The sequence below is a fragment of the Telopea speciosissima genome, chromosome 7 (assembly GCF_018873765.1).
Source record: "Telopea speciosissima isolate NSW1024214 ecotype Mountain lineage chromosome 7, Tspe_v1, whole genome shotgun sequence".
Lineage (NCBI taxonomy): Eukaryota > Viridiplantae > Streptophyta > Magnoliopsida > Proteales > Proteaceae > Telopea > Telopea speciosissima.
Window position 1 is genome coordinate 4461965 of NC_057922.1, and position 122663 is coordinate 4584627.

General features: G+C 38.7%; 11 protein-coding genes across 18 annotated transcripts; 4 read left to right on the forward strand and 7 right to left on the reverse strand.

The window, feature by feature from the left end:
- The first annotated feature begins 389 nt into the window (after window positions 1-389).
- LOC122668059 (acetyl-CoA carboxylase 1-like) lies at window positions 390-17382 on the forward strand. Of its 2 annotated transcripts, none has more exons than XM_043864602.1 (31): window positions 390-661; window positions 1292-1672; window positions 2146-2352; window positions 2436-2597; window positions 2777-2869; window positions 2963-3058; window positions 3249-3422; window positions 3965-4058; window positions 4159-4346; window positions 4435-4485; window positions 4580-4619; window positions 5389-5513; window positions 5614-5805; window positions 5886-5942; window positions 6066-6170; window positions 8310-8396; window positions 8482-8673; window positions 8772-8960; window positions 9149-9259; window positions 9378-9467; window positions 9559-9735; window positions 10760-10837; window positions 10961-11083; window positions 11364-11633; window positions 11712-12052; window positions 12595-12832; window positions 12964-13316; window positions 13411-13624; window positions 14366-14545; window positions 14647-16800; window positions 16926-17382. In XM_043864602.1, the coding sequence occupies exons 2-31, from the start codon at window positions 1298-1300 to the stop codon at window positions 16983-16985; spliced, it is 6816 nt and encodes a 2271-aa protein (XP_043720537.1). In that variant the 5' UTR covers window positions 390-661; window positions 1292-1297; the 3' UTR covers window positions 16986-17382. The 2 variants fall into 2 exon arrangements, with proteins under 2 accessions (XP_043720537.1, XP_043720538.1); XM_043864603.1 differs by having other exon boundaries at window positions 390-660; window positions 1297-1672.
- Window positions 17383-17742: 360 nt separating this feature from the next.
- On the reverse strand, window positions 17743-19299 carry LOC122666777 (crocetin glucosyltransferase 3-like). Its single transcript, XM_043862846.1, has one exon. The coding sequence runs from the start codon at window positions 19261-19263 to the stop codon at window positions 17767-17769; it is 1497 nt and encodes a 498-aa protein (XP_043718781.1). The 5' UTR covers window positions 19264-19299; the 3' UTR covers window positions 17743-17766.
- A 6216-nt stretch (window positions 19300-25515) lies between these two features.
- LOC122668875 (sulfate transporter 1.2-like) lies at window positions 25516-32489 on the reverse strand. Its single transcript, XM_043865440.1, has 14 exons — window positions 32121-32489; window positions 29737-30119; window positions 29603-29651; window positions 29281-29488; window positions 28982-29156; window positions 28780-28845; window positions 28575-28688; window positions 28363-28479; window positions 28144-28270; window positions 27417-27703; window positions 27137-27327; window positions 26088-26173; window positions 25919-25995; window positions 25516-25771 (listed from the first exon to the last, which is right to left on the reverse strand). Exons 2-14 carry the CDS (start codon window positions 30070-30072, stop codon window positions 25628-25630), a joined length of 1977 nt encoding a protein of 658 aa, XP_043721375.1. The 5' UTR covers window positions 30073-30119; window positions 32121-32489; the 3' UTR covers window positions 25516-25627.
- Window positions 32490-45366: 12877 nt separating this feature from the next.
- Window positions 45367-49346, forward strand: LOC122666975 (zinc finger CCCH domain-containing protein 15 homolog). The gene is made up of 2 exons (XM_043863117.1): window positions 45367-45516; window positions 49062-49346. Exons 1-2 carry the CDS (start codon window positions 45412-45414, stop codon window positions 49194-49196), a joined length of 240 nt encoding a protein of 79 aa, XP_043719052.1. The 5' UTR covers window positions 45367-45411; the 3' UTR covers window positions 49197-49346.
- A 569-nt stretch (window positions 49347-49915) lies between these two features.
- On the reverse strand, window positions 49916-52523 carry LOC122667166 (protein NEN4-like). The gene is made up of 5 exons (XM_043863387.1): window positions 51810-52523; window positions 51012-51058; window positions 50872-50935; window positions 50291-50464; window positions 49916-50195 (listed from the first exon to the last, which is right to left on the reverse strand). Exons 1-5 carry the CDS (start codon window positions 52290-52292, stop codon window positions 50103-50105), a joined length of 861 nt encoding a protein of 286 aa, XP_043719322.1. The 5' UTR covers window positions 52293-52523; the 3' UTR covers window positions 49916-50102.
- Window positions 52524-56978: 4455 nt separating this feature from the next.
- Window positions 56979-64783, reverse strand: LOC122669726 (trafficking protein particle complex subunit 12-like). The gene is made up of 3 exons (XM_043866567.1): window positions 63525-64783; window positions 57860-57861; window positions 56979-56994 (listed from the first exon to the last, which is right to left on the reverse strand). Exon 1 carries the CDS (start codon window positions 64648-64650, stop codon window positions 63526-63528), a length of 1125 nt encoding a protein of 374 aa, XP_043722502.1. The 5' UTR covers window positions 64651-64783; the 3' UTR covers window positions 56979-56994; window positions 57860-57861; window position 63525.
- A 1693-nt stretch (window positions 64784-66476) lies between these two features.
- Window positions 66477-68064, reverse strand: LOC122669623 (protein SODIUM POTASSIUM ROOT DEFECTIVE 1-like). Its single transcript, XM_043866423.1, has 3 exons — window positions 67750-68064; window positions 66826-66901; window positions 66477-66683 (listed from the first exon to the last, which is right to left on the reverse strand). Exons 1-3 carry the CDS (start codon window positions 68059-68061, stop codon window positions 66550-66552), a joined length of 522 nt encoding a protein of 173 aa, XP_043722358.1. The 5' UTR covers window positions 68062-68064; the 3' UTR covers window positions 66477-66549.
- A 4482-nt stretch (window positions 68065-72546) lies between these two features.
- On the forward strand, window positions 72547-75348 carry LOC122667385 (receptor-like protein 19). The gene is made up of 2 exons (XM_043863649.1): window positions 72547-73352; window positions 73656-75348. The coding sequence occupies exons 1-2, from the start codon at window positions 72547-72549 to the stop codon at window positions 75346-75348; spliced, it is 2499 nt and encodes an 832-aa protein (XP_043719584.1).
- A 3394-nt stretch (window positions 75349-78742) lies between these two features.
- Window positions 78743-85505, forward strand: LOC122669594 (photosynthetic NDH subunit of lumenal location 4, chloroplastic). Of its 6 annotated transcripts, none has more exons than XM_043866386.1 (6): window positions 78743-79160; window positions 80006-80098; window positions 81314-81374; window positions 81658-81726; window positions 82506-82638; window positions 85487-85505. In XM_043866386.1, the coding sequence occupies exons 1-5, from the start codon at window positions 78801-78803 to the stop codon at window positions 82571-82573; spliced, it is 651 nt and encodes a 216-aa protein (XP_043722321.1). In that variant the 5' UTR covers window positions 78743-78800; the 3' UTR covers window positions 82574-82638; window positions 85487-85505. The 6 variants fall into 6 exon arrangements, with proteins under 6 accessions (XP_043722321.1, XP_043722319.1, XP_043722320.1 ...); XM_043866384.1 differs by lacking the exon at window positions 85487-85505 and adding an exon at window positions 83363-83471 and having other exon boundaries at window positions 82506-82644; XM_043866385.1 differs by lacking the exon at window positions 85487-85505 and adding an exon at window positions 83361-83470.
- On the reverse strand, window positions 84122-114646 carry LOC122669591 (protein CELLULOSE SYNTHASE INTERACTIVE 1-like). 2 transcript variants are annotated; one of them, XR_006334049.1, is made up of 9 exons: window positions 114505-114646; window positions 113758-113906; window positions 112898-112971; window positions 107407-110470; window positions 104638-107182; window positions 102017-102471; window positions 100619-100735; window positions 99718-99941; window positions 84122-84144 (listed from the first exon to the last, which is right to left on the reverse strand). XR_006334049.1 is itself a non-coding variant. In XM_043866383.1 (8 exons), the coding sequence occupies exons 3-8, from the start codon at window positions 112960-112962 to the stop codon at window positions 99801-99803; spliced, it is 6387 nt and encodes a 2128-aa protein (XP_043722318.1). In that variant the 5' UTR covers window positions 112963-112971; window positions 113758-113906; window positions 114505-114646; the 3' UTR covers window positions 99503-99800. The 2 variants fall into 2 exon arrangements, 1 of the variants encoding a protein (XP_043722318.1); XM_043866383.1 differs by lacking the exon at window positions 84122-84144 and having other exon boundaries at window positions 99503-99941.
- LOC122669595 (heavy metal-associated isoprenylated plant protein 23-like) lies at window positions 85699-86487 on the reverse strand. The gene is made up of 2 exons (XM_043866390.1): window positions 86256-86487; window positions 85699-86157 (listed from the first exon to the last, which is right to left on the reverse strand). Exons 1-2 carry the CDS (start codon window positions 86413-86415, stop codon window positions 85859-85861), a joined length of 459 nt encoding a protein of 152 aa, XP_043722325.1. The 5' UTR covers window positions 86416-86487; the 3' UTR covers window positions 85699-85858.
- Window positions 114647-122663: the final 8017 nt, after the last annotated feature.

The following is a 122663-nucleotide window of genomic DNA, read 5'->3' on the forward strand; positions in this document are numbered from 1 at the left end:
CAAATATATATCATTACTTTATTCTTGGATGATTCAGATTAAAACAATTCGATCGGACAATTATTAAAATCCAATGTAAAAGATTCCTCTTATACACGACCGTGCATGAAAATCACCCCCGTTTTTTTTTTTTTTTTTGATAAAACTCCTACTTCTTCCAATGAGGGAAAGTTTGGTCAACAACACCTCCCAACTCACAGTCAAAACATGCCAGCCATCCCCAAAATTGATCAAAACGGGTATCTATCATCTTTGGAGCTTAATGGGTCCTGAGATTTGGTTCTTGTTTGCCATTCAAATATTTAAGATTTATAGAGGGAGAGAGACGGAGTGAATTTTGGGGGGGTTTTTATAGACTTCTGGTTTGGATTTGGAGTATTTAGCGAGAGAAAGAGATAGAGAGAAAGAGAGGTAGTTCCCAACTACTACAAGAGAGAAGATATACAGGTGGGCAGGTGACACGTGAAGGCCTCATTAAAGCCGTCAATACCCCCATTCCCTCTCTCATTCATTCCTTGGTTCAAGCTTTACACGATACAAGTTTGATTCCTGAGACTTAACACTTCTTAACTCAAAGCTTTTCATGAACTTGAAGGCGGTTTTGGAAATCTGATCCTGGGTTTTTGAGATCTCTTTTGTTTTCGCTTGCTCTTCTTGGAGGTTAGTTGACCCAATTCTCCAGTTGCTTGCTGTATCTGCTTCTGAGCTGCAATGGTTGTTGGTTCCCGGATTTTTTTTTTTAAAATTTTTCTTACATCACTAAAATGTATTGATATCGTGATGGGTTGTTTGCATTCTTTACACAAGTCATGGGTTTGGATATCTGAGCTGCGTTTGAGGATGTGTTCCCGTTGAATTGCTCTGTTGTAACTTTTTATGACTATTGAGATTGTGAAGGTTCTGGCTTTAATTTAGTTTCAACCTTTTAAATCTGCGCAACCTACTAAAGAGCTAACTTTTCCATGCTTCATATGGCTTCTCTTTAAAAACCCAGGTTCCGTTTTTCTCCGGGAGAGAACCCTTCTAGTCTTTTAAATTTTTTCGTTTTCTTTAGTTAATATAACTTCTCTTTCGAAGTTCTATTCTTTTCAGTTGATTTGGGTGAGACTGTGCTTCCCAAAGTTACTTCACCCTTAAAAAGCCTCACTACAACAATAAATTCAGAACTTAAATGAACTTCTGACTTAAGATGATTGCACAAAATTGTAATGGGGGTAAAGTAAATAAGTTATTAAGTTCAGTACTAAATTTCCTATCCTTGGAATTGAACTTGGTGATAATTTTCTATCGATGCAGCATGTTTGAATCTCAGAAGGGTCCTCAAATGGCTGGAGTTTTGCGTGCGAATGGAGTTGTAAATGGAACAGTCCCAATCAGGCATCCATCTGTATCAACTGTGGTTGATGAGTTCTGCTATGCCCTTGGTGGGAAGAATCCCATCCACAGCATCTTAATCGCAAACAATGGAATGGCAGCAGTGAAGTTTATGCGCAGTGTCAGGACATGGGCCTATGAGACCTTCGGAACTGAGAAGGCAATCCTTTTGGTGGCCATGGCTACCCCAGAGGACATGAGAATCAATGCTGAGCATATCCGAATCGCTGATCAGTTTGTGGAAGTTCCTGGTGGGACCAACAATAACAACTATGCTAATGTGCAGCTCATTGTGGAGGTGCGTATTCATATTGCGTTTATTTTCTGTTTATTGATATCATAATTACTGAATTATGTTGAAAATAAATGAGGAGACAAGAAAAATTGAAGAGTGATGAATCTCTAATTGAGGTGTAAAATGCCTTATTTGGGAAATTTTGATAATATTTATTTATTATTTGAACTTCAAATGGTTAGGAAACTCTAACCAGAAGACCTAAAGAATTAAACTAGCAAAAGGCTGGTGAATTCATAAATAAGAAAAATAAATTCAGTCCATTTCTGCACAAGCACAATCTGGCAAAATTAACCATCTATGATTTTCCACCAGTTCTGTTTTTTGTTAACTATAGTTCTTGCTAGGTAGCTGAGTAGCATTTGATCTCATCAGATTTCTGTCCCTTTCAGGGTTTAATTGGTTAAATTAAATTCTGAACTTCAGTACCTGTTTTATATTTTAGTATGCTTGCTCTCACTTTTTCTAATCTTCAGATGGCAGAGATAACACATGTTAATGCGGTTTGGCCTGGTTGGGGCCATGCATCAGAGAACCCTGAGCTGCCGGATGCACTGAATTCAAAGGGCATAATATTCTTGGGGCCACCTGCTGCATCAATGGGAGCACTGGGAGATAAGATTGGTTCGTCACTAATTGCTCAAGCAGCAGGAGTACCAACACTTCCATGGAGTGGATCTCATGTAAGTCTTATTTGCTGTTTTGTTCTAATTCTTCATTTGTGCTAGGTATTCAGAGTTCAGTGCTCTAAGATTTCCTCTTCCAGGTGAAAATTCCTCCAGAGAGTTGCTTGGATTCCATCCCTGATGATATCTACCGGGAAGCATGTGTATATACAACAGAGGAGGCAGTGGCTAGCTGCCAGGTGGTGGGTTACCCTGCAATGATCAAGGCATCTTGGGGTGGTGGCGGTAAAGGCATAAGAAAGGTTTCTCTCATACTTATATAGGGACTTTCCATGTGGGATGAATATACTTCATTATCTTGCTCAAGCACCATATATTAAAAGAATCATGTTAATCGTAATGTAAATGTGAGTTTTCTAAGGCACATGGGCCTACTACTCATGTTTGAACTAACACTTTTTATTCACTTTTAACCATTCAGGTTCATAATGATGATGAAGTCAAGGCATTGTTCAAGCAAGTTCAGGGTGAGGTTCCTGGTTCTCCTATATTTATAATGAAGGTTGCTTCCCAGGTGAGATCAACTTCCATTCCCACCTGAGCACTGAAAGAATTCTTTTCCCCTGTTATTTGGATGTTATCTTGATGATAATTTTGGTTTCCTCAGAGCCGGCATTTAGAAGTCCAGCTACTTTGTGATCAGCATGGCAACGTTGCAGCTTTACATAGCCGTGATTGTAGTGTTCAGAGGCGGCACCAAAAGGTAAATTCTTCCCTAGATGCTTGCCATGTATCTAACTTTTTTCTTGATTTATTGTTACAAGGATGCTCTCATAAGAATATGGGACTTGTTTTATTTTAATTCCCTTTTCCCTTTGAGAAAATGGACCCCAAGCATCTTTATGAGCTTACTGTCATTGAAATGTGTTGATACAATATTTTATGTCGAATAGATCATTGAGGAGGGTCCGATTACAGTAGCGCCTCCAGAAACAGTGATGGAGCTGGAGCAGGCAGCTAGAAGGCTAGCTAAGTGCGTGAATTATATTGGTGCTGCTACTGTTGAGTATCTATATAGTATGGACACCGGCGAGTACTATTTCTTAGAACTCAACCCTCGATTACAGGTTAGTGGTTCTTTGTGTTCTGTTTTCAATAGAAATTAGTGCACCTTTTGTGCTACATGTCTTTGAAACCATAAGAGCAGATTACATTGTGTTGTTGGAACTTGTAAGTGATTACCATATAGTAGTGTTAAGGTGGTGTCCTATACTGTGCATCTTATAAATATGTTAATCTAGATAATGAGATAATCTGCTAGGGATAAAAATGAACCAGTGAGATGCTTCTACCATCCACTTGATCTTAATTTTCGATGATGACAACAAATGGTGAATGGCTCAGAAGTAGACTCGCAACCAAATAGGTGGTATGAGGTCAATTTGTTGATTAGGGGATATCTTAGGTGGAACCCCTGAGCAGTGGTGCCTCAGACATCCAGCATATGTTCCATCTGTTTGGCACTGGGGTTGGGTTACGGACATTTCTGTCATTTGCCTTTGAAGGCTTATTTGATTCAGTTGATTCATATACACTTGTCCATATTGACCTGGTTTTGTTGAGTTCTTGAGGTTTCTCGTTAAATCCTTATTGTGACTATTCAATTCAGGTGGAGCATCCTGTTACCGAGTGGATTGCTGAAATCAATCTTCCAGCGGCTCAAGTTGCTGTTGGAATGGGCATTCCTCTCTGGCAGGTTCCTGGTATGTTCATACTTATCTACACTCTGCTGTTTTAGCCCGTTCTCTCAATGGTGGACTTTACATTGATCACATTTTGTGTTGCTATTCTTCTCCTAAACAGAAATAAGGAGGTTTTATGGAATGGAACATGGTGGAGGTTATGATGCTTGGAGGAGAACGTCCATTGTGGCCACTCCATTTGATTTTGACAAGGCGCAGTCTGTCAAGCCGAAAGGTCATTGTGTAGCTGTGCGTGTAACGAGTGAAGACCCAGATGATGGTTTCAAGCCTACTAGCGGGAAAGTTCAGGTTAGTCTTGCTGATAGCAAGAAATTCTTCTTCTTTTCTGAAATTGACTGTTATAATGAACCCAATTGGAATCATTTGACTTTTTCAGGAACTGAGTTTTAAAAGCAAGCCAAATGTGTGGGCATACTTTTCTGTCAAGGTTTGTCTTCAGATAATGTATGCAGGTGGCTTAACTTTAATACTTAAAGGTTTGAAGTTAATAGTGGCTAATGTAACATCATTACAATTTGCAGTCTGGTGGCGGCATACATGAATTCTCCGATTCTCAATTTGGTAAGCCATTGTTGCTTTGCATAGTACACAAACTCAATTGTTCCATTTTCTGATAAAAGATTGTGATATGATTGGTTCCTTGTGCTCAAAACCTTGAGTGAAAGAACCCTGCTTGGAAGACTTAACCGGGTCTGCATGACTTGGAAGTGGGAAAAAGGGGGAGACAATTGAGCTCAAATATAGATCTGGAATATCTTCAAGCTTTTGATGCCTGTCAAAAGTTTCCAGAGCATGTTCTTTCTTTTATATTTTGGTTTTGGTACAGAAATTTGTACAAAATATGTGTATATTTGATGAATTTTCAATCTAATCATGTAGTTGACTTAAGGCACCCACCTTCAGGTAATGTTATATTATCTATGTTTTCAGCCAGTGGACTGGTATCCTCCGTGTGTAGGTATAAATATGGATATGGAAATCGAAACATGGATCCAGTTTTCAGTTCACAGATACCTGGACATGGATATGTATACCATATTCCTTCCGATAAACTTCGAATTTTAGTTTTTGTAAGCTATTATTATTTTCATTACATACATCCTAAAAGGTTCAATGGAGCTTCTGATATGTTAAACTTCATTTAATAGGACTTTCATAATAAACTCTTTACTTATTTTCATTGACAATGTATTAGGAACTTGTTGTGAGATAAGATTAACAAATTTGAATCGACAGAAACTTGTATTCTAGAAACATCATGCAGTATTAGTTTAAGTATATGGGCTGTCATAGATGATCTGTGTCTCTAATTCAGTAAATTTGATTCCAGGACATGTTTTTGCTTTTGGAGAGTCAAGAGCTCTGGCCATTGCAAATATGGTTCTTGGGCTAAAGGAAATACAAATTCGGGGGGAAATTCGAACAAATGTTGATTACACCATCGATCTTTTACATGTAAAGTTCTTAGCCTTTAAGGATACTGTTCTTTGACCATTCTAATTGGAATTTTAACCCACTGTGAGAAATAATTTCAAATAAAATATTTTTAATGCAGGCTTCTGAGTACAGGGACAACAAAATCCATACAGGCTGGCTGGACAGCAGAATTGCTATGAGGGTGAGAGCAGAGAGGCCTCCTTGGTACCTCTCAGTTGTTGGAGGGGCTCTTTATAAAGCATCAACCAGCAGTGCTGCCTTGGTTTCTGATTATATTGGTTATCTTGAAAAGGGGCAAATCCCACCCAAGGTGATGTGTTATCCATACCTTGCTTGTTGGGCATTTTGTAATGTAGTATTATTACTAATACTAGCTTTTCTTAATTGCAGCATATATCACTCGTTAACTCTCAAGTTTCATTGAACATTGAAGGGAGCAAATACACTGTAAGTATGCAAATAATACCTGTGACAACAAAGTGCTAGTCATCTTTTTCAAAGCATGTTAAAGTTTAGTTCATTGAACTATTTAGTAGCACCTCACTAAGTTTGTGGAATACTTTTCACTAGATTGAAATGGTGAGAGGTGGACCTGGAAGTTATAGGCTGAGGATGAACCAGTCAGAGATAGAAGTGGAGATACATACTTTGCGTGATGGGGGTCTACTGATGCAGGCAAGTATTTGGTGTCTCTTTGTCATGTTACAATCTTTGCTTTTTGTATAGCTATACACAAATTTTGTGTTAATTGTGCAGTTGGATTTCATTTCCAGTAACTTATTTTGATTATAACTTCCAATAGGCTCTCGCTTGTTTTCAATGGTGGAAAGCTTAGGCTACCAACATGAAGACGCAGGATTGTCTGACGGTTTGTGACAGGAAAAAAAAGGTCCAGAGGTTCTGGCTGAGCCCAATCCAACCCGCCTGGGACCCTGCAAAAGCAGGACTTGTTCTGGATTATAGCCCTTTTATAACCTCCAATGTTGATATAAAGTGTAGGGACCTACTCCACTCCGTGGTGCATAGTTTTATATATAATATCTGGTAGTTTATAGGGAGACCTAGAGATTGAATGCGGATATAAACTATTAGAATTGCCTATAGGGTTTCTTTAAGTAGACAGACATATAATTTCAATGAGATAAAGGAAATTTAGAAGATACTAATATGTTTGTTAGATACTTTCAAGATATACACAAGAAACTCTGTATGTTAAAATATAGTAGAGAAATTCCCAAAATCAATAATCTCTTACGTTTTATGCAAAAGCATGTCCAACATCAAAATAATTGTTTAAATTCTGAGCACAGTTATACTTTCTAAAGTCCAAAATAACATGCTGAATCACCCTTAGAATCGATTTGGTATATTGAAGTGAACAACTTTTAAATCATATCAGCACCTTAAAATTTGTAATATTGGAACTTAATTCAGATAAAATCATATAGATTATAGACAACACCTAATTAACACTTACAGAGACAATAAACAAACTAAAATATTTCCATGTACATGTATAGGACTGTGGCTAGAAAGCGTATTAGACATAGGCTTCACATGTCAATATATTCTAAACACACACCTCCCAAAGTTTATATATTTCATATTTTGTTCAGTTTTTTACTTAGGAAAAGGATTTGTTGAGTTGAGTTTAGTACTTCAGCTTTTCAAAAAATGTATAGAATTTCATTAATGGGCAAAGATAATGAATTTGGGTTCAAAATTCCTTGGTGCAGGAACAATTTGAACTCAAATCTCATTCTCATCTAAACTATTTGCTCCATTATTTCACTTTGTTAAGGTAATAACTTCTAGTAAACACAATCATGTCTTTGCTATCCACTCCAACAAAGTCACTTGGCCTCCCTCTTTTTCCATTTACCCCTCCAATTTGCACCATGTGGGTCGTTCTTTCTGGTTAAATTGCGGTCTTGTTCCACTTGCCTGAACCATTTCAAATGACTATTTTGTAAATTGTCCTGTTGCTACTACTCCTAAGTTTCCTCAGATTTTTTGTTTTTGATTCTGTCCTTCCTAGCTTTCCCACTGATCCATCCCAATTAGGGGTGGCAACGGGTCGTGTCGAATTCGTGTTCAGGTCAAATGCACCCTACCCGAACACAACCCGAAAATTAATTGGGTCATTCAGCCCTTACATGAACATGGCATTTTTTTTTTCTGGGTTGACACAATCACGGCACAATTGGACACGAAAACAACCTGAAAACAACAGGTTTTCTTGCCAAATTATAAAATATGATCAAACCAAATCAAGCAAAATCTCTTTATAAATTTACAAACATTTAGAGACCAATAATCATATCACTAATTTGGAGTTGGAAATGGAACTCAATATGTTTTCAGGTGATTTCGGGTTACGTTGGGTCAACCTGAACACAACTAGAAAACTTTTCGTGTCATTCAGGTTCAACCCGAATCTGATCTAAACCCCCAACACAAACACAGAACTATCAGGTTGTGTTCATGTCAGGTTTCGCGACCCCAAATCCCAATGTTTCTCATTTCAGCTACCATAAACATGTTTCCTTCTTGCCCAACATTCAATCCGGAGTACATTTCTGTTCTTATAACAGTCTTATAGATTTTGTCTTTTAATGGTATACATCAATCATGCAACACTCCTTTAGATTTGTCTCTCAGATTGGAGGAGCCATTCATGAAATGAAAAGCATTTAGGTTCTTCCTTTCAGAATGTATTTTTTTTTAAAACTCTATAGCACACACGAGCAGTTGCGTAAGAAATGTTGATGTTAATTAGACCAGCACTCTGATACATAATGACATTTGCTGCAGTTGGATGGAAATAGTCATGTGATATATGCAGAGGAAGAGGCAGCTGGTACTCGCCTTCTCATTGATGGAAGAACTTGCTTGTTGCAGGTACTGCTAATTGTTCTTTTATCTTGCTATTCCTTTATATTTTGGTTGGCTATTCATATGAGATCAATATCTTTGTTTTCTCCAGAATGATCATGATCCATCTAAGTTAGCCGCAGAGACACCATGCAAGCTGCTTCGTTTCTTAGTTCAGGATGGTAGCCATGTTGAAGCTGACACTCCATATGCAGAAGTTGAGGTTATGAAGATGTGCATGCCACTTCTACTACCGGCTTCTGGAGTTATCCATTTCAAGATGTCAGAAGGTCAGGCAATGCAGGTAAAATCATTTCCATCTGAGTGGGTTAACTATAGTTTCAGTTATTTATTTTTTCCTTTTTTATTTTGGATTTTAACTTATAATTCACTTCCTTGAAGGCCGGTGACCTTATAGCAAGGCTTGATCTGGATGACCCATCAGCTGTAAGGAAGGCTGAACCATTCACTGGGAGTTTTCCTGTGCTGGGGCCTCCAACTGCAATCTCTGGAAAGGTTCATCAGAGATGTGCTGCAAGTCTAAATGCTGCTCGGATGATTCTTGCAGGCTACGACCATAACATTGACGAAGTAGGTACCTGGGTGCCTTGCACAATAGCATCTGTATACAAGTTTTTTAATGATATTGGGAACCTCTGTGTTTGTCTTCAGATTAGTTTGATTATTTAGCTACTACAGATTGAGAAGCAATCCATGATCTCATTCGTTGAATGCATGGCTCCTTGCCTGCTGATCATTGAGTTTCTTGTCTTTTTCAGGTAGTGCAAGATTTACTCAACTGCTTGGATAGTCCAGAGTTGCCTTTCCTCCAATGGCAAGAGTGCATGGCTGTTCTGGCAACTCGCCTTCCTAAAGATCTCAGAAATGAGGTCAATACTTCATTTTTTTTCTTTTGTTTTTTCCCCTTTATGATCTTAAGATTGGTTGTTCACATTGTTGAAAGTTTTGAACTGAGTTAATTTACTTTTGTTTCTATGAGAAACTCAGTTGGATGCTAAGTATAAGGAGTATGAAAGGATTGCAGACTCCCAGAAGAATGTCGATTTCCCAGCCAAATTATTGCGGAGTGTTCTTGAGGTTGGCGTCCTGTTTCTTATTCTTCTTACATTCTTATTTTTTTTGAATAGAAATATAGATTTTGGTTATTTATAGAGATGTTTCTCTCCAGGCACATCTCCTCTCCTGTCCCGACAAAGAAAAAGCAACCCAGGAGAGGCTTGTGGAACCTCTGATGAGTCTTGTGAAATCTTACGAGGGCGGAAGAGAGAGTCATGCTCGTGTTATTGTTCAATCGCTTTTTGAGGAATATCTCTCTATTGAAGAATTATTTAGTGACAATATTCAGGTAGCTGTTCCAACGTATATAATGGTATCCTTTGATCATTGTTTCCCGGGTTAATTTGGCTTTGAAAGTTAAGGAACTCAAAGTTGCATTAAGTCTCTTTTTTTTTTTTTTTTCAGAATGAAAATGGAAAGGAAAATCAAAGAACATAAGAAGTTGCTTGATATGGTCAAATGAAATAAATGAAACTTAAGGAACTGAAACAGAATGGGGATGGGCATTTTATATTTCAGCACACCAAATGGCAAATACTTCAGTCATCCTTTCTGCTGTTTAGAAGGCATTTAATGTTATGACTGATGGTTCTCCTTGGGGTGAGGCTGTAGGAAAACACTTTAAGGTTCAACCTTCGAGGCTTATTTCTCAAAGTGTTAATTGCACATTAGATGCACATGTAAGGCCTTAGTACTCATCTTACGTTGGGGGTTTTTGCAACAAGCATAAATAAAAATAATTTTTTTGAACTGATAGTTTGTTCATTATCCATACCATATTTAGAAAATTTTAAAACCATTTTGAGGCTTTATTTCATATCAAGAGATTCTCTATGTTGAAGAGTTTTATAGTTTCTAACCTACAACAGCTTTCTGTAGCTTCAGCATTATTTGTAATTGAAGACTGGCTTTTTTTACCTTTCGATGGCAGATTACTAACCAAATGTACTGGTTTTCGATAGTTGATGCTTTTCCTGCTGTCTCTTAACCCCACCCTTCCTTCCTTTGGTTACTTTTTTTTTTTCCTGTTTACCATAAGTTGCCCCTCCCTTTGTTGAAACTTTCTTTTCTGGATGTTGATTCAGTTTAATGGTGGAATTTTCTTTTTCTTCCCCCCTCCCAATCTTTATCTTCTGTAAATTTTGACAAATGTGCATATCTTAAGCATTTTTTGATTACTAATTGACATCTTTTTTAGACTTATTGCTTGGCATTCTAGCTTATACTTATATTGGGGAACTGAGAAAATTCGAACTGTATTCTCCTTCTAGATTTTGATGGTCCTAAATTCCATTGTCTTTTCTTTTCTCCAGGCTGATGTCATTGAACGTCTTAGACTTCAGTATACAAAAGATCTTTTGAAGGTGGTGGACATAGTGCTTTCTCATCAGGTATCTGCAATGATTTACGTTGTCACTGGTTTCTTTCTAGTAGCTATCATTTACTTGCTTCCTTTGATATTTCTGTAGGTGCTACTCTTTGACAATGTCACACATATGTTTGTTGCTTTGCAGGGTGTTCGGAGCAAAAATAAGCTGATATTACGACTCATGGAAGCATTGGTTTACCCTAATCCTGCCGCATACAGGGAAAAACTGATACGTTTTTCTGCTCTTAACCATACAGTTTATTCTGAGGTCGGTAACTCAACTCAATTATTGACATATATATATATATTTATTTATTTATTTATTTATGCTTCTGCTACCTTTTATATAAGGGGAATCCAAATGCAAATCATGACAATTCTTTAGTGAGAAAGGGATTTGTTTGTTTTGTTGATGTCCATACAATTTTCTCTTGTTCCTTTTAATTTTGTGTTGCTTCTTTTTTCTTAAAATATTCTAACCTACCCAACCAGGTAACAAACAGAAAGAAGGTCTGAAATTCAATTACATATTTTTGTCCTTTCTGCAGTTGGCATTGAAGGCAGGACAGCTGCTTGAACAAACCAAACTGAGTGAACTTCGTTCAACCATTGCAAGAAACCTCTCAGAGCTAGAGATGTTTACAGAAGAAGGTGAAAATATGGATACTCCTCGGAGAAAAAGCGCCATTAATGAAAGGATGGAGGATCTTGTGAGTGCTCCTTTGGCAGTGGAAGATGCACTAGTGGGTCTGTTCGATCACGGTGACCATACTCTTCAAAGGCGGGTGGTGGAGACTTATGTCCGTAGGCTGTACCAGGTACTACGGTTTTATCCTTCATTTTTTCTTACTCCAGTTTAAATATTCATTTCACTAACTAGTTTTGGCCATTCTCAGCCCTACCTTGTGAAGGGGAGTGTCAGGATGCAGTGGCATAGATCTGGTCTTATTGCATCATGGGAGTTCTCTGAAGAACATATTGAGAAAAGGAATGGGTTCGAAGATCAAAATTCTGATAAACCAGAAGTTGAGAAACACAGTGAAAGGAAATGGGGAGCCATGGTTATCATCAAATCTCTTCAGTTTCTACCAATGGCAATTAGTGCTGCACTGAAGGAAACCAATCACAGCCCTCATGAAATGACACCAAATGGAAACTTGGAACTAGATAGTCATGGCAACATGCTGCATGTAGCATTGGTGGGCATCAACAATCAGATGAGTTTACTTCAGGATAGGTATGTGGTGCTTTCCCTTTTTACTTTGTTACTTTCTTATCTCCATCTATAATAACTACACAATCTGGTTGTTGGTTCGATCCTGAAATTGATCATCTTGTTTCTCGAATGGATATTTTTTGGACTTGAACAATTGGTCAAAAAACCCCGAGATCATGTATCAACTCCTCCAAAAATGTAAATTCAAAAATGGTTTCAACCCTATTTTTTGTTTCTAACATTTCCCAAGTGACAAACTCCTCTTCTGATCAAATAATACTCTTTATTGACACTTTCAGAAATTTAAATACAATTTTCTGTTTCAGACAGATTTAGTGCTGGTTTTCTGGTTCTAGATATTGAAGCTTGTTTGGTTTTATGGGTTTTACTAGTAAGCACAATCCTTTTACTTGGTACACAATTCAGATGAAAAAGGTGCCTGGTGTTACTATCCTTCCCATGAAACATGTGCCTCACAGATTTATGTAGCCATTTTAAGCTTTGATTTAGTAATTAGTACGTAGGGCCTTGAATAATCACTATTCTCCTTCTTTATTTTGCAGTGGTGATGAGGATCAGGCTCAGGAAAGAATTAACAAATTGGCCAAAATTCTTAAAGAGAAGGAAGTAGGCTCAGGTCTCCATGCTGCAGGTGTTGGGGTTATTAGTTGTATTATACAGAGGGATGAAGGGCGGGCTCCTATGAGACACTCCTTTCATTGTTCGCTTGAGAAGCTCTATTATGAAGAAGAGCCTCTACTGCGTCATGTAGAACCTCCACTATCCATGTTTCTTGAACTGGTTTGTGCTTCTACTGTTCCTGATTCAGCCTTTTCTTCTTATTTCTCTTTTTCTTTTTTGGGGCACAGAGTGCATTTTTAGTTTGTTTTTCTACATCTTAGCTGATCTTTATCTTCACATATTTAATTCAGGAAAAGCTCAAAGGATATGAGAACATAAAGTACACACCATCAAGAGATCGTCAATGGCACTTGTACTCTGTTGTGGACAAGCCACAACCCATCCAAAGGATGTTTCTTCGAACCCTTGTTCGACAACCCAACACAAATGAAGGATTCTCAATGTATCAAGGGTCAGATGTGAGAATTGGCAGTGCTCAACTGGCTGCATCTTTTACTTCAAGGAGCATTTTGAGGTCCTTAATGGCTGCACTGGAGGAACTGGAACTACGTGTACACAATGATACTATCAAGGCTGACCACGCCCATATGTACCTGTGTATATTACGAGAGCAACAAGTGGATGATCTTGTCTCTTACTCCAGGTACTGATCTTTATATGCTTCTCTTGCATGATATATTTCTACATTAGTTGATTATGCCTTCCCCAAAAATCTCAATTTAAAATACCATTGCCAGGAGAGTCAATATAGATGCTGGCAAAGAAGAAGAGATTGTTAGGATGATCTTGGAAGAGCTGGCACATGAGATCCATCTTTCTGTTGGTGTAAGAATGCATCGTCTTGGTGTTTGTGAATGGGAAGTGAAACTCTGGTTGGCATCCGCTGGACTTGCTAGTGGTGCTTGGAGAGTTGTGGTTACAAATGTGACTGGCCATACTTGCACCGTGCAGGTGAGATTCTACACATTTTACAATGATTTAGTGCAACTTTAATGTTATGCATCAGGGAAGTAGTGAAAGTCCATTACTGATGGAAGTGATGACCTCGTCTTGTTTGCTGGGAGAGTAAGCTTCTGAACCACCTTTTCCAGCCAGATAGTGAGCGATCACTAAGCAATGATACCACCAGACAGGAATGAGTACCTATCCCTTATGGTAATCAAACCTGTATCTTCGACATGAAAAGAAGATGTCATAACCACAGGATGAAGAATTATTACATAAATAGCCAATATATGCATTGAATCTGGGCTAATTATTGAGTAGCCACCTCTTGGTGGACAATAGCCCATTAGTAATGCTGTGGCAGTCTGAATGGTTTCAGATTGACCACTTGGAAGGCTGTTTTACTGCAGTGATGGACTGCCAAAGCAAGCTCACACAAACAAATGCATGCACATGCACACACACACACACACACACACACACACACACACACACACACAGGCTCATGCATTCAGAAGAAAAGATAAAGTAAGAAGATACAGGGAAATGCGCATGTAATAAAACCAAATAAATGAGATGACAAATGTAAAGTTATTCATTAAGTATCTGCACAGGTAGAGCATTAAGTTATCCCAGTTCCTTTTCTGTTGATGCCAATAGAATAACTTGTAAAGATTCTTGAACATGTTTTATTCCAGGTTGTACCTTTATTTGTTCCTTTCCGCTTAAGTTGTATTCATATTGCAGATATACCGAGAAGTGGAGGATAGCAGCAAACATGAAGTCGTCTACCATTCAGTTTTGTCTGTTTTGGGTCCTTTCCATGGTATGCCAGTGGCTGAACGCTATCAGCCTTTGGGAGTCCTTGACCGGAAACGTCTTCTGGCAAGGAAAAGCAACACAACATACTGCTATGATTTCCCACTGGTGAACCTGCAATCCTATATTTATTATTGCATATTGCGATTTATTGTTGTGGAATTCATAATTTAGAGCCTTAAATCTCATGTTAAGAATCTTATTTGCAGGCATTTGAGACAGCCTTGAAACAGGCATGGGCATCCCATTTACTGGGGTCTGATAAATCCATGAATAAGAGTCTTATCAAAGTAACAGAGCTTATGTCTGCTGACAAACAAGATGCCTGGGGTACTTCTCTTGTTGCTGTTGAACGCCCACCTGGGCTTAATGATGTGGGCATGGTTGCCTGGTCTCTGGAGATGTCTACTCCTGAATTCCCTAATGGAAGGACCATTCTGATTGTAGCAAATGATGTGACCTTCAAAGCTGGGTCCTTTGGCCCAAGAGAGGATGCTTTCTTCCTTGCTGTAACTAATCTAGCTTGCAATAAGAAGTTACCTTTGATTTATCTGGCAGCAAACTCTGGAGCCCGTATTGGTGTGGCCGAGGAGGTAAAAGCTTGCTTTAGAGTTGGATGGTCTGATGAATCGAGTCCTGAACGTGGGTTTCAGTATGTCTATTTAAACCCTGAAGATTATGCTCGTATTGGATCATCTGTGATGGCACATGAGTTAAAGATGGAAACTGGAGAAACCAGATGGGTTATAGACACCATTGTTGGGAAAGAAGATGGGTTGGGAGTTGAGAACTTAACGGGTAGTGGAGCTATTGCCGGTGCTTATTCAAGGGCATACAAGGAAACATTTACATTAACCTTTGTGACTGGTCGAACTGTTGGCATAGGTGCTTACCTTGCTCGGCTTGGTATGCGGTGCATCCAGAGGCTTGATCAGCCTATAATTCTGACAGGATTTTCTGCACTGAACAAACTTCTGGGCAGGGAGGTATACAGCTCCCACATGCAACTTGGTGGGCCCAAAATCATGGGAACCAATGGGGTTGTTCATTTGACAGTCTCAGATGATCTCGAAGGTGTTTCCGCCATTTTGAAATGGCTAAGCTATGTGCCTCCTCGTGTAGGTGGGCCCCTTCCCATTTTGAGTCCCTTGGACCCTCCAGAGAGGCCTGTTGAGTACTTACCGGAGAACTCATGTGATCCTCGTGCAGCCATCTGTGGTGTTGTGGATGGTAATGGGAAGTGGTTGGGGGGTATGTTTGACAAGGATAGCTTTGTGGAGACTCTGGAAGGTTGGGCCAGGACAGTGGTAACAGGCAGGGCGAAGCTTGGGGGGATCCCCGTGGGAATTGTTGCTGTTGAAACACAGACAGTGATGCAAATTATACCTGCAGACCCTGGTCAGCTTGATTCCCATGAGAGGGTTGTTCCTCAAGCAGGGCAAGTATGGTTTCCTGATTCTGCTACCAAGACGGCTCAGGCACTGCTAGATTTCAACAAGGAAGAACTTCCACTTTTCATTCTTGCCAACTGGAGAGGCTTCTCAGGTGGGCAAAGGGACCTCTTTGAAGGGATCCTACAGGCTGGATCAACCATCGTTGAGAACCTTAGAACATACAATCAGCCTGTCTTTGTGTATATTCCAATGATGGGTGAGCTCCGTGGTGGGGCATGGGTTGTTGTGGACAGTAAGATCAATCCTGATCACATTGAAATGTACGCTGAAAGGACAGCCAAAGGCAATGTTCTTGAACCCGAAGGAATGATTGAGATTAAATTCCGGATGAAGGAGCTGCTTGATTGCATGGGTAGGCTTGATCAACAGCTAATCAATCTGAAGGCAAGACTTCAGGAAGCCCGAAGCAGTGGGGCCCCTGGGGCAGTAGAAGCTCTACAACAACAGATAAAATCCCGTGAGAAGCAGCTATTGCCAATATACATTCAGATCGCCACTCGATTTGCTGAATTGCATGATACCTCCCTTCGGATGGCTGCAAAGGGGGTAATCAAACAAGTCATTGACTGGGATAATTCCAGGTCATTCTTTTACAAGAGGCTGCACCGCAGAGTTTCTGAGGATTCACTTATCAGAATAGTGAGAGATGCAGCTGGTGATCAGCTGTCTCATAAAGTAGCAATGAATTTGATCAAGAGGTGGTTCCTGGCTTCCAAGCCCATGGAAGTTGTAGAAGAAACATGGGTAGATGACGAGGCTTTCTTAACATGGAAAGATGATCCAAGGAACTATGAAGAACACCTGCAGGAGTTGCGGATTCAGAAGGTAGTGCATCAACTATCAAATCTTGGTGAATCGGCATCCGATCTACGAGCTTTGCCACAAGGTCTTGCTGCTCTCCTATCCAAGGTAAACTTTCAGATTGTTTTTGCTTACTTTGCGACTTAGATCCATCCTCTTTTCCTCTTCTTCTTCTGTTTTTATGTGAAAATATCTTGAAGGATATCAAAAGTCACCGTGTAAAATGAATGCAGGTGGAGCCAACAACCCGGATGCAGTTGATTGATGAGATTCGAAAGATTGTCAGTCAATAAGAGATACAAAGTTGTCATCTCATAGGGCTTGTCTTGAGTACTACGTATCCTCCGTACAAAATCTCCATTACGGTAGAATGCAGTTGCTATGCCTTCCAACCCAAAGATGTTCTTGCCAGCAGAATGGCAGTGCATTGACATGAGGGAAGATCATAGGAGGGGCTAGAATTCATTTTAATGATACCACATAGTGTAAATTTCAGTAGGTGGCTATGTCATTTAAGAAGTTTTTAAGATGGTCTCCATTATTTAGAAGTGATCTTCCAGCATTGGTGGGTTCTTGTTCATGACCTATCAACACAGCTGATTGATCCATTGCTTAATTTCCATGATTTTTGCAGCGTCTATAATGATGATATTGTTCTACTCATGAATGAAGTGAGGTTTCTTAGTTGCTCATCGGCTTTTTCATTGTCTTCCAGAACAACACATCCATGCTGCAACCATTATTAGTCCCACAGACAACACACACATGCTGTAGCTTTGGTAAAAGTAACTAGTGGATCTTGCCAAGAATGTTCCTAGAAATGGAGTTGGTTTTTCTAGAAATAATACCTTTGAAGGAGTTGGGCACCTGATCCACCCGTTAAACAGATTTTCTTCCTAGGTGAATAGATCTTAGTAGATAGTAAATATTCTAAATTAAACGCAAAATGTTGGAATTTACAAGTCTGATTGTGTAAAGTGGAAGGAAATGTATCCAATGGGATTTCCATACTAATCCTCACTGGTGCCATATATGGCCACTGAGCCATACAAGATCTCAATCGGTTAATCTCTCTCAACTCAATACAACAATCGCAAGAAAACCTTCAAGTGCCTTGAGAGAAGAACCCTTCTGATCTCCATCTTCTCTCACAGAATCCCTTATCTTCTCTGCAATCTCCATAGCTTTCCTCTTCATCTCCTCCCCTTTTCCGTCATTACTCATCACCATCTTAACAACCCTCTCCACCTCTTCCCTCCCAACCCAACTCTCCACTCCTCTTGTCAGCTCTACACTCACCCCCATCTCCTCTTCCATCATCTTCGAATTAAAAGTTTGTTCCCCTGCTATTGGCCACCCTATCATGGGCACCCCTTGGCTCAAGCTCTCCAATACCGAATTCCAACCACAGTGACTCAGAAAAGCTCCTGTCGATCCATGTGACAAAATCTCCAACTGAGGCGCCCATCTATGCACCACCATACCTTGCTTTCTCTCTCTCACTCGCTCTTCGAACCCTTTTGGCAACCACTCTGCTCTGAACTCAGCATTAATGTCGAACCCAATCGGAGGCCTCACGACCCAGATGAACGGCTTCCCACTAAACTCCAAACCCATTGCAAGTTCCATCATTTGGGTAGAGCTGATTGTGTTCTGAGACCCAAATGAGATGTAGAGAATCGAATTTGGTGGATGGGTATTCAACCAATTGACGCAGTTGTCCGCGGTGATTCCTGGTTCCCTTCCTGAGCGTGAGAAGGACACATTTAAAGGAGACGAAGAAGAAGAAGGATTGAGCAGTGATAGAGGAAGGAGAGGCCCAATAGTCCAAACAGGGAGTCCAGTGTTCTTTCTTAATAGATCAAGCCCCATAGGTTCAATCTCTTCGACGGTGTTACAGAGCATCCCATTAGAACCCAAAGAAAGTGAAATCAGTTTCTGGTTTAATCTAGACATGAGATCAGTACCATCTGCGTCTCTCAGGTTCGGACTAAGCTGTGATCGATGAAACCTGCAAGTTTCAGGGAAGCCCGGGACAGAGAATTCATCAGAGGTGGTGTTGCGGTGAGGGAGGTTTAACCATAAAGAGAAATAGGCGGCGCTTCCGAAAGCTCCGCAGGTAGTGAAAATAAAATGAGGTGTATGGAAGCTTCTGGCAACGTTTACAGCCCAACCCATGAAGACATCAGAGATGATACAGAGAGGTGGGCGGCCTTCTTGTTGGAACATGCTGGAGATGAGAGAGTGGAAAGAAGGTTGGAGGGTCTGTGAGGCTTGGAGGAGGATGATGATGTGAGAGAAGGGTAGAGAGTCTGTATTTTCGGAGTTGGGTGGGAGGCCATGGTCGGAGCTGCAGAAGGGAAGCTCTGCGAAGCTGATAGTGGTGGTTGCAGGAGAGGCTGTGGATTTGAGTTGTTGGATGTTGAGAGGAGTGGATACGATGGTGATGGTGATGGTGAAATGTGTTCGTTGCTCGATTTGCTTTGCGAGTGCTAAGAAAGGAATGAGGTGACCTCGAGCCATGAACGGTAGCATCACAATATTGGTCTTCGCTGAAGAGTTGTTCTTCATTGTTTCTTCTCAAACTTGATCTGAGAGTTGAGTTGTGCAAAGATCAGCATTTTAAAGTGTTCTCTAATTTTTCTGCAATGGCGAATTGGCGATATAAATGGGGTGGTCTCGGTCTGGGTATGTCCGAGACACCAGCATGCAGATTGGGTTCTCATATGTCTGAGAAAAGTAATCACTCTTTTGCTTGTGTGTGCTGTTGGTGTAGGCCTCTCTATTCCGGGACTGGCTCCTGTGCATCCGGGCAGCCGTGCAGCGACAGACTCAAGGCGCTGCGCTTTGATCGCCTTACCCTGCTCGAGCCTTGAGTCTGGCGCTGCACATGCAGCCCGGCTGCCCGGATGCACAAGATCTTTTTCGCTTTATTCCTAAAGTGCGGCAGTTCTAAGTGGAGAAGTCGACAGCTGCCAACATCTCCACCTAGCACTGCCGTATATCCAACGACAGTATACCCAACCGATCATGTACGGTCGGAAAATAATCCTCTCCAATTCTTAAAGTGTTAGGTGAGATGTACCTGACAACTACTGCATCCAACGGTCCATATCATATTGATATGAAATGTTGGATGCAACAACTGCCAGGTGTCGATTCGACATCTCCACCTAGCACAGTTGTACGATCGGATATTTTATTTGTTTACATGTAAATATAGCTTTTCAGATAGCTATAGCCTATCCGTATCCGTATCCGTTTAGCTTTCGGATGGATTCGGATAGTGATAAACGGATACAGAAATGGATTTCGGCTATTCATTTATATCCCTACTTATAGGTGTTTCTTAGAATTTTAAGACGAATCAAAAACAAAATTTTGGAGGATAAGATTTTGATGGTTAAGAGATTCTCTTTTCATTGCAGGTGAAGAGAAACTCAGTTCTCAAAATATAATATTTAGATTTTTTATGGGGAAAGTTTTCATACACGGCTGTGTAAGCCATGTATGTGAGAGGGTCTCTCACAAAGAATTGAAAAAGTCATAAATCCCCACCCATTAATTAATGCCTTGAAACTTCCACCCTCTCACATACACAGTTTACACGATCGTGTATGAAAACTTTCCCCATTTTTTTTTATTTTAAGAAAAGGTTTTCCATATCGCAAATGTGGGGAGGAATATATATATCACACCGATGGGTGTGTCCTACATGCGATCCATTTATTTAGGATACGAAAAAATAATAATAAAATAATTCATGTAAGGTGGAAATTCATTGTTGTAGGTATTATCAAATTCTATAAAAAAAAAAACAAGGGAAATTTATACATACCACCCTGAGGTTTGACGAAAGGATATTTTCACCCCCACTTTTGGAAAATTCTACGTACCCCCTGAGATTTGCAAACGGTAACAAATAAGTCCATTCCGTTAATTCATAATTAATGGCGTTAAAAACATGAGATGAAATGACAAAATTGCCCATGCAAAAAAAAAAAAAAAAAAACCTGCAACTCATCTTCCCCAAATTGATTGGGGAAGATGAGTTGCAGGTATCCTGAAAATCTTTCAAAATCCTTCCACGATCCTTGCTATTTTTTTTTTTTTTTTGAACTTTTATTTTAAAGAGGTTGCAACAACAGAATAAGAAATTCTGCCTCCATCATCAATCAATCAATCAATCCTCTTCTTCCTGGTGGAAGCGAAGGTGCTTCCCTTCCGGAGTGAGCAAACCCTTCAAACGCAGGACTCCAGGTGAAATAGCGGAAACATAGACCTCCTCTGCTCCTTCAATCTCGTCATCCTCGTTGTTCACGAACCGGGTATGCTTACCCTTGAACTCAGGCAGCATTCTCTTCTCCTGAACGGTCATCTTGCTCAATCCTGCAACTCATCCTTCCCAAAATCGACTGGGGAAGATGAGTTCCAGGTATGGGAAATCAATTTACACCTAACCAGCCCTAAATCAAAGGGAAAATTCACACCCCACCGGAATCTAACTACAATCCGTTTGGTCACCGGCAAAACCGTCTTCGCCATCACTGCAACCCCAGACAAAAACCCATCTGGGCGGCCATGAAATTCACTCAAGTCTCTCCAAGCAAATCCAATGATATGAGTTCCACCATTCTCCTTAGAATTATCGTTGGCGTTGATAGATGTAGAACTAGAAGCAGAGAGGGTTTTTTTCTTGAGAGAAAAATCGCCGACTTGAGGCTTGATTTGGAGGGAGAAAGTAGGGTTAGCGTTTCCAAGGAGATTGACTGAGTATATTTTCAATCAGATTCACATTATAGCCTTTTCCAGATGCGATTGCAGAAGGGGAAAAAAGTTCGCCTATGTTACTATTTCATCTTCTTCTTCTCCTTTGTTTCTGTTGTTGCTTCGATACTTCTGAACGTTTCTCTCGAAAACAATTTTGATTTCATTTCATTTTCTGAACGCAAATTGCTCATATGTTTAGCTCTGAATTGTTTGTCAAGATGAAATTTTATTCAAAGTTTGCCATGGGAAAAATCCTAGGAGAGACAGAAGAGATGTATTTAGCATCAATTCTTGAATATTACCAATTATCAGAATTTTCTTTTTTGTTTTTATTAACTATATGAATTACATAGAGGGCGGATGGTTGTGTTTTCAAGTTGGGAAACAGGCTCTTCGTGAATTGGAGATAAGATTGCGTATATTATGATCCAGGGTTGTTGTTTGGTGATGGGGTAATCGATTTGGATCAATCCAAAAGTCCTAAGGGACAACAAATCTGAAATTTATGATGTTCCATAACTGGGGAAAATGAGTTGCAGGTTTTTTTTTTTTGGTTTCTTGCAAGGGCAATTCTATCAGATCACTTTAAATTTTTAACAGTATTAGTTATGAATTGATGGAATGGACTTATTTGTTACCGTTTGCAAACCTCAGGGGATACGTAGAATTTTCCAAAATTGGAAAGTGAAAATATCCTTTCGTCAAATCTCAGGGATGATATGTGTAAATTTGCCAAAAAGGAAAAAGGTATTATCAAATTGCAACTTGCAACGACTGGAATCCTCTTAGATTTCAAATATTAAAAACCCAAATGTATCTGCCTGCTTTTCTCGATAGCATTCATCAATTCATTGAAAGACGTCATCTCTGTTTCCAATTATTAAAGTTACAACAAGTGGATCGATCGGTCATGTTCTCCGGAAATTCTCAAATCTTTCCTAACCGATGCAATGACGCATGGGCTTCAATCATGGTTTCAAGAATCGGAATTGGATCATAAAAATTGATCACTTTGAATCATAATCCTTCTTCTTTTCAAGTGGATTTTGATTTTGAAGGGAAAAGACATAGAAAAAGATAAAATGACCACCCCATCTTATGAAAAATGGAAATCCGGTACCTATTGTTCTTTTCCAATACATTTTTAGAAAATTATTTGCTCTAATTCCTGGCCGATCCATTTTCCCAAATCCCTCTAATAAGATGAATGGATCCCACCCGGGCAATGCGTTAGGACAAGGGATAAGGTGATCTTTCCATCCTCCTAATAGAAGAACTTGAACAAATAGACCTGACAAGAAAATGAAGCAAATAATAATCCGTACATTTCTATTGGCTTAGTTACTCTCAGATAGAGAACACTTTTCCATTGAGAAATGAGAAAGAGAGAGAGAGTTGAAAAAATAGACCAGACAAGAAAATGAATAATAATCCGTACACTCCTCTCAGATTGAGAACACTTTCCCAATTAGAGAGAGAAAGAGAGAGAGAGAGAGAGAGAGAGGCTGATGAGTTTAGTGGGGTCGTGTGTTGACCATTATTGTGGTCCTCTATAATTGCTTCTTGTCCTCTTTTGACTGTTAAAAGCCATTAAAAATTTAGTCTCAGCATGCACTAGTTTCTTATATAGCTTCATTTCTGTTCTCTATCTTCTTTCAGTTTCAAATTTGAGGAATCTAAAAGAGAAAACACACTCATTTGCCTAGCTAGAGCTATCTCCTCATGGTTACTTCTGCAAGTAAAAGGTTTTTGGTGTTGTAGTGTTCAAGTCTTTCAAGATGCATGCATGCTTCAGTTATTCCATGAAAGACAAGTTCAAAGGATTTGATAGTGAATCTTCTCACCATGCTTCTCCTAGCTACCATTTTTGAAGTAATCTGGAAGATCTACTACCCTTAACTTGGATGCTTCAAGTTTGTACACCAGCTCAGGATTCACAGAGTAAGAACATATACAATAATCTGATAATTGCCATTTTTTATAGTTTTAGTTATTACTTTTAAATATAATATGATTTAGCTTGCTAATCCAATCACACTTCTAATTATATGTATTGGTTAACCCATCTGATACTCCACAAGCTTTTTCATTAATGTTACTGTGTAACAGCAGATTGTCAAGTTGGTTTAGCAAATTTCTTTTTAGTTAATTTTACATGTGAGTAGCAGGGGATCTTAGGGACTACCAATCTATAAAATTTGGATTTCATCTGATCTGCCAAGTGACTAATATTTGAACTATTTTGATAAGCTAATCATGGTCGACTGTTCTGAAAAAAAAAATTAGGTGATGATGTCAAATTAGTCCCTACCGTTAGTTTTATGTTGTTAAGTGATGATGTCAGCCAGTTAAATAAATTTAAATCCCTAAACTACTCTTGACCAATGTTGAAAATGAAGGAAGGGTAGTATTATAAATTTAATTCTAATGTTTTAGTACAAAAGTAAAATAGTCCTTTCACACCAATAACTAACAACAGACTAACACCGTTACTGTAGAAGGGGTGATTTGAGTTTTTTCAAAAACTAGGAGGTGACGTGTAATTTACCCAAATTAATTCAGTTGAGAGATCAAAGTCCACCTTCTAATGAGCGCGTGTTCTACCCCAAAAAAAAAATGAGCACGTGAATTCTATATGGCCCACAAACGAAGACGATCATTTGGTAGTTCAGATAAAACCTAAAATTTATGCATGGATAGATAAACCCTAAAGTCTTCTATATTCATATATAAAAAAATCAGTCCAAATGGAGTTTGTCAAATGACAAAACAAAGCTTTGAAAAATTAGGTTTATAAGATACTACAAATAGAGGTTGGAGTACCGTAGACGTGTGTGAACACACATGTGGATGCAAGCTAAGGAGCACTATATGATCAATTTAGATTCCAAAATTTGACATTTGACCAATTCAGATCATGTAGCCTCTATTCAACGATCTGAATTGTCACATCATTATTCCTAATGAAAGAATAAGGCGGTTGGTTATCAAAGAAGACCTTTCTTGTGGGTCATGCAAAAACATTTGTGCCTTATTTTTTGTATTCCTTCTTTTTAGGAGTTCTTTAATAGTTTGATGTCCACCACTTCATTGGATCCTTTTTACATTTGTATATTTTATTGCTAGAAGCAATTTCAGTCTAGGAATCTGAGTGTATCTACCCGCTTTCCTGGCTTACATTCTTTATACTTAGTGGCGTCCTCTGTATCTCATGAAGCAAAATGGGGGGCCATGGCACAGTGGCACACTTTCTTGTCCAACTGCTGCTTTACTCAAATCAATGTTAGAAACCACCCCACTAGGCTAAGGTGGTGGACCCTGATTTTATTGTCAAGATTGTATGTCAACATGTTATGGTACTCTTTCACTCTCATATGTGATTCTTTATTCTCCCTAACCCTAATATGCAAATGAGGAATTCAAAAGTTCAATCATTAGAGTTGAATTGAAATCGTTGTTACTTGATTTAAGTATCTTACCTACAATATAACTCTATTGGCATGGAAGCTAACTATTTGGACTCTTAGATGTTAATGATGGTTATGTTTTGGTTGCATTCATGGAAACATGTAAGGAGAGAAAGGGAAGGGGAGAGAAAAATAAAGATAATGATTTTCCTGAAACTATTAGTATTTTGATATTTTGACTTAATCATAATTAAATACAAAAAGAAATAGAACAAAATATAACTCAAGTACAGGATTAGAAAGTGATAGGTGAAATGGAGAGGTGCTATGCGAACTTAAAGGACAATTCTATAGGACAACTATAAAAGATCGTACCCAGTGCACAAGGCTCCCGCGTTTAGCCTATAGGACAACTATAAGACCCAATAATATCATATGGAACAGGCAGAAAGGAAACAGGCAACTAGCAGAGAGAGAGAGAGCGAGAGACAACGAGCCCAGTTAAGGTTCACATTGCTTCGATCTCTTCTTTGAGCAGAGTCCTACAAACTATTTTTATCTTTACAAAGGTGAAAAAACAAACACAACCGCCCCCCCCCCCCCCTCTCTCTCTCTCTCTCTCTCTCTCCCTCTCCCTCTCCCTCTCAACACCATTCCTCTCTTTGTCACTTATTTCACATATATATATAAACAGTTTATATATATAGCCGAACTCAAGAGTGAAGGGGACGTAGGTATCACTGGTCAAAATCTTGCCATCACGCTTCTTCTACCATCTTCGGAGCGCATGTCATCACGGCGTCTGCAACTGTAAGGAAGATATGGTCGTCGCCTATCAACTCTGTAAATTTTGATGCATGAAGCTTGTCTATCACAACTGGCCCAGGATTTGCAATGACAAGCTGGTAATAACAACATTAAACGATCATCAATCAGGTTCTTTCCAGTTAATTCCATTCTTAACATCAGTAACTCTTAAAAATATATGATGGATTATACACTCCAATCACCAATGCCATAGAGCCTAATCAGGAGTATATGTTTCTTACTTGAACACTTCTCTTTTGGAGACAACTGTATAACTCTTCCAAGGCATGGATGCCACTGGTGTCGATGTCGGTAACGGCTGCAATGTATACAAATTATGAAGATAAGTTCCAACATTCTTCATACCAGTGAAAAAAAGAAAGCATAACTGAATGAGCTGTGATTGCTTACGTGACATTTCGATGATCAAGAACTGGATTTTTGGTAGATCATTTGCTTTCAATTTTTGTTCCTCATCTGTTAACCATCTCAAGATCCTGCAAGAAACAGGTTTAGAAATTGGACTACATAAAGAAGCTTTAACTACAAACAAAGAGAGAGTAGGCTTGGGAACATTTTAATCCACCTCATCTGACCCTTGGATTGGACTGGACTGGAGAAGGGTATATTAGCCACGTACAATAGGGGGCAGGAATTTAGTGATGGAACTCACAGTCTGTCTAGGGGTCTAATCATAGGGTCACATCACCTTGGATGAAGTCTTCAACCTGGACCTGGACTTGGGTGGTGAAAAACTTTCTCCCAGAAGTAATACTCTGACATAATGAGTCGTTGGCCCCATGTTGACATTCTCTCTCCTCAGACACCATGTGGGCCCCCCCTATTGAACGAAACATTTTCTCACGCCCTGATTGGTGTAAAACTTTTCTTGCACCATGATTCGTGTCGTGTGGGAGATTCCTACCACACCAGTAGTGTGGGGAACTCATGCCCTATTTCTTATATGAAAGAATCAAGACATCCAATTGACTTCTGATTAGCCTGTGCCAAGCTTTAGTGGATAGTCCCCTAACCATCAATCCTTTTAGCCATTTGAATTTTGGATTTTCTAGAGGAATGCTATCTGACATGCTCACAAATAATACATAGAACATATTTTGGGATTTTCCAAGTTAACCGACATTTTAATTCAAAGATAGCCATTGGAGAAGGCCCAAAAAACATTGGGTCTTGACCTTTATGTAGGACCACTACATGGCATAACTAGTTATAGGTGAGGATAGTGGTGGATTCACAGAGGCATAACTAGATATAGGTGAGGATAGTGGTGGATTCACAGATGTATAATTATAAGTACTTCTCTACTTTAAAGTTACTTTAGTATATAAAGCAGTAAATTTCAAATACTAGATGAAAGAAGATACATGACAATTCGTAAGAAAATTCAGAGGCAAGGACAATGCATCAAGATGGAGAATGACTCTAAAGATCATCCTTACCTCTCCCTAACATAGTTGGAGTTGGAAAAGTATATTGCTGAATCAACTCTCACAATCAGAACCCCAGGGGCCTTGGTCGCCTCTGGATATTGTTGGACATTCCTGTAGACTGTTGTTCTGGGAATGTTTCCAAGTATTGCAGTCCGTGGCCTTGTCACTTGTAGGAGAATTTTAGCAAAGGATATGCAGACCTGTCATAAACAGCACAAACAACTTTGAATTGATGTGAATAGACAGATAATCTGAAAGTTTGTGAGAGGTTACAAATTCTATTCCTTACCGCAATCAAGAGTCCAATCTCAACAGAAGCAAACACAACACCAATGAATGCTCCCATGCAAGCGACAAAGTCAAATTTATCGATCTTCCAAATAAGCAATGCTGCTTCAATGTCAATCAGGCCGATCACAGCATTGATAATGATAGAAGCAAGAATGGCATTTGGGGTATACTTAAAGAGGGGTGTGATCAGTTCTAAGGTCAGTAAAACAACCAAGGACATCACAATGTTGGAGACAGCGGTTTGGCAGCCAGCCATGTAGTTCACAGCCGAGCGAGAGAAAGAACCTGCAAGGACAGAAAAAAAAGGTCATTACACCAACAGACAGAAACATTTGGCTTCAACACACTGATGTGCTATATAATTCTTATACATCCAGGTTTTCTCGTGGTATTTCTATTATGCACAAAATTTGACTCTGTAGGTGATCATAACCATCCTGCTGGGAGAATTTTAAGAACCATGTCTTTTCCTTTCCTGACCTCTGAAGAATTGTGATACACTGATGGTTACACCATTACAGTGAGTCTGATTGAACCTCTTTTTGGTATGCTTCTAGGTCCAACTCCCTAGCATGTGTCATGCATTGATCATTCCTTAACAGAAATCTACCGTCTACCATACAAGGACCATTAATCTCACTATATAACTTTGTTGAAGAACATATGCCCTACAACTAATGGACATATGCATTGATCATTCCTTAACAGAACAATTTTAGATATACCTGTGGCCACATAACAAGAAGTCATTGAACCAACAACATTCATCAGTCCTAGTGCTACCATCTCTTTGTTTCCATCTAGTTGATAGTCCTTCATGGATGCAAATGTTCTCCCAATCGCTGTGGCTTCCTGGTAAATCATAGGAGTTGTCATTAGATGCAGGAACTCAATCATTGAACTTTTCTGGACAAACTGAGAGATGGGCAGCAAAATTAGCTTACTGTCAATGCTATCACTCCAGCCACAACGCCGATCTTAAAACCTGTCCCCAGGTACTTTCCAGTGAAATAAATTTCATTCACCGATGATGGATTTATACCTTTTTTTATATGATTCACCTTCATATGTTACCAAAGTATTAGTTTACAGGAGTTGTTGCTTCGCATGAAAGTTCAGGAAAAGGGGGGGGGGGGGAACAGAACTTGTTACTCACAATTTGGACACCCTGTTTATCTGCGCGGGTAATATAAACGAAAAAGGTGGATAAGATAACAGAGATCAATGGAGCAATTGCCGCCACCCAGAAAAATTTCTTATTCTTCTTTCCCTGTTTTCCATCAAACCATTTGAGGGTCAGACAAGGACTTCTAACCCTATAAAATACAGGTAAATAGAGGTACATGAATTGGCACTCTTACAAGGTATTTGGCAAACAGAAGGAAAGCCAAGAATGATGACCCTATGATTATAGTCTGCCAATTCCACTGCAAGATGTAGTAAAGTTTAGTTACTTTAATTTGAACTATAGATCAACAGGATAATACATAAGGTCAAACAATATGCTCGAACCTGTTAATCCAGCTAATTCATTAAAGAATGAAAGAGTGAGAGATTGCTTACCCCATGGTGTACTGAGCCCCATACTGAGTGCATAACTGAAACAATGTCACTCTTTTTGGTAAAGTTCTTTATGCCAAGAAACCCTTTAAGCTGTTGAAGTGCAATTGTAATGGCAGCACCTCCCATAAACCCAACAATGGCAGCATGAGATAGGAAGTCAATCAAGAACCCCAATCTAAACACGTACAACATAAGAACTATATTAGTATTGTTCAATACCTTTAACTGTTAAAACATCAGGTACAGGATGCAATGAGAGGAGCAAGAAACAACAAATTATCTCAATATTAAATCATAACCTGAAAAACCCAAGTGCAGCTTGAGTGATTCCAGCGAAGAAAGTAGCTGTGAATGCCAGCCTCTGATATTCAGCTGCATTCTTAACGGGATCAATCTCATTTTGGAGCAAAGTGCCCAGCAAAAGAGACACCACAGCAACTGGTCCAATGGCAATATCTCTAGAGCTCCCCATGAAGGCATATATTAGTGGTGGAACAAAGCTGGTGTCTGTAACAATCCACAAAACAGAAAGAAATAAATAAAAGTAACAAGCAGAAAACATAAATCTATTACAGGCTTATAAGCCAATGTAAGGTTTTGACCAGCAATGTAAAAACTTACAGAGCCCATATTGAGGAGCAAGATTTGCGAGCTTTGCATAACCAATATCCTATTTTAAAAGTTAAAAAAAGAGTTATGATTGTTTCTTTGTGGACACAAATCAGTTCATATATATTTTGGAGAATTTCATCTACCTGAGGAATACAAAGGCTTGCAATGGTAAGTCCTGCAATGAGGTCTCCTCTGAATTTAGTTAAATTGTATTCTCTCCCCCATTGTAAGACTGGGAAAACAGATTGTAGGCCTAGGATGATCTTTCTTGATCGAGGTTGGTCCTTAAAATCACGTAGAGGGTCATCTGGGAAGAATGTTTCCTTAATCATGCCTGAGAATTCCTCAAAGAAATTCTGCCTCGGGGCCATGCCCACCTTGTGAACATGTCGCAGGTTATCAGGATGAATGCGCGATGAAGGCAGACCTACAGTGTCTATTTCCCTCCTTTCCGACTGCTCCCCAGATGAGTGAGCCATTGGAACAGAAGCTATTGATGAAGTTCAACACAGACAAAAGTATTCACCTGTAAAGCAACAAAAACCAGATAAAAAAAAAACATGAATCAGAAATGATGCAACTAATTCAATTTCTGTTGTGTAACAATAAATAACAATAACGAAATACCACAATTAAAATAAGAAGGTGCACATCATCTTCAAGGAGCAGACTAGCTCAATATGGCTTGAATAACCATTACATAAACTACAAAAGAGTCAAGAACCCATAGTGATATTTGAGTTTTTGAGCCCTGATTTTATCCTTAAATCTTACCAAGTGTCAAAGTGAACAGATGCTGAGACTTTGTTAGATGCTACAGACATGAACTGCCTTACATAACACACAAGGAGCTACATAGGACCACATGCTTATATATAGATTCCAAGTAACTTCCAACTGAACTTCCAGGTCAAACTTCTCAAATTTAAGGAAATCCTCCACATCAATAACTAAAAGGAATGTACCTAGATCTCTTAACATACCACATACAAGACGGCAAACCAATTAAAAGTAGAATATTATTTAAAACTCTGATCATAAGCTGAATATACATTATACAAAACCAATGGGTGAAGTAGGAAGTTATATCTATCAAGCTTATAGAATTAAATAATTATGTAGATAGGGTATTGACTTTAGGGAGGTGTTGACTTGTGACGGCTGATGCAACTGATATGTCATCTAAAAGATCATTCTCAACCATCAATTGAATTGTCCTGTTAAGAAGTTGGGTTTCGGAAATGAAATTGCAATATCTGTGGTATGTTTTAATGATAAAGAAAATCAACCCATTGCGTGAGCATTTTAAATTCTGTGGGAGGATAAAAAGATTGACAATTTTATTATATTGGATTCTATTTTCACATTCTGATCCCTAGTAAAGATGCTGAGAAGGAAAATTTGATACAATAAACAGAGAGTATTACAAACAGCTTATTATAACAAATACACCACCACTTGTTAATTCCTCAAAATGCAAAAGAAAAAAAAAAACATTGTATTAGAAGATAACCAAAAAGAAGGAACCGTACAAGCAATTCAAATTTCCCCCAAGTATATAAATCCTGATCAATCCAGGTTGGCTCCTCCGATCAAACACATTATTATTACATTTCTCTCAACCACTGAACGTGGGACGTGTCTATAAGGTCAAAGGTTTTATGGACGGTTGTTCAAATCTATAGAGTATCTATCTAGTTGTATATCATTTCTTGGATAACTAAATAATAGTTTGGATTGCTAACTTGCTAAATTCCATAATATAATTGTCATCGTTACTCTTGGTGGTCTTCTCATCACTTGACAACTCCAATTGAACTGAAACTTGATATGTGAGAAAAGGGGTATCTGAGTCTGCTTTTAAGCTCCCATCAGACTTGCTATATGTACAAGGAGATGGTTCATCCATAAATATATTCCCTACGGACAGAGTACAGACCCATTCACAACCCATTTCCTATGTTGGGAAAGAGTTCTCGACACTGGTGGGGTCGATAACTCACCAATGAGAAGGATGCACGACGGGTTCATAAATAAGAAGACAAGGAGAAGAGAGAGAAACAAAGCCAGCCCATGTAGCCTCAGAGAACAAGTAAGCCCTGCCCCAGTTGGCCCCAAGAAAAGATATTTCAAGAGGGTTTTTTTTTTTTTGATAAACTTTAAAGAAGGTTCAAAGAAACAATAATCCAAAATAACTCAGAATTTCTGGATATTGGTGTAATCATACTTTGCAGGTTTGCTTGTTTCAATGCCATAAGAGAAGAAACTGAGAAAAGAAAAAGTTTAACTTGGACGTCTAGGCTGATTTCCTCCAGCAAACAAAAAAAAAAGTAAGAGCTTTACATGGAAACCATCGATAGTGGCAGACAGAATCAGAAATCATCATCGCAGGAATGCAGAAAAGGCGCACACACACATACCCAATAGCAACAGAAGGACTAAGAAAGGAAGAAGTAATTCTCTTTTTTTTCCTAATCTTTTGAATAACTAAGAAGAACTACAAAGAGATCTAATTTCACCATCGTACCTTTTTTCCGTTCGTTCGCCACTCATGATGGTTCTCGTCTTACTGGAATGATTACTGGAACACAATCTAAAGAATAGCACAAACCCAAAACCTGTCCAAGTTCAACGAATCTATACCATTTTATGTTTTTCCTTTTCTGTTGCCCATTTACCTCCAAACCGGTATCGGTAAAGAATTCGGTAACAACAGAAACAGATCAAGGAAGAAGGTGACGATGTAAGTAATACTATCTTGTGTCTTTCTGAACTCTCTTTTGATTTTGGAAGAGCAGAAGAATGTTGTTGCAGAGATGTGGTCCTTGTGGAGCTGTAATCTTTCCATGATTCGCAGAAAACCCATCAAAATAATCGAATCTCAATTTCAACTCCAATAATTGTTCTTTCGTTTCCAAATAGGAGTGAGAAATCAGGGACCACCTACAGTGCCATTCTCCATCTATTTGTGGAAATGTCAATGAGACCGATGACACGTCGTCAAGAATATTGAAAAGTCAAAAGTATATATATAACGACTTACGAAGCTTGACAAGCTGGGTCGCTTTCTTTCTTTTCATGGTCTTTTGTGGTGGCCTGTTGAGTGGTGACTAGTGACTGGTGGGCGGTGACTCTTGACCTGCAGGTCGTAATTGTGGCCAGGTTCGTCCTGGCTACCATGGTTGGAATTTGCTTTGGTGACCTTTGTTTTTGCAGTCGTTGCTCACCGGTATACTCGATGATCGAAGGCTTCCACTTCAAATGTTTCAAAAGTCACAAAAGCAAGAATGAGTAATGGTGAAAAGTACAGGTTTCGAATTAGTTGATTCGATCCAAAAGTATAGGTTTCGAAAGTTGATTCGATCCGACTTTGGTCAAGCTGAACCGGATATTGTATCTGGGTACTTATGTCACTCTCACTATTTTAAAATACCTCCTGGCATGGTTCGTAATCTTGGATTGGATCGGATTAGTATCAATCATGAACGATCTCGAGACATGGCCGATCCTATTCAGGTTTCATGGAATGGTGGTTGGATCGGGAAATTCGTTGGGATCGACCGATCCGATCCAATACATATGACTAAAACGGTTAAACATGTTTTCTTGTTCTTCATCCCGAAACTTTGAAGCAAATATTCCCGGATTTTGTAGCTTCAAATCCTCGGAAAATTAGGGGGATCTTACCAATTTTTTTATTGGGGAATCGATTAAGGAAAATTTTATTCAAAGTAAACAATGATTTCATCCCTTGGAGATTTCATTACATTAGGTAAGTAAGATTTAATTCCATAAAAACCCTTGGAGATTTCATTACAGTAGGTAAGTAAGATTTAATTCCATAAAAACATACCCTAAATAGGGATAAGGTGGCGATAATGGTGGTAGTGGGTGAGATTGAAGAAGCAAATTAAGATAAGTTAAACAAAGAAATATGGATTAGGGTATAAGTTGACGATAATGGTGGTAATGGATAAGGTTAATCCCCCACAAACCCTGTGATTATCGTTTTTTAGATTTTTTATATATATATTTTTAATCTTTTTAATATTTTTTTTACCGATACTAACCGATTCCAGGACCTATCCAATAAAACCGAGATATTTTCTACTTTAGACTGATGCAGAATGATTTTGACCGATCCAGATCAATATCAGATCGATTTTGGCGTAGACCGATCCCGATCCCAAGGTTAAGAACCTTACCTCCTGGGGATGTGAGGACTCCGGTCCTTATAAAGACCAGGGTCTTCCTTTCACTCACCGATGTAAGACTATCTTTGTTGCCTTTGGGCTAGCTTTTACCTATAACAGGGGCCTCCCAGTGAAATGAAGAGTGTGTATTGCTTTACTAGCCAAGTAGAGGTTTCCACAGACAGTGTCAAACTGTTGCTGTAGAAAATCGACCAAGCTAATTTTAGAAGATTAGAAAGCAAAGGGCATAAAAGAGAATTGGAACGGACTTTCGGGGGGGGGGGGGGGAGGGGACTCTCTAATGCCTAAGTCAGTTCTCCAAGTAATGATATGAATTAGCAAAACAATTGTGCAAGATAGTGAAAGATTTATCCCTTTACAAAGGTGCTAACCTCTGTATTTATAGGATGGAATGGCCTGTCCATGCTGAAAGTCGGTGTTGGGAGTCCAATATTAGCAAGTAACCTTCGAGAGGAAGCTGAATCCTTATGGGAGTCTAATATGGAAAGAGATTATCGTTAAGAATCCTAAAGGAGACAATCCTGATATGGCATGAGTCCTCCATAGAGTAGAAAGAGAGTCCCGATATAACAGGGCAAATTAGCATATCCAAGAACCTACGGGAGATATTGGACATGTGTCCCAAGTCACATGTCACATGCCTATTGGTAGGTGATATTTTATCCATTTTAGGTTTGTTCCAAGTTTTTGTCAATCTTCCCTTATCGGATTATTATCCGTATGATACTAGTCTTAACACCCTTAGGTACTTACAAACATTTTTCGCTTTTTCGGTTTCTTATCAGTTTCTTATCGATTTGGTTCCAGATTCATTTGTAGGTTCAATTTGGTTTTTACAGTCTCTAAAAACCGTTATGCAAAACCGCTCAATAGGGGCTCGATTTTGATTTGTTTGAACGGTTCATGTCTGTCCAACCAATTGGGGTTGGATTTTGATACACCCATAGCGAGTTGTGTGTAGACATTAGACAACATGGATTTAGTAATCGAGCTTGGCAGTAGTCTCAGCCGATATCGATCCGAAACTGATTCTGATAAGTGGTACAACCAATGGGATAGTTACACGTGCTATGAAAGTTTGAATAAATAGTATAAAATTGATAAAAAATCATTATTGAATCAGTATCAACATTGACTGATACCGATACGAATCCACCAATACGGTCGATCCGATACCGATTACTGAAACCATGTTAGACAGTGTTGGCTTCGGTCATTGAATAGGCATACAAGTGGTGAGTCTGGTGGCAATTTAATATCATTTAACAACTATTTAAGCTATTATATTAGGTGACGAACACAATCTGTCTGTCATTAAATATTAATATTCCGTGACGGATTATATATTATCGTCATGGAATTTAAAATATCGGCGACAGTTGAAAAATAATTGTTGCAATATATAGTAGCGACGCTGTTCTCTGTGCCGCAGCACAGTCTGTGCCAGGCACATGGCCGGGGATGGGTGCAATGACCACCCTATCCCCCTGCACAGGCTGCCCATGTACCTGGGCGCAGCCTACGCTGCGGCACAGAGAACATTCTCCCTATATAGTAATAGGTGACAGTGTTTTTATTACCATCAAGAAATAACATCGTCTAAAATACCTTTTATTATAGTGGTTCAGTTCTTTACAAGATGACTGAGTGATTGTGTTCGTATTTGACCATGTATAGAAACCAGCCGGCGACACAGACCCATAAGTATTTAATTAAAAGGGTTGATGTTTTCTATGCCGCAGCGCAGCCTACTACCAAACACATGGGCCTGCCATTCAAGGGATAGGGTGATCATTTTACCCACCCCATGTGTCTGGGCACAGCTTGCGCCCCCAGCACAGAGAACATTTGACCTTAATTAAATAAACAAGTAGTGCTACTACACTCATTTTGTTAGCTGATGAAAGTGGGCACTTGTATTCTGAAAAAGATCCTGTCAATCCGGGTAGCGTGCAACCATGTGCAGCACCTGAGTAAGGTGGTGCGCATTAACCGCCTTACCCCTGCTCGGACAAGACATTTGGGAAGGGATAAGGTGATAAATGCGTACCACCTCATCTCAAGTGCTGCACATGCAGCACTGCTGCCCGGATTGACAGGAGCCGAGTCCCTTGTATTCCCTAATGGGGTGATCAGTAGTTCTTGAATTTGGACTGAGGAGCCCTCTCAGAAATTGGGTTTTAGTTCTGGAATCCTTCAAAATCCATATATTTTTGTTTAGATCTTCTCTTTTTGTTTTTTTGGTAAAATAATTTATCCACATGTTTCACTTTCTGGTTCAGTGGTTCTATTCCCAATGTAGATTCTACACCTAACTTAAATTAATGTATTTAAAGGCAAAAGTTTATTTGCTCGACTACGTCGAACATAATTTCTAATTTTGGCACTTTCTTGTGCAAAATGGGAAGGTGAACCGGTGAATTTGAGGAAAATTATCACCTCCAGTTTGTTGACCGGTCCAGTTCCCCAGTTCCTCTAATAGGGGGATGGTGGACTCCACCCGGGCAGAGTGTTTGGGCATGGGTAGAGAGGTCATTTCAGCCCCTCTTTGTTAGAGGAACTGGGGAACTGGGCCGGGCAGCCAACTGGAGGTGATAAAGATCCGTGAATTTGATGGGTTTAAAAAAAACGATTAATAGAAAAAAAAAGGGTTACGTAATAATTTTAATAGTTTGATATTTAAGAAAAGGGCAAGAGATCTCTACTTGGTCGCATGGTCTCTACACAAGTGTCTGGGTCAATGGGTGAACAGGGCAAAGGCGTCATCTCACGATGCCCTGTGAGAGGGCATAGGAAACACCACCAAGTAGAGATATTTTTTGCAAAAGAAAATGGTCTGAATAGAAAATAAATTTTCTTTATTTTATATTTAAGTCTTAAATAAAATAAGGGCAACGGAACGTTGCATGGGCCTCTAGAACTTGCATGTGCACACCAACCAATAAGAGTAACGCACGTGCAAGCATCAACTTAGGTGGGATTTCCCTCTTGTCATGGAAGCAAGGCGGTTTTGTGTCTAAGTGACTAAGCATAGGAGCCACGTGATTAGATAAGGTTCTTTTTCCTATAAAATGTTATATCCTTCCTATATATTGACGTTTTTCTTTTTTGAGCTAATATTGGATGTTTCTTCTCTTGGCAGTTTCTTTACTTCAGTTTTGTTCCTACATTAACAGAGCTTGTAATTCCTATGCTGATTTCTTAACTTGTGGAGCATCTAGACTGAGACTCAGGGTCTCTCGAGTTTTGTGATTACAACCACCAACATTTATTGTAAATCCTCTTCTTATTTCTGCCAAAAGGTTTTCCTCAGCCACTTTTGAATAAATAATTTTTCGATCAAAGATTTCATACACGACCGTGCAAGCATGCACGGTTGTGTACCCTCTCTCACAAAGAGTTGGAGCCCCCACCAATACATAATGCCTCAAAAGTCCAACCCTCTCACATGCACGGCTTATACAGCCGTGTATGAAAACTGTCCCCTAAACATTTTGACCAAAAATTTTATTTTTCCTTTTTGAGATATCTATTTTTTTTTTTTAGTTTCATTTTTTAAATACTTTCAATGCTTTGTTTTCGCACTTATTGAACTCCATTATGAGTTAAAATTTGACTTATGAAAAAAGGGAACTTGGAGTACACCTGTAAACAAAATTTAATTCCATTCAACAGTCCACTTGTCAAATATAACTGCAAGAGTATAAATAATTGTCCAACACGCATCAAACCTAACCTTTTCTTTTTCTTTTTCTTGTGCATGTGTTGAAGGTAGAGGCTCTTCACATGGCTCTTTTATTCAGTAAATTTCTTTCTTAACAAAAAAAAAATAAAAAAAAATTATAAAATCTAAAATTTTTATTAAAAAAAGGGAAAAGATCCCTCCGATAGCGGAATGGAGATTTTATTCCCACAACCTCTCACAGCCATGAGGCAAAATTGGCATTCTCTCTCCTCATAAAAAATGTGGTCCCCTGTTGAATGAATCCTATCCCCTTTGGCGATATTCAGGTTGGGGAGGCTTTGGCGATCAGGGAAGGACTGTTGGAAGTTATTTCAGAAGGATCTCTTTCCATTATGGTTGAATGCAATAACCTTGGTGTTATCTCTTACTTCTTGGATCCATTGAAGTAACCTCATCTTAGTATTTTGCCAATTGTGGAGGATATTAAGCATATCTCTTCTTACTTTGATGATTGTAGTTTTTCTTATATTCCAAGGGCTGCTAATTCTGTAGCAGACTGCCTTGCCAGGAGGGCCCTATTCATTTCGGGAAGGATGGTTTGGCCCAATTCCGATCCCTTGTTTTCCGAAGTCTCTACGTTGGACTCAAGGAGTGTTTCCCAGTCTGTGGAATAAAATTCTCTTTCACCAAAAATATATATATATATATAGGGCCGTGGGAAATCTTTTTCCTTAAAAAATAGGGAAAAAAAGATCTCTCCACACCCACATTGTAGACTTCAGGTACAAGTGTACAACCCTCCTATACGGATTTTTTTATGTATTTTCTCTCTCTTCTGACCATTGTGGCCCCTATGGATGATTTTTATGCCGACTCTATGATCCGTAGTTTCGAGGTTAAGATTGATTTTAGGGAAGAGAAAATGAATTCAGCTCACAGTATCGGTCGCCACTGATATCAATACCGATATGTATCGGCCGTAATGGGGTATATTGGCCTAATTACATATTAAAACAATATGTTATTTTTATCAGCCGATATGGCCTATTGGATACCAACTCCTAAAGCCCATCCTACAAGGTTTTGGGTTTAAGTCTCCTGGTTCACACTTTTCCTCCTCCCATCATATTATACATGATAAAGTTCAAGAGAGTAGAGACTGAGGACCCCAATGTCTTGTTTATGTAAATGAATTTATTTTTTTGGGCAAAAGATCTCTACTTGTTCGCATGGTCTTTGTACAAGCATTTAAGCCACTGGGTGAACATGTTTGGATATCTATCCAAGGGTGGAGGCATCATCTCACGATGCCATGTGAGAGGGCATAGGAAACATGACCAAATAGAGATATTTTCCCCCTTTTTTAAAAAAAAGATATTTTTCTTTCATTTATCTATGACAGAGCATCCCGGTTTCTTTTCATTTACAAAATGTTTAATTGACGCCAAGGTCTTTTAAGGCAAATGAATTTTTTCTTTTCTTGATAAGCAATAGGCTAAATAGCTAGACCATATCCAAATAAGTGAATGGACAAATCATAAATCATACTTGGGTCATGGTCTTTGAGAATCAATCCCTATTTTTAATTCGAAACTGGTTCATGGTTAATCTTAGGATAAGGATTTAGATTTAAAACCAAACAAGATAAATATTACTAACTTTGTTTAATTAATAATTTGGCACATTCAATTATTTAGATTCGAGATCCATTTTAGATAAATGTTTGATGTAGGGTGTCAACTTTCAGCCGGCATCGATCAGATTGAACCGAACCCTTATCAAACTGGTTTTGCTACGGGCACAAAACCGGTAGAAATCAAATCAATTGGATAGATCGAAACTGAAACCAACAGAAAAGCAAATGGCCCGTTACGCCAACCCAGTAGTAGGGATGTAAATGGATTGGATTCGGGTCGGATATGATCGGAGCCGAATATTCCCTGGCCGAATACGAATACCTCTAAACGAATTTGGATGCGGATCGGATTCAGATTTTCGACCATCCGTTTACATCTTTGCCTTGTGTAACCCGGATCTTCCTCCCTGTAGCGGATACAATTCACTCTCAATCATGGAACAAAAACTTGACCGAAACCTGTCGAAACCATCGAGTTAACTCAACATTAAACACCATGTGTCTTCTTACGTAATAATTTTAATAGTTTGATATTTAAGAAAAAGGCAAGAGATCTCTACTTGGTCGCATGGTCTCTACACAAGTGTCTGGGCCAATGGGTGAGCAGGGTAAAGGCATCATCTCACGATGCCCTATGAGAGGGCATAGGAAACACCACCAAGTAGAGATTTTTTTTGTAGAAGAAAATGGTCTGAATTGAAAACAAATTTTATTTATTTTATATTTAAGTCCTAAATAAAATAAGGGCAACGGGAGGTTGCATGGGCCTCTAGAACTTGCATGTGCACACCAACCAATAAGAGTGACGCACGTGCAAGCATCAACCTAGGTAGGATTTCCGTCTTATTATGGGAGCTAGGCAGCTTTGTATCTAAGCAAATAAGCCACACAGACTAGATAACGTTCTTTTTCCTATAAAATGACATATCCTTCCTATATATTGACGTTTTTCTTTTTGGAGCTAATATCGGATGCTTCTTCTCTTGGTAGTTTCTTTACTTCAGTTTTTTTCCTACATTAGCAAAGCTTGTAATTCCTAGGCTGATTTCTTAACTTGTGGAGCATCTAGACTGAGACTCAGGGTTTCTCGAGTTTTGTGATTACAACCACCAACATTTATATTAAATCCTCTTCTTGTTTTTGCCAAAATTTTATTTTTTCTTTTTGAGATATCTATTTTTTTTTACAAGTTTCATTTTTTAAATAATTTCAATGCTTTGTTTTCTCACTTATTGAACTCCATTATGAGTTAAAATTTGATTTATGAAAAAAGGGAACTTGGAGTATACCTGTAAACAAAATTTTATTCCATTCAACAATCCACTTGTCAAATATAACTGCAAGAGTAGCTACAGGCTGTTCGCATGACTCTTTTATTCAATAAATTTTTTTCTTATCAAAAAATAAAATAAAATATATATATATATTATAAAGTCTCAAGTTTTTATTAAAGAAAGGGAAAAGATCCCTCCGATGGCGGAATGGAGATTTTATTCCCACAACCTCTCACAGCCATGGAGTCAAAATTGGCATTCTCTCTCCCCACACAAAATGTGGTCCCCTGATGAATGAATCCATGTCCCACCCATTCATTGGGTAAGTAAAGGGCCGTGGGAAATCTTTTTCCTTAAAAAATAGGGAAAAACGATCTCTCCACACCCACATTGTTGACTTCAGTTACAACCCTCCCATAGGGATCTTTTTATGTATTTTCTCTCTGTTCTGATCATTGTGGGCCCTATGGATGATTTTTATGCCGACATTCTAGGTTAAGATTGAATTTAGGGAAGAGAAAATGAATTCAGCTCATAGTATCGGTCGACACTGATATCAATACCGATATGTATCAGTCCTAATTGGGTATATTGGCCTGATTACATATTAAAACAATATATTATTTTTATCCTTCGGTATGATCTATTCGATCAACTCCTAAAGCCCATCCTACAAGAAGGTCTTAGGTTCAAATCTTCTGGTTCACACCTTTCCTTCCTCATTATATTATACATGATTTTTTTTTAATGAAAAACATATTATACATGAATTGGTTTATGGTCAAGAAGGTGTGCTGCTATACATAAGAAAAGTTCTAGAGAGAAGAGACCGAGGACCCCAATGTCTTGTTTATGTAAATGAATTTGTTTTTTGGGCAAAAGATCTCTATTTGGTCGCATGGTCTCTGCACAAGCGTCTGAGCCAATGGATGAACACGTTTAAGTATCTACCCAAGGGGCAGAGGCATCATCTCATGATGCCCTGTGAGAGGGCATAGGAAATACCACCAAATAGAGATATTTTTCCCCTTTTTTTTAATTATTTTTTTTTCATTTATCTATGACAGAAAATCCCTGTTTCTTTTCATTTACAAAATGTTTAATTGACCCCAAGGTCGAGTGTATTAATTATTTTTTATTTTCTTGATAAGCAATAGGCTAAATAGCTAGACCATATCCAAATAAGTGATTTGACAAATCATAAATCATATTTGGGTCATGGTCTTTGAGAATCAATCCCTATTTTTAATTCGAAGCTGGTTCATGGTTGATCTTAGGATAAGGATTTAGATTTAAAACCAAACAAGATAAATATTACTAACTTTGTTTAATTAATAATTTGGCACATTCAATTATTTAGATTCGAGATCCATTTTAGATAAATGTTTGATGTAGGGTGTCAACTTTCAGCCGGCATCGATTAGATTGAACCAAACCCTTATCAAACTGGTTTTGCTATGGGCACAAAACCGGTAGAAATCAAACCAATCGGACCAATCAAAACTAAAACCGATAGAAAGCAAATGGCCCGTTACGCCAACCCGATAAGAGACCAAACTGAATAAGACCATAACGTACCAAAACCAAACTTCGGCTTAATGGTTTGATTTCTGTTTGGTCCATTACCAGCCCAAAATTAGTTCAACCTAATTGAAATCAGACAGAACCAACCGATTAACAACCCTAGTTTGATGCCTATCTAAATGGGGAGGGAAAGGTAAGCAAGTCTTATCATACTTGTTTATCTATTTACCTGCCTAGATAGATACAAATAGCCTAAGATCACTCTATTTTCAAATTTTCACCCCCAAGTCCCCATTATTTTATAAAATTATATGATTTACTTTTTACCAAAAAAAATATGATTAACTTAGAGGGGAAAGACTTGGACGACAACATTCTAAGACACATACCATGTGGTAATATGGTTAGGGTTACCAAAATAAAAAAATGTCGTTAGCACCTGACTTTGGTGGGACATTATAATTATTTATATTCTTTTAGGATCCAATGCTAGGGGTTGGTGGGTGTTTGATGACAAGGAACAAGAAAGTCAAATGCATAAAATTTGGAATCGAATTCCAATTTAAGTCATTTTGGAATCGGTTGGAACTATCCTTTAATCAGTTAAAATTAACCTAACTTGACTGGATTTGACCTAACTCGATCTGACTGCACCAAAAATAGTAATAATAAGGGTAAGATATTATATTTTATAGAATAATCATATGATTAGTTACGATATATGATGCAAAATATTGAGTAATTAAGAAGCATCATATAAATAAGCTTAATGTAGCAAAAATGAGGATGTTGAGATGAATGAGTGGACAAATTACAAAGTAAAGAATGATTATATTAGAGTTAGTCTGGAAGTAACTCCGATACATGATAAACTATGAAAAAATCAATTGAGGTTTTTTGACCATGTTCAACAGACACCTTTGAATGCTCTAATACAAAGGAGTGATTTGATTCAGATTAAAGAAACTAAAAAAGCAAAAAACAAAAAACAAACCTAAAATTACCTTAGGAGAAGTGGTGAGGAAAGACATGCATAGCTTAAGTCTTATATCAAGTATGACATCGAATAGAACTGATTGGAGCGCAAGGACCTATGTAGTCGACCTCATTTAGTTGGGGTAAGGTTGAATTTTTGTTGTTGCAATAACAATTAGGGTAAGAATTCTATATGGGGGAGCGTGGCCCCTGCGCATATGGAAGCATCATGGGGGGTGGTGGGATTTCCTCCTTTCATTGGGGACGAGATGATCATTTCGCCCCCACCCTCCACCTCACCCCAATTGTGTCTAGGTGTGGGCGGTACACTCCCCCACATGAAACTTTTCTCCCAAGGGAAAAAAATTTCTGTTGGCATTTCGTCTCTTCACATGGATTATTTATTTATTTTTCTAATATAAAATTATATGATTGGAAGAAGTAAATATCTGGAGTATTTTGAAGAGACATTGGATAAATAAATACAAGAAAAAAGATCTTTGTCCGGGAGTGTGGCCTACGCCAGCATTCTTATGAGTCTATCTCTCTCCTTTTCATGTGAAAAGACACTTTTATCCCATTGTTTTAAGGAGGAGAGAGATAGACACATGGGAGTGCTGACGTAGGCCACACTCCCGTACAGAAAACTGCTTCCCATAAATGTAATTATTAAAGGAAAAAGATTTTTTGAGCCTCGCCAAAGTAGGGCACATTAGCACCTCTATATTTATCTCTTTCCTGTTCACATGAAATGACATTGCTACCTTCATATGTATAATATTGTTTGGGGCGTTGTTCTCTGTCTGGTAGTGCACGGGGCACTAGCTTCATCCATACACATAAGGCGGGGCATGGCGGTCATTTTGGCCATTCAAGGGGGCAGGGTGATCATTTCACCTGCCCCATGTGTCTGGGCACATCCTGTGGCCCAGTGCAAAGAACATTTTCCCATTTTGTTTTGTCATATCTCATTGATGCGCTCCTCTTATTCCACTTGTTCAGAAAATCCTCTCCCGTCCCAAAAATAGGCCAATCGTTTACACTCCCAAAGACAATGAAAGCCCTGCTCGCTGATTCTCAAACCAAAGAGTAATCTATTCATAGAACTGATAAGGTGAGCCAAAGCATTTTTTTTTAATAAAATTGTAAGACGTGAATCTTAAGAGACCGCCGTTGATAAGGAGTAATCAATAATTCATTTCTTTAATTTCATGCAAAGTTAACTATGCAAGTTAGACTGAACAATAAAGTTCAATGGAAGTTGCATTTTTTGAGTTCAAAATTGATTAAGATTAGTAAGGAATCGATAAGAATCGGCCTAAAGTTATCTTAACCCTTACTTTTGGAAGGGGTCGGCTACAATCGAAATTGGCCTCAGTCGATGGATTTTTATCCGCTGCTGTGCATTGCAACGCTACTGTGCCATCGTGCATTGCAGCAGCGGACATGTGTGCACAGTGGGGCCGCTACTGTGCCGCACGATGCGCATAACAACACCTCTAGTACTGGAGCGGATAAAAATCCTTAGTCGACGGAGCAGTAAAACCCTACATATTTAATGAGTTTGATATTTAATTTCATCCTTACTTATAATAAACATCGACAATTACAAATAAGGTGGAGGATCGCTACCAAGCTATGCGACCCTGGCACCAACATGGGGGCAAATGAGAGCACGGATGGGGAGCATCCAATAGCGGTGACTTTTTCACTTCACAGGGGTAGGACAATCATTTCACCGTTCCTGTGTCTGGGCACCACACATCATGGCAGCCTTCTTTATCTTTTCAGATGAATTTTTTTCCTTTTTGGTAATACCTTTTCAGATGAATGGAGAGTAGAGGAAAGAGGTTCACCTTACGCAAAACGTCTGATTTTTTTTTTTGCCACATGAGAAAATTGCATTAGTCTTTTTAATCATATGATAAGTTTTTTTTTTTTTTTTTTAGTAAACATATGATAAGTGAAAACTATTTAAAAATATCTGTCAAATTTTGTGACTTATCTCAAACTTAAGCGGATTTGGCTCTCCTCTGGCTGTGGCGGGAGCTAGAGGATCCAACGCTCAAAAACCATCCCAAAAACAAAAGGGATTGATCATTTCACAGGTGGAGCCCAGCTGTCATTTTGCGGGGCTGGACCCTCCGACTCCCGCCACGGCTGGAGGAAATCCATTTTCATCTTAAGCCCCACCGTAACATTAAGATGGGAAAGGGATTCAAATGCAAAGCCTGAACTGCTATGAAAATTTGAATATCCTTTTTTATTCTCATTTTATTTCTCTTACTTTCTGTAGAGAGAAATAGAACTTTTTTTTTTTTTTTTTGGGGTGAAAAGTAGAGAGAGATAGAACAAACGTTATCTTATATAAAATCCCAATTTCGGATCCGATCCAAGCCGAGACCGATCCGGATCCCCATTCTGTGTTTTTCAACCCTGGAGATTATTTCTCGAGCGAGGGAGGGAGAGAGAGAGAGAGGTGTTTGACTATCTGTGCAAAGGGAAGAAAGATGGGAGCTGAAGAAGAAAAGCAAAGTGAGGTGGTAGTTGAGGAATCAAGACCCAGGCTCCAGCCTATGACGGAGGCGCAGTTCCTCTCATGGAAACGCCACAAGGTCTGTTTTCAATTTTCTTTTCATGGGTTTTCCGGTATTAATATGATTTTCGCCCTTATTCAAAAATTAGAGAAAAGAGAAAAGCTTCGTTAAACTATCTTTGCTGTCCCAGGAGATGGATCGAAATTCTCTTTGATAACCTATTAAATGGGACCTTAAGTTTGGTATCCTTGTTGCCTACAAGCTATTATTTCGTAATTATGTGTTCATTGTTTGCGGAAACTATTTAGCAATCCAGATGGGTGTAAGGGTTGGGGCCTTCGCGGATATTCTCATGCGTGAACCTTGAATCCTTTTCTTTTTTTTTTCTGTCGGTGAAAAATTTGTGTGAAGAAATAAATTAGTTGTTATCAGTTATCATGCTTAATCTTACTTGATTGTTGGCAACTGTTTTGCGATTCTTTCTATTTTGTTATATCAGTTGCATAAAATATTTTGACATCAGACTTTTATGCCATACTATGAAGCTGTGGGAGACTGATCAAGAACAGATTTAGACACAAAAGTGGAGTACCAGGGATATAGTTTGGGATTGTGTCAGAAGTTTCAATACAATTGGAGCAATTTTATTAGGCAATTGATGCAAAAGTTTGAGAAAGAAAGGAGGAAAACGATCTTTATGTGGTAGACTTGCAGAAGTCATATGATAAGGTACTCATAGAGATTATTTTTTATGAATCTTGAAGAGAATTTGACCCTAAAAGCCTGCTCATAACCTAAGGGATCCCAAGGCCTTATTAACCCCCACCATGTCCCTTTCGGTATTGACGTGGGATCAGCCCCTCATATGACTGATATGAGATCGTAATAGACCACCACGCTTTCGAACCGACGTACACGACCTTTGGGCCAACTGGCCAAGTGGCCCTTTCCTAATGACTTCACTCTGCTCTAGGGTCCCTGTTAGTAGGTAGTCCTGTTCTAGTGGCTTCACTTTGGCACTAAGTCGCCCCTTCTGTGGCAAGGATAGGGAGGACCGAGGATCGGTTGCTCTGATACCACTGAGGTTCAGGAGAACTTGCCTTTAAAAGCTGGCTCATAAGGTGGGAGAGCCCAAGGCATTATCAACCCCAACCACGTCCCTTATGAAGCCGATGTGGGATCAACACCCCATATGATTAATATGGGATTGATCTAATAATACAGCGGAGAAGAGAAAGAATATGACATGATCAAGAAGAAGATGAATAGAAAGAAGTCTAGTGGAGAGATATCACCTGGTCATTGAGAAACCAGATCTAAAAGAAGAAGAGTAGAGAAAAGCAACTGGCCAGGAGGATGAGCCTTCACAAGTAACCACGTTTGTTGAGAACAGCAGTACCAAAACTTATATATATATTTCATTACGAAAAAAGTCTAATGATTTTTTTTTTGTTGGGGGGAGGGGGGGGGCTTATGTTTACGTATATAAAAACCTTCCGAAATTCCTAACTAGACTCACAATTGTCTCTTTCACTGAATAAAAAATATAAACTCAAATCTGGAATTAATTCTAATTAGTAAGTATCGTAATCTAACTCAAACTCTTATAACTTTAAACTAAGACACTATTTCTTTATGGAAACTTGATCTCCCAAGTATGGGCGATTAGGCCCGTTTACAGCGAAACCCATAAAAATAAAAATGAAAATGAAAATTCCCAACCTATATTATAACTACCCAAAACTTGATTTTAGCCTATTGGACTGCCGCCAACACCTTCTGGGCCTCTTGAGCATGCACCTAGGCCTTCAAACGGGGCCATCTTGATCAAACCAGTCTAATGCAACTGCATCACTATCTGTGTTTCTCTTGTGTCCTGGGGCTCTGTTTTGGATAATCATGAATATCATTTGTGTGTCAAGGCTTATTATTCAGGGTTACATTTTGCGGCTGTATTTATTATCAACATTAGTTATTTCTTGTGCTACAGAATTCTCTTGTTCCCGACAGTAAAAGAAATTCAAAATTATTGTTGTGTTGTTGTGTCCTCATGTCCCTTCTACTTATGCCTTGTAAATTTATTAAATAGTTGAGTTATTTTGAATGGATAGGAACCGAGGGAGGATTTACTGCCTGTGTAAAATCCTACTAATGGCCAATGTAAGAGGCTAGAAATATGCTTGACTGGTTACAGATTTTTTATTGTATGTCTGTGACTTTGAAATTAAAGTTGCTTCTGAATTTGGGACAGTAGTGTTGTTGATGGTTTATTAGAAACCACATTGGTGATTAGAGATCATAGAAAATTGAGTTGCATCGGGAGAGCTTCAGTTTTAGGCACATGTATATTCCCAAAGGGCTCTAACCTTGTCATTATTCTTGAAAGCAATTAAGCAAGATCTTGGTTGGGTATATCATTTGTTAAATTCACTTCTTGGGCAGTATAATTTTTCAGTTTGTCTATATGATACCTTTTAGACAATAATTCTAGAATGTTGTATCTATCTTAAATTAACTGTAGAACCAACTATGTTATTCATGAATCCTAGACTTTTCAATCCAGATATTTCTGTTGGATCCTTTCTTTAATGGGTTTTAGATTACCTTTTGGAGTTACATTTGCACTTGAATCTTGCTATTGAGCATAGTTATCAAGGCGGGAAGGTGACCATGGCGCTTTAAACTGGCAAAAAGAAGGCGACACCACCATGGCGGGAAGATGCATGCCTAGGCGTCCAAGGTGACCAAGGAGCTTGGATGCCATGGCGACGCCTTGATAACATCCATACCTTATGAATGCTGTTGTCAAGGCGCTGCCTTGGCAACCAGGTGGTTTTGTGGGGGCCTAGGCGACTCCCGCCTTATTGCAAGGCGCCTTGCAGTGGTTTGTAATGGTATAACCTGGAAGCATTGGTGCTAAAATTGATCGCGAGATAAATTAATGCAAGTGGTGTAATGGTTTTGAGTTAAAGAATATATTTTAATCGGCTTTGGATCATTATATAATTTATCGAGTTGGGTAGAGCTTTGGATACTTGATGATTATGGATAAGAAAGTAGTGGCCATTGTTCTATTTATTTTGAACCATGTATTTTCAGAGGCCTGGGGAACTTGGCTGGGTGTATAGGTAGTAACAGACTAGGCAAGCTATAAGTTGGTGGTCACCTAGGCATTTGAAATTCCTCACTGCACTAGCTGTCAGCTAGGCTATGAGCCAGAATTCTAAAGTTTCAGCGTGATTGAGTTTGAGATTCATTTGATGTTTTTAGATATTATTTTATCAATTTAAGGAAAGGATTTGCGAACCATGATGTGGTCAATGATTGGATTCTATTATACCTCCTTCATGATTAAAGATATGATTTGGATTTCTATTTGGTTTGTGATTGTACTCAACTCCATTTCAAAATCTGCTGGTTGAAATGTACTGCCTATGCTGAAGAAAGATATTGGACAACAGGGTCCTGCATTTAAAACTTTGGAATTTGGATGCAATTTTGCCCTGTTAGTTGATGTTCTGAATATTAAAAACTCCTGCAGATTCCCCCCCCTCCAGATAGATGCTGTAGGTGGTCCAGTCTCCACGGTATGGTCTATTAATATTAGTCATCTGGTTTTGCAGGATGCTGATGTATCAGCCAGGAAAGCAGAAGCAGCTAGGAAACGTGCAGAAGATATAGCTGCAGGTGTAGTGCAAATGAATGGTCGGGAACTTTTTTTGCATGAACCTTGGGTGTTTGACAACGATCATTATTGATTTGTGTACCAAGGAAATGTGGTTAACTACCAGTTTCCCGTTTCTAGTTTAAAGGTTGATTGGTAAGAGGTACTCTATACACTGGCTGGTAAATGTAACTATGATAATTATCAAGTATTCAACTTGTAAATTTTGAGCCAGTCCTGTCAATGAGTCTGTTTGCATTTGATTGTTTGTTTGTTAGTCTATTCGTCTGAAAATTCACTGTCTGGATTTTTTTTTCCTTACCTTTTCTGGGAAGGGCTATATACGGATCTTGTTTAGAAAACTCTGATTGAATTGACCCAACAGAACTATTATCCTTTCATGAAGATGAAACAAAACTGTAAGTGATCCAATCGTAATAACTGGTTTACAACTAACGACTCTGCTGCATGTTAATGAGAACTAAGCCTCTTAAGTTGTTTGCTTTCAGTGCACTCGCATTCTCCAAAATAATAAAAAATAAAATAAAATATACTGGAGCATGAGAGACCTTCCTGCCTGCAGACATTATATCTTTCGAGCATAAATTTTGAGGAACCTTAGATACAGTATCCTATTGAAGGATACAGAAATAATCAAAGAATGGCATGGGAGAACATTGTATATTAGTGAACCTCAATTGCTTCCTTCAGGATTTGAATTAGAATGGAATTTTTTCATTATAATCTGGGAACGAATCTGGACAAAGGATATGCTTTTTGTGTGTGTGTGTGTGTATGTGTGTGTTTGGGGGGGCGGGGGGGATCTCCTTTTTTCAAGAAAGAGCTGCTTCAAATTTCTGGATTTCAATTGGTCACTAAAAGTGGATAAAGTGAAGCTGTTTAAACTCTTCCCTCTGTGACCTAACACATTTAATTCTTCAGGCAGTAGAAGAAGAGTGGAGAATCTGGAGACATGAGGGTCTGAAGCCTCTTACTCCTATCATCTCAATAGTGAATGAGAATGCTTGAGGAAGCTAGTCAGAGGTTGGTTGTTCTGGGCTTTACACAGGAGATCCTTTACCTTCTGTGTCATCTGGAAAGATAGAAAATAGTTTCCCATAAGTCAGTTAACCTTTCTTTTGGTCCGCTTAGAAGAATTTTGCTCTCTGTGATAGAACAGAAGGATACCTTTCCAAACTTTCCCCTTGTATAGGGAACACCTCTCTGGTACCCAAGAGGAGTATGAGGAGACTTTCTGCTTGTTTCTTCTCCATTTGATAACCTTCTGTTACTCCTACTTCTTGTCACTACAGTTGGAGATCCCTGAGAGTTATTAGCTAGCACAGCTGGAAAGCTCGACTCCTAGAACCAAATCGACACAATATGAGATTGATCAAGACGGAACCCTGTCTGGTTTTGAGGGAAATAAAGGGAAGGGAAGTGAAATCAAATCAATACTAAAATGAAAATTTTCTAATCAATATCCAAAACGATTGTGTAATTAACTCCAAAACATTTCAAATCTGATTATTGAAATCTACAACATTTTGCAATAGAATTCTTGGTTTTAAGAAATAAACAAAGATTCCATTTGAAAAGCATATTTTCTATATTTAGTAAGAGCTTAAGGTAGTTACACAATAAAGCTACAAAAGTTTTCATTTTCTTGTTAAAACTGATTTCACTTCCCTTTCCTTGTAACCAGACGAAGCCTGAGGAACTAACATGCCATAGGAGATAGAAAGGCCTATAAAGATCTGTTGATTTACCAAGAATAGAACGGTAGCACAGTGCTTGATGACCTCTAAGTTCATCCTGACATCGTCGAGACTTCTGAAAGCAGCAGGTGAAGTTTGAGTCTTTGTTTCCATAAGGTGCTCAAGAATGAACAATCCAAAGCAGTGCATACCTGTGCTTTTGTTGGCCAAGCCCAAAGTAAGCCGCCAATGTTGCCATCTGAAGAAGACACAAGGTTATGAGCAGTTGAGAACTGGGTTCAACAGATGTGATCTTCAATATATAAACAAAAATGAAACTTCTCCATAGTTATAGATAGCTATGCTGTTCAGTCCATGATCAATTCTCTAGCTTCCTAGTCCACAATTAACTAAATGGGGTCAGCTACATGGATCCTACTTCACCAATCAACTCTATTCAAAGCCACACTGGTCATCATTCTTAAGCTATGCATGTCTTTCTCACCACTTCTACTAGGTTCATTTTAGGTCTAACTCTGGCTCTTTTAGTTCCTACAATTTGAATCATATCATTCCTCCTTACTATTCTAACGATTTTATCTCAACCTATCATGTATCGGGCTGGTACAAACTACAAAACATAATTACTAGTGAAGATATAGGTGAGATTAGGGATGTCAATTGATTGGTTCGGTCGGCTGAAAAGGTTTCAATCCGGAACTGGGCCAGAACAAAGTCAAAATGTTAAGGTATAGTTCGGTTTCTACCGGTTTCGAAAATACCCAAATCGAAGCCGATCTGATAAACAACCGGTTTGGTTCAGTTTGGTTTTTTAGTCTGTTTCAGTTGGTCCGACCTGTTTGGGCTGAAATTTGACACCCTCTAGGTAAGAGTACTGGTCCAGGCTCTGGCATGAGATTACCTAGTCTGTCAATAGGCCCATTTGGGGCAGCATAGGACCTTGCTTTTGCATGAATTGATGAATATGTAGCAGAGAAAGAGATACATACCTTCATGTCACCAGCTCTCCTGCCAAACTTCTGGCTCAACACCCCCAATGAATCAATTATTCCAACCGGCACCGGAGGCGGCCGGCCAATATCAGCAAAAGCCTCCTTAATCCGAGCACAATCAAATCTCTTGATGTTATGTCCAGCCCAAACTCGACCATTCAAGATGCCAAAGATCTGATCTGCAACATCCTCAAAGGTAGGGGCATTCGCAACTGCTTGGCGTGTTATACCATCACATCGACCGGACTTAAGAGCAACAACCGAAAGGTCCTTGGGTCTGATGAGGGTGCAATAGTTCTCTAGCTCAACCAGCTTCCTTGGGCAGATCACCATTGCACCAAACTCCAATACCCAGAACCTTTGTCCTCCTCTATTGGGTACTGTTGTTTCTAAATCAAAAAACACAATCTCTGCTCCTCTTCCTCCCCAACTCGAACTAGTACTCGCCGCCATCTCAATCCCACTCGAATCAAAGACCATTAATTTTGCCTTAATAATTGAATTCAGATTCTGTTAACCATTGTTGTCATTGTGATCAGGTTGGTTTATAAATTATGAGAGATGAATAGAATGCCTTGCCATCTTGAGATGGATTGTCTTGTACTTCAAGTATAGAGTTTGAAGGAAGGCGTTCTTCGCTTCATGCAGATGTCGTATGCAAATCAATTACAGTTGGGCAGGAATATTGATAATCCAGAAGTGAATTCTAACTTTACAGAATAGAGAGAGAAACAATAATTTTCCTCTGTTTCTGTTTTGTTTCCTTGGCTCGAAGCTTTTTAATTGCTTATTGTGGAACCTTTTTGAGAGAATTCTATACTAGCTTTCTTGACCCATTTGGTTTTCTTATATCGCAGTTCTTGGGAAAGGTGGAAGGTGTCTGTATATCCCAAGCAAGTTCTCTTTAGGTTCTTAGCAGGGACAGAAGGAATCGATATTCGATGCCCTTTTGTGGGACTTTGAGGTCTCAACAGTTCACAGTTGGAACTTTTTGGGCCAAATGTTTGTCGAGGGATTGGTCTAACTTGGATTTTTTTTTCGGTCGGATCGATTTTTCCTTCACCATGGTTATCGGTACCATCAGATTACCAAAGTAAAAGGTAGTTTCGACTTCATGGATAGTGATAGGCGTTTAATGATGAGAATCCGCCCATGAGGTCACTTCACCTAGGTTAAAAGAATCTTCCTTCTTGTGGGTGAAGGAAACTTTCTCCTTTTCACCTTGTCACCTTTTCTTATTGCCTGGAATCTCTAAGTTCAGTTTGTCAGAACATAGGTCTCTAAAACAGAATGTCATAGGTTCACTTAAACCCATTACGCATTTAGCCACAGAAAACTAGGAAAGGTCAAATTGAATTGAAGGAAATAATAGGGTAATTTACACATACCACCCCTGAAGTTTGATGAAAAGATAAATTTACCTCCCAATTTTGAAAAATTATGCGTACCCCCTGAGATACTTTCTCCTTTTCACCTTGTCACCTTTTCTTATTGCCTGGAATCTCTAAGTTCAGTTTGTCAGAACATAGGTCTCTAAAACAGAATGTCATAGGTTCACTTAAACCCATTACGCATTTAGCCACAGAAAACTAGGAAAGGTCAAATTGAATTGAAGGAAATAATAGGGTAATTTACACATACCACCCCTGAAGTTTGATGAAAAGATAAATTTACCTCCCAATTTTGAAAAATTATGCGTACCCCCTGAGATTTGCAAACAGTAACAAATAAGCCCATTCCATCAATTCATGACTAACAGTGTTAAAAATAAGAGGTGAACTGACAAAATTACCCTTACAAAAAAAGAAAAAAAAAAAAAAAAAAAACCTACAACTCATCTTCCACAAATCGATTGGAGAAGATGAGTTGCAGGTTTCAAAACCCTTTCAACCCTTAAGGAATTTAGGGTTTCAAATTGGGAAAAAATCCCAAATCAAAACCCAATTTCTAGCGACATCTGCAACCTACCAGAGCCGAAGCTAAGCCTGCAGTTACCACTGATTTCAATTTCAGAAACCTGTAGCCCAAAGACCACTTGATTTCTAGAGCTGTGGTGTTTTGGATCATTCTAGCAGACCTAGGCGACACCTAATCTGGAGATTTCAAGCTGTTTGAGACGGTTCCAGAGGCTGCAATTCGATTTCCCCTCATCTTCCCCAAATCTTTTAGGGTTTGAAAAAGGGGAAGATGAGTTGGGCTTTCTTCTTGGGAATCATGAGGAGAATAATAGCTGCTCAAACTGGATACTTCAACATTGAAACGATCACAAGCAGCTCGTCGTGGGTCTTGATGTCGAATGGCGTCCAAGTTTCAGCCGCAGCGTTGAGTACAAGGTTGCCATTTTACAGCTTTGCGTGGATCACACTTGTCTGGTATTTCAACTCCTTTACGCGGATCACATACCCAATTCTCTCATCGATTTCCTGAAAAACCCGAATTTGAGGTTTGTTGGAGTAGGAATCGAGGGGGATGTCGAGAGGCTATTGGAGGATCACGAATTTAATGTCTTGAACAATCTGGATCTTCGTTCCTTGGCTACAAAGAGGTTGAGTATGCCGGAGCTTAGGAGTTCTGGGTTGAAAGAGCTAACTAGAGAGGTACTTGGAAAAGAAATAGGGAAGCCCAAGAAGGCAACAATGAGTAGATGGGAAGCAGAGTGGCTCACATACGATCAAGTTCAATACGCTTGCCTCGACGCTTTTCTTTCTTTCGAGATTGGAAAGAGTTTGTTGCAAAAGAGACGAAGAACTGGAGAATGAGACCTAAATTAATTGATTATTGAACGACATATGGGTTTTTGCTCTTTCTTTGATTGAGCCCATCTGAGACTCTGGAATCTGAGTTCTGGATTGAATCGACCATACCTATTGTTTGCTTCTCTTGCTGTTTTCCAATTTCTTTTTATTTTTTACTTCAATTGAGTTCTTATGTATCGAATGTCCTTGATTGGGATGAACCAAATTGTTTCTAAATATGGGAATGTGATCATTGTATGCTTTGTGAGTATTTGGATACTTGCAACTCATCTTCCCCAATTGATAATGGGGAAAATGAGTTGCAGGTTTTTTCTTCTTTTTTTTTCTTTTTTTTTTTTTTTTTTTTTTTTCTTGCAAGGGTAATTTTGACAATTCACATCGTATTTTTAACGATGTTAGTCATAAACTGACGGAATGGGCTTATTTGTTACCGTTTGCAAACCTCAAGGGGTACGCAGAATTTTCCAAAACTGGGGGGTAAAATTATCCTTTCATCAAACCTCAGGGGTGGTATGTGTAAATTACCCAATAAAATATTGAAGAGAGCTGAATCGATTGGAAAATCTTGTTGAATGTTGTTTATTGATGATATATCATGGATGGATTTCGAAGATCTTATTGACTTTAATCTTATAGTTCCACCGTATCTAACGCGTGATTCACTGAATCTGAACCATAACCAATTCACCTGTTTTATAAATTCTGAACCATCACCAATTTTTTTTTGAACCTTTTTGTTGGTAAACTGAACCATCACCCGTCCGGAATGAAGAAGAGGCAACCAGTTGGATTTTGTTGAATTCACCAGTTGTCATGTCTCAAAAAAAAAAAAAAAAAAGTGGGGTTTGGCAGGGTGTGAATTTGCAAAGTTCATTAACCGTTTGTGAATATTATGATTTATGAGGAGGGTTCCTTCAAGGGAAGTGCATCAATGAAGGGTTGGAAAATAGTATCATACATATGAGATCCACATGAGAATATGAGACACACATTATCAAAATAGGAAAGAGAAAGAGAGTCTCACTGTTTATTATTTGAGAAGAGTATATAGAATATGTACAAGGGCAACATGTCAATCTTTTTCCCTCATAAATTATAATTCAATATTTATTGTCTTTGTGACCCTTCTCAAAAGAAAGAAGGATAGACATTTAACACGCACATTGCTGATGTCAGAAGACAGCCAATAATTACCCTGATTGCTCATATGTATTTTGGGGAGGGACCTATACAACACTACCATAAATTGGCATCTCTCACGCCGAACCAATGAATGCATGGGAAGCATTGCTTGTACACAAGAAAGAGAGAGAGAGAGAGAGAGAGCATCTACTAGTACCCACTACCAACAGTATGTACAACGTACATATTTTCCCATGTTTTAAATATAAAGTGATTAAGTGGATTTTCCCAAGGGATAGCATGGTGTTTAGTATTAGTTTTGCCGGATACCAATAACAACATAATACCGTATGAATTGATTGTATCAGCCCAAAAAGTACTCCATTTTTCAATATACATATGTATATCAGTATATGGTCCAATCCATATGATATCAATGTTGGCCGAGACAAATAACGATACCTGTGACAGTGACCTCACGTCTCACTATATCAGAGGTGATGGTGAAAATAAAGAATTTAAGAATTCATTAGGCCTACGCTGCTACGCATTATGCTTTATGCTGATTTGCTCTTCCCATATATGGTGGTCACTGGTCACAGCCTTGGCCCAGCAGAATGCTCATGGATTAAAACCAATAGTTTGCTTGTAGGTTGTAGCCCACGCCCAAGCGGTCCAATTTAACATGATAAGGATGGGTCCATCTATTAACAACCCATGTTTGAGATACCTTAATACCTTCTTCACTTGACCCATGATTTTAGGCCCATTTTGTCCCTTTATTTTGAATAGAGTAGAGAGATAGACAAATGGGAATGCTCGCAAAACTTCTTCCCTAAAGCATTTTCTATTCACTTTTGATGTCCATAAAAATTAGTTGTTACCACTTGATTTATGCTTTCTTTTCCCCTTTCCATTGAGATTTTGTATTAAATTTAGTGGGAATTTCTCACATTGTTAATGTGGCAAGGAATCTGCATGTTACACCAATGGTGGTCTTGAAAAGGAAATTGCACTATGACAGCACAGAAATCATTTTTCCTTTAATTTAATTGACCAACAATACGACCCAATTTTATGCACAGGCCATGTCTTTAAACAGTTGGATGGGAGGAGGGGGGGGGGGAAGAATTGTAATAACATCCCCCTCTGTCACCCATCTAACAGTTGAAGGCATGACCGTGCATGTACATGGCCATGCATAAAACCTTTTGCCCTAACAATATGATTCTGATTCTTAACAGCTAACCTGAAGGTTTGTCAAGCTAAATAGATTATTAGCAATGCTGCAATGGGGATAAAGCCTTTAGAATTGAACGAACAAAATACAAATCAGTCCAGCATATGTTAATAGCAGGTGAGTTTACATCAATAAAAAAAAAAAACAGGTTGAGTTTAATGAATCAATTAATAGGGATACGTTCTGGGTCAACAATAGTTTTCTTTTGCTTATAAACTTTGCACATGACTAAACAGCTACCTGATTACTAGTTGCCAAGTTCGTGCATGATATTCAGGTACATTGCAAGTCTGTAGTATTAAAAGTAACAGATAATGTCAGCTAAGCAAGCTGGTATCCTTCCTCTCCCCCCCCCCCCCCAACCCCCACCACCAAAAAAAAAAAAAACTATGATGCATTTAGCATAAACAATCTCTATTAAAGATAAAACACCTACGTATACAAGATCAACTAATGTGTTGATGCAAATGACACACCATTTGGGGTTTTCCCTTGTTTTTTGAATAGTCCTGAGTTCAAACAGTTCCAATGAATTGACTTTCTCAAAATAATTTTGAAACTACCGTAACAACACGTCGAGAAATCATATTGGTCTAAAATTTAAAACATGTAGGCAAATGGGAAAGGGTTCCAACAACTGGTGTAGAGAAACCCTGCCCCCAAAAGTGATATGAAAAAAATAATAAGATGAATGTGTCCCACTGACACCAATGGAAACCCATCAAATGGAGAGGAATCTGGGTGTTATTGAATTAAAAAACAGTAATAAAATAAATGTGGTTAAGGTATATTTGAAATAACTATACCAGAGAGGAAAAAACGAATGCAGGACTCTTTTGGTGGGAAGCCTATTTGATTAACTTGAGGGCCGAGGGCCGAACCTTGGCAGGCAACAATACAGATGAACATACACAAGCTGATATGATTACCACTGTCAGCCAGGGAGCATACTATACCTTAACCACATAGAAGAGAGAAAATTTGAGTGAAACATGAAGATGTTGCTGTTTCAGTGGGAGTATATAAAGAAACTAGAAGGCATCAACGGATAGACCAAACAGAATGAGTACAGTGTCCACTAACAAAGGGATATATCATTTTTCCTGGATGAGCTTCTCAAACTTCAAGATAAAGTAACAATACTACAGAATATATATATATATATATAGTTAAATAGATAATTGCTATGAAGATGCAAAATTCAAGGCTTTGGTAGAAGGTAAAACCCCAAGGAGGAAATAACCTCATGCATTGGCTCATCAAACTATAACAGCTAGCATGCATCACTATAGCCTCATCTATGGAGCAAATCTAGGAAAAATTAACTAGTGGACATTCAACTCAGAGGAAAAAAAAAGAAATAAAAAACAGAGTGAGGATAATTTGGCTCTGTATGGTAACGTGACATTTCTCGGCAAAACATGTATGATAGCACCAGTCCCTTTTTTTGTGCTTTTGAAATGAACCGGACTCTTGGCACGGTTTTGATGGCCATTTTCGGCACAACAAATACTCATGTCAAAAAACAAAAACAAAAACAAAAATTGAGACATAAAACCACGATTTTGTTGTGAAGAGAGAGAGATTGTGCACGACCTTAAAGGAGCAGGATGAACAGGCATGAACCCAAGTTCTCTACCTCCCTCTGCAACGACAGAGGACTTATGCTGCAACAACAGACGAATCGCTGCAACACCGAAGTTCTCTCTACCTCACGCTGCATCCCTCGTCTCTCTCCTTCACTCTTCTTCCCAGCGACCGAACTGAACTCACAGCCCTAATTTCTTCTTCGTTGAACTCTTCCCAGTGACCATACTGAACTCACAGCCCTAATTTCAGGTTCGTTGAACTCTTCCAAGTGATTGAACTGAACTCACAGCCCTCATCTCTTCTTCGTTGAACTCTTCCCAGTGACTAAAGTGAACTCCTCTCTCCTTCACACCTGAACCAGGGAGAAACCGAGGATTTGCCCTAAATTTGACACTCTTTGGGGTAATTTTCTCAATTACTTGGTTTTATTAAACACTTCAATATGTTGTATTTATACCTTCTAACCTCTGATTGACGGTTTTGGTAAGTATGTTGCAGTGAATCTGGGTTGCCGAGTCTGTCTTCTTCGTTGAGCTCTCTCCTATCCTATGGCCTAAAATGACCATAGGAGAAGTTGGGAGGAAGGACATGCATAGTATAGTAGGCCTTGTACCAAGTATGACCTCGGATAGAACCTATTGGAGGGCAAGGATCCATGTAGCAGACCTCATTTAGCTGAGATGTTCATGACTTGCTGTGCCTCTTCCCTCTTCCCTTTTTCTTCTTTCATTTTTCTTTTATTTTACATCTTTCATTTGTCAGTTTCCATTTTTCATTTCTCATCTCATTTCCCATCCTTCTTTCCCTATATCTTCATTCCCCCTTCTTTGTTGTTTAGACCTCAGTTTTAACTATTTTGTTTTGTTTGGGTCCATGTAGCCGACCCCAATAAGTTGGGATAAGACTGTGTTTGTTGTTGTTGTTAGCGAAAACTGACGATTTGCCCTAAATTTCGACTCTTTCAGGTAATTTTCTCTACTCACTAAGACAATCTCAATTACTTGAAAACTTCAATTAGTTGGATTTATACCTTCTAATCTCTGATATCCTCACAGCCCTAATCTCAAATCGTAATTCTGAGATACACTTTATACCGCAAGATAGCCGGAGCAGGAACTCCACACGCCTGAACTCAGATTTGCATCCTCTCTGAAACGCTTCTCAAATCTGTGGGAGGTTTCCCTTTGTTTATCCTCTCCTCCTCTCTTTCAGTTAAATTTCTCAACTTATTTTCATGGTAATGGGCATGATCTATGGATAGTTTACCTTTTTTTTGTGAGGTTACAGAGATGTGTGATAACTTTTTTTCGTATGACGAAGTTTGAAGATTGTGAGTGTTTATGTGTGTCATGAGAATTATTTAATTTTGGTGAAAAAAGTAGAAAAAAATTGATTCTGTTAATGTGGCATCCCATACATGTTTCTGTTTTTCTGTAATAGCAGAAACAGTTTTTTTTCAGGTTTACCATACAGCCTTTGTTGATACAGAATTACTCCAAAAATCCAGAAACAGAAAAACCTGTTCCTAACTCAGAACCAGTTTTTTGAAACAAAATCGTTGCCATACAGAGCCTTAATAAAAGGATGCGATGGAGGAAGAACCAGCAACAACAGCCAGCCCTGAAGCCCATCGAGCCAACCCATTCTTGGGCCCCATATGGGCCAGCAATGGACCATCGTGGCCAGTATTAAAAGCCCAGGTGGCTCGAGTCTTGGGTTCAACTAATGGGCCAGGTTTGAGCCCATTAAGGATCCCAGGCTTTAATGACTTGTGTGGGAATCTTTTGATTAGTTTCTCTTTCCAGTTTTGTTTCTATTTAATAGGTAGCTACAAGGCAGGTTTTATTTGTAACTAGGTTTCTACTTTTGTAGCTAGGTGGAACCATATTGATAGTTAATAATTTATTGGGAATCAAGAGGAGATTTTGAAGTTATTAAAAAAGAGGGCAGTACTACAGCCACGATTTGACTGATGAAGAAAACTTGGTTTTGTTAACCATGGATGCCGTGAGATGAAGTGAGAGGTCAGATGCCTAAAAAGTTAGTGAGAGACTAACCAAGGCCATAGGTGAGAAGCCTTGGTCATATCCTCCCCCCTTTTTTTTTTCTTCCTTTCTCCTCTTCTATCATTCCACTGTTACTTTCTCGTTTATTGCAACTGCAACCAATCACTACTGGAGATTCGTGGGTATCATACTCTACCCTATTGCTACTGCTGATGCATGAGAAGGTGGTTCCCTTGATCCATTGACTTTGTCTGTGACTGAAGGTTTATCGGTTTCCTGCAACACCATCAAACCTGGTGTCCTGGACACCAAGTTTCATGGAGATTTTCTTCTAATCTAGCCATTAGATTGAGTTCAGTTTTGGGTATATTATTTCCTTGGCCATATACTACCTTTGGTTAAAGTTTCATCCTTCAAGGCCTACACTCGATCCTCCTTGGAGCCCAAACACAGTGCTAGTTTGCAAGTTATACCCTAACCTTGACTACATGTTCTTGCTTAGGGGTATGGTTATTTATGATTGTGGTTAGTTATTGGTAATTATATGTAGTTATTAGAAGTGGGATGAGTTGTATGGAGAAATTGTAGGAGTGGGAAGTGGGTAGTTAGGATAATCCGTGTATTTATTAATGAATGAAGAAGTAGAAAGAAGACGGGAAAATTCTTAATTTAATTCTTGAATTTATATTGAGAGAGGATTGGCGGCCTCCCAATTGCGTCAGAATGCCCGGCTTCATCTGTAAAGCCAAATCTCTGTTTTCTGTCCTATCTTCTCCCTTATTTTTCTATTTTCTTTTTTTCTATTTTCTCTCCACCAAGTCCGCGCACGTAACAAATGGTATTAGAGCCAGGCACTGCGCAGGAAATCGACCATCCCGGGTCTATACAGGAATATCCTCCTCTGTTCAGGTTGGAAGAGATTTGCTCAACAAAGATTGACCGTCCCGGGTGTATACGGGATTTTCATCAGGTTCTTCAAGCATTGTTGGACCGATGAGTTCGTGGGCGTAACAGTGGCAATCAGCAGAAACAACTTGGGAATTACACCAACAAGATTTGGGATCCGGGTGAAATTATTTTAAATTTTTATTTGTAATCTAGTGGTCTTGAGCACAAGACCAAATTTTAGGGGGATGGAATGTTATGTGCCTACATGTTCTTGCTTAGGTGTATTATTTATGATTGTGGTTAGTTATTGTTGATTATATGTATGTACGGAATTGTGGTTAGTTATTGTTAAGTATATGTAGTTATTAGAAGTGGGATGAGGCGTAGGGAGAAATTGTAGGAGTGAGAAGAGGTTTGTTAGGATAATCCGTGTATTTATTGATGAATGAAGAACAGGAAAATTCTTAATTTAATTCTTGAGTTTAACTTGAGAGAGGATTGGCAGCCTCCCAATTGCGTCAAGAGGCCCGGACTCTCTCTCTCTCTCTTTCTATTTTCTCTCTCTCTTTTTCTATTTTCCCTCCACCAAGATCCATACATGTAATAGTAGATTCTCTTCACCACCATCTCCACTCAATCTGAGTTTGGAGTCATTCTACAGGCCGGTTTGTTGCTATTTCTGATTTGTGGGTTATTTTGGGACTAGGTAATCTAGTCTTACATTACACCATATGGACCTGCAATGGACCACCGTGGCTAGTATTAAAAGCCCTTGAAGCTCGAGTCCTTGGCCCAACTAATGGGCCTGGTTTGGGCCTATTAAGGGATCCCCTTAAGTGACTTGCGTGGGAGTCTTTTGATCAGTTTCTATTTTCCAGTTTTGTTTCTATTTCGTAGGTTGGAGAAGAAGTACAGAATTTCTGCATGGAGTTCTATTTCACATTTGGGCCATTCATGCGGCCGTTTTATGCTCTCTCTCAGGCTCCAGATCAAGCCAGACAACCGAAACTGGTGCTTGTGTTTTCAATTGGATCTCCAAGCTATTTGTGAGATATATTTGAGGCTTTAAAGGTGGAGCAATGTCGTCTTGTTAATATTTGTGAGGTAACCATGTATTTCTTCAAGTGTTATTGTTCTTCTCTATTTCTTATTGTAATCTCAAGTTTTTGGCATAACTTGAGAAGAGAAACACTGTAATCCATATTTGATTTTAGTGGATTCCTCTTAGAGTTGTCCGGTGGTTTTTCCCTTCACATTGATGGGTTTTCCATATTAAATTTGATGTTCTGTTTGGCTTGTGTTTGCTTGTTTCGAATCTGTTGCTTTCAGTGTTGCATATACATATTCATGAGCTGCACATGATTTCGTGAGCAGCTGTATCTTTGACTCACACGAGTGGAAAGGATTTCTGCCCCTTTCCCAACAGAACGCATTAACCTTGTACCTTGGCTTGTCAATCCATAACAACCAGCATGCATTAATATGGCCATCCATGGAACGGATATAGGAAAAACTAACTAGAAATACCAAATTGAAGATAAAACAATCATAATTTCTCAAGGAAACAGGAAACAGTGCCTAGAACACAATATGATATCACATAATGGAGATTAATGCACCCTTGAGGTCCAGTAGCAAGCTACAGTCCCATGATGCATGAGTCCAGGGCTGAATCCTATGTCATATGATTGGGCTGCACATCATGCCACTTGGCAAATACAGCCACAAGCACAGAAAATTAACCGAACAATTTATACAAGTTAAAGATTCATGGATGACTCAAGTGTTAAATGAACTCGCATTATGTGTAGAATAATACCCTAAATTTGAATAAGAGATAGATCGAAATCATATTTTATAGCCCAGGAAACCTAATTACTAAGAGTCTTCTTGATGTTGGAAAGGTTAACATAAGCAACATCAAATATGCGGCAAAGAGAACCAGTTGTAACTTCCAGGATGTGAAATGCTGACTGTCAAAGGATTTTCAGAGTAAAACTCTAGAATGCATCCAATGGTATCATTCAACGATTTTCAATAATGGTCAGAGTCTACAGCTACAGATAAAAGGAATCACATAAGAAAAGGTATATGACCCCAAAAAAAATACCTTAAATTCGAGTACAAGATGAATCAAAATCATCAGGAGCAACTCGAGCAATCCAATTACTGAGCGTCTTCTTGATGTCACCATGGTTAACATAAGCCAATTCATACATGCTACACAAATTTACCACCAATGTCTCATTGAGAGCCACCGTCGGAACCCTCTCCAATGCACTTTCTAAGACCTTGATCGAATCTGAAAGATCCCTCGAATACATCAAGCACAGTGCCTTGTTATTTGTTGCCACCACATCGGTCGGGTCTCTCTCAATGCATTTATCATACTCTCTCACAGCTGATATATAATCCTTCCCCACCAAATAAATCATAGCCTTATTCCGACAAATCAGATTCTTAAACTCCACTTCATCCAATAACGCCCCGGAATTACCTTCCTTCATCAAGCTTTCAACTCGATTGAACGACGCTTTAGATCCATCTAGATCTCCAAGCTGCATCTGTATATAACCCAGCTTCGATAACAATACTGGATCCAGTGAATCAACGTTGAGTAGACTCTGGAGCAATGTCAAGCACACGCCGAACTCTTTATAACTCAAATGATGACAGGAAATTGCATTGATCAGAAAGGCTTCCTTTTTCTTCCACCGATCAAAACAAACGTCGATGGATTTTGATTCCCTCTCCTTCAATTTCGTCCGTACGAAATCAAGCAGAGTGTACAATCTATCTAGGGTTTCTTGTCGCTTACCTAACTTGTGAGGGATCTCTGCGTGAAGCCATCGAAGCGCAAAAGGAACCATCGAACCAGATCGATTCGGATAATGATCGGGATAGGATTCGTACTTGTATTGAGCGCTGTCGAAGTCTTCAAGAGAATCGAGTTCTTCCGCCGCATCTCCGTATTGACGAAGCTTTGTCAGCGCTAGAACGTTATAAGAGAGATAGATCAAATGTTCGTGGGGTTTTCGAAGGAGAGAGAGTTTTCGTGCTCGAGCAACCTTGTCGAGGATCGATAGCCATGAGCCTCGAGAAGCTAGGTCTTGCAGAGATGAGATTTCGTAGCAGAGATCGTTCAAGGAGTTGAATTGGTTGGATAAGGGATCTGAGAACGAGAGAGATTGTAAATTTGATGCTAGGGTTTGTTCTTCATTTGATTCGTGGTCCATCTCGCTGCGGCCAGGAACTTGTTCTTCGAGGTTCCGTTTCTAAAATGCGCCGGTGCTGAAACTAAAGATCGCAAGCATCTCGCAGAAAGATGGGACTTGAGGAGAAGGTGAGTACCGAACAGTGATCACACGGAGAGTAGACTCAAATAAAGTCTTCGAACCAAATGGTTTATAAGGAGATATCACCAGATGGTCGAACCAGATGGCCACATACAGACAGCCAATTATTTGATGATTTGATCAGATGTCGTGTAAACTAGGGGTGTCAATTTAGTACCAAAACTGAGAACCAGATCAGAACCGACCCAGTAGGAATCGAAACCACTCCACCTAGTAACTTTTTTTTTTGTCCGGTTTTGGATCTAACTTTTAGAACCACTTATCTTATTGAACCCGGCCGATTTTGGTCTGATTCTTCCTGTTTTATGCTCTACATATTCCCCTTGTAGGTTTTCGAGTAAAATTCACATCCTCTACTTCCACCTGCCCCTACTGCTGTGTGCCCCCCACACACAAGCAAGGTGGAAGTTACTGCCTTACCCCCTCTCAGGCAGGGGTAAGGCGGTAACTTTGGCCTTGCTTATGTCTAGGGCTCACGATGGTACTGGGCAGGGCAGAAGTAGAGGATGTAAACTCTATGGAGTAGGGATGTAAACGGATCGAATTTGGTCGGATAGTGGTATTATCATATTCGTATTCAATTATATTCGGACAGATTCGGATAACATCTTATCGATTTTCGGATGGATTCGGATAATTTCCGAATAGTGATTTTTTGAATACAGGTTCTCCTAAATAGATATGAACACGGATGAAATACAAATTTTTGATTATCCATTGACATCTTTACCGTTTTTATGATGAGGGATAGGGTTGAGACTTGAGAGTTCAACAACTACCTTTTCTTCTACTCTTCTTAGTCTTTGATTTTCTTATGTTTTTAACTTTTGATTTTATCTTGTATTTATTTTATTAGATATGTGATTCCATGTATCACATTGTATAAAACAATATATATATAACCAATAGCAAATCTAGAAAATAAGTCACATTATCTTAACTTATAAATATATAAAAATAAGATAACAAAATCCAATAAGGTAACTTAAAAGGCTAGACGAACACAAATATATATTTCAGATATTTTATTATTGTTGGATTGCTAAACGAATCGGTCGGATAGGGGGATTATCAATTTATCATATTTGTATCCAAGACGGATTTGAATTCTCCTAATCGGATACGAACGCGAATCACATACAAATTTTCGAATATCCATTTACATCTCTACCATGGAGTATGGATTATGGAGTACTTTACCTAAAAAACAAAGAGTATGGAGTATGGCCTACTAGTCTTACTTGAAATTGGAATCAACCAAGTTGCATCGTCTGCCTCCATATTTTTCCTTATAATGAATTTGAAGATTGAATGGTATATCAAAAATTAATAAAGGAAAAAGAGTGCTATGAAGCCAATGTACAGTTTTCCTCTCATCCTTATATTTGGTGTGAATTATCCGATAATTAGGATCGGTCCTGGTCGATTCGGATATGAATCGGCCGATTCCCAGTCTGATTCACTAATTTTTTAAATACTGATCGAGACCGAAATACTTGCTTCTTTCATGAACCTGCCATTTCAGAAAAGAGATCATAAAAGGTAATCTACTATCAACTCTGTCTCAATATCATCCAATGAGCCTCAGTAACACCATCTACTAGATGATCTCAAAGATCAGAACAAACCTGGTACCTTATCCCCTCCCCGGTTTGATCCCCCCCTCTATACAAAAAAAACAGATCAGAACAAACCGGATTAAAATTCCCAATTCCTGGACCACCCAAGTTAAAAAGTTTAAAACCACTGGACCCATCCCCCTATATCTCCTGTCTTGGCCTAATGTTCTTCCTTGATACCCCAGAACTCAGCTTTCTTCACCTTTGATATGCTCTCCAGAACTCCCACAGGTGATACGTGTCCCATCACAGTTACCCTTTTCGACTCCAGATCTATACTGAACGACGTCACTCCTACAACAAATATAGTATCACAAAACTGATCGATCACATTAATTTACAAGAAGCTCAGCTGGCTTATTCTTAATTGTTTTGTGTTGCAGGTAATGTAAAATGGGTGAAAATTAATAAGCACGAAATGAAAAAGGAAAGCTACCTTCCATCTTAGATAAATGTTTCTTCACCTTGCCAGCACAGCCTTGACAATGAAGGGATACTCTCATAACTACTACCTGCGCCATAGTATAATAGTTTACCAAATAAATCAGATGAATTGCAGTACGTAAATCTCTGATGGCCGTGGAACATGAAAGAAGGTAACCAGAAACATTAATTTATTACAGAGAATCGGAGATGGTGAGATTTTGATCCACTAGCTAGTATGAACCATGAACAGTAGTAATGTCCCGCATCCTCTGCAACTTTTACCCCACCAAGGAGATTCCCTCTAGATAAAAAAAAAAATTTAGGAAAAGAGAATGCCACCCCATTGCGCAGCACATGCCGCCCGGCACAAGGGTGCCCGAAATGACTGCGGCACCCCCTGGAAACTCAGAAATGATCAGGAGTGTGGTGATCATTTCGTGTGCTCCTGTGTTAGGACGGATATCCAAATGTTGAGTTCTTCTTGAATAATATGTGTTAAGATTGGTAGAACTCATCTTTAAAAGCTAATCGGGTGCCAGGTTCTTATCTCTTCACATAGTTGATTGGGCTACTCACTCACCCCTGTGGGATAATTACTTTAGGGTAAAACCCATAAAATAAGATCAAGATCTGACAATGTGGGTGTTTCGATGGAGGCCGGCATATGAGAACATATATTCTCGTATGCCTGCAAGCCATCCATATGGAATATATGTAGCAGATAAAGAAAAAGAGAGCAATTTGGCTCTCCTCCAGCTGTGGCGGGAGCTGGAGGATCCAGCCCAGCAAAACAAGGATGGTTTTGGTCATTTCACAGGTGGGACCCAAGTGGGCCTCTTATGAAATGACCAACCCCCCTATGTTTTTGGGTGTGTTTACTGGGCTGGACCCTCCAGGGAGCCAGATCCAGAAGAGAGATAGGAAGTGTGATCACCTGAAAGACGGGGTTAGAGGTGGAAGAAGTGAGCGAAGGAGGCATGGTAGAAGCATTGGACGAGGGCTTTGGTTTTTGTTCTCGATCTTTGAGGAAGGACGACAATGGCAGTGGCAGTACTTGTCTACTCATCATGGGATGCTTATCAGCAAAGGGGGAGAATCTCTGAGACTCAACGAGGCGAGTGTAGTTGGAGTTGAACAGCATTGCGTGAGCTCGACCTACCGACGACCGCTCTGGCCTCCTCGGCACGATAACCGACCGTGCGTCGCCGGTCATGCATATGGCCGTTGCTGCCGGTGACTGGCACATGAATCCTCTCATCTTCTTTCTCGTCTTTCCGTTCATGGCTCCACACACACACACACACACAGAATTAAAATGGTGAAACCTGGGTTCTTTCTTTATGAACCCAGCCAACCAGCTGGCTGGCAAACTTAACTCTGGTCCTCCAAAATGACTAAACTACCCTTTAATCTCAAGCTGCCATTGATCACTGTGATCAGATGATCAAAACTTTGATTAGATACCAGACAACTAGGGAAGGATATGAACTGTTTGGGGGTCACATTGTTGCCAAAGATCCAGCATCAGATGGTTATGAAGGCATTAATTCAGGGTTTGACCTTTTGTTTTGGCTGTAATAATAGGCCACAAGGTTAATTAATTAGAGCGTTTCAAAACAGAGGGAAACAGATCGAGGGAGTTAGAGAGATTCATGTTCTCAAACTGAAGTGAAAGAAAATGAAAGACTGAAACTGAAAGGGATGGCCAAAAAAGGAGAAAAACGAAGGGAAAAAATTCAGTAAATAGTGCAATAAATGGGGGGAAACGATAAGATTCGGTTACTTAACTATACTATAAATAGTAACTGAAAACTTTTTAGTGTTTCTTTCTTCTCTGCTATCAGAGTTGACAGAGGGAAAAAATTCAATTAACAGTGCAATAAATGGGATTGAAAACGATAAGATTCGGTTACTTAACTATACTATAAATGGTAACTGAAAACTTTTTAGTGTTTAGAGTTGATCAAGTATTTTTCCTTCCAACTTTCCGAGTGCAAGGAATGGGTTGGGTAAGGGAGGTTATGTCCCCTTTGTTCTTATTGGCTTTGTATTTTAATAAAATTTAAGAACTTCCCCTCGACCTAGATAATATTCGAGCTAAAAAAAAAATACAAAGTTTGAGGCAATTTTATGAAATTGGATGTCAGAAACACTGTAGTTTGCTTCAATTCTTTTGATTATTAGAAGGTAGTTTCCAAAACTTGAACTTGGGACCATTAGGTCATAATGGAGCAACCTTACAAGCAAAACTCTCTCTCTCATGGGTTTTCTGGTGAATGGCAGAGGCCAATGTGAACAAAAAAATTATAACTCTAACATGGGATAGGTAAGCAATTACGCAAGGACTGGACCGACCAAGCAAATGGTAGATATGGAGGACAGGAGAAGACTGATAAGTACATAAATACCTTACCAGTAATGGCCTCTGCCATGAAAATTCTAACCACTCATCCCTGCCTTATAAAGCCTTCATGTTAAAGTACATAACTACCATTTCAGTGTCCACTGCCATGTAAATTAAGGAAAAAATTTAACCTCTCCCTCAGTACCTTATAAACTCCATTTCTTGCTTCTTCTTGAGAGGGTGGAACTCAGGGACCACACTCTACTTGTCTATCTGTACCACTCGCGGGGGGGGGGGGGGGGGGGGCAGGGTGGTCATTGCGCCCACCCTCATATGCCTGGGTGCAGTCTGCGCTGCAGCACAGAGAACAGCGCCCCTTCAATTATATACGGTTTTACATATCAGAACATGTTTGCAATAACAAGTGGAAGGGCAGGGCTACCTACCCTCTACATTCTGCTGTGAATGTACCATCAGGAATCAATGGTTTACTCTTGTCAAAACTAACAAGGGTAAGTAGTTTCCTCTGGTTGAAATTCCGTTCTTCTTGAAAAGGTGATATGTCTCTATCTCCCTCAGACATCCATGGAGGATGCTTAAAGGGTTCCTTTTGATGGCTTCTACCAATGAATTAAAAGGGTCCCACTACTACATTAAAAGGTACAAGATCCCACCCATCCATCGAATGAACAAGTTTTTTTCCTTAATACATTGAATCATACGCTTGGGCCAAGATGACTTCTATAAGCTCACTACTCAAGGAAGTGGATTCAACATGAACTAGTTAAAAACTAAGGGCAAAACCTCATATGTGGTCAATCCCATTATTGAGATAAACCATTAAATTTGACAAGCGACACATCCATAACATCCCTATAAATGATGTGAAAATTTGTGTTTAATGGGATTTCATAAATAATACCAAAACTCAATAATTCAGCTTTAATTTTCAACTATGGACATTTAATATCCAAATTAATCTGCTTCCAACCTTACACTATAGATTTTTCAAACCAAAATTTGACATCTTTTTTCAAATTAAGAAACCAGATTGAAAAAGGTAGAGAAATGAGAATCCAGATCAGCTACCCACATGGGGACGGGTGGGGACAAATCTGACCCCTCCATGGGACATGGGTCCCACACCCCCATAGAAGGTTCAGATCTGTCCCCACCTGTCCCCATGTGAGTAGCAGATCTGAACTCGAAAAATGACCGCCCACCCCTTATAAAATGAAAAATCCCCCTGGTTGATTCCTCTGTGCATCCCGTCATTGCCTCATTGGTCCCCACATTGGTGCGACGGGTAGCATTCTTCTTCCTGATAGTAATTAGAAATCTTTTGGTGGGGTGGGAGACTGGGAGTGGGACTAACAGAATTAGACCAAAAAAAAATGGACGTAAACCATACATGGGGGATGTAAACTGACGGGTTTATGATAAGCCCATCCCAGCCCTCAATTTTAAAGCTCTAATTTTAGATGGGCTAATAATCCTTAAACCCTTTAATCATGTAATGGGCTTTTCAGCCAGGTTGACTAATGAAATGGCTGGCTAATTGCAGGACAGAATCCGGATCCTATTGATAGGGAACCTTCAAATAGGATGGTTTTCTCAAATGTATCGTCCACCATACATGAGATTTTTAAACAGATCAGACTGAAAAGAGATGGACTTTTAGGTGACATTTTGATATTGAGCTCCACTCTAGGGAGCCCAACGCCTAGGGAGTGCCTAGGGGGCATCCAATGTCTAGGCTGTGCCGTGCCGCACACATCCCGGCAGCGACAGGAAGCCGGATCCTTCCCAAACAAGACCAAGTATCCAACAAGATTTATAATGAAAATAAAAGTCACAGTCAAGGTCAAAGTCACCATAGATTGGAAGCATTAGTTTTTTTCAAGATTCTCCCTTACCCTGTAACCCCACCAGCCCTGTCATGCAGTCACCATCATTGGGCCTCTCCATGCAAAATAGCTCATAAATTCAACAGCCCGCGACTCCAAAAAGGTAGCACCGTTTTCCTTACGCCTCTCATAATCACTTTATAAGAATCCATTTTCCTTTCAATTATGCAGTTTCCACCTATATTCATGAGTTTAACCACAACCACTCCTGCCTAATCCTTCCCATTTCCACACAAGATCAAGTCTCTTAACTCTATAATGGAAATCAAAATCAAAGTTTTTTGGATGCATTGGTTTTTTTCAAGATTTTTCTTACCCTTATGTTCACAAAACTTGTCATGAAAATGAAAGTGAATGTCACGGGTGAATAGATGCATTAGTTTCTTCAATGCTGCGTTTGGTATGCATTCTTAGAATGTATTCCAAAAAATAAAATCAAACACAGTCTTAATTTTGAAAAGTCCATAGTACTGCATAGTTCAGTCTCTTTAACCACAATTTAGAGTTAGATCTTCAGGTGGTGGGGTGTTCGGAACCCACAAAATGTTGAATTTTTATCCACTGCTGTAACTAGAGCGCTGCTGTGTGCATCATGTGGCGCAGCAACTGCCATGTGTGCATAGTGGGCCCCACTGTGTGCACATGGCCACTGCTGTGCCGCACGATGCGCACAGCAGCGCTCCAGTTACAGCAGCAGATAAAGGTTGAGAAGATGGGATAACAAATATACGTTACATGAGCAGTGGGTTCAAATGTTTAAAATTCTATTGGTGAAAGATTTAAGACTGTGTTTGGTATGATTTTTTAAAATGCATTATTAACCAAGAATGCATACCAAAGTAACCAAACACAACCCAAAGATTCTTTTTAACCTTAACTGCCATTTGCCACTTGCCACTTGCCACTTGTCATGCAGTCACCATCAGTGAGCTTCCCATAAAAGAATATACAATGGCTTGGTTGTAATTTTATACCATGCCTTATAAGGAAGGAAAGTCCTTCGTGGTCCTATCTTGTGCCTATAAATACGAAAAGGAGAGGGAGAGGGCTCTCATCAATCATCAGCACTTTACAAACCAGCAAACCTTATCCTTTTAATCTTCCAAATCCTTTAATTCCTCTGAAGGCATAGAAATATGTCCTGGTGGTGTTTCTTCATCTTCTTACTATCTTTGTTTCAAACTTGTTTCCTTTCATCTCCTTCTCCTCCTTCTTCTCTTCTCTTTCTCCTCCCCAATTATGTCCTGATGATGAGAAGTCTGCTTTGCTGCAACTGAAGCAAAAGCACCACTATGTCACCCCATATTACAATTATGATCCTCTCAAGTCTTGGAAGCCAGATACCAATTGCTGCTACTGGGTAGGCATAACCTGTGATGTTATCACCACTGGTCATGTAATTGGCCTTAACCTTTCCAATTCATTACTCACTGGTTCTATCCATTCCAATAGTAGCCTTTTCCATCTTCATCACCTTCAAATGCTCGATCTCTCCATTAACTATCTTTCAGGCCAAATCCCATCACAAATATCACAGTTCACAGATTTGGTTTATCTTGATCTTTCTAAGAACATTTTTGGTGGCCAAATCCCTTCAGAATTCTCAAGGCTGACCAAATTGGTTTATCTTGACCTCTCATACAGTGGGGTTTATTACCAATATTATCACCCATATCAAATCCCTCATCTTGAATTCCCTCGACTTGAAATCACCACTTTGAGAGAATTTGTTCAGAATCTATCTAGTTTGAGTGAACTGCGTCTTGATGGAGTGAACTTGTCAGCTCCAAAGAATAAGGACTGGTCTAGTCTCTTATCATCTTCACTCCCTAATCTTCAAGTTCTGACAATGAGTTTGAGTTCACTTGCAGGTCCCTTGGAGGCATCGATCTCAAACCTTCGTTTCCTCTCTGTGCTCAACCTTCTTGGCAATCCAAATCTCTCTTCCAAAGTACCAACTTCTTTGATGAACCTCACTTATTTGACTGACCTTAATCTACGTGATTGTGGATTGTATGGAGATTTTCCAAGAGATGTTTTCCTTCAACCTAACCTGAAGAGCATAGACTTGTATACAAATCCTCTCATCTCAGTTCATTTGCCTGAATTCCCTGAAGCCAATAATACTCTTAAATATCTTAGTGTTGGCGACACACAATTCCAAGGGAAGTTGCCAAGTTCAGTTGGGAATCTCAAGTCTTTGACATATTTTTGTGTTTGGGGTTTGAACTTGTCTGGACCAATCCCACCTTACCTTTCTGGATCTTTCAATCAACAATTTCATTGGTGAAATTCCCTCTGTTTTCAGCGAAAGATTTCCCAATCTTGGGCTATTGTCCTTGCATGACAATTTGCTCCAAGGACCAATCCATTCTTCTTTGTTTTTTCTCCCATCATTGATCAACTTGGATTTGTCCAATAACAAATTCAAAGGATTCATAAATGAGCCTATTCACAACATCTCTTCCTTTTCTGGTCCACTTGAATTTTATTTAAGTGGCAACAACTTGAATGGACAAGAACTGATGAAATCAATTCCAGAATCAAAGGAATATTTTCAGTGCTTGACCTTTCTTTCAATGACTTCAGCTACATAGCAGAGGATACCTATGGTAACTTTGTCAATGCTCAAATTCAAGAGTTAGCCATGACTGGTTGCAATATTAGTAACTTCCCAGATTTTCTTAAGAATCAGAAGGCATTGAGTGTTCTATACATTTGTTACAATAAAATTAGCAAATTCCCAGATTCTCTTAGGGACCTCAAGGCATTGAGTTATCTTGATATCTCTAACAATAGAATTGATGGTGCAATACCCAAATGGATATGGCAAAACAATTTGATAAGACTAAACCTGTCTAACAACTTCATTACAGGTCTGGAATTGCCATTACCTGATCACTCCAACATTCAAACTCTTGATCTTCACTCAAACATGATACAAGAGTGTCTCTCAGCAGATCCATGCTTTCGGCAAACATTCAATCACTCTAACAGTGATGAGTTTGTATCTCCTGTCTTAGGGAATCTCACCTCCCTTCTCTCCAATGCCAGTGTCGTTTCAATTTCGAACAATAAAGTAACTGGTAAAATCCCTTTCTCAATCTGCAATGCAAGTAATCTGGATATTTTGGATTTGTCCAAAAACCAATTGAGTGGCACCATCCCAACATGCCTTGGCAACAGCAATTTGAGGATTCTAAATTTAGAGAGAAACAAAATACATGGACCCATTCCTCCTGCTTTCAAAAATGGATGCAAATTGCGTACACTCAAGCTCAATAAAAATATGCTTCAAGGGGGAGTTCCAAGATCAATGGGCAACTGCAAGCAACTTAACCTGCTAGATATTGGGAATAACCAATTGAATGATTCCTTTCCTTATTGGTTGGAAAATCTTCCTGAATTGCAGGTACTTGTCATGGGATTTAACAAATTTGGTGGTCCGATTGCTCAGCTCCCCCAAACTGATTCTCCCTTTCCAAGCCTACATATCATTGACCTCTCTTTCAATAATTTTACTGGAAATTTACCATTACAATACATTTGTCATTGGAAGGCGATGGTGTTTGATGGGGATGCTTCTGTATTAAGCTATACTTCCGAAGTGAATTCCTTCTATTACAATCAAACTATTGGCTACTATCAGGACACACTTGTAAGTATGGAGAAGAAACAATACATGGAGTTTCCGAAAATTTTGTCGGCCTTCATCAGCATAGATCTATCCAACAACAATTTTGAAGGAAAGATTCCACATGCCTTGGGAAATTTAAAAGCATTGAAAGCACTCAACTTGTCAGGAAATAGCCTCACAGGTCAAATTCCATTTTCGTTTGGGAATCTAAGCGAACTTGAGTCACTGGATCTTTCAAGAAACAAGCTTTCTGGAGTAATCCCGGGGCAATTGATAAGTTTGACCTTCCTTTCAGTCCTGGATCTTTCATATAATAACTTCACAGAAAGTATACCACAAGGGAACCAGTTTAACACGTTTCCAAATGCTTCTTATGAGGGAAACACAGGACTATGTGGGTTTCCTTTGTCAAGGAAGTGCGGATTACCTCCAACATCAACGTTCCAACAAAAAGATGATGCAACAAGTTCGTTTGATTGGATATTTGCCTTGGCAGGATATTGCTCTGGTTTAATTGTTGGATTGGTCGTCGGACAACAATTGTTCTGGAGAAGAAACAGATGCTCTGAAGTCATTTCAAGAGTTGTGGCATCCAAACAGAGAAAAAGGTCAAGGAAGATCAAACAGCACAAGAGAGGGAAATGAATCAATCTCCAACCCCCAAATAAGTGAGATTTTTGTTAATATCACAACAAAATGTACATAGTTTTGTTTTTTCTGTTCTTCTTGTATTTGTGCTTACATGTTTGTATATGTTCATGTTTAGGTCTGATCAACATTGCTGCCTCATCACAGGATGTAAAGGAAGCTGAACTCTTTAGACTTCTTCAAAGATGGAAATATTCTATGAAGTCAAATATCAGGATCAATCAAGTTTGGTTTTGCAACAAAGACTTTTGTGATCTATTTAATTCTACAAACTTTCTTCGTCTACCTTGGAATCTTGTTGATAGTTATCTTGAATTTGTTGATGTTATAGATAACTTTACTAGTGTAGAATTTATGTGGTGTAACTATGAGGATTATCATCCTCTTCCATCTTTGTAATCTTTTTGTTTTTAATATAATCTTTTTTTACCATAAAAAAAATATTTCCGCCTCATCCCCACCCCAATGTCCCCTTAAGTTGTATCCTCCTTGTGTGAGTTTCTAGAGGACAGTTTCTTCTTTCTTTTTTATGCTTTAATGACTATTGTGCTTAGATCATAGTGCAGTAATATTTCTTTCAGTGCAACTTTAATTTCAAAATTTTTTTTATAGGGTTCATTTGTTTGTAACCAAACAGAATTTAGAATTGAATTTGTAAGCTAGATTGTCTAGAAAATAAATGGAGAAAATCAAATATTATCAAGAAATGAATTTACAATTGAGTTTGCAATCTAGAGATTCGATTTTCCGGTTTTGTAACTTGGTTTTCAGTTGTTCAAGTTCTAGATGCTGGGCCAACCTAGTATAGGATCCAAAGCCAGGCCCATTAAAAGAAATGAACGGTTTTCTAGGTCTTTAAAGTTTGACCAAATTGGTTGGAGCTGCCTACGATTAGCCCCATCATAATGACTGGTAACAAAAGTTTTAACAGGAGTTGGAACTATGGATTAGTGTAAGCAAATAAATAGCTGAAGGGCGGGGGATCACTGCCAGATTGTGTGGCCCGCTTAGACACAGAGAGGGTGAAATGACCATCTTGCCCTATTGGATGCTTGTGTGCGCACTTCCTTTGATAGGATCGTTGCCAGGTCATGTGGCCCCTATGCCAGACACAGGGAGGTTGAAATGTCCATCTCGACACGTGAGCCCACTCCCATTGGCCCCTGCACTGGTGCTGGGGTCACGCAACGTGGCAGCCTTCTTTCTCCCAAAAAAGAATTAGAAGGAATTAGCACCTTTGTGTCTATCTTTCTCCTCCTAACGTAAAAAGACTTTGCTTCCCTCCAATATACAATGTTGTTTTGCTACACCTCATTGGTGCATTCTTCTATGCTCTTCTATGCCGCTCATGGTTTTAGTGCACGATGTTGGATCAGATATTAGTCAACTCGAAAACCGATATGATATCATATCGGAGTCAGCAAGGATCGGCCGAATTGGACAAATTTGACACTGATCCTCCTTTAAAAATAGGTTTTTTGACTAGTTTATCTCTTGTCCGTACCATGTCACCGATACAGTATCGGATCGACAAAGTGCAAAATGCGATCTATACCAATACTTAGAACCATGATGCCACTTGTTCAGAGAATGCGCTCCATTATTTTATGCAGCTTGCCCAGAGAATGCTCTCCCTTAAATATATGGGGAAATATTTCCTATGACGGAGCGTGGCCTCCACACAAGCATGGGACCAATGGAACACATGCTGAAGCACCATAGGGGTTCTACCCAAAAAAAAAAAGGGTAAAATACATAGTACCCCCTAAAATGCACCCAATATTCCTCATACCCCCTTAAGGGTCAGACAAGTCCAAGTACCACCTCTACTTTACCCCCCTAAAATCATTTAAGTCCACAACAGACGTTAAATGCTAAAAAATGATCAAACTACCCTTTCTTCTACCTTTTCTAAAATTTCAAAAGACTTAATTTCCCTAACATATTTGCTAAAATTTGAAAAGATCAAAATACCCTCATCTTCCCCATATCATCATCTTCTTTTACAATGTAGATACCCACCATTAACACCATCACCACCGTGAAGCCCCACCTCCCGGCTCCAGCATCACCTCCAACTCCTCCACCTTTACCAATTCAACCACCGAGTCCCCCCCCTCCCTTGCCTATTCCTCCACCAACACCGCTGCCCTTACTATTGGATGAGCCGGAGTGGAGATTACATACTAAAAGCAATTTACATTGTTATTTCAAAGGAGGCATGCTTGATAATGAAACTAAAAATGAGTAGCAAGCAAACACGCAGAGAATCATACATTCACACATTTCAAAACATCAAAGAAACGGAAATTATACAGAGGGTTACCTGTGCAGAAGTCCGCCGTTGACGGAATCACAGTATCTCTTCATCCACTGCATGAACTCCAGGTTATCAGGGGGTCTTCCCTTCACTAGCTTGTTCACTTCAATGTGCTGAAGCCCCAAAAAAAACAACATAAATCAGAGAGGAAACAAAATTTCAAAAAACCTAAATCCGTCACTTTTACTACACAGAGAATTGAAACCAGAAATAGAAAGATGGGGACTGCAAATCAAAGAAGAAGTAAAGAAATCTATATAAACCATAAACATCCAATCCAAAATGATGAGTAAATATGAGAGAGACAGAAGACAGAGAGCGTGAAGACAATGAAACTTTGTAATCTTGAGTTTATTGAAGACATCCTGAAGGACCTTGTAGTTCTGGTTCATCTCGTATTCGCTCTTGGCATCAAAGTTGACCTTACGCATCGGAAGAATCCCTGGGTGAGCGGCGTCCATCAGTTGGCATTGGATAGCATCGGGCACGGCTTGTGTGAAAATTTCTCACGCAATTACAAAAAGAAAAGAAAAGGAAAATGCGTAAGGGCGGCGGTGTTGGTGGAGGAATAGGCAAGGGAGGAGGACTCGGTGGTGGAATTGGTAGGGGTGGAGGAGTTGGAGGTGGTGCTGGAGGTGGGGGGCTTCACGGTGGTGACGGTGTTAATGGTTGGGGGCGGTGGTGGTATTGGGGTATCTACATGTAAAAAAGAAGATGATGATTTGGGGAAGACGAAGGTATTTTGGTTTTTTCAAATTTTAACAAATAGGTAAAGGCAATTAGGTCTTTTAAATTTAAAAAAATTAAAAGAAAGAATAGTTTGGTCATTTTTTGAAGGAATTTTTAAGGGTGGAACATGGATTTGTCAGACCCTATGAGGAATATTGGGTGTATTTTAGGGGTACGTGTATTAAAAAAAATTTTAAAAAATAAAACATCATAGGGCCGATCATTTCCCATTTCTAGGGGGTAGGGCAGTCATTTCGTTCCGTCCGGTTTCTGGCGCTGGAGCCAAGCTCCCCCACAGAAATAAAAGTTTAGATAAACAGTTTCTTTGCACGGAGAGGGAAATCGAGTCCTGCGAAGCGTAGCCCACAAATTCAAGATAGGAAGAAACCCATAGACGAAAATGGCGGTTTCTTCTCTGACTGTTGCAGCAGTTCAAAAGCCTCACCTCCTCCACACCTTTAAACCCAACATATCTCCATGCACCTTCAGAAGCAACTCTTCTTCTTCTTCTAATTTACGGGCGGAGCTCTCACTGGATCTCAAAGGTTCAAGTAAAAGGCGGTTTTTTGATCTTGGCCTTGGCCTATTGGCGGCTTCCCTGTTGATTTTATCCCCGTTAGATGCCAATGCAACCAGGATTGAGTATTATGCCACCGTTAGCGAGCCCTCCTGTGAGCTCAACTTCGTTCGATCAGGGCTCGGTTACTGCGACGTTGCAGTTGGGACTGGAGATGAGGCCCCTTATGGAGAACTCATTAATGTGAGTTAGGAACCAAACTCATAAAGTCAATTATACCTAATTTTTAAGCTCTCCGTTTTTCCTGTGCTATAATTTACTTAATTTGAGCTCTCTCACTGAAGGGTCTTCCAGTTTGTTATTGGTAGATTTAGTTGGTTCAGATGTGAATGGATTTCCAGTCTTCAAGTTTCCATTACATTTTCTTAGTTTGATAATGTTTCATGGGTGTTTCTTTGTTAGTTTTAGTGGAGATGGTTAGTGAATATCAACTTTAGAAATGGAACTCTAAGAGATAACTTTTTGGATTTTGGCGGTGTTGTGTAATGATTTTCCTTTTTCTTTTCCCGTTTTGATGCGATTGGGTATTTTGCGATGTATTCGATGATTGTGGTCATGTTATACTGCATTATTTGCTCAGAGTATTCTTTGTTTATCTTGTGTTTCAACTGTGATTTTGATTCTAGAACATTTTCCTTAAATTGTAGTAGCATAGTTCGCGATGTTTTTCGTTGTAATTTTAGTATTCTATGAGATATTTTACTTCTGGACTTTTTGAAGGACAAGTTATTGGAATCTAATTTTCTACTGGACTTAAGACAACTGGGCTGAAGTAGGGTAGCTCTTCCGAAAGGGTGTGCAGCTCCAATTTTCCTGTATCTGAGATCTTGAGCTTGTTGAAACATTTCAATAAGTCCATACTCCAACAGGTGTTGACTTAGATGGAATTTCTGCGAATTATGGTATCATAAATGATTCAGGAACTATATCTAGTAGGTAGTTTTAAGTAATTCCTGGAATAGACGTAGTAGAATTAGATAGTCAATGGAAACTTTTTCATATCAATTATGCTTTTTTATGTTTTACAGATACATTACACTGCAAGGTTTGCAGATGGGATAGTCTTCGATAGCAGCTACAAACGTGCAAGACCACTCACCATGCGTATTGGTGTTGGCAAGGTACTATGAGTCTGTATCTGGTAGTTGAAATGATGCTTTGGTCTTCATCTTTCCTTTATTGATGACCAAATTATGGGGGAAGTGAGATCAAAATACTGTCAGTCAACAATCCCTTGGTTGATGAATTTTGACTCATGTAATCGTGCGTCAATGTTGTGGCGTCTAAAACCTTGGTATGTCCAGTTGGGCAGGGTTACTTGTATCTCTGGTTAAATGTTATTGTATTAGTTATTGTCTGTGTATCCATGTACAACCCTTGGGGAAGAGTATTTTTTAAGAGACTGGAGTTAGATCTCAAAGAAAGATTGATGCAGGGAGATTAGAAACCCTTCTGCAATGACTTCAACTAGAACTATAAACTGGAGTGTAGAAAATTAAAGAAGAATGAGAATAGATGAGAGGCTTGTTCGGCATTAAGCATGAACAAGGCTAGGCTTTTGTCCATCAAACCACTTAGAAGAGAACCATAATCAATTACAAAATCAGTACATTAGTCTACTGAAATTCATATGCTTGTATAAAGCCCTATATATTCAACAACAACTCAGCCTTATCCCAACTAAATGGGGTCGGCTACATGGATCCGTGCCCTCCAATCAGCTCTATTTGAAGTAATATATAAAGCCCTATGTATAAATTATTAATTTTATTCACCTTAGGCTTGCTAAATCAACTACACAAGTTCCCCTTTTGAGTTACCCAGACTCTGATAGAAAACGAAATTAGTAAAATTGCTGTCAAACACCTAAACTGACTAGTCATAACCCAAATTAACCTAATCTAATTTCGTTACCAGCTAGGCCCCAGCAAAAGACTCCAACAGAATAAAACAAAATTCTTAACCTCCCCTTTATATTAAATAATTGATGAGCTCATTAAAAAAGAAAGCCAACTTGTAACGACCCAAACAAAAACTCATATAAGCTTAAAATAGCATCTTTATCGATTTGGCCTACATAAAAGGTCTTGTCATATTTGTGTCATTACCATTATGCTACTGGAGGACAAAAGTAAGGAGGGGGGGGGGGAAGCAAGGGTCCTTGAAATCTTAAAAATAATTTACATGTTGGGTTTGAACCTGTTCCTTGTATACCCTTCTCCAATCAAATAGAAAAGAAAAAAAATGGCATATATCTTAAAAATAATTTACATGTTGGATTTTGCCGATGTTATATCATTGCCAACTGATACTAAATGTAGATATTTCTTGTACAGGTTCTTAGGGGTTTGGATCAAGGTATAGGAGGAGGTGATAGTGTCCCTCCAATGCTAGTTGGTATGTTTCAATTGATAAAGTCATTGAAGTTAGTGGGTGAGCCTTGGTGCAACGGTTAAGTTGCACTATTGCAACCATCAGGTTGCGGGTTTGAAACATGGAAACAGCCTCTCCGCGGAGCGGGGTTAAGGCTGCGTACATTTTCCCTGACGCTCTTTTAAAGCCATTATAAGTTAAAGACTTCCTGTAGTTGCCTTTTTCTTTCTTTCTGTTTTTTCCCTTTTATTTTCCTCACAGAGTTCTTCTCTGGGAATTTTAATATGTTATTTTTACCATCTCACAGGCGGAAAACGCAAGCTTCAGATTCCTCCAGAATTAGCATATGGACCTGAACCTGCAGGATGCTTTTCAGGTGAAGCTTCAACTTACTAGAAGTCATAGATTTTAAGCATTTAATAACACTAAAACTACACTAGTTTCGGTGCACACAAAAATAAGGACAACTGGTAGAAACTATCAAGTTGATGATTGATGCATTTGGATTGAGCACCGGACCAAATACTATAGTGGCATTTGACGATATATGAAAATTTCACTAACGGGAACTCTTTGCAAAACCTAGTTTTTCTCAAACCCAAATTACCCGTTGCAAAAAGTTGCTTGACACTGCAAAGTTGGTAAACCCATGGCAGACTTTCAAGCAAGCCCTATATTCTTTTAATCCTCATCTGCTCTTTTAAAATAAGACCTCCTTTTTTTCACTTTATTATTTTCCTGTGCACAAGAGAACAAATAAAAACCATGTATTGGTGAACAATCACTAGCATATAGAGGTGGAACTTGGTAAGCTGATCTGGGGTGGAGGTCAACCAATTCTATACCCCTAAGAATGAATGGTTGACCAGTACCTATGTGTCAATTGACGATGTTGAATTGACTCTAATCCTACCATAACTCAGTGACGCTTGATTAGGTTATTTGTGGTTCACTTCTGAATTAATTTGAACAGAAACATATATTGTCAGCTTTGGGTTGGGTCTCCCCCAAAGAATCAGCTCCTGACCAATCCTAGGTTTTGAAAAAAGCAGGCAAACTCAATTGGAAGTCTGTTTAGGTTAGTTTGATGTGGTTAAGCATGGCCTTAGGCATGATGTTTAAAAATATTGATATTCATAATTGTTTTCTATTTAGGTGATTGCAATATACCTGCCAATGCAACTCTTGTCTATGATATTAATTTTGTGGCAATCTACAAGTGAAAAACCGGTTGGAGGTACCAGTTCTATGATTTCAGATACATGGGAAGGCAACTGCAATTGTCTATGATGAGGTTCTTTCCTCTCCACTTTCTCTAACCTCTAATTCACTCGTCTACTTGTTGACCTAGAGGGAAACCCAAAAGACTAGTATCATGCAATAAGTGCAAATGAAGGCAGGAGCAGCCCTCCATACATTGGGTCCTGTCTAACAGATCCCTTGGGGCACTTATTTGATTGATCCTAACCATCACACCTATTTATTCTGGACTATTAACTGTACCGTTTGCCAACTTCACACGTGTTTTTTGCTCTGCTGGACCCAATCCCAGGTAAAGGTAGGTTGAGCCTGGATGGTAACCAGCATTTCTAAAACATTCAAAGATATTCTGGGAATATTTGTTGTTTTGACTTCATGCCAGGGGATGGCCCTAGGTAGAGTGGGATGGCTGAATAGGACTCATTTTGCTAACTGCAAGTAGTCAAGTAGTCTAGGGGAAGTAAAATATCATTTGAGGGAGCCTTCTGGTCTTGAAAATCTTGAAGGGTAAGTTCCACAGAGTGATTGATCCAAATAATGATCAGCTTATGTACTTGCTTACTTGGCATACCATACAGCATAAGGGAGTTGCATAACCCTAGGCCCTAGGGTCAATTCTCTTAACGAATGTCCAGTACCTTAAAACTGACACCGTTTTCATCCTAGATACACTTGAATGAAACGAAATATCATTGGAAGCAGGAAATGTTTATAAAGGTTTGAACTGAAATCATGATTGGATTTGGTGCCAGGTATTGGTCTCTTTGATCAAACACACAAGGAAACATTTATCTCTGGCTTGACTGAACCTTGGTCGCTCTCATTCCTTTGCTTTGATCATCATAATCAATTGTTTTTTGCATTTCTTTTTTCCCTTTTTCATATCTTTTCTGTGCTTGTTTGTTGTTAAGATTTGCAATTACAAGTGTAGTATAACAGGAAGTGATTCAGTACCGATGGTAGATATGATTTTCCATACTATCTATACAAGTCCTCATTTTTTTAGTTGGTTTCTGCAATCTATCCATATATCCCCTACCCCCTTTTTCATGGCTTGCTGAAATAATTTTTAACCTCATCTATGGATATTGTATTATCTGCTTCTCAAGATGGCACAAGTGCAGGAGCTGGATACTGCCACTCAAACTGTCCCATCATTCTCTGCTACTAAAAACCAAATGAATGAAACCTTCCTTTCCATGGCAAAAGCATATCCTTGGCAATGCAGCACTTTAGGATAACTCTGCCAATACAACTACAAGAAAGGAAACAGCATCTTAGCAACCCTAGCATACCTTTCCTGATTTGTCTGGGAATTGTCTATATTGGACACTTTTCCTTCTCCTGAATCCTTTTTGGCCCACACTGATAATCATTAATCACTACTTGCTGTGCTACAGACGATCTTGGAATCATGTACATTGATTAGTAGAAATAATTTGCAGAGTTTTATGAACATACAAGTAATCCAGTAGGATGGGGTGTGATAATGATATGAACCTTTTACCAAATCTTCTTAATAATTAATTGAAAAGAAAGCACTGTTACCAAACTGCCAAACAACAAATTATAAAGATGAATCTAACAGTAAAGGAGGAAAGGAAATTGAAACAAAAGAAATGTAACCTAGAGAGCAATATTTAAAAATTTAAAGATCCGTATGGTCATGCCTACTTGCAAGCACTTTCTCTTACCATTGGATCAGAATTTAATTTACTTTCACCATGTTGCAAAGATACCGATTTTTGTAAGCCCAATGGTTTTGAACTTTTAATATTTGAAACATTAAGGACCAGCGAGAGGGTCGTGGACCATGAAAGGATGAATGGACGATATACACCGTATGGTATCCCATTACTTGGAGGGTAAATATTTGAAGAAAGAAAGTTTCCTCTCTCGCACAGTCGCACTTGCCTCTTTTGTCTGTCTTTCTGCTCCCTGTTAAATGACTTCCTTGCCCCTCCTAGATTGAACTAAAATGGGGAGTTGATGGGTCTTGTGTAAGCCTAGGAGCCACGATCAAGAGAACACTTCTCCGTAATTGAATTTGGATATGAAATTCTCCAAGTGGTGAATCACCTTTACACATGGCAAAATCAATTGTGCCTATCCTAAAGAATCACCTTTACACGTGGTAAAATTAATTGTGCCCATCCCAAAATACCCTCTAGATATCCTAACCTAAGACATTTTTGCCAGAAGTAACCATAAAAAATGGGGAAAAGGAGCGCCACCCAATTGTGCATGTGGACGTGTATCTGCACCTAGACACAACCAGGCAAGATGGAAAGATAGGGGCATGCCAGTCATTTTGTATCCGACTGTGTTTAGGCGTAAGTACACGATCAGACACACGATTAGGTAGCATTCTTTCTTTCTAAAAAATATTAGGAAAATAGTTTTCTATCCAAGAGTGTGGCCTACACTAGCACTCCCTTGTGTCTATCTCTCTCTCTCCTCAAAGCAAAGGGGGCAGAGGTATCTTTTCAAATGGGAACGACAGAGATAGACTTATGGGAGTGCTAACATAAGCCAGCCTCCTGAGTTGAGAACTTTCTCCCAAAATATTAAGGAAAAAAAATTCTCAAAGCTGCCAGGGAAAGGTGCACTAGCATCATTTTCTCTCTCTTATGAAATAACCGTATGAAACCATTTCGAAGCACCTCCATTGGTGTGCTCACTTATGGTACTTGTTCAGAGAAACTTCTCCCAAGAAAAGTATACATCAATAATGGATGATGAGCGAGGTTCAACTGTCAATGCATTTGGTAAGTCACAATTCATATACTAATAGGGATCAAAAGCATTTCCTAGTAAAAGGGATCACATCTTCAGCTAAGCAGAAACTTTATGATTCTAAAGATTATGTGCAGAGCAGGTGAATGATGCATTACAGATCATGACAGGACAATTCATGCTAATGGATGAGGACAATGTACCTAATTGCATTCCAATTAGAAAAAAACCCACACTATTTCTGATTTCCTGTACTAATACAGATAATATTTCATTCATGTCCACCACCATTAACACACCCTTACTCCAACTGAGTAACAAAACTTCTTGCAAAAAACAAGAGTAGCAAAACTCCAATAAGTCCAAAACCCTGATTTTACAGTGTTTAATATCTTCACAAAAAAAGGGAACAGATAAAGAAGTAGATGTCTTTTTTTACAGAGCTGGGTATTGTGCAGTGCAGGCACCGGGGGAAAAGAACTCTCTCAGTTTTCATTCCTAAATCTCTTGGTCTACATGATGGAGCAAGCATTTGGATTTTCATCACTGAACATGGTTGTGTATTGCTCTTCCTGTCTGCTAAAGGAACTGATGGTGCCTGTAGTCTCCACATTTCTGACATAGCCAGGAGGTGCCTTCTTGTCATAAACTTGTGCCGTGTAAGGATGAGCCACAAGACTGTAAGGAACGTAAGGCCAAAACTCTGCCTTTTTCCCTGTTGACTGTGCTTTCTTCAAAACCTTGTTTGGCTCAACATACCCAGTCACAGTAACCTTATGTTGCTTCAGGTTTATATCCACAGATTTAACACCTGCAGAAGGAAGAACAGTACCTCAAACCCATTAGCCCTCATGAGCAGAAAGAGTAAAATAACCACAGAGGGAGAGAAACAGAATGCAAGAAAATTACCTTTCATGGAAGAGAGGGTTTTCTTGACTTTAAGCTCACAGCCTTCACAATCCATCCTCACTTTGAGCTCCACAGTTTGCATTTGCTTCCTCTTCTTCTGTTTATGACCACTACTCAATAATCCTGAGAAATAATCCATAGTACCTCCACCAACTCCCATGTTGTATTTACTCCTGATCTCTTTGAGAAGATGACAGATACAGAACTAATCACAGTTTAAATACTCAGGTCAAAAGCTACCAGAATCCAGAGGGGCCTGGATTTAATGGAATTTGGTGGAAAAGAGACACTGCCAGGACAAATAGAAAAACAGCTGTTACTCCTGGCCTTGATGGGTTGGTTCGAGAGGTAAGCACTCAAGAGGAAATCAATAATGTGAAGAGAAGAAGGGAATAGATGAAACAAGAAGCAGCAACCAGACGAATGGTCTTGGAAGAGATCCCAAGCCTGAATTTATACGAAAAAATAAAACAGTTGTGGGTAGTGTGCCAAAAATTTGAAGGAAGCTTCCTTCAACAGCTGGAAATTCCTTCCTTGCCTTGAAACAAAAAGGCTTCTTTAAAATGCTGCTCCCTCCCTCACCTTATTACTTGCTCTGAGTAGTTGTTCTTTCCACCGACCCCCACGCTTTGCCTTCCTTATAGAGAGACCTTTTGCAAAGCTAAGAAAGAAAGAGAGAGACAAGGTAACCCTTCTCTTTCAAAGGTAATAAAGGGAGGAGAGCAAACTACTAAGTAACTATTAAAGAGGAAAATCCTGATTTCCAATGAAAGTATGAGACTACCATCAATTGAAAAATGAGCTTTGTGTTTTTAACTGAGAAGGAATTAAAGACTTTGGGTGGAAGAAAGCTGTCTGTAACAATAACTTCTCACTTTGTTTGAGCATGCCTAGCTAATGCCCTATGAAAGAGACTTTGTATCGGGGTGCAATAGACAAGGGAATATAGTGGTTGAAAGTTAAAAAAAGCACACTTGCTAGAGGTGAGAAAATTTTAGATATAGATGTCATCAGCAGATGCAGCTTTTCTTGTAAGGAAGGTGACAAGTGTCAAGTGAAGTGTCAATAGGACTAGGGATGTAAATGAATAGTCAAAATTTGTATCTGAATTACTGTCCATATTTATTTCGTATTATTTAAATTCGTACGAAAACAAAACGGATGCGAATATGAAAGTTAAATTGATGCAGATACGTATAAGCTATAGCTATCTGAAAAGCTATATTTACATGTAAATCGATAAAATATTCGATTTGTATCCGTGTTCGTATCCATTTTGGATTATCGAGATTCGTTTAAAAGCTAATCAGATGCGGATACGAATATAGCATTATCTGAGCCGAATCCGATCCGTTTATGTCCCTAAATAGGACCAAAATGAAGAGTGCCACATGGCTTTAAAATTGCCTAGTGGGTTGGGTTGGGTTGTGACAGCTTTTTTGTAGATATGATTGGCCGGTGCAACTGTTAGAAAAAGCAGGCCAAGGAGAAAAATATAAAGCCATAGACGCGTTTGGCTTTGCTGGGACAGGTTGCTCAACGCTGTTATATCGAGGCTTTTTCTTTTTTCTTTCCGAAAGGAACGTTTCTCCCCCTACCTCTTTTCTCACTCTCTCTTCATTCAAATTTAAATTTTGAAAATCCACAGTTGCCTTCTATTATTATTTGACTTTTTTAAGCTACTTCCAAAATTCAGGGACAAACTAGTCAAGTTTCTAAGCGACTGGGGTATTGAAAGGAGCCAAAGATGAAGAAAGTAGACCATAAAACGTGACATGGACCCACCCCATTGGTCCTGAACCACAATCCTTAGCGGCCCAGCCCAACCCTATTAGGCTACTACTACCTAATCCAAGTTGCATGACTTCTCATTTCTCAAGCATTATTGGATGGTGGGACAAGGAGTTGGGCTTGGCCATTGGAAAATATCTGTTTTTTTTGTTTTGGTAAGAACTTATTGACCCTTCATTGCCTGATTCTTTCTCTCTCTCTCTCTAATTGTTGATATGTGGGCCCTTTTATATATAACCGTGTTGTATTGTGAATTTGAGATGTTTGAAGTTATAGAGCTATAGTCTCATATTGATTTGTTTAGGTTCTTGATGTTTTTATATATTTGACGAGTTATATCCATTTAATGCCTTAAGGTTTTAGATTGGATACTTTAATATGATATTAGAGGCAAAGTCTTTTTATTATTTTTCATAAATTATTTGTTCACGTGTGGAGCCAAATATATCGTAACTACATGTGAAAGAGTGTTTTGGGATGTTAGAAGTTATAATGCTACAGTTTCATATCTATTTGTTTAAGTCCTTGGCTTTTTAAGGTTTTGGTTGGACCCTCTAACATGCTACACTTCCTCATGTATTCCCATTGCCTTAGCATGAGAGATTCTATTCTATAACCATAGTGATCCCCTACCTTATACTATATATCTATTCATTTAAGGTGAGACAAGGCCACAAAGCAATATACATAAAAATTAAAAACTATGAATCGAGATCCAGGACCGGCCAATCTTGATCGGATTGGAGTCGATCATGATCAATGAAGAATCAGTTAGAATTGATCACAATTAGCCATAACCCTAGTTTTCATATAGAGATTGATCAATCTAGACCGGTTAAAATCGGAATCTACCTCAGTGGATTTCAATTCGATCCGATCCCATCTTTAAAACACTGAGTATACCCCTCAGTAATCAATTTCAATCTTTTTTTTAAGCCATAACCACCAAGCTAAACATATATCTAAAGCACAAATTCTATTTTAGATATGGGAGAAAGAACGTTACATGGTCGTGCGGTGCGTGGCCCCTGTGCATAGACACAGGGCCACGTAAAATAACCACCACATCCTTAGAAATGTTCTCCTTTCTATGGGAACACAACGGTCATTACGCCTAATCTTATATCTAAGCGTAGGGGCTGCGTACCACACACAATCCGGTAGCGTTCAATTTCCCATTAAATATATGCATTATCATTATAATCTATAAAATGTAATCCATTTATGCATTCAATCTTTACAATGCATCTAAATATTCACATAAAAGTTGGACCGAATTTCTGATAAAATGATTTAGATATTCAAAATTTTGATTATGGTCACCGAATCAGAAAGCAGAAGTCGATCATGAGAGTGTTAAATTATTATGTAGTGGTGGACACTACTTTGCTCTCTCCTTCTCCCACTCGTTCTCTCCCAATTGTTATACCCTTTATTTTTATGTTTTCAATATAATATTATATTATTGTGGACCTTCTCTCTCACTCTTAAGGGTTTTATTGCAAATATCTGCCGGCACCGATACTGATATCGATTGATACGAATGAATATTATAAAATTGGATCAGATTGTTTCACCCTTCAAAATATTGATACGGTTTTTTTTTTTTATATATGTATTTTGGATTAAATTTTCTTCCACCCATAGAAGACAGATCATCCATCATCTTAGGATTCACAAACTCACTAGGGTTTTAGTATATATTAAAAGGGAAAAAGATCTCTGTCCAAGAGTCTCACGAGCTTATCTCTCTATTTCCCATATGAAAAGATACCTCTACCCTTTTGTTTTAAGGAGGAAAGTGATAGACACATAGGAGTGATGGCTTAGGCTACACTCCCATATAGAAAATTACTTTTCATATTAAAATATCCTCTTGATACCCTTTTCCGCCCTCTCTCTCTCTCTCTCTCTCTCCTACAATTTGATTGATGGTGTGATGTGACCAAGTCCAAAGAAATATTAGTAAAGGATTAAATATATTTTCTTTTTATGTTTTGGTTGAAACAAAGAATCTATCCTACACCAAAAAAAAATTTATTAGATTAGGAGATTATAAATAAATAAATATATATATATATATTCACCTACTTAGATTGCTGGACATATTGTATTAAATAAAACCATGAGGGCCATGGATGTCAAACTTATGCATTAGTTATAATTCTGATCAGGTGTCTTTATTGTTCTACGCATCTTGGGTGGGCCAGGGCAAGGTCCATATGGGGCATGGCAACTAATTATTGGGTTTTTTTTTCCAGTTTGGAAGGGAACAGGAACGGTAGAATGCCTATGCTATGTTGAGTGGTCAAATGAATTAGAAGTATGGACCCCACCTAATGACGTGACAAGTGTCTAACATTGAATGCGTCAAGATGATCGGATCTTCTTTTACCTTATACGTAACGTGACTGCCAATTTGGGAGCCCTAAAAGGAAATGACAACGTGGACACATTTACTGGTGATTGTCGGTGGGGCCATGGTGTTTCAAATCGGGCTTACTTTTTCTTTTTGATAAAAAAATTCGGACTCACTTGATGGGTTCATGTGATGAAGGCATTTTTTATTTTTGGGAGATGGGGGATAGTGTATTTAGATATGGAGATCGGGCCGATATTAATACTTGATCGATACTATATCGATGGTACCGCAACAGGGGAGAACAAAATGGTCCAAAAAATCTCATATCGATATGTTACGAGATAAAACAGTCCAATCCAACTTGATACGATTGATTTATATCGATATTAGTATTGGTATCAAGAATGACCAATATTAGACCAATATTATCTATGCCAATGCCATGCGCTAAAACCCTGGCAAAAAACTCTAGAAGAAGAAATTTTTTTTTTTAGGTGAATTAATAAGATTTAATTTACCTTTCCTTGCTTCAAAGGAAAAGTTGGATGAATAATAGGATATATCTTGATTGAAAGAGTAAGAGGGTACAAGGCTACAAGCCCTTCCTGACTTGATACCTGCCTTTCTCCTAATTAAACTTTAAAATGGATTCCATGAGGAAGAAGCCCCCTTTAAGTCTTTAACATAAATTAAGGAGAAATTTATGTTAGATGAAGAGATTAAACTTTTTCCGTACAATGTTTATGAGAAGGGAAGAGAAAGGTGGGTCCCATCAGTATTCCCTTTCAAGACCGATAGAACATATAGCAGACTGATGGTACCCACCTTCCTCTTCCCTTCTCATAAACATTGTACGGAGAAAGATTAATCTCTCCATCTAACATAATTTGTCATTAAAATTAAATTATTGGATCATCATTAATTCTCACTATTTTTTTCAAGAGGATCTGCCTACGGCTCATTGATCAATAGAATCATTTCAAAAATATACGGAGAACACTTTTTTAATCTTAGATTCTTTGATCTTTTATGCTTTCCCACAACCACCTACGCCCCCACCCTATATTACCAAACACCTGGGGGGGGGGAGGGAGCTGAGATGGGCCCCACCCTATTTGTGCTGCATGTAGATTCCTTCTCACACTGGCATCGTGAGGAATTTTCTGTAAATTTAAACGTTAGATTAATGTGCATTCTCAGCCTAGCATCCAACATCTGATCCATCAACCAATTCAAGCCTTTTGATGCAGGAAATAAAAATTTTCAAAGAAACATCAACAAAATTTGACCACTCCTTTGACCCTCCGCTTTCTTTGGTTTGGGTTCATCCTCCGTTAACACCACACAACGCACAAAGAATATGGAGAGAGGATCCTCTTGCGTGAAATGACAATAAAGCCCAACAGAACAGAACTTTTAATAGATGCTGACTGCAGTGAGGTGCAATTTCGAAAAATGGGCTTCTGCAATTTCACAAGCCCATTTTGTGATGTATTATTGAAGTACAACTAGATGAAGAATTAGAGCTCAATATTTCACTTAAGCATAACGGAGGCCCAAGACAAATCAAATCCTCTATAGAGAGGCCCAATTAGCACGTACACGGTACACCACAAATGATCAAAGTATCATGGTTTATGCAGGCGCCTTGGCTCAAGTATTTACGGCTCATATCACTGCCGAATGCCGATACCAATAAGAACCCGAGTCAACTCAGTGTAAACTCAGTCAGAAAGCAAGCTATTTAAAGCAAATTATCGAGTGGGTTCATGAGTCAACTTGGATCAGTCCCAGTCGATGCAAGTCAACTTTTATCTGATTAAGGCCAATCCAAAAAAATATATATATATATATTTCCCCCTCGTTAACTTTATGCGTTGGGCTCTTGGCTATGCGAACAACATATATATACTTAGTCTAGTATGGAGACCATGTTAGGGTTTAGGATTTAAGCACAAAGTTGCTTAAAGCATTACACCCTGAGTATCTAGTTTGGAATACCTGCAGACTGCTGCCTCCAGCTAGTATATATAGAAAAACTAGGGTTTAGGTCAGATGGGCTAATTACTAGATTGCCCCTCACAGCCTGGGCATTAACACAAGTAGGATTATATGAAAACATATAAAGGGATATTATATAAATACCCTTACAATCTCCTCCTATGTTCTACATATATCCATTACACATGTATAGGAACCATTGTTCAATCAGTAATTGAATCAATATAAATTGAATATCAATAATCCAATAAATCAAATAAGAAATAAGTAGACTTCAAGAAATAAAACTAGGGTTTTAGATCAAAACTAAACCCAACAATAAATCCGATGTTCCACATGCAAGTGACTAAACCAAAAGAAATAATCAAAAGAAAAAGTCCTTGCAATCCATGTGACTTTACTCATCAAGTAAGTCATCCTCATCGAGATCCAGATTCAACCGTTCTCCTCCATCTTTGCCATTCTCTGTAATTTGTCAAATATGAATTTCATAAGATATTATGAATTCAATCATTTGCACAATAGTATCTAGTTCAACAATAAGAACTTAGTACATTTCATATATGGTGAAGGTAAATCAAAAAACAATAAGCATCATCATCAAGTTTCTTTACAAGAACTCGATCCTATATAGTCTCTATCATAAGGACCATACCATGTTTCCATTTGGAATACTGTATTCGTCATATCAGTCATAGATTTATGTTGTATCATCAAATTTGGAATGGTGTACTCGATCCTATATAGTCTCTATCTATGAAAGACATGTCATCAAATTTGGAATGACATAAAGACTAGCACAATATCATTGAAACATATCAGACATTTTCCATATTCCTTTGTGGAATAACAAAGTAAGGAGACTTCACATGAAAATTTGCTACCCCATCAAGTTTGGAATGGTTTCACAAACGCCCATACTTAGTAACCTAACTAAGTTATCGAAACATGTAAACTGTCCCGAATGCTTACCAAGGCTAGATGAGATTCGAATAATTCAAAATAATATCGGGTTAGGTTAAGACCGACTAAATGGTCTTTAACCCCATCTCCCTGTAGTTTTGAATGTTCGATCTTTGTTCAATCCCTTTGTAAGGGCATCTATCGTATTATCCTTCGATCTCACATCAATCAAAATGATAATCCCTTGTTCTGTTCTATAATTCAGCATGGCCTTTTTTTACTGATGTGTCTCCTCTTACCATTAAAGAGTGAGTTATTCACAATCGTCTTTGTTGCTTGATTATCACAGAATATAGATATAGAGTTTAACTTAAAACTCCTCAATGGAATATCTATAATCGAGATCCTTTATCCACTCTGCTTCATCTCCCAGAAGCTAGAGCATAAAGTTCGATTCCATAGATGACATGAGCAATACTAGTCTGTCTTTTGGATTTTCATACTAATTTGCTCCTCCTAGTGTAAATACATAACCACTTGGTGGATCTGCTGTCTCCCAAATCCGAGCACCAGGATGCATCGAATATCCTTCCAAAGTTAGAAGATGTCCATTATAACATAAAGCATAACCTTGAGTACCCTTAAGGTATCTCATCGCCTCGATAGGGCATCCCAATGCTCTTTTCCAGATTACTAGTGAAGCGACTAGCATGCCTACCGTAAAGGCTATGTCGGCCTAGTGCAACTCATTGCATACATGAGACTACCAATCAGTTTAGAATAATCTAAGCGATTCACGGTGTCACCTGTGTTAGGTTTCAACCGTTTGTTATAGTCATAGGGTGTCTCAATCGGTTTACAATCACTGTATCTCCAACTAGAAAGTAGCTTCTCAATGTAATGAGTCCGATTAAGGGTGATCCCTTGCTCATGAAGCTTACTCTCATTCCAAGAATGGTGTCTACCACACCAAGATCTTTCTGTTGAATTCTTTGGACAAGGTTTCTTTAATGTCACTCACTACTACAGAGAGATCGAACCTAGAATCAACATGTCGTCTACATACAAGCAAATAATCGTTACCTTGTTTGACTCAACAAAAAATAAAGGCACTTATCCGAGTTCTTGGTTTGAAAACCAAAGCTCTTTCTTGTCTTGTCAAACTTCTCATGCCACAATTTAGGTGCTTGTTTAAGACCATAGAGAGATTTGTTTAATTTACAAACTCTTTTTAGAACCTTCCATGACAAACCCTTCAAGTTGGTTCATGTAGATTTCTTCATAGGTCTCCATTAAGGAAAGCCGTTTTACATCCATTTGATGCACAACATAGTGCTCAATAGATGCTATGGCAAGAAAAATCCTTATTGTTGCCAAATGGCGGCGGAGAGTAGATGTCAAAATAATCTATCCCTCTCACTGTTTATAGCCTTTAGCTACTAATCGTGCTTTATACCTGGCTATAGACCCATCCGGATTAAGTTTCTTCTTAGTACCCACTTACACCCTATTGTCTTGGCCCTCTAGGCGGATCAACAAGGTGTCGGTCTCATTCGCATTAAAGAGCTCATTTCCTCATCAATGGCTTCTTTCCATAACAGGAGTCCCTAGATCTCATCGCTTCCTTATAGGTGGATGGATCAGCCTCTAAATGGTAGGTCACAAAATCCTCACCAAAATTCTTGGGTACTCGATCTCTAGTAGATACTCTTCTAGATTCGATTCAAGGAGCATTGTGGGAGTAGTGTCGAAACAATTGGTTCGATTCCAAAGGTGATTCTCAGAACCACTTGACCAAACCAGGCAAGGTCGGCCTTTATCTCTAAGGAATTTATCCTCAAAGAATATAGCATCCCTAGATTCTATCACCACATTGGTTGATAGATCCAAAAACCGATCTGCGAAGATCTTTTCCGCACAACCAAGATATACACAAGTGTTTGTTCTAGTTCCCACCTTAGGTCTCCTAGGGTCTTGTATCCTAACATAAGCTACACACCCCAAACCTTAAGAGTGTCATATCTACAGGATGATTATGCCATAGTTCATAAGGTGTAGAAGTCGAGTTTTGAATGTGGTAGTCTATTTAGAATGTGATTTGCAATCAACATCGCTTCTCCCCAATAGCAAGAGGGCATACCATTGTCAATAACATGGAGTTTAACATCTCTGTTAACGTCCTGTTCTTTCTTCCAGCTATGCCATTTGATTGAGGTGAGTAAGGAGCGAGAGTTTCAAGGATTATGCTGTAGAGGCACGAATTCCTTGAACTCGTCAATTTGTATTCTCCTCCCCTATCACTTCTAAATCTTTTAATTTTCAAGTTCAATCGATTTTCTACCCTATTCTTGAAAATTTTAAAATTTTCAAAAGCTTCATCTTTAGATTTTAACGGTATAAATGACAATATCTAGAAAAATCGTCTATAAATGTTATCAAATACTTCCGACCTCCTCTAGTTGTGTAGCTTTTAAAGTCACAAATGTCGAATGTATAAGTTCAAGAAGTTGAGTGCTCCTAGAACTGGTCGAACGGTTTTCTAGTTATTTTAGTTTGAACACACACTTCACATCGTTAAATCTAATTGAAGTGTCTAATGGTAAATTATGAGTTTTAGCTAGTTTGAGCATTTTCCTATAGTTCACATGTCCTAACCTACAATGTAGTATTTTGGGATCAAGTAAATTATGGTTAACCTGGTTTATTGTCTCATTAGCTAAACTCAACCTAAACATACCATTCAAATTATAAGCACATCCAAAATAAAAGAAGTTAACGAGACAATGTTACTCTACCACTACTAAAAGTAATAGACATGCCGAAGATCAAGCAAAATTCCAATGGAAATTAAATTCTTTTCAAAACCAGGAAAGATTTTAACATTTTTCAAAGTTAATATTTTACCGATGAGAGAACCAGGTTTCATTGTCCCTTGTTGAGCCACTTCCACGGCGTCTCCATTTGCAACAATGGATCTACTGCTACTTGAACAACATCGGTGAGCGGTCCTTGCTATTGCAAACATGACAAGTCGCTCCAGAGTCTAACCACCAATCGAAGATGTCTTGGCCAACCCCTTACCCTTGCCAATCATGGCAACAAAGTTAGTAGGCTCGATCTTGTCCACCGACATGTGAACTTCCTTCTGTGGTGTGTCGGTGTTCCCTTTCTTAGGACCCCTACACTCGGATGCATAGTGACCCCACTTTCCACATTGCGGCACTTGCCCCTCTTTTTAAAATTAGGCTTTTTGGCCTCCAAGCTGTTGGGGTTCTTTCTTAGGTGGCTTGGACTGCCTAGGATATTTCTTGGGTTGTGAAACCAAATTGGCGGATGCCTGTTGTTGTTTCACCATCTCCAAGTTATTTCCGCTCTGTTCTCATCTTCGATTCTAATGAACCGTTTGAGATCATCCAGCCCCACTTGTGTTTTCTTTCTGTGCATCTCGGTTTAAAGGAATGCCGGTAGAGGGTAACTTAAAGATAATTGCACCCACTAAGAATGCATCAACAACGGGGATGTTTTCTTGGTTCAATTTTGTTCTCAAGTTCTCAAAGTCATTACTTGTGGAAGTATCTCCTTATCTTCTTGAAACTTGAAGTCCATAAACTTGTCAACCAAATGAGTTTTTGATAGGTCCTCCTCCTTTTTGAATTGGGCTTTTAGGTTTTCCCAAATCTCTTTTGCGGTCTCATATTTACTATAGGTCTCTCACCTATCTGACAGTGAGTTCAATAGGTAGTCTTTGCAAAAGTCTTCGTCACTTATCCATTGGGCTTGATTAGGTCCGTACAATCGAGAAAATTTATTTACTACAATGTAGAAAATATTGAGGTACTTGATCAAATGAGTCCTCCTTTTCCAAGAACGAACTCGAGCCACTAAAGCTTTCCAATTTGATCATCTCAATTGGAACAGCGTGTTTCTCCATATTAATTGATTTGTTTATATGCCCAAACAAAAGATCAAATAAAAAATAAATGCTCAAGGACAGTCACGAGATGGAGAACCCTGGATTTAGATGAAGGAGGAAAAGATCGCGACGGTGCAATGCGGTATCGACACTTGTAATGTACACGCTATTCGCAGTCGCTAGCGCGGATGTTGGCTGCTCATGCAGATAATGGCCGAACCCAAAAAGATTTGATAAATTAAATCAAAAGTGTCCTTTTTTTTTTCAATGAAGGACAGTCAATTCAATGCCTTGAAAACGACTTTGAGTAAAGAGCTTGCTGCCAAGTGCCAACGATCAAATCAATGCTGATTTTTTTTTTTTTTTTTTAATTATGGCACCAACACCATAAAGCTTCTTTAGCTTTTGTCAAAAAAAAGTTTCTGACAAAACAGAAACGAAGACTACAGAAAGCTTCACTGTTTGTTTTTCTTTTTTTTTTTTTTTTCTAATCAAAAACAAACTTTCAACTCCTTTTGTCTCATTCACCTTCAATCAATCAAATCAAACTACTATTCTTTTGAATGATAAATCAAAAAATAATGCAATCAAGGCCAAAGTCGATTACACATATGGGCCCAAAGCATCGTGACGATCTAAGAAATCCTGCAGGTGAATGAAGACATCGAGAAGCCGATCTCGGAATTCTACAAAACCCACGATCAACAAAGCCGATCTCTCAATTGAGGAGAAAAATTCGCAAAAACCCACGATCAAACAGAGCCGATCTCTCAAAAATAAATTGTGAATTCGAAAATTCAAAGCCGATCTTGATCGCAGAGAAACAAAAATTCTAATGCTTTAAGATTGTTAGGGTTTAGGGTTTAAGCACAAAGTTGCTTAAAGCATTACACCCTGAGTATCTAGTTTGGAATACCCAGACTGCTGCCTCCAGCTAGTATATATAGGAAAACTAGGGTTTAGGTCAGATGGGCTAATTACTAGATTGCCCCTCACAGCCTGGGCATTAACACAAGTAGGATTATATGAGAACATATAAAAGGATATTACATAAATACCCTTACAGACCACACCCCATGGATGATGGGATATCGACTCTAATGGTTAAATGTCATTGGAGAGGATTTAGATTCTCTAATCTAATCTACCACCCCCATAAATCGACACATCTTAATTATGTTCAGTTTATATATGTTATTGTACAATACAAAAGGAATATATACTACAACTCACATACACACAGACGTCCCTATATACAATAATTAATAATTAAGCATCTCTCTCTCTCAGAAGATAAGTTACCAATTAATGACATGAAACAGAAGATCGATTCCTACTTGTGAGAAGAGCTAGAGAGAATGAAAAATCATTTGTATTAAGAAGCGAAACACTGGGAGCGTTACATCTATGTAGACAAGGATGTTCAGTTGCAGGAGACTCGAGTTGGCGAACACTGGTATAAGCTACAACTGTAAAGATGACACAGCAGAAGAGATAAGAACAATATAGAAAACTTTTCAAGGGTAAGGATAAGTAAAAATCCTCTTGTTGAAAGTGTATACAGTGAGCATGTAGAGCAACAGCCAATGTGGCAAGTGAGAAGAACAAAGACAATGATACTGAACGAAAGTATGGTTTCAAGTATTCGAATGGAATAACAGGAACGCCCGTCTTTGAATCGAAACCCCCGGGGACAGTTAAGGCTGCTGTGAACATCAAGGTTGCGAAAAAAGTGCGAGACAACAATAACCATACCTGCGTTTTCCTTCACCCCACTTCTCGCTCTGTTTTAAGGGATCATTGTGAGTTTCATAAGTCCGGTTACAAACAGCTTTACCCTTTCTTATTTGGTTTGTTTCATTTTGTTTGTTTTTATTAAAAAGTTTAGAACTGGTCATTTATGAGCTCACTTTTTGGCAGTTGAAGCCTGTACTAATATTCTTAATCTCACTTTAACGTATTCTGAATTATGTACTCTCTTTAATACTGTTTTATAGATATAGCTTGTGTTTTCTTACAAAAAAAAAAAAAAAAAGATATAGTGTATGTTTTCATCAAAATACATCTTAATTCCTTGCTGACTCTCTTTAAACCTAGTCCGGACTCTTTTCCTACCCCTTCCTTTTTTCATGCTATGTTTGGATGTCCAGAGAAAAAACAAAACATAATGAGACAAAATAATGATTGATTCTAAATTTGTTACTTTTTAAGGGTGGGGGATTAGATGCCAGAAAAATCATTGAAGTTAATAACCATTCTAAATATCAACCCAAAAAATACAATTACAAGGCATCTAAATTCTCTCCTCATTTTTATCCCCCAAAAATATGGAAACATTAAAGGATACAAAAAGAATGAATCAACACAACACCTAAACAAACAACAAACCCATAATTCTACAAACGCAGACAGCTACAGAGACCCAACTCTGTCTATGTATCCCATCTTCTTTGTCTATGTACAATGAAACTCTGAATACAATTTTTTTTTAAAAAATCCTTTTTTGTTTGCAATATCTTTGCTTCAAATTTAAAATTACAACTGAACGAGCAATCACCTCTCTCCATTACTGTCACTATTTATTGGACCACTGGAACTCAATTTCCAGGTTCCGAGATGGCCCACTTTTGCTTTCTGGAAGAAGGGTGTACTCCCCAGTAACTGTTCCAAGCATTACAACCCGATCAATCTGGATAGTAACTTTTCCGAAAGAGCTCTGTCATTTGATGAAAACAGTAGAAGTAAGTTACCAATGCAAGCAAGGATTTAAATCAAGGTACTAAAACTCGGGTCTCGGTGCCAACTCGACTCTTGGAAAAACCGAGATCTCGCCGAGTTGGTGCATTTTTTTTTTTTCAACTCGAAGCCTCAACTTTGGGTCGACCCGAGATCCGAGATCTCGCCGAGATATGTCGAGTTTTGTCCAATTAGGTAAGGTATTTAAGTGGTAGGTGGGTTAAAATAATGGGTCGAAACCGAGATCCGAGATCTCGCCGCGATATTGCACTTTTGAGACTCGCAGGCAATCTTGTCTCGGGATTTCGAAAATCCGAGAAACTCGGCGAGATCTTGCGAGTTCTCGAACCTTGATTTAAATCAGTGTCGGTCCCAGCCAATATTGATATTAATACGGATCGGCCAATACAGGCCACATAAGATGGTTTTGCCTCAATTTTTGAAAAAAAAAAAAGAGTTTTTTGACCATTTTGCCCTCAATAGGGGCCAATACATTGCACCGGTATCAATATTCTATCGGCCAATACAATACCGATACCTTGAACCCTGGATAGAAGCTTTCATGAAAAATAGTAAACAATGCAAACAATACGGAAAAAATTAATAGTCGGAAAAAAACCCTTTGTTCACTTCCTTCAGGCAGGGCTCACTACTAACCTTTCCAAACTTGCTCTTATTCTTGCATGAGATATGAAGCTTCTGCCCTTTTGGGGGACTATCAAATGCCCAGGCAAAGCTCTCTTCCCATTCAGGAGTAGGACCAGTCGAAACAACCTGACAAGCAAGCAAGCAAATTTTTCTTTGTAAAAGCAATAGAAATTTGGTGTGGCATTAACAATCTCATGCAGAGAAGTAAAAATGTACAAAAATGGAAGATATTTTTTGGACAGTAAAAATGGGGTTCTCCGGCATCAAAACAAGCATTTTAGGGCAAAATAGCAAATGTATACTGTTTGGCACTTGATGCCAGCAACCCAAAACTTGGGTACTTTTCCAGGTTAATGGGTCCCATACTTTGCTACCTGGAATCGCAGATAAGAGACAAATACTTTAAGCCTCACTTTAAGCCATACTCAAATTGACTCAATATCCTGAGACAGTGAAACCTCAAGACCCACACTGAAGTGTAAAGTAGCACAAATACTTTTAAAGTGTTGGGCTCATGCAGTCGATCAACAACCAATACTTGACTATAATTTTCCATTCTAGGTAAAGTAATTGGAAAATGATCTATCAGTTGATTTATCTTCTTAATTTGGGGGTTTAGTATGTAATTTAATCTCCACTCTCTATGAAGTCAAATGGTCATTTAGTTTGTAAAGAGCCCAAGTATATTTGTTTTGGATGAAAGAGCCCAATTATATTTAGCTTTAGTTTATCACCACAATAAACCAAAATCTTAAAATAATTATCTTTACTAGATCTAGTCACTCTTATCATTCACATCCAATACAAGTGGGGAGAGGGGGACAAGGCTTTTTTTAGGTTGCTTACAAACATTCTCCCCCACCTTCACACCTCCCCGCCCCAACCCACTCAACCAAGACCTGGCTAGGGTCCATACCAACATGCTAGGCTGGCACCTTTGGATGGGACAACAAACTTGGTTGGATATCAAATATTCAAACGTTCTCTACAATAGACAAGAATTGTGGTTGATGGTCCAGTGACAGTCTTAAGACCGTATGAATTACCAACCCAGGAATTTTTTTGGCATTAAGAGATTTCTGAAGCTGCTAAGCAGGATTTATTAAGTCCATTCCCATGCATGTAGGCCACAAGGACTACCTACCCTATACCAATAAATTATTACTGTCCACTCCAACTAAATAGTAAATACAAGATTATTATAGTATAGTTTACAGTAAGCATACCAGCAAAATACAATTTGATTACTATAATTGCAGGATTCAATATTAGTTTGAAAGTGTAGGTAATAGTGCAATCAGTAATTGTGCCCATATCACTCGATAATTATGCAATCAGTTTGGCCTTCTATATAGGAAATGGAAATTTAATGTAGGTTAACTGATCAGAGTTTTACATGTATCATACCTTGGTTTGTCTTGGAGGAGTGTTCCCTAGCGTGAGCTTGCAGTAGACGCTAGGGTTACCCACTGACTGCTTTAAATTGTTACCACGCTTTATAATTACCACTAAGGTCCCTGGCAAACACTGCAAAAGGAATTCTGCCTTCTCCTGAAATCGAGGTGGGCCAGACTGGATCAAAAATTGGAGCAAAGGAATTGCCTCAGCAGCAGCAACTGATTGAGCCTGGGAGACTTCGGCTGGGCATGCTGACCAAGCTTGCCTAAGAAGAAAAAGTGAATCCAAAGCTGCTTCCTGGGTTGCCTCAGACCCTGTCTTGAGGGACGTGACCAGATGCGGAATACATAGTGTGGCAGTCTCAGTAGCTCTCAAGCGTGGAAGATTACTAAAGAGTGCATTCAGAGCCTTAAGATATTCCTCATTCACACTTCCAGTGACCACTAAATCATTCTGAATAGCAGCTGCAAGACACCAGTTGAACATCAGATAAGCAGAAATCTTGAAAATACAAGAAACAGTTATTTCAGAAAAATATGCCAAGTCACATGGCAAGGAATAGGATCACCCAGTAATTAGTTGAGACTTTTTAGACTACCTAGAACAGAAGAATGGATATGTAAAATATGAAAATGGAGTAAAGGTAATATTGTCCAAATAAAATGGGTTTTCTAAACACCCCCCCCCAGCCCAAAAAAAAAAAAGCAGTATTAGAATAATAGTGAAATGTTTTGGAGAATATCAGCCAGCAGAAGTCGGCATGCATATGTTCTGACTTCTGATACAATCATCAACTAATCATGCTTCCCTAATTCTATTTTGCAGTTCTATGATAAAAAGAATGCATAAGCAACTATTACTGTGTAACTACTCTTGAAACTAGTTGTCCAGGGTTACAAGTAAACACAAAAGGTTCCACAGGCAGAATTTCCTTTTATTTTTCATATTCTTCACCGAAACGCAAGGGGCATAAAAAATGGTATAGTGAACTTCACTTCAGGATCTAAGTATATCCTAATCTATGTTATTAAACAAGCAAAATTGCTATGTCATTTGGAATCACATATGTAATCCGCCTTGATATATAAGAAGGGAGAGCAAAAATCATTTAAAAAAAAATTAATTCAAAAGAAGTTAACTTCAACTTAGGTAGTTTTCTTTGACAGGTTCTGTTCTTTGGTATATGTGCATTTGTTTTTCAACCCTTCACAGCTCAAGGAGTATTATAAAAGTTTATCCAAAAATTCCCATTTTAACAATGGAAGGAGATGCAAAGATCCTCCACTATTAGGTTTTTGTCTTTCTTTTGTTTCAAATAAAGCAGGGCTAATAAGAGAGATACAAAAATCGCAGTCTCGACTAATCCTGATTAAAGACATCAGCTTCAAACAATCCAAATTTACAACAGCAGAAGATATCTTTGTTAAATCAAAACCCTATGCAGCAGTACAAAATATTATTGTCCCTCACTTGAACAATGTTCTTGCAGTAAGGTATCTTCGCCAATTCTGTGTTCAAGTTTGGTTGAGAAAATGGAGGGAGCTGGAAAGCTTCGCATGTTTGGAATCCACTTAAACAGTGTTTATTGAGACCACCAGAAAGGGTCAACTTCATGTTTTCAAAAGGATCTTGAGGTTCTTCATACCCTCTATAGCATTAATATGCAGGAATCTATTTTAATTTATCTAAACCTTCTAACATACTGAGCTCGTACAAGGAGCAAAACTATACTTTCTTTATACAGTAATGTACATTTGATAGAGGTGCATTACAATATGGATATCCTTGAAAACAGAAGAATAAGAAGGCATGGATAAGAAGCAAAGTTTTGTTACAGCACTCCGCTGAAAGCCTGAAACACAATTACATGACGGTACAAGACTGGTGAAATTCCTTAAAAAAATTGGCATTTTGGTTGACATCTGAACTAAGACAGCTAGAAGACAACTGAAGTATTGGTGCTTTAGCTTGGTTGCAAGTTGGAGTATCATAAAAAGATTACTTTGTGTACCTAATTAAAAAAGATATGTCAATTCTACTGGAGTGGCTAATGTGCTTTCCCTATATATGCATGGTACAGTTTCCAAACAGAAGTCTATATACAAAAAAAGCAAAAAAATAATATTTACGAAATCAAAAGTATGAATTAGAGTTCCAGAAAAAAAAAATTTGAGTCATGTAAAACAATGGCCATTGACAACTCAGACAGCTAGAAAACTCTACGAACAAGAAATTATAAAAAGAACACCAAACAATTCCCTCCTACATAAAATGGAATGGTGGAGTAGGATTCATGTTAAAAAAAGCTTTCTGCTAGAAGAAAATGGTGATGGTAGAGTAAGATAAACTGCAAGCATCAGTAGGAAATCATGTTTATTCTCCTAGATAAGTTTCAAGCATATTCTAAGATGCAGGAAGCCAGTTAACCAATGACAAGGAGCAGTATATTTTAGCTTTATCGAATGCCACAGACATTATTCATCTCAATTTCAATTCAAACATGGATTTGATTCACACTCTATGTTCTGAGAAATATTTACCATCCGAAAAGAGGAATACCAGAGAGATAGGCTCCTCAAAACAAAAGTGGACAGAGAGGTTCACAAAAGTAAGAAAGAAAGGAAACATACCAGTTAGAGCTGACACTGATTCACTGGAGGCATACTCCTGAATAGTATGGTTAGAGAAGAGAAGTTTAATGAACATTGCTGCTTGAACTGATGTATCAGGATCGCTATCATGGAAGAGGTCGAGTACAACCTGAACACCCCCAGCTTCTGCAACTGCTCTTTTGTTTGCTCGGTTGTACATTACAAGGTTTTGCAAAGCACAAATAGCTACCACTTTCATTTCTTCTGTAGGTTGGTCTTCAAGCAGATTTACTAGAGCTCTACAAGCTGAAACAGCATCTGTAGTCCGAGCAAGACTCTCATTTTGAAACAAATCACCAAGAGCTAGGGTAGCCAATAACCTCGCATGCTGAGATTGGGTTTGTGGATCTAAAAGGTACTGGGATAGTGGTGAAATTGCAGACTTAGCAGCTTTTGTTTCCCTGACTTTAACATTGTTCAGCAATACTTCCAGCAGCCTTGCAGCAGTTTCCTCACACTGATGACACCTGAGAAGCTCCAAAAGTGCATCCACAGCACCACTTTCAGCCATTGCTTCGGAACTAGTTGCATCATCACTTTCCAACACAAGCAGCGCATTTAATGCACCAATCACTGTGCTTTCTGTGCCTGATCGAAGCAACTTTACCAACACCGCAACAGGTACCTCCAGGTAATATTCAGAGCTGAACTGTAGAATACTGGCTAAAACAGAAGCAGCAGACTCCCACAAGGCATGAGGCGATGGAGGATCACCTTGTAATATAACTTTTGACAACTCATTGACACCACCTTCCTTCGCAATTTCATTTGGCCAGGTTATTGCAATACTTGTGAGAGCTTTTATGGCCCTCTGTTGCAAAATGGGAATACCAGACCCCAGAACACGTATGAGTGCGCCAATTGCCTGTTGTGTTATTGAGTCCTTCTGAAGATGTTCTTCCAAGAGCAAATGTGAGAGAAGCTCAGCTGACAGCTGTTGAACAGGTGGTGTTGGAGAATCCAATAAAGGGATAAGTGGGTCAATAGCTTGGCGAGGAGTCAGGTTATAATCAGCACGGCACTGCGGATGCTCCAAAATATTAACAAGAACCTGTAAAGCACTATGCTGTCCATCAGGCCTGAACTCAGGTCTTGATAGTAACAGAAAAAGGGGCTCAACCACTTTGGCTGCTGAAGGACCCTTTGCAATGGTAGTATTGTTGGTCAGTATCCGAAGCAGTTCCACAAATACAGCACAGAGAAAATCAGGTGCTTCATGGAGAATATCAAGTATGCTCTCAATAACCCCAGCTTTCACCATTTCCATCTTACAAGTAGGCCGGTCTTTCCCTAACTTCACAAGAGCTTTTGAGATAGCCTCATGAAGTGTGTAGTCCCTACCAAAAATAAGTCCAACAAGTGGAATGACAGCACCGTGTGCAGCCACAAGTTCTGCCAAATTCTCATCATCCAATAGTTTATCCAGTGCACGGACCGCTGAATGATGAGCAGGAGTGAACTCAGTTACAAGGAGAGAGACAAGAGGCTCAACACAGCGAGCTGCAGCCATTGTAGACCTGATTCTTGTATTTCCAAAAAGAACACAACACAATTCAGCAGCATCGCCTTTCAGTTCCATTGAACAATTTGATGAAAGAATCCTGCAAAGAACATCCACTGCATTCATTTCAACATCTGCAACAGCTAGGGCTCTTGATGGATTTTCGCATAGTAACCTAACCAATGCAGCAATAGCAGCATGTTGCTCCCTCTCCATGCCAGTGTTAAGAATCTCCACCAGGGGCTGAACAGCTTGTCGAGCAGTTTCTGCATTCCTGATATGTTCTGACAAAAATAGGCTCTCCAAGGCTTTAGCAGCACTGTATCTAGCCCCTCTTCCACCAAGGCGTAATACTGCAACCAGCTGACTGACAGTACCAAATGCAGCATCATGTCTACGTATTTCAGCACTGCCAAACAGGATCCCTAATAAATCTGTAGAAGCTTCCTCTGTTGCATCTTGTGGGCCAAGAGAAAGATACTTTGTCAGTGCTTCTAAAGCTCCCGATTCTACCATTACAATCTTGTTTGGAGGACTATCCTTCGCAAGTTGGGTCAGGAGTCCAAGAGCTAGAAAAGGTGCCCCTGGTCGATCTGGAATTGGTTTTAGCAGATCAACAAGAGCAGGTATTGCTTTCCGAGAAGTAGCACCAACTCTAATGTCATCAACTCTAAACAACCTCTCCAAAGCAACTTGCTCTGGATTGTGGACCAAAGCAAACTCCTCTGATAGTTCCACAAGATCATATATATCAGCATCTGCACAGCCAAGTAAGGAAATAAGACCACCTGCTGCCCCTGAATTTGCGACAGCAAGAAGAGTTCCTCTGCTACCATTACAGACAAGGCTAGCCACTGCTTGTGCTGCAAAATATCTGTTTGCTGACTCCTCTGATCTTAACAAACTTGCAAGTACAGGGATTGAGTGCATAGTTGTATTTGCTCGTATGATATCTCTGTCTTGGAACAATATCGCAAGCAGTAAAGCGCAAACCCATGTGCTGGTATCTTCTCTAAAATCACCCTGCAGAAATTATATGAACAGAAGGTGAAAAGAAACTTCAACAATGATTGTTGCATCAATGGTATTTAGTAGGGCTGACCATGCAGAGGGAACAACAACCAAAAAAAAGTTTGGCATGCTAATGTACAGGATAACACTATATACTAATTATTGCATTTTCAATAATGAAAATTCAAAGATTTCAAGACAGATAAACAGAATCTAAGGAACTACATGGGAAATACCTGAGTAGCTTGTGACAAACATTGAGAAATCTTCTCAGTAAGAACTTCAACTGCTCCAGCCTCCATAATAGCAATTTTACTCCTGTCATCATGGCAGGCAAGTACAGAAAGCATCCATATAGCTAAATTATCACCAGAAATGACTGCTGTGGCAATTTCAGACTCTCTATTTCTAGTTTGTTCTTTAGCATGCCTGTAAATGCTTATCTGTTCATTGTTTTCATTGTTCCTGGGGGGTGTCAATGGAGATGATTGTCCCAAGTTGAGCATTTGAACAAGAGACTGGATGAGATAGATACATGAGTTTGATTCATTTAGAGCTTCAATTACTCTTTGGTGATGACCTTTTGCAACACAAATTAGAAGTGCAGTTCCTCCAACTTTGACTCGGGAGTTTGTTGAATTAATCACTCTTCTAGCAATTGATGAAATACAGTCTGAGCTACTAGCAATTGTGTCTCCAAGGACAACAGCTTGATCTCTGCAAAGCCTTGACAAAATCTCTATAACTTTTTCCTGCAAACAGGGTGTCGCGTCAGCTATACATGAAACTATTGGGGCTATGGTGTGAGTAAATTCAGCAAGGACAGCCCATGCAGGTTTGATATGCTCGTTAATTCCTTGAGACCTAGACAACAAAGCAAGCGCATCAAGTGCTTCTGATGTTGCAGCAGATTCAACACTAGCAGATTCCAGAAGAGAAACTAATGCAAGAACCGTTCCAGCACGATTCACACAATCAGATACTACATGATCAAATGAGCGGCACTGGAGTAAGCGAGCAATGGCCGCTGCCCCATGGGTTTTTCCATCAACTGTGCCTTCTCGCAACACCCTTGTAGCAGGCAAAATAATTTCTTCAGGAAATGCTTGCTCTGCAACTTCATTATCCAAAAGAAGATTAGCCAAAGCCCTTGTTGCTTGTTCTGCAACTTGAAGAACCACAGAATTAGCAAGAACAACTAATGGAGACAATGCATCTCTAGCAACAGCAGCCACATCCCAGTTTTGTTTAATTGAAAGAAAAATAGCAGCTAGGCAACATGAAGATTCTACTAAGATCTTTTCAGAATCCACATTTAACAGCTTCATCACCGACCAAAGAGCCTTAACTGCAATACCACTTTCACGCAAATCCTTCCGGAGATGAAAGAGTCCAGCTAGAACTGATGCAGACTTAGCTTGAGTCTCTTCCTTCGTTGAACTCAAAATTTTAATCATTGTCTCGATCGCATCATTGGCAGCACTGCCTTCATTTACTATATCCTTAAGGGAGGCCACAGAAAGCAAACTTTTCAGAGCATCCAAAACATAGACCTTTGATTCGGGAAGATCACTAATCAATAAGGCTGTGAGTTGGCTGATAGTCCCTGTATCTGATTTATGGATAAGATGGTTCAATGTCTTCGCTGCGATCTCTTTCCCATTCTGGCTCCCATTCTTCAACAGCCATAACAAAGCAGGCACAGCATCTGCACTGTCAACACATGCCCGTATATCTTCACTGTGGTTGCAGAGGTTTCCAAGGATTGTTGCAGAATCTTCCTTGGCTCTTGCAGATCCTGTCTCTAGAATTTGAACAAGCGGAGGTATGCCTCCAGCAGCAGTAATAGCCCATTTACTTTCATCATTCTCATTCGATAAAAGTGAAAGCAGTGCAACTGCACATTCCTGCTGTTGTTCAGATGAAAGGCCAAGAAGAGCTATTAACAATTGAACTCCCTCACGACCTTGAAGTGCCCGCCATACACTGTCTTCTTTGTTGCAAAGTATGAGAAGGGATCTAATCAGCTCATCCTGAAGCTCATTGGCTGCCATTGTGATTAAACCAACAAGCAAACGCTTTGCTTCAGAGTTTGCAAGCTTCTTGGAGAGGATAGTATTACCATACAAACTGGCCAGGGCTTCAATGGTGCGTTCCTGCACAAGAAATGGAAACCGAGGATTCAATTGATTAACCAATATCTTCTCTATAATTAGAGGCTCTGATGGTCTAATCAATTCTGCATTGCTATCATATATCATAAGAGCTGATGCTAAAGCCCCTAATGTGTCAGCAATCTGTGCAGGTGAAGTGCATGACTCGAGACTTTCTCCAAGGCTTGAGATGACAGATGACAAACCACCAGAGATGTTTGCTAAAGCACACATTGCATTCTCCTGTAATGCTTGTCCATACTCTCCTTGCATGAATTCTTTTGATGGGGCAATCGTAGCATTTATTAAAGCAGGAATCCCAGTTGAGTTAGCAATCTCCCTTCTTGCTTCTTTGCATTGAGCAGAAAGATATTTTAAAGCACCTGCAGCTTCTGCTCTTACAGAGGCTTCATTAACATGTCCTAAAAGATTGAGTAATTGCTTAGTAGCTTCAGCAGCCAAGACCCTAGAACAAACAGATGCATCTTCCATCATCATACACGCAAGAAGAAAGCAAACATTTGCTTGAGTACTTGACGGTCCACTTTTGAGCAACTTCACAAGAATATCCACTCCTCCTGCTTCAATGGTTGTCGGCCAAAATCTCTCAGTGCAGCTGGACAGGTTTCTCAAAGCCCCAGTTAGAAGGTTATCAACCAAGTTCCCAGCCTTGAGACCATTTTCCAGTTGCTCCCAAAGCACAGGTACAACTCCTTCAGTTGAGAAGATCTTTGATCCAACATGATCCCTAGCTCCACCTTGAGAGACAGCATGGATAGCTTTTGCAGCCGCAATTTGACCTTCTGCCGAGCTGGAACGGAGGAGACCAAGCAATGGTGGAATGCATCCCCCTAGCAAGACCTTCACCCTTAGTTCATCCTCCTTACAGAGAGATCCTAAAACAGTAGCAGCCTGCAACTTCACACCCAGCGATCCTGATCTGAGAAGAGAGACAAGTATTGGAACTGCCTGAGAATGGGATCCAACAGCACTGAAGGCACTGTCACGCGTATCTACAAGTTCCAGCAACTGCTTCAATGAATTCTCTTTCTCCTGTGCAGTTGAAGAACTCCTGCGCAACTGCTCAATGCATTGGGCAACACTTGCCAGTGTCCCATCTGGGTCCTCCATACTGGTGGTTCTGTCCCTGCAGTGGAGTTTGAGTAAGACCATGTATTTACAGTTATCATTAGTCTAACTAGGAGCGTCAAGAAATATAAAAAAGGATAACTATTGCAAGAAACTCATTTCTTCCACTTATTTTGAGAAGGAAATAAATTATAGTTTATCATAAAGCCTCAGAGAGCAGAGTTGCAGATTTATCATAGTCTTCCAATGGAATATTCTATTCTCGAAGAAATTCAGTCTTATTCTTTCCATATCAGCTTATAGTAGAGACATCATAGACCATTAGAGAAAATAGTAATGAAGGTGTTACCATGTTAGTAAACCAGGGTACATTAATGTATTAATAGGTTTTTTCATTTAGATTGAAATATTACAAAAAGAAAACCAGAAGGAATTTAAATAAAAACCTAGTTACAAACCAAGATTAAGCCCTCATTCTGGATTTAGTTTTTTTTTTTTGTTATCTCAGAGTCATTAAAACAAATCACCAATTGCAACCAAGTATGGTAGATGAAATATTTTCCCCTCCTCTGATTAGTCTATTGATAAAGTAGGACTTATCCATTTATGTTCTGTTGCTTGCAGCTTCTTCAGCTGATGCTCCAGTCTAGACTACCTCCACTTTGGATTTTTGAGACTTGAAGAGCGCTCCTGGATTTTTGCCGACAAATCACCAGAAAGCAATAATTAATTGTTCCATCAACCCCTCATCAGGTAAATCATAATGCATATAAAATGATAGAATGTAAGACAGATTAAGCCTGCTCTTCCGTTTGCCTCAATTCTACTATAGCTTTGTGTAGGACATCAACTGCACATTGGACCAAGATCTAGCTGTCCATGTGTACATTGGGTCCAGAACAAATGACTGATTCAATGACCAAGAAACTATTTTTTTTTCTTATTCCCAATCTGACTATAGCTATGCACATACATCAACAGATGATGGAGCAATTTACCCTCCTATTTCAAATTTGTATCTAGTTGAAGGGCACACATACCCAGCACAACCCCTATGAGAAAAGGTCCCTATCACACATTTGAACAGCCACAATACTGTTGTACCTAATATGCTCAAGAGTATGGGGTATTTTCCGGGTATGGGGCTAGGAAAGTTTTCACCAAGAATTTCCAAACTCTCACTTCTCCAGCCAATGAAGAGTACTACGGCCTAGGGTACATCCTCTGGTTCAGCAATGAAATGCAAAAGCATGGGCACTTAACGCGTTTCCAATCGACATACAAGGTTATCTTTATTACTCAGTAAATGGAGGGTTTATGTTGTAGAGCCATGAAATGGCTAGATATCGAGGGGAAGTTAGGTAATTATGATTATTCTTTTCATTATAAATACATGATATAGGGGAGTGGAGTAGCTTTGGAGAGTTTTAACACTTGAAGAAATTTAACTCTTTCATAGCCATCCCATTAAGCTCTTTCCAGTACCCCCCCCCCCCCTCCCAAGAAAAATCTCTCTTTTTTCCCCTTGGTTATTCACTATTTCTTCTTTCATGCTTGATTTTCACAGTGGCGCCTCATAGGAACATACATATTATCTCTCATCATGCTTCACTGGTGCCCTGGTAGCCACAATGACATCACAATTCCATTTAATTTCAGCAATTGCCAATCTGAAGTAGGGTAGGCATCCTGCTCATTACAGACAACAATGGAGTAGATCAATTAGGTAACAAACCCCATGATGTGGATGGGGCCACTGGTTTCTTGGGAAAATTAGGGTTCAAAGTCATGACAGATGGAAGTTTCTGGTTGGGCCCGGGTTATTTTGTCTAGTCCTAGCCATCTAGCTGTTATAACTGTCGTTCAGCCTCTCTAGTTTAGTCCCGAAGAGACTATAGACCAAACCCCACCCCCTCCTAGGGTAAATAAATAAGACTTGTAAGTGACTTCTTCTAAAGACTTCCTAGTTTTAGTTTTCATTAATAAAATTTTGTCATACGAAATCCTTAGTCAAAAGAAATGGAGTTGAAATAACTGGGTTTTTTTTTTTTTTTTTTTTTTTTTTGGGAGGGGGGGGGTTTGTTTTTACCCTTATTTGTTTTTTCATACGATATAATCTCGAATTCCTAAGGCAAATAGATGATACACAATATGACTCCATACCCATGACAGAAACATGTCATATCTTATTTTGTTATTTACTGTGGAACATAAACTTGCATCAAAATGATCTCCCAAAAATGTCATTTATAAAATAGGACATGTAAAGGAGCATTGAGGTTGTTGTCAGATGGTGCCATGCAGTCCCATTTGATAGCTATAGAGAGTGAAGAAAATTCTTAGGACCAACTAGATAAGCTGAAAACTAAAAGCATCTTGGCTACATTCAATTCTCACACAAATAACAGGGAAGATTAAAGTGAGGAAGTCACAAACCAAAAAATTCATACAACTGGCAATGTTATCCTAGAAAATTTTTAAATACCTCGAACCCATCTTCATGACCGAAAGTGGAGTTGGAGGCTCTGAATCTTGAAGTTTTGCAGCCATATTTCTTTCCTGGGATGACAAGAGAATATCATGATGGATGGGTATCAAATGCCATAAGGTCAGAGAAATCACATGAAAAAAGAAGATTGTTCTCAAAAAGGCATAAATTTAAAATTTTGGTGGAACTTGAAATGAAATAGCATATAGTCAAATTTCTCCACCATGATTGACTATATCAAGTAGCAATCACACGAAGAAAAAAAAAGCACAATTCTCTGGTGATATATTGCTATCAAACAAGTCAAAAAAAAAAGGCACAATTCTCTGGTGATATATTGATATCAAACAAGTCATATGCTTGTGAATTTCAACTGCTATGCTAATCTAAGTAGAGGAACCAACTTTGCATATAAGTTTCTTTAAACATAAAGCACCACATGATTTTAATGACCAGTAATCTATGTCAACAAACATACTGGCAAGGGATATTGACATATGCCTGCAGATTTCCAGAACTTGAACAGAAAGATCACGGAGAACAAAGGTTTACACCCTTTTATCACTTAAAATAGAGCATTAGACTTTTCAGAGTGCCAACAGAAACAACTGAGGAGGTATCCTGGACCTATTTCCACCAAAGCTCCACTTCCTTCGTTTAGAAAGAAACCAAAACAACTGGAACTTGAGAGCACTTGAACACCGACAGTGGACTGGATAGGAGTATATGTTAAGCAACGGTTCATAAGGGTCATATATGAACACAAGGTCTACAGTGAAACCGAGAAAGATCTTCCAGTGGAAGCATTCGTACAGAATAAATGACTAACAGAAACAAATAGCAAAGCGGAAAAATACCAGATCAGTAGCTGCATGGCCGCTGCCATTGCTGGTGGCAAACCTCCAGCCTAGTGTGGTCGCCAGCTTTGCAGCAGTTGTAGACCTTCAAATAATTTCTGATCTTCTCTGGATCTAGTCGGGATATATCATCAATAAAAGAAAACCTCCTGCAGATCCAGTAAGAAAAAAGAACATCAGACTTGCAGACTCATATCCATGCTGATTGCTCAATGCCAAGGGATCTCAAGACCAAACACAGTAAACGGCTTAACATCATGACTAATCCATTCGATCTCCAGACCACAAGGGGAGTACAAAAAACTCAGATCCAACGTTATAGGTAAGCATTCCATAAAATGCACTGAATCCGCAGCAGTAATCTTCAAAACACAATGGCGCTAGCCTAGAGCAAACGCGCATAATCAATCTAATTTAGAATCACCATATAAAGAAGGAAATCAAGTTAATTTACCAAAGAATCGACCTTAATTGCAACACCAAGTAAAAATATTCTCCAAAGAAATCTTCAATCTTTACACCTTTCAAGACAAAAATTGACAAGTCGCTGACTCAAATAAATAAATTCTCAGAAAACATCCAGATCAGTCAAACTACACTTATATCTCAGACGGATTTCAGAGTCGCAAAACGAAATCTGATAAATCTTCCATCTCAAATTATAAGCCAACGTAGGCAACAAATCACACACAAATGCAAGCAAGAAACGTACAAGGAAAGCTCGGGATTGAATCCAATCTTCCTCACCTTCTGAGACTTCTCTTCAGTTCTCTGAAGGAGTGGAAGTAAAGGTCTTCAATGCATGGATTTCTGTTGCAGTAGAAGAGATGAAGAAGAAGCAGATAGGAAGTGAAAGCTGTGCCTGTCTGGTTCGGACTTCGGACAGAGTATAAGAGTCTTTTGCAATTTTAGAATATTTTCTTCCTCGGTTTGGACGGAAGGATAAAAAAACGCGAGATTTACTTCCTACTCTTAATAAATTAATGCCCTTGGCCTTAAAAATAGGAAAGAAAACAGATATTTCCAATTCTTATGTGTGTATGTTGGAAAACTTTTTTTTTTTTTTTTTTTTGGGGGTAAAGAGTGTATATTAGAAAACGACCACCGTTACCCAAAAAAAAATGAAAAAAGAAACCGACCACCTGCGCACCAGAGACCGCCGACAATCTTGTAGCGCCAGCTTCTGTCGGCTCGGCTTATATTAGCCATTTTCTAGCAGCTAACGTTCAAATACCTACCACCAGCTAACGCTCAATTATTCTACCCAAAATATCGTTCAAATAATTAATTTGTTTTACTTAAAAACTATTTAACGGTATTTTTTATGAAATAAATAAAAGATATATTATCCAAATAATTATCACCTTCAATTCCCGGATACCTCTAATTTCTCCAATTCCTCTAATAGGGGGAGTGGATCCCACCTTGGGCAATGTTTTCAGGTAAGGGATAGGGTGATCATTTTCGCCCCCATGTGAGGAATTTGAGGTATTGCAAGGGACAGCGAACTGGAGGGGATAATGATTTATATTACGCAAGGCTAAGAAGGAAAATCAGGCCCGTTTGGAAAATGTGGTGTGGATTGTTGGGAAGATGAGACCCACATGTTGGTGGGGTTTTGTTGGGTGAAAATTTTGAGGTAAAGATAAGCTAAAGGGATTTTTCCCAAGAATGATAATTAAAATCCCACTAATTTAGTGGGATTTTGAAATACCACATCAGCAGACAAAACAATTAATGATATTCTCTAAGTTTTTGTAAGTTGATCACCCCAAATTAACCAAACAAGGTTAGAGTGGGATTTTGAAGTGTCACATAAGTATTTTTTCCACCTCAATTCTCCCACCCCACCTAAGTTCCAACTAAACAAACGGGGCCTTAACGGTTGTTACCCTTGATTCTACATATTTGTATTTATTTCCTTATGCATATATTATGTTACACACTTTCATAATTTAAGCTTCTTTAATCCACTCAAAATCCTTCAAAAAAAAGATACAATAAGGGTATCAAATTTCAATTTGAATCGGAAAGATCGATCAGTTTAGATCAAATCAAACTGAACAATTATTGGGTTGTATTCAATCTGGGGGGAAACCAAAATAACTGAAATAATCGAATCAAAATCAGTAAAAAATTGAACTGAACCCAATAAAAATGGAAAAAATCAATGGGAAATAATTGTTTACACTTAATTTCTTTAGGTCAATAGATCATTGTTTGATTGTGTAACCCTTGCACTAGCCGGATAGCCAATGAGAGCATATACAAGGGTATCAACATGGCACCATTCAACAAATATTTCCCTTTTAATGTATAGCTTACTATAAGGAATTTATATTGGTAACCTTTAATCTAAATGCAAAAAATTAAAGTTATGATTTCAGAATTGCTTGAGAATGAATGATTTATATTTTCTACTTAGATAGGATCTGAGGTTTGAACAGAAAGAAAGCATGATCAAACAATTTAAAACCTTTGACACTATGCAAAGGAGCGCATCTTAAACCATACAATGTACATGTCATGTAGTGGGGATGAATTCTCAAGTATATAAAATTGCGAATGAGGCATTCATTTCATGAGGGTGGGGGCGGTCATTTTGGCCTTCCTATGTCTGGGCATAGGCTCCACACAGTCTAGCAGCCTTCCTTTCCCCTAACCAAAAACCCATGCTAAATATATTTTTATTTCCTAAAATTGTACCTCTATTAATCCATTTGTTACCCAAAATAAATAAATTATAGAAAATATAAAGTCTTTTGACAAAGGGTTTATTTGAAATTTAATATGAAAAGAGATCCTAAGGCACAAGGCACGGTCCTTTCGATAATAATGTTTTTTTTATGTAATGATGTAAATTTGATGGGGCGCTATTCTCTGTGCCGCAGCGCAGGTTGCACCCAAGCACATGGGGGTGGGCGCAATGACCACACTGCCCTCCTGCACAGTCTGCCCATGTGCCTGGGCGTAGCCTGTGCTGCGGCACAGAGAACATTCTCCCAAATTTTATATTGTCAAATTGAAATCATCCCCTAATAAAAAATAAATAATAAATAAATAAAAAGAGAAAAAATAGAAAAAAAGCAGTCCACTTCCGGCCTAACTGAGAAATATTCATAAGAAGTATAATAAACCTCTAAGGGAACTTACTTATAAGGAGGGCTTATGATAATTATGAAGATGACATTTTGTCTAAAATGTATTGGACTAAATGGCACATGGAGAATGAGTATGTTACAGCTCTTTTCATACACTAAGTGTATATGTGCATGTGATCATCAAATCATAAATTTAAAAACCCCCCAAAAAAAAAAAATTCATCAAATCATAAAGAATAAGAGATTAGGGAAACTAACATGGGATGGTGGTGATGGTTTTCCTTACAAACCATGTATTATTGTTTCTTGTAAATACTGTAATTATTGGTAGCTTTGAAATTTAATTATTATTATTATGTAAAGGTAAAAGATTTCGTGCATGACCATGCATGGTGCACGATCGCGCCTATCCAACGGTTTAAAGTATGATCGTACACCATGCACGGATCTGTGCAAAACCTCTCCCCTTATGTAAAATATGAAGTTGTGGCATTTGAACCAAGAGTGATATGAGTATTATTGATTTCAACTTGATTTAAAAAAATAAAATAAAAAGAAGGTAAATTGAAGTGGAAAATAATGCAATATCTGCACTTGACTCGTTTTAAATTGGTTTTGATCAATTGGCCCATCATTTGCAAAGAGCCAATAATGGTTTAACATCAATAAAAGCCAATGGGGATATTTGGAAAGCAGAAAGTGCAAACTAATCCGGTTCTATTAACCCCGATTAAAAAGAAGAATAATAATGCGGTTCATAGGACATGAACAGATCCAGTTTTCGTTTATATTTGAACCATGGTTCTGTTTAATTTGATCTTATGCATGTATTGTCTGAAATCAAAGTTGAACCATTAAGATGAGATACGGTCTCAGTTTCGGGTTTATCTGGTTCACTTATTGGTACAATATCGATTTGGTTTGGTTTTTCATATATAAAAGGAAATAATGTAAAAAACAGTTTTTTAAACTTTATTCCAGCTTTTATTGGTTTTGTCGGTTTCGATCGGTTTGAATAGTTGGTCCAGTCGGTTTCGATTTTGTATCAATTCTAAAAAATACCTAACTAAACGCACCCGACAAGGTCATCGATTCGGTTTTTTGGTCAGTTCTGACCGATTCAGCCGGTTCAGTTTTTTTTTTACTCACTCCCTTAAGGAAAGGAAACCCTATCCCCTTTGGAACCACAATTTGTAAACAAACATAATGGGCCATGAGGCTAACGAATTACTTTCAGCTTAGCCCACTCACCCTCTCTCTCTCTCTCTCTCTCTCTAATAAGCAAGCTTAACTGGCAGAGGCACTCAAGCACAAATAGTTTAAGATATATAATATTGAACCAACCAAATAAAGTTGATTATGATACTGATTAATTTAATTGTTGTGCATGGGTTATTGACAATCCCTTATTCTTCCCGACCTACCTTACGACAGTTAGAGAGTATCCCTTATTTCCATACATTATTTCCCCATTACCTTTACTGCCACAGGAGTGTTTTTTTTTGTTTGGTAATACCCACAAGAACGTTAATAAACCTCAAATTCTTACTCCCAACAAATGAAAAAGAGAACGCTACCTGAGAGCATCTGGGTCAACTGGAATGCAACACAGTGTGTAGTGCACCATTCGACGGCCTTGTGTGTTTGGGCACACAAGCAAGGTGTTGGGTTGCTTGCCTAAGCATACAAGGCCATTGGATGTGCGTTACACATTGTGTCGCACTACAAAGGAGCCCAACGCAACATGCAGTGCACACAGAACTATGTGGAACGATCATTACATTATTGGGTATTTTTGCTCTTCTATAAAAGCATATCGATCATTTCAAGCGTCCTTGTGTCTAAGCGCAGGAGAAGCCCATCGCACTCAAACAGGTAATGTTCTTTTCCTCAAAAAATAATCAATCTCAAACCATGTACTAAACACACACTCTCTCTCTCTATCTAAGTTGGCCATTGACCACAGTCGAGATATTAGTATCAGATCGATTATATCGGCAATACATACCAATATCACCAGAGACCGATATCAATATGATACCGACATTGATCAGTGATATCAGTCAATACCTGGTCTTTTTTTCTTCTAAAATTTCGCTCAATCTTGAACTGAAACAGCCTAACACCAACCCGATACACACATATCAGCAATAGAATTGCAGACCGATACGTATAACCTTCGTTACACAACATCTCGTTTTTTTGGAGTGTGAGGACAATTTTGGTCATTGGAGAAAACAGGCGGGTGAACGAACGTTCGTTGTCAAGAGTACGTGGGGCCCAATAGATAAAGACTTTTTTCTCTTTTTGGGTAAATCAATAAATAAAGACTTAAGAGTGATTAAGACTCCTCCTAGCTAGCTGTCAAAGACTAAAAAGGGATTTGAGAGAACATGAAAAACAGAGCTGGAGTATTCGATTGCTTATACTTATTCGTCGTTTAACGAAGTTGATGTCTTAACGGTTTTATTAATTGAAAATGAAAGTGTAATCACATCGTTTTCCCATACATTAGAAGCATTTTAATCAATAATCCTCCTTTGTTTGTTTGTTTTTTTGTTCCTTTAGTTAAAGGTTTATTATTACCGAAAAAACTAAAGGTTTATTATTTCCTTCACGTTTCCTTAAAACCATTCATCAGAGAGAATGTCGAACCACCTTCTCTAACCCAAAATACACTAGTGGGGAAGAATCTGACAGCCCAACCGACAATTGTCAAAAGCTACATCACTATTTTTTGGGTTTTTTCAAATGCCCCTCAAATTGCCCATATATACAAATGCACCCCTATTTTCAAACTTTGTAACACTTTACCTAGTCCTATTTTTCAAACTTTGTAACATTTTATCTAGTCCAATGCGTTAGTCTGGGACATTAGACGTTAGTTTCAGGGAATCTAATGACCAAAATGTTTTTATGATAAAAACTCATCAAAATTAAAGAGTAAAGTAACCAAATTGCCCTTATCTTCCCCAAATCGTTTAAGCTTGGAAACTAAACAATAAAATCCCTAAATCCCTAGAGCCCTATAAACAAAGTAAAAAATCCAAGATTTTTTACATTAAATGGAGGAACCATTAGAGTGAACATTGATAATATTTGATCCTCACCTTTCTTCGTAGTTGTAAACCTCACGAGACATCTTAAAGAATACTTCCAACTCCAAACCCTCCTTTACTGTGTCTCTCTCTTGCTCGTTCGCATTCGTAGAAATCGCAAAACCCATCTCCCCATACAAGAATCCTGAAAGTAGAAAAAAGAAGTGGAGGACACACTAATTAAAAACCTCAAATGAAGCAAAAAAGGACAAATGGCTCTATACTTCCTCAAATTCAGGTTTGGGATCGTTCGTACTAGTTCCTCCTATTTCCTTTGGAGCGGTCAAGAATACCTCGTCCATAATCTCACCTGCAAACAAAACAATGTGATTCAAACAAACAATCCAAATCAACTTACGAAGTTTGAAAAACATTTTTTTGGACTCCATGGTCTGATCAGAGACTCAGAGTCTTACTTGGGCGGAGGGTAATTCTAAGGAAGGATCCTCCAGAAGACTACGTAAACCCACTTGGAAGAAGTAGAAGATTTGGGGAAGATGAGGGCAATTTGGTCACTTTACTCTTTAATTTTGGTGGGTTTTTATCATAAGAGCATTTTGATCATTAGAGTCCCTAAACTAACGTCTAATGTCCCAAACTAATGGATTGAACTAGAGTGTTACAAAGTTTGGAAAGTAGAGGTGCATTTGGAATTAATGAAAGTTCAAGGGTGCATTTGTACGTAGGTGCATTTGGTCACTTTACTCTTTAATTTTGGTTGTTTTTACTATGATATTAGCGAGGACAGTTAGATTGAATTTGTTTTTTTAGGTTGATGAAGTAGCGAGGACAGTTAGATTTGATTTTTTTTGTTTTTAAATTGATGAAATAGTAGTGAGAATAGTTGGATTAAAGAGGTTGTTCTTTTTATATATTTATTTATTGGTACTGAGGAGGTTGATCCAGGACAAATTTGTGTTTTGGAAACTACTTACCTGTCTAAGTTAATTTATGTCTTCGTTTATAGTTATTTTAGGGTTTAGGGTTTTTTTTTCTCTTTTCACTCTAGTTCAGACTTGTATCTGGTTTTCCCAATGCTAACGATGGATATGGATTTTTTAGCATTAGAACTTGTATATTGAACGACAGCCAAAAAGTGCTCAAAGTCGGGGTTTGTCATAAACCTTACCGGATTGTAAGAAGGAAAAAAAAAAAAACTAAAGTTCACACATAACAAAGCCTAATGCACTTGCTAGCTTGTGGTGCATAAATGCCCTAGTTCACATCTTCCTTCCCCCTTAATTTAAAAAAGAGCCTAACCACGTCTAAATTTTATTAATCGTGAAAAAGATATTTAGGTATCGACAAACATTTTATATCGTTAATTTGGGTCCAAACAAAATTTAGGCATATCAATGTGATTTGTCACTTAGACAAATAAAATCTAGATTGTTTGAATTGGGTTATGAGTAATTTTCCATTTTTAAACCAAAAAAGTATAAATTACAACGTATGAAACATTACGAAAGTAGGAAACAAGAAGGCATTAAGAAAAACGTTACCAAACCTAGCTTGGCTTGAGTAATAAGTTGCAACTACCATATGTAAGTCATCATTTTTAAATAACAACAATTAGATTTTTTTCTTTGCATTAATTAATTCAGGTCAAATTAATTAATTACATGAAAATTATATGTTTTATGGATTAATGGGAATGTCAGCTCTAGTGAAACTGCACAGAGAATTTGTTTTTTCAATTTATTTTAATTATTTGGCATTTAATGTATTTATTTTCAATAAACACATGATTTTTTTTTATTATGGATAGATTTTTTTTTAATCAATTATGGACAAAATTGACAAGATCAGTTCCTATCAAGACATGATTACAAGATGGAAACGTGGGTATATTATCCTATTAATTCTAGTTCAGAGAAGGCCTCACAATCACTAAATTGTCCCAAAACTCAATTGGAAGATAAACTAAATTCAGCCATTACCATGAATTGTACAGACATGAACCAAAGAGCTTAAAGTGACAACATTAGGTTTCAATCCTCTTTGAATTATCAATTCAAACAATTTATGTGTTTCAACAATTCTTTCGTCTTTGTAATGACCATCTATTAGAATGTTAAAACTCACAACATTAGCAGAGACTCCTAATCCCAACATTTTATTTTGCAACTCAAGTTTCTTCCCGTTGGCCAGAACTGCATTGTCCATGAAACAAAGAGTTGAAAGTGACAACATCAGGTGTTTGTCTTCTTTGAAGCATCAATTCAACACAACTTATGTGCATCAACAATTTGTCCGCCTTTACAAAGCGCATGAATCAAACTACCATAGGTAACAACAATTGGAAAGAGGTGATTTTGAATCATATCAAAGAATAGTTTCGGTGCCTCATTTACCATTCCATATTTGCAATGGCCATCGCTGGTTGCATTTATTGTAGCAGATTTTGAACCGTGTTCTTCTAGGTCCGAGTTGGCCTGCATAGAAGAATAAAACTAAACAAAGGAATGTCGATCTTAATCAGTGGAGTCGCTGCGATGCCCAAGTCAGACCTCTTCCCATAGATAAATCTCTAAGTAGAAAAAATAAGAAGTGAACTAGCCCCTTTACTTGCTTGTGCTAGAGATGACAATTTATAGGGCGGAGCTGATAGATCGGTGTAGGGTTTGAGGCATCTATAGACCATTTACCTGTGACTGTTTGTATTAGTGGCGTCCTTTGGGTGGGACACGAGTTATGGAAAATCACG

Bases quoted from the DNA above. Each gene is read 5' to 3' on its own strand.
- LOC122668059 (XM_043864602.1), top strand. From the start codon at position 1,298: ATGTTTGAATCTCAGAAGGGTCCTCAAATGGCTGGAGTTTTGCGTGCG. The intron at 4,347-4,434 runs GTTAGTCTTGCT...TGACTTTTTCAG, and splicing joins CTACTAGCGGGAAAGTTCAG to GAACTGAGTTTTAAAAGCAA. The intron at 12,053-12,594 runs GTATGTGGTGCT...TTTATTTTGCAG, and splicing joins ATGAGTTTACTTCAGGATAG to TGGTGATGAGGATCAGGCTC.
- LOC122666777 (XM_043862846.1), bottom strand. From the start codon at position 19,263: ATGAAGAACAACTCTTCAGCGAAGACCAATATTGTGATGCTACCGTTC.
- LOC122668875 (XM_043865440.1), bottom strand. From the start codon at position 30,072: ATGGCTCACTCATCTGGGGAGCAGTCGGAAAGGAGGGAAATAGACACT. The intron at 29,489-29,602 runs GTAAGTTTTTAC...GGATTGTTACAG, and splicing joins TGCTCCTCAATATGGGCTCT to ACACCAGCTTTGTTCCACCA. The intron at 27,328-27,416 runs GTAAGGAATAGA...TGTTTATGACAG, and splicing joins AGATTGGACTCTTGATTGCG to GTCTGCATATCCTTTGCTAA.
- LOC122666975 (XM_043863117.1), top strand. From the start codon at position 45,412: ATGGGAGCTGAAGAAGAAAAGCAAAGTGAGGTGGTAGTTGAGGAATCA. The intron at 45,517-49,061 runs GTCTGTTTTCAA...CTGGTTTTGCAG, and splicing joins TCTCATGGAAACGCCACAAG to GATGCTGATGTATCAGCCAG.
- LOC122667166 (XM_043863387.1), bottom strand. From the start codon at position 52,292: ATGGTCTTTGATTCGAGTGGGATTGAGATGGCGGCGAGTACTAGTTCG. The intron at 50,936-51,011 runs GTATGCACTGCT...TGCTGCTTTCAG, and splicing joins CTTGGCCAACAAAAGCACAG to AAGTCTCGACGATGTCAGGA. The intron at 50,465-50,871 runs GTAAATCAACAG...ATTTGGTTCTAG, and splicing joins GTGCTACCGTTCTATTCTTG to GAGTCGAGCTTTCCAGCTGT.
- LOC122669726 (XM_043866567.1), bottom strand. From the start codon at position 64,650: ATGGACCACGAATCAAATGAAGAACAAACCCTAGCATCAAATTTACAA.
- LOC122669623 (XM_043866423.1), bottom strand. From the start codon at position 68,061: ATGTGCCAGTCACCGGCAGCAACGGCCATATGCATGACCGGCGACGCA. The intron at 66,902-67,749 runs GTGATCACACTT...ACTATGGCGCAG, and splicing joins CCTCTAACCCCGTCTTTCAG to GTAGTAGTTATGAGAGTATC. The intron at 66,684-66,825 runs GTAGCTTTCCTT...TATTTGTTGTAG, and splicing joins ACATTTATCTAAGATGGAAG to GAGTGACGTCGTTCAGTATA.
- LOC122667385 (XM_043863649.1), top strand. From the start codon at position 72,547: ATGCTCGATCTCTCCATTAACTATCTTTCAGGCCAAATCCCATCACAA. The intron at 73,353-73,655 runs GTGAAATTCCCT...CAATGACTTCAG, and splicing joins TTCAATCAACAATTTCATTG to CTACATAGCAGAGGATACCT.
- LOC122669594 (XM_043866386.1), top strand. From the start codon at position 78,801: ATGGCGGTTTCTTCTCTGACTGTTGCAGCAGTTCAAAAGCCTCACCTC. The intron at 81,375-81,657 runs GTATGTTTCAAT...ACCATCTCACAG, and splicing joins TGTCCCTCCAATGCTAGTTG to GCGGAAAACGCAAGCTTCAG. The intron at 81,727-82,505 runs GTGAAGCTTCAA...TTTTCTATTTAG, and splicing joins ACCTGCAGGATGCTTTTCAG to GTGATTGCAATATACCTGCC.
- LOC122669595 (XM_043866390.1), bottom strand. From the start codon at position 86,415: ATGGGAGTTGGTGGAGGTACTATGGATTATTTCTCAGGATTATTGAGT. The intron at 86,158-86,255 runs GTAATTTTCTTG...TTCCTTCTGCAG, and splicing joins AACCCTCTCTTCCATGAAAG to GTGTTAAATCTGTGGATATA.
- LOC122669591 (XM_043866383.1), bottom strand. From the start codon at position 112,962: ATGGCTGCAAAACTTCAAGATTCAGAGCCTCCAACTCCACTTTCGGTC. The intron at 102,472-104,637 runs GTATGTTTCCTT...GGTGTCTTGCAG, and splicing joins ATCAGTGTCAGCTCTAACTG to CTGCTATTCAGAATGATTTA. The intron at 99,942-100,618 runs GTTAGTAGTGAG...ATCAAATGACAG, and splicing joins ATAAGAGCAAGTTTGGAAAG to AGCTCTTTCGGAAAAGTTAC.